At 39.8% G+C, this 144,179-nt stretch overlaps 6 protein-coding genes across 6 annotated transcripts; 3 read left to right on the top strand and 3 right to left on the bottom strand.

Moving 5' to 3' along the window:
* Positions 1-2,842: 2,842 nt before the first annotated feature.
* dr1 (down-regulator of transcription 1) lies at positions 2,843-9,950 on the top strand. Its single transcript, XM_057841602.1, has 3 exons — positions 2,843-3,528; positions 6,922-7,085; positions 9,613-9,950. Exons 1-3 carry the CDS (start codon positions 3,309-3,311, stop codon positions 9,769-9,771), a joined length of 543 nt encoding a protein of 180 aa, XP_057697585.1. The 5' UTR covers positions 2,843-3,308; the 3' UTR covers positions 9,772-9,950.
* Positions 9,951-12,452: 2,502 nt separating this feature from the next.
* serpinc1 (serpin peptidase inhibitor, clade C (antithrombin), member 1) lies at positions 12,453-20,991 on the top strand. The gene is made up of 8 exons (XM_057841693.1): positions 12,453-12,581; positions 14,301-14,661; positions 15,082-15,297; positions 15,622-15,759; positions 17,576-17,794; positions 17,851-18,025; positions 20,426-20,490; positions 20,558-20,991. The coding sequence occupies exons 2-8, from the start codon at positions 14,302-14,304 to the stop codon at positions 20,726-20,728; spliced, it is 1,344 nt and encodes a 447-aa protein (XP_057697676.1). The 5' UTR covers positions 12,453-12,581; position 14,301; the 3' UTR covers positions 20,729-20,991.
* A 10,223-nt stretch (positions 20,992-31,214) lies between these two features.
* On the bottom strand, positions 31,215-43,054 carry glulb (glutamate-ammonia ligase (glutamine synthase) b). Its single transcript, XM_057841489.1, has 6 exons — positions 42,821-43,054; positions 40,477-40,638; positions 37,291-37,437; positions 33,964-34,091; positions 33,674-33,873; positions 31,215-31,595 (listed from the first exon to the last, which is right to left on the bottom strand). Exons 1-6 carry the CDS (start codon positions 42,984-42,986, stop codon positions 31,277-31,279), a joined length of 1,122 nt encoding a protein of 373 aa, XP_057697472.1. The 5' UTR covers positions 42,987-43,054; the 3' UTR covers positions 31,215-31,276.
* A 9,824-nt stretch (positions 43,055-52,878) lies between these two features.
* LOC130918412 (uncharacterized) lies at positions 52,879-59,199 on the bottom strand. The gene is made up of 11 exons (XM_057840092.1): positions 59,181-59,199; positions 58,434-58,724; positions 58,082-58,360; positions 56,072-56,371; positions 55,912-56,007; positions 55,822-55,839; positions 55,604-55,696; positions 55,512-55,529; positions 55,280-55,378; positions 55,187-55,204; positions 52,879-54,444 (listed from the first exon to the last, which is right to left on the bottom strand). Exons 1-11 carry the CDS (start codon positions 59,197-59,199, stop codon positions 53,294-53,296), a joined length of 2,382 nt encoding a protein of 793 aa, XP_057696075.1. The 3' UTR covers positions 52,879-53,293.
* A 21,512-nt stretch (positions 59,200-80,711) lies between these two features.
* On the top strand, positions 80,712-100,968 carry LOC130918410 (class I histocompatibility antigen, F10 alpha chain-like). The gene is made up of 6 exons (XM_057840091.1): positions 80,712-81,403; positions 88,802-89,068; positions 89,142-89,420; positions 94,682-94,978; positions 95,056-95,145; positions 100,805-100,968. The coding sequence occupies exons 1-6, from the start codon at positions 81,322-81,324 to the stop codon at positions 100,966-100,968; spliced, it is 1,179 nt and encodes a 392-aa protein (XP_057696074.1). The 5' UTR covers positions 80,712-81,321.
* Positions 100,969-112,493: 11,525 nt separating this feature from the next.
* On the bottom strand, positions 112,494-127,591 carry LOC130918524 (alpha-2-HS-glycoprotein-like). Its single transcript, XM_057840278.1, has 9 exons — positions 127,485-127,591; positions 127,305-127,389; positions 124,732-124,947; positions 122,387-122,497; positions 122,232-122,316; positions 119,071-119,240; positions 117,382-117,504; positions 112,788-112,868; positions 112,494-112,720 (listed from the first exon to the last, which is right to left on the bottom strand). The coding sequence occupies exons 1-9, from the start codon at positions 127,553-127,555 to the stop codon at positions 112,553-112,555; spliced, it is 1,110 nt and encodes a 369-aa protein (XP_057696261.1). The 5' UTR covers positions 127,556-127,591; the 3' UTR covers positions 112,494-112,552.
* Positions 127,592-144,179: the final 16,588 nt, after the last annotated feature.

Here is a 144,179-nt window from a genome sequence, read left to right as displayed (position 1 = left end):
CAATAGTTAATTTTAATTTCATTATTTTGTTGATTTTTAATTCATTTCTAGTCATTTTAATTATTTTTTGTTTTTTTAATCTTGTATTATTCATTAATTAATCACTTTTTTTTTCTTAAATATTATTATTATTAGTATTATATTATTTATATGATTAAATATTGATATATTTTTTGAAAATGTTATTTTTTTTATTGGTATTAATTTAGACATTTTCAAAAAAAAAAAAAAAAATCTCAATAATTTATAAACCAAAATTCTTATTTTTAATTAATTTTGCATATTTACATTTACGTATATCTATATATCTTTTTTCTTTTTTTTTTTTAGGATTTTCTCATATTTTGCTGTATTTTTTCAATTTAATTTTCTGTATTTAGTTTTATTCATTCAGGCATCAAGAGGTGAAACATCAATAAATCATAAATAAATAAATCACAATAGTAGAATTTTATGGAAGATATTCATCTTTTTTTCCCTTCCATAGTCAGTGTTGCTGATGTTGCATTTATGCCTGAGCTATTTTAATGACAACAAAAGCGGGATTAAATGCGATTACACTAATCTGTAATCCATATGCCAACCATGTGACCGAGGGATGCTATTGTGGAAGACAATTAAAGACATAATTGAGCTCATCGCAAATTCTAATGATTTTTTTTCCCGATTAAATGAGTTTAAAATACTGTATATGGCGGCAATTTGCGTTTCACCATATGACCACCAGATGGTAATAAACTACACGTAAACAAATTGTTATGACTAGTGTTTTTTTTTTTTTTAATTTTTATAAACTATATTTTATGATATACTGTACATTTGTAAAGACGTTTTGCCATATTGATTCAAAATGTATTGGACGGCACTAGACGTCCATTTCATTTGGACTTGGAGGGGCAAATGGATTGAACATCTATGTCACTAAAAGATGAGCGTTCACAGTCAAGTCCTTCCATTATAAGTGAATTGGACATACAGTATATTGTTGTCAATGGCAGCCAATTAGTTCATTTTGGGTCACTTCTGTGTTAATATATGGGTACTTACAGTTGTCCTGTTGATTTTGGAGTCTCTTCCTGTACATATTGGACCTTTTTATTTTTTTAATCTTAGGGCATTTACATGTCACTTTCTGTTTATTTGTCACTTTTTGTAGATTTGGGGGCATTTCCAGGCCACTTCCTGTACACTTTTGGATCATTAGCTTTTGATCTGAGTAGGGCTGCAGCTATCGATTATTTTAGTAGTCGATTAATCAATGAACTAGTTAGTTCGAATAATCTAGTAACCGGGTAAAAAAAAAAAACGGTATTAAAAAAAATTAGGATCTATGTACAACAAAGGATTATGTACAACAAAGGAACAACTGGTGCCCTGTGATTGGCTGGCAACCATTTCAGGGTGTCCCCTGCCTACTGCCCGTAGTTAGCTGGGATAGGCTCCAGCACCTCCACGACCCTTGTGAGGAAAAAGCGGCATGGAAAATGGATGGATGGATGGAACAATTGGCTAAATTACATAGCAAAAGTCCGGTAGCTTAAATGCTATAAAATGCTAATGTCTTTTTTTATTTTTTATTTCTTTTACAATGCTCTTAACAAAAGGTTCAAATACATATTCCCACAAAAAACGGCTAAATATATCTATAAACAAAATTACGAATGCATTAAAAAACATTAGCGCAACAAAAACTTATGTTGGTCTTAACAGGGAGCAGTTGGATTCAGCTACAGTATGTGAAATGAGACAAGACCAGTGGGCAGTGTATCCACCCGAATCAAAAAAACTAAATGCAAACACTTTCAAAATAAACCATTACAACGCCACTTTAAATAAACGAATCCTCGAAGCAATAAAATTTAATTTGAATATGTTTTTCTAATCGAATACTCGAGTTAATCGATTTATCGTTGCAGCTCCAGATCTGAGTACATTTCCTTATCAATTTCTGTTCATTCTGGGGCATTTCAGGTCACTTCCTGTTGATTTTGGGTCACTTTAACATCCAATACATTTTTGGGGTCTTTGGGGTTACTTGATGTACATTTTGCTGTTCATTTCTGTTGATTTTAGTGCATTTACATGTCAATTTATGTTCATTTGGCCCTTCCTGGGGCATTCCCGGATAACTTCCTGTACATTTTAGGGAGTTCCGGGTCCCCTTCCTGTAAATTTTGGATAATTTCCTGTTGATTTGAGGGCATTTCTAGGTCAGTTCCTTTTTGTTTGTCACTTTGTTGATTTTGGGGCATTTCCAGGTCACTTCCTGTACATTTTAGAGAGTTTCCTGTTGATTTCAAGACATTTGCGGGTCACTTCCCATTGATTTTATGGCACCTTCTGTTGTTTTTCGTGCATTTACAGGTCACTTTTTGATGATTTTCGAGCATTCTCTGGTCACATCTGGTTACTTTTAGGCTACTTTGAGGATTTTTTTCTGGGGGGTGGGTGAGGGGGGAAATTATGTCCACTAATTGTGATTCTTTTTTAATGTGCAAGTCCATTTTTTTGTATGACGTTTTTGTCAAACTTCGGCAGAACTGTACGATTAGACGTCAAGCCGAGTCATTAGCAAACAAAGAACGAACAATGAAGTGACGTAATATTGCCCGAAAATTAACAGAAAGTGAGGGGAAAAAGCTTTGAGAACCTAGAATCCCCATGCAATTTCGCCCCAGAATTAGCTTTTTGTAGTTCTTTTTTTTTGTTTTTCTCCTACTCGTAACTTTTCTTTCTTTTCTAGAACCAAACCTAAATAAATTTAGCAAAAATAGCATTTATATTTACACATAACGGTGAAGAGAGAAGTCTGGACGAAAACAAGTCGCGACATTTCCTTTATTTTTAAAGCGACACGACATCCGGTTTTGTCTCTACGTCACATCCGCACCAATGTTGGCTAACGTTGCTCGGGATTTATTTTTAACGCAGCCAACGGTTCTTTGCACGCGTTTCATGGAAGCGTCGATTTGCACGGCTCTCAAGTGACGCCTTTTAATCCAATTTTTGGATCCACGCTTTGAAACTTTGCGTGTGAGCGAGCGCTTCCTTTGTTAGCCCGGTTTTAGCTTAGCTTTAGCCATGCTGTCGCTCTTATTCTGCTCGGCGTTGACCAAACACGGCCGCTAAACAGTTAACTTTCCGTTAAAACTCGTTTTTCTTCCTTCCGACGAGGCTTTTTTTTGTGAAATTTAATCGTTGGGGTTCAATGCGGGGAGTAGTTTCGCTTTCTGTTGCGGTGTTAGCTTAGCCGCAGGATAGCGGACGGTCTTTTTTGTTGTTTGTGTTATTTTTGTCTTTTTGACGTCATGGCTTCGTCATCCGGCAACGACGACGACCTAACCATCCCGCGCGCCGCCATTAATAAGATGATTAAGGAGACGTTGCCCAACGTGCGCGTGGCCAACGACGCACGCGAGCTAGTGGTCAACTGCTGCACGGAGTTTATCCATCTCATCTCCTCGGAAGCCAACGAGGTCTGCAACAAGTCGGACAAGAAGACAATCTCGCCCGAGCACGTCATCAACGGTGAGGATAAGTTTTTGTGTCGTTGTTTGATGACGTGGGCGTCCCGTCATTCAGTGTTCATAAAGGTAGTTTGGGTAGCTAACTCGATGACAGCTAGATGTCGAATTCATTTAGGTTCATTCGCCCCCCAGTCAAAATGGATTGGACGTCTAAGGCCGTCAATGGCACTGGGAGATGAGCTTTGGAAGCCAAATTTCCCAGTTTAAATGAATTGGATGTCTATTGCTGGCAATAGTAGGCAATGAGTTTATTTTGGGTCCCTTCCTTTTTAATAATAGGGTAGTTATGGATTACTTCCTGTTGATCTTTGTGCCACTTCCGTGTCACTTCCTGATGATTTTGAGGCATTTCCGGTTGATTTTGGGTCACCAGGGGGCGGGTTGGTTGTGAAGTATTGCCTCATTGTTGATTTTAGGGCATTTCCAGGTCACTTCCTGTTGATTTTGGGTCACTTCCTGTTGATTTTGTGTCAATACCAGGTCACTTCCTGTTGATTTCGAGGCATTCTGGGGTCACTTCCATAATGTTTGTGATAATCCGGATCACTTCCTGTTGGTTATGGGGCATTTCCGGGTCACTTCCTGTTGATTTTGGATCACTTCCTGATGATTTTGTGGCATTTACTTGTCACTTCCTGTTGATTTTAGGTCACTTCCTATTAATTTTGAGGCATTCTGTTGTAACTTCGATGATGATGGTGATAATTGGAGTCACTTCCTGTTGACTTTGGATCACTTCCTGTTGGTTTTGGGGCATTCTGGGGTCACTTCCATGATGTTTGTAATAATCTGGGTCCCTTCCTATTGACCTTTGGGCATGTCCAGGTCACTTCCGGTGAGTTTTGTGGCACTTCCAGGTCACTTCCTATTGGTTTTGTGGCATTTCCAGGTCACTTCCTGTTGATTTTGGGTCACTTCCTGTTAATTTTGGATCACCTACTATTGATTTTGTGGCATTTACTTGTCACTTCCTGTTGATTTTAGGTAACTTCCTATTCATTTTGAGGCATTCTGTTGTCACTTCGATGATGTTGGTGATAATCTGAGTCACTTCCTGTTGACTTTGGATCACTTCCTGTTGGTTTTGGGGCATTCTGGGGTCACTTCCATGATGTTTGTAATAATCTGGGTCCCTTCCTATTGACCTTTGGGCATGTCCAGGTCACTTCCGGTTAGTTTTGTGGCACTTCCAGGTCACTTCCTATTGGTTTTGTGGCATTTCCAGGTCACTTCCTGTTGATTTTGGGTCACTTCCTGTTAATTTTGTATCACCTACTATTGATTTTGTGGCATTTACTTGTCACTTCTGGTTGATTTTAGGTCACTTCCTATTAATTTTGAGGCATTCTGTTGTCACTTCGATGATGTTGGTGATAATCTGAGTCACTTCCTGTTGACATTGGATCACTTCCTGTTGGTTTTGGGGCATTCTGGGGTCACTTCCGTGATGTTTGTAATAATCTGGGTCCCTTCCTGTTGACCTTAGGCCATGTCCAGGTCACTTCCGGTTAGTTTTGTGGCACTTCCAGGTCACTTCCTATTGGTTTTGTGGCATTTCCAGGTCACTTCCTGTTGATTTTGGGTCACTTCCTGTTGATTTTGTGTCAATACCAGCACACAACCCGTTGATTTCGAGGCATTATGGGGTCACTTCCATGATGTTTGTGATAATCTGAATCACTACCTGTTGGTTATGGGGCATTTCCAGGTCACTTCCTGTTGATTTTGGAACACTTCCTGTTGATTTTGTAGCATTTACTTGTCACTTCCTGTTGATTTTAGGTCACTTCCTATTAATTTTGAGGCATTCTGTTGTCACTTCGATGATGTTGGTGATAATCCGAGTCACTTCCTATTGGTTTTGGGGCATTCTGGGGTCACTTCCATGATGTTTGTGATAATCTGGGTCACTTCCTATTGACCTTTGGGCATGTCCAGGTCACTTCCTGTTAGTTTTGTGGCAGGAAAAGCGCTATACAAGCATAACACCATTTCCAGGTCACTTCCTGTGAATTTTTGGCCACTTCCTGTTGAGTTTTGTCACTTCCTGTTAATTTGAGGCATTCTGAGGTCACTTCCATGATGTTTGTGATAATCTGGGTCACTTCCTGTTGATTTTTTTTATCACTTCCTATTGATTTTGTGGCATTTCCAGGTCACTCCTTGTTGATTTTATGTCACTTGCTGTTAATTTTGAGGCATTCTGGGGTCACTTGCATGATGTATGTGATAAGACTGGTCACTTCCTGTTGGCTTTGGGGCATTCCCAGGTCACTTCCTGTTGGTTGTGGGGCATTTCCAGGTCACTTATTATTGGTTTTGTGGCATTTCAGGTCACTTCCTGTTGATTTTGGATCACTTCCTATTAATTTTGTGGCATTCTGGGGTCACTTGCATGATGTTTGTGTTAAGACTGGTCACTTCCTCTTGTCTTTGGGGCATTCCCAGGTCACTTCCTGTTGGTTTTAGGTCACTTCCTATTAATTATGAGGCAATCTGGGGTCACTTCCTGATGTTCGTGATAGTCCAGGTCACTTCCTGTTGTTTTTCGGTCACATCCTGTTAATTTTGAGGCATTCTGGGGTCACGTCTGTGCTGTTTGGAATAATCCGGGTCACTTCCCATTGATTTTGGATCACGTCCTGTTGATTTTGTGGCATTCTGGGGTCACTGCCTTGATGTTTGTAATAATCTGGGTCACTTCCTGTTGACTTTGGGGCATTTCCCGGTCACTTCCTGTTGACCGTAGGGCATTTCCAGGTGACTTCCTTTTGGGTTTGTGGCATTTCAGGTGACTTGCTGTAGGTTTTGGGGAATTTCCAAGTTACTTCCTGTTGATTTTAGGTCAATTCGGGTTGATTTTGGGTCACTGGGGGCCAGGTTGGATTGAAGTGTCACCTCATTTTTTAATTTAAAGCATTTCTGGCTCACTATCTTTTAACTTCCTGTTGATATTGGGTCACTTTGTGTACAACTTGGGGAATGCAGGGATCACCTGCAGTATGTTTTGTATTATTTCCTGTTGATTTTATGGCATTTCCCGGAAACATTGGGTTTATTTGTCACTCCCTGTTGATTTGGGGTCACTTCGTGTATATTTTGGGGCATTTCGGGCGTCCCATCCTGTTGATTATAGGACATTTACAGGTCATTTCCTTTGGATTTGGGGTCACTTTTGGTACATTTGAGGCATTCAGGGCTTACTACCTGTACATTTTGGATCATTTCCTGTTGATTTTAAGGCATTTGCAGGTCACTTTCTGTAAATGAATCACTTCCTGTAATTTGGGGTCATTGCCAAGCTAATTTCTGCTAATTCCTGGGTCACTTCATGTTGGTTTTGGGGCGTTTGCTGTGCGGTCTTAACCTTGGATTTCCCGTGTCCCTCACTCAGCTCTGGAGAGCCTGGGCTTTGCCTCGTACATCGCGGAGGTGAAGGACGTGTTGCAGGAGTGCAAGACAGTGGCCCTGAAGAGGAGGAAGGCCAGCTCACGCCTGGAGAACTTGGGCATACCCGAGGAGGAGCTGCTCCGCCAGCAGCAGGAGCTCTTCGCCAAGGTAAACCCACACTTGGCTTGTTTTCTGGGATACTTTTACTTTAAACGGATGGGACGCCTATACGACAACCAATGGGTTAATCATGTTAAAATATCTAAAGTCGTACTAAGCGAAATTTCCCTCATGACGACAAATTTCTGGTGACTTGCGATTGTCCCGCTTCAAATCGATTGGATGTCTATAGGTGTTAGTGAGGTCAAGTAAGATAGTTGCCGTGTGGCAAAATTGATTTTGCATTGTGGGATTTTTTTTACCATGTGGCAAAATTGATTTTGCCATGTGGCATTGTTTTTTTTTGTATGGGGCTTTTTTTGTAGCAAAATGGGTTTTCACACGTGGGATTTTTTTGCCATGTGTCAAAATGGATTTAGCCATTTAGCATTTTTTTTGCCATTTGGCATTTTTTTGCTGTGTGGCAAAATTGATTTTGCTGTGTGGCATTTTTTTTACATGTGGCAAAATTGATTTGACATGTGGCAATTTTTTACCATGTGGCTAAATGTATTTTGTGGCATTGTTTTTTTTTTTGTTTCTTTGGTTATGGGGCTAAATGGATTTTGTCATGTGGCAAAATTGATTTGACATATGGCATTTTTGCCATGTGGCAAAATGTATATTGTGGCATTGTTGTTGTGGCAAAATTGATTTTGCCATGTGGCATTTTTTTGCCATGGCATTTTTTTTAGGGCTGTCAAAATTATCGCGTTAACGGCCGTTAATTAATTTTTTAAATTAATCACGTTAAAATATTTGATGCAATTAACGCACTTGCCCAGCTCAGACAGATTTAAATCTGAGTGAAAGGCCCACTTGGTAATTTTGTTTTGCGGAGTTTTGCTGCCCTCTGCTGGCGTTTGGGTGCGGCTAATTTTATAGTGTAAGTAATTATTGACATCAACAATGGCGGGCTACTAGTTTATTTTTTGATTGAAAATTTTACAAATTTTATCAAAACGAAAACATTAAGAGGGGTTTTAATACAAAATTTCTATAACTTGTACTAACATTTTTCATAAAGAACTACAAGTCTTTCTATCCATGGATCACTTTAACAGAATGTTAATAATGTTAATGCCATCTTGTTGATTTATTGCTATAATAAACAAATAGTCCTTATGTACCGCATGTTGAATATATATATCCATCTTGTGTCTTGTCTTTCCATTCCAACAATAATTTACAGAAAAATATGGCATATTATATAGATGGTTTGAATTGCGATTAATTGCAATAATTACGATTAATTAATTTTTAAGCTGTAAGTAACTCGATTAAACATTTTAATCGTTTGACAGCCCTAATTTTTTTGCCACGTGGCAAAATGTATTTTGTGGCATATTCTTTTTTTGGGGCAAAATGGATTTTGCAATGTGGCAAAATGGGTTTTGACACGTGGCATTTTTTGCCATGGGGCAAACTGGATTTAGCTATGTAGCATTTTTCTTTTGCCATGTGGCTTTTTTTTTTTACCACATGGCAAAATTGATTTGACATGTGGCATTTTTGCCATGTGGCAGAATTGATTTTGCCATGTGACAAAATGTATTTTGATGTGGCAATTTTTTGTCACGTGGCAAAATTGAATTGGCATGTGGCATTTTTTTTTACAATGTTGCAAAATCGATTTTGCCATTTGGCATTTTTTTTTGCCATGTGGCAAAATTGATTTGACATGTGGCAAGTTTTTACCATGTGGACAAATGTATTTTGTGGCATTGTTTTTTTTCTTTTCTTTCTTTGGTTATGGGGCTTTTTTGGGGCAAAATTGATCTTGCCATGTGGCAAAATGGGTTTTGATACGTGGCATTTTTTTCCATGTGGCAAAAAGGATTTAGCCATGTAGCATTTTTTTTTGCCATCTCGCGTTTTTTTACCACGTGGCGAAATTTATTTTGCTATGTGGCAAAATTGATATGACATGTGGCAGTTTATTTCCATGTGGCAAAATGTATTTTGTGGCATTGTTTTGGGCTTTTTTGGAGCAAAATGGATTTTGCCATGTAGCATAATGGGTTTTGACACGTGGCATTTTTTTGCCATGTGCCAAAATGGATATAGCCATTTAGCATTATTTTTGCCATGTGGCATTTTTTTGCTGTGTGGCAAAATTGATTTTGTCCTGTGGCATTTTTTTTTGACATCTGGCAAAATTGATTTGACATGTGGCAAGGGTTAGGGTTATTTTTTTTTGGTATGGGCTTTTGGGGGGTGAAATACGCTAGTTCTGGCTTCATTTGAATCTCAATGCATTGACTTTGATGGGAACGGTGCCTCAGGGTGGCCATGTTGGTAGGGGCAAGGAATGGTCTTTTCATGTTTTTGCCATTTATTAAAATGAGTTTATTGCTAGTAGATGTCCAATCATTTTAAAGGGGCAGGCTGGCAGCGGATGAATTTTCCTTCATTCGCTGTCATCCCTCCCACTTCAAACAGATTGGACATCTGGTTCTGTGAATCGCAGCAGTTCTCACTAGCTACTGGTTGTATTTTAAGTGTCGCTAACGCTAACTGGTGTGGTTGACCACAGGCGCGGCAGCAGCAGGCGGAGCTGGCCCAGCAGGAATGGCTGCAGATGCAGCAGGCGGCGCAGCAGGCCCAGATGGCGGCAGCCGCGGCAGCGGCCGGTTCCGCCGCGGCCCAACAGGCCGGCTCCTCTCAGGACGAAGACGAAGACGACGACATGTGACGGCCGCCTCAATGACTTTAAATGGGACGTCGGGAGACTTTTTGGCTTTTTTTTTTCTCAAAAAAACAACAAAAAAAACATGACTGATCGGCATCACCAAAGACTGACGCCTTGACGACGACACTTTGGCTTCACTTGTTCATTCCACAAAACTTCAAGCAATAAATAGTCTTTTTTTTTTTGGTTTGTTTTTTTACACTTAAGTTGCTGACGTTGTGGTTTTTCAGTGTGCCACGAATGTTCACGATTGCTCCAAAAACATTCTTTTGGACAAAAAAATCCATTCATTTCTTGTGACAAAAAGATCAAGTTTGCTACTTACTGTATATAAAAATGATACTTGTCCTACAGTTTTTGTCCAATTTGCAAAGCTGACACATAAAAAAAAGTTATCAGCCAGTCTTTCTCAAAAACGAACAATTCCGCCAAAATTTGACAAACCAATACTTTTCAATGTCCAAATGGCACATTTTTTTGGCAAAAAAACTTCTTTGAAATGCCCCAAAATCAACAGGAAGTGATGAAAAAAGTAGCCCAGAAATGTCCAAAAATAAACAAAACAGGAAGTCACCCACAAATGCTCCAAAATGAACAAGTCACTTTACGAAATGGACCGAAATTAACAGGAAGTGACCTGTAAGTGCCCCAAAGTCAACAGGAAGTGATGAAGAATGAAATTAACCCAGAAAACGTTCAAGTGACCGGAAAAACAACAGGAAGTGACCTAGGAATGCCCCAAATCGAACAAGTGTGATCTGTAAATGCCCATAAATAAACAGGAAGTGATGAAAAAGTAACCCAGAAATACTCAAATCGACAACAAACCCAAAAATCAATAAGAGGTGACCCAGGAATGCCCAAAATGGACATAGATTATCAGTACGTAACCTGTAAAAGCCCCAAAATCTACAAGTAATCCAAAAATCAAGAGAGCCAGCGAGAGCCAAAATTGGTATTTGCATTTTTTTTTGCCATGTGGCAAAATTGATTTTGCTGTGTGGCATTTTTTTTGCCATGTGGCAAAATGGTATTTGGATCGTGGAATTTTATTTTGTTTGGTATGTGGCATTTTTTGGGGTATATGGTATTTTTGCTGGGTGTGCACGTAATATGCATGGCTGTGCATGGTTTGCAAAAATGCTATGTACACACAAAAAATCAATTTCGCCACATAGTAAAAAATGCCATGTGTCAAAATCCATTTTGCCACATGGCAAAATCCATTTTGTCACACGGCAAAAAACGCCACACGGCAAATTCAATTTTGACACATGGTAACAAATGCCACATGGCAAAATCCATTTTGCCACATGGCAAAAAATGCCACATGTCAAAACATTTTGCCACATGGCAAAATCCATTTTGCCACATAGCAAGAAAATGCCATGTGTCAAAATCCATTTTGCCATATGACAAAAAAAATGCCACATGGCACAACCAATTTTGGCACATGGCAAAACCCATTTTCCCACATGACAAAAAAATGCCACATGGCAAAATCAATTTCGCCACATAGTAAAAAATGCCATGTGACAAAATCCATTTTGCCACATGGTAAATGCCATATGGCAAAATCCATTTTGTCACACGGCAAAAAAAGCCACACTGTAAAGTCAATTTTGCCACATGGCAAAACCAATGTTGGCACATAACAAAATCCATTTTGCCAGATGGCAAAAAACGCCACACGGCAAATTCAGTTTTGACACATGGTAACAAATACCACATGGCAAAATCCATTTTGCCACGTGGCAAAAAATGACACATGTCAAAACATTTTGCCACACGGCAAAAAATGCCACTTGTCAAAACATTTTGCCACATGGCAAAATCCATTTTGCCACACAGCAAGAAAATGCCATGTGTCAAAATCCATTTTGCCACATGACAAAAAAACAATGCCACATGGCACAACCAATTTTGGCACATGGCAAAGCCAAGTTTGCCACACGGCAAAATCCATTTTGCCACATGGCAAAAAATGCCACGTGTCAAAACACTTTGCCACATGGCAAAATACATTTTGCCACATAGCAAGAAAATGCCATGTGTCAAAATCCATTTTGCCACATGACAAAAATAAATGCCACATGGCAAAACCAATTTTGGCACACGGCAAAGCCAATTTTGGCACACGGCAAAATCAATTTTGCCACATGGCAAAAAAATTCCACATGGTGAAATCAATTTTGCCACAGGACAAAAAAATGCCACATGGCAAAACCAATTTTGCCACATGGCAAAACCAATTTTGCCACATGGCAAAAAAATGCCACACGGTAAAATCAATTTTACCACACAGCAAAAAAAATGCTACATGGTAAAATCCCTTTTGCCACACATTTTGCAGTTCGTCCAAGCCGTCCATCGCTGTTTTGTCATGCTAATAATTAGCGCATCTATCTTTTTTTGGATTGTTTGTTAGCTACAAGCTAACCTAGGCTATGACTATTACAATGTGTACAGTATATACGTTATAATATAAAAATACATATATAAATGAACAGGAAGTGACCTGTAAATGCCCTAAATCAACAGAAAATTTCCCAAGATCAACAGGAAGTGATGAAAAATAACACAATAAACCAGAAATGCCCTGAAATAAGAGTCGACATCTATCATCTATTTTGTTTTGCGTTGTGTGTTAGCAATAAGCTAAACAAGGCTTTATTACTATGTTTGCTAGTTTCCACTGGCGCCCTCTGCTTTGTGAAAGCTTCAGTAAGTGCGGGCGTTGGTTCAAAGGTCAATGTTTTGGACACCACAGGTCACTGACCTCCCGTGCACAAACACCAGCTTCATCTGCTCAGGTAAGAGGTCCAAATTTTGTCTTGCTACGCTAATTAAAACGAACTTGTTCTTTGATATTAACTCTTTGGATGACATTGACGGTGATGGACGTCCAATGAAGCAGCCAATCCGTTGCCAATTATGAGTTTATTGTGAGTAGACGTCCGATCCACTCTAAGCGGGAGGATTCGCAGCGAATTAATGTCTGTTCATTTGCTGCCAACCCCCTCGCTTTAAATGGATTGGACGTCTATCGCCGTCATTGATGTCAGATAATCCGTTGTTTTATGATGTGTGATCTTTCGATCCATGCAAATCTGATTGGACGTCTGTCGCTGTCAATGGCAGTGAATTAGATAAGAGGGCTGGGTTGCTGACCTATATCCGTTGATCAAATCTGAGTATTTATTGATTAGCTATGCTATTTAGTTTATATCCAACAATCAGTACTGTATTATGGACGTAACGTGATTATATTTGGCCACTTGAGGTCGCCAAACGCACATATTTAATCCAGATCATTGGTCTACAAAATGAAATGATCAAGCATGACATGAAATATAGTATTATTCCACTATTTACTTGTTGTATTTTGGGGGGGGGGGGGGGGTTCTCATTTTGTATTAATATATAATTTTCATGTATATCAACTATATATTTTTTAAAAATGTACATACTGTATCGACGTACAGTATATCTACATTTTTAAAATTTAATCTTTATATTTCAATTTTTTACGTATTTCAATTTCATATATAAATATATATTTTGTACTGTGTATTTTATGTTTATTTCATATAATTATTTCCATTTTTATGTGTTCCAGTATTTTTGAAATATTTTTCATCTTTTATATTTTGATTACACTTGAATTTATTGCTCCATCTATATTCATATTTACATATATTAGGTTAGTTTAGGGTTAAAATTTTTGGTTTTAATATTTTTTTAATGTTACATCTAATTTATAAAAAATAAAATATTTTATACAGATTTGATCAAATTAATATCATAAAACAATTTTTAAAAATTTATATAATTAATTTTTATACACATTTTCATAAAATAATAACATTCTCTTTTTTGAATAAAAATGTATACATTTCATACAAATTTGTACAATTCATATTGTAATATTCAACAAAATTTTTTTTTAAAAAAGGGTTGACTACTCGGTTGCCATTGACGCCGATTGATTGGACGTCTATTTCCGTCTATAACTAGAGCACACAGTATATCTTAATATCTACTTCTTATTTAAAATTAAAAATATATATATATTTCAATTTTATGTATTTCAATTTCATATACAAATAAATGTAATTGAATATATATTTTTTTCACTGCTTTCATTGTTTATTTCACATAATTACATTTTTATGTATTTCAAATGTTTCTTTTGATTACATTTGAACTTATTTCAATATTTATATTAACATTTGTTGTATTAGGTTAGTTTAGGTCTAATATTTTTAGTTTGAATATTTTTAAAATGTTACATCCAATTTTTACATTTTGTACAAATTTAAAAAAATAATAACTATCAAAATAATCATGAAAGCATATTTTTTTTAAATTAATTTATATCCAATTTATACATTTATACGCATTTTATAAAATAAGAAAAAAAAACATTTTATTTGTTAAATCAAAATACATTTTATACAAATTTGTACAATTCATATCGTAATATCCAACATAAAATGTCATAAGTATAACATTGGCTTGTCCGTTCACAGCATGGGTGCCTCTGATTGGCTGTTCCTCCTTGGTGTCCTTTCAGTGGCGTGCGGCTCTGCCCCTGATGACCCGTGCACCATCAAAGCCAAGGACGTGGTGCTGGAGCCCCGCTGCGTCTACCGCGTCCCCGAGGATGACGCCCCCGATAATTCGACGGATGGCTCGGTCCCACCTTCAACTAACCCGCGCGTGTGGGAGCTGTCCGCCGCCAACGCGCGCTTCGCCTTAGCTCTCTACCGGCAGGTGGCGCTAGGGCGGGACCCCGACGCCAATCTTTTCCTGTCCCCGCTCAGCGTGTCGGCCGCCTTCTCTATGACCAAACTGGGCGCCTGCGGGCGCACCTTGGAGGAAATCATGAAGGTAGCGTTAGCCCGTTAGCAAGTGCTTAGCTTAGCTCAATATGATAGATGTCCGACTCTGTTGGACAGGGAGAGGCTAGTGGCAAATGATCACCCCCCCGAAGTGACCCTGATGATTCCAAACATCAACAGGAAGTGACCCAAAATCCACAGAAAATGACCTCAAATTTCCCTGACATTAGTAGGAAGTGACCATAAATCAACAGGATGTGACCTGGATTTTTGACATTAACAGACAGTGACCCAAAATCAACAGGAAGTGAAGTGGATTTTCCACAATGTTAAGAGAAAGTGATCACAAAATCAACAAGAAGTGAACTGAAAAACGCAACCCAAAATCAATAGGAAGTGACCCGGATTTGACCCAAAATCAACAGGAAATGACATTGTATTGAATCATAACGTTTGTGCCTGTCGGCAGGTGTTCGAGTTCGATTCCGTGACGGAGAGGACGTCGGATAAAGTCCACTTTTACTTCGCCAAGCTGCTGTGTCGCCTGTACAGGAAAATAGATTCCAGCACGCAGCTGGCTGTGGCCAATCGCCTCTTTGGGGACCGATCGCTTCGCTTCAACGCCACCTACCAGAACATCAGCCGCCAGGTGTACGGCGCCGAGATGATGTCGCTGGATTTCCGGGTCGGTCCCGTCCGTCGCTCTATTACTTTCTCTGAACGTATTTTGTCCATATTCGCGTTTACATGCAGCCGAAATCACTCCAAAAATGAGGGTTGCCCCCACCAAGATGGCCGCCAAGTAGACATACGGCTAGCTCTTTAGTTTTATGCATTATTTGCCTATAGCCATGTTTATGTGCAGCCAAAATGCCTTTAAAAGCGTCCAGAAAGTAGGATTGCCCCCACCAAAATGGCCACCGTGTAGACACACAGCTAACTCTTTTGCTAATAGTGCAATGACGAGATGTCTTCTCTTTTTGCGCTCTGATTGGTCGCTGTGTTTCAGGCCCAGCCAGAAGCGTCACGCGCTGCAATCAATGCTTGGGTAGCCAACAAGACTGAGAACAACATCCGGGATGCGTTGCCTGCGGGTGCTGTCAACGCCGACGCCGTCCTGGTCTTGGTCAACACAATCTACTTTAAGGTAGCACCATTGGACAATGCCCCAAAATTAGCAGGTTGTGACCAATGAGGAGGAAGTGACTTGAAATGCGCTTAAAGAAAATTATCCAAAGTGTACAAACCGTGAATTAACAGGAAGTGCCCAACCAACAGGAAGTGTCGAAAAATGCATTGAAATTGAAAGAAAATGCTCGCAAATGTACTGGAAGTGACCCCAGAATTTCTCAAAATGAACAGAAAGTGACATGACATCAACAGGAAGTGACCTGGAAATACCCCAAAACCAACAGGAAGTGACCAACCAACTGAAAGTGACACAAAATGCATGACAGACAGTGAGAACCAAAAGTGGTATTGCCATGTGGCAAAATGAATTTTGCCGTGTGGCTTTTTTTGTTGTTGTTGTGTGGCAATTTTATTTTTGCCATGTGGCAAATTTTTTGCTTTGTGACAAAATGGATTTTGCCATGTGGCATTTTTTGCCAGGTGGAATGTTTTTTGCCTTGTGGCAATTTTTTTTTGGCAATGTGGCAAAATTGATTTTGCCATGTTGGATTTTTTTGCCATGTGGCAAAATCTATTTTGCTATGTGGCATTTTTTTGCCATGTGGCAAAATGGATTTTGACATGCCATGTGGCAAAATGGATTTTGCCATGTGGAAATTTTCTGCCATGTAGCAAAATTGATTTTACCATGTGGCATTATTTTTTGCTTTGTGACAAAATAGATTTTGCCATGTGGCATTTTTTGCCAGGTGGAATGTTTTTTGCCTTGTGGCAATTTTATTTAGCAATGTGGCAAAATTGATTTTGCCATGTTGGATTTTTTTGCCATGTGGCAAAATTGATTTTGCCATGTTGGATTTTTTTGCCATGTGGCAAAATCTATTTTGCTATGTGGCATTTTTTTGCCATGTGGCAAAATGGATTTTGACATGTCTCATTTTTTTGGGTATATGGCAAAAGGCATTTTGGTTTGTGTCAATTTTTTTTTGCAATGTGGCAAAATGGATTTTGCCATGTGGCAAATGGATTTTGCCATTTGGCATGTTTTTGCCATGTGGCAAAATGGATTTTGACATGTCTCATTTTTTTGGGTATATGGCAAAATGCATTTTGGTTTGTGGCAATTTTTTTTTGCAATTTGGCAAAATGGATTTTGCCATTTGTCATGTTTTTGCCATGTGGCAAAATGGATTTTGACATGTCTCATTTTTTTGGGTATATGGCAAAATGCATTTAGGTTTGTGGCATTTTTTTCGCCATGTGGCAAAATGGATTTTGCCACTTGACAATTTTATTTTGCCATGTGGCAAAATGGAATTTGCCATGTGGCCTTTTTTTGCCATGTGGCGAAATGGATTTTGCCATGTGGCATTTTTTCTGGTATATGGAAAAATGCATTTTGGTTTGTGGCATTTTTTTGCCATGTGACAAAAATGATTTTGCCATATGGCGAAATTGATTTTGCCATATGTCATATTTTTTGGTATATGGTAAAATGCATTTTGGTTTGTGGCATTGTTTTGAGGTGGAGGGGTATATGGCTGTTTTTAGGGTATATGGCAGTTTTGCAGTGCATGCAAGTCCATGCTATTGACAGCTATGCACGTCCAAATTTTCCATTCATTTTAAATGGCAGAAATCAACAGGAAGTGGCATGAAATGCACTGAAATCAACAGAAAATGCCCCCAATGTACTGGAAGTGACCCCAGAATGCCTCAAAATGTACAGGAAGTGACCTGGAAATGCCCCATAATCAACAGGAAGTGACTGAAAACCACAGAAAGTGACCCTTTTTAGAGAGAGATGGACATCTAACATGGCGCTTGTTCAGGGTTCTTGGCAGAAGCGCTTCCGCGAGGACGACGCCTACGAGGCCCCCTTCCGCGTGGACGCGTGGCGTTCGTGTTCTGTCACCATGATGTTCCAAGAGAGCACCTTCCGCTACGCCCGTCTGCCGGCGGAGCACCTCCAGCTGTTGGAGATGGAGTACCGCGGGCGGGACACGGCCATGACGCTGCTGCTGCCGGACCGAGGCCACCTGCTAGCGCAGGTAGGTAGTGGCGCTACATCTACACTACGCTACGCTACTGACGTGCATTACGGTAGGTGGAGACGGAGCTAAACCTCCCCACGCTGACACGGTGGTTGGAGCGGATGACGGAGACTCGCGTGTCCGTCAACCTTCCGCGATTCCGCCTGGAGGAGAGCCTTCGCCTGAAGGAGGCGCTCAATGCGATGGGACTGCGAGATGTATTTAGCCCGGAAAATGCAAGTCTGCCAGGTGAGGGCGCCAAAGGCTTTATGGCTGAGATTTAAAAATTTCCATTCTAGGATTTTTCTTCATGTTTGTTTGATTTTGTAGATATTTAAAAAAAATCATCTGACTTTGAAATCCACTGTAAATTTTGAATCCGAAAATTCATTTAAAAAATTTTTTGGGGGTAATTTTTAAAATTTGAATGCAATTTTTTTTTTGTTTCTTAAATTGATTTCAATTTTATGTATTGATTTGAATGGGTTGTTATAATGCATTAATTTCTATTTTAAACATATTTTTTATTTTATTTTTTTAAAATTATTTTTCATTTGGAGTATTAAATCTATTCTTATATTTTGAATTTTTTTAGATTATTTCAATTTTTTAAATCAAATTTTTTAAAATATTTTTTTCAAAATAAATTTTTAAAATAATATTTTTAAAAATTCAAGTGTGCTGTATAGTGCAAAAATGACAGTAATTTGAAAAATCGTTTTAATTTATAGTGTGCCCCCCCCCCTTTTTTTTTCATTAAACTTTTTAACCGTTTAAAAAATAATGGGAATTAATTGTTCTTGTAATTGTTTTTTAAATAATTTTTTAAATTTATCTTTTTTAATGTGTTTTTTATATTTTCAATTGTTTACTTTCTTTCAACAATTTTTTAAAATTCAATTTAATTGTTTTCAATTTTCATCTAAATTTATATTCATTCATTCATTCATTTTCCATGCCGCTTTTCCTCACGAGGGTCGCGGAGGTGCTGGAGCCTATCCCAGCCAACTACGGGCAGTAGGCAGGGGACACCCTGAACTGGTTGCCAGCCAATCGCAGGGCACAAGGAGACATACAACCATTCACGCACACACTCATACCTACGGACAATTTAGAGTGTTCAATCAGCCTACCATGCATGTTTTTGGGATGTGGGAGTAAACCGGAGTTCCCGCAAAAAACGCAGGCACGGGGAGAACATGCAAACTCCACACAGGAAGGCCGAAGCCCGGGATTGAACCCTTGATCTCAGAACTGTGAGGCAGATGTGCTAACCACTAAGCCACCGTGCCGCCTTCTAAATTTATAATTTTTCCTTTTTTTTATTATTTTTTTTCTAAATAAAATTTTTCTTAATTTTTTTTTAAATTTGAGGAGTGCCCTCTAGTGCAAAAAAAAAACTGGAATTAAAAAATAATTTATCATGCAATTTAAAAAAAAAAAAAAATTTTTAGTATAGTTTTTTCATTTATTTGAATTTTATTTATTTTTTGATTATTTTTTTCTTATTGTTTTTTAAATTATTATTTTTAATTTTTATTTGTTTTATATTTTCAATTGTTTACTTTTTTTCAACAAATTTATTGCATTCAATTTTTTTATAATTTTCAACAAATTTTATATATTTTTCTTTTTTTTCCTTTTTTGTAAATAATCTTTTTTCTTAAAGTTTTAAAAATTTGAGGAGTGCCCTTTGGTGCGAAAATCACGGGAATTAAAAATAATTATTAGAATTCGTCATGCGACATTTTTCTTTTTAATATATTTTTTTAACCCTTTAATTTTAAAAAATCATTTATGTAAAAAAATGTGTATTTAATTTTCTTTAATCAAACTTTTTTTTTTTAATTCAATTTTTTTTAAAATTATTTTTAAAAAATTCAGGTGTGCTATAGATTGCAAAAATGACAGTAATGAAAAATAATTATTAGAATTCATCATGCGACATTTTTCTTTTTGTTAAACTTAGTTTTTTGTCCTTTATTTTTTTAAAAATCATTTATGTAAAAAAATGTATACTACATTTTTCTGTTTTTCTTTTTTTTTTTAATTTGTAAAAAAATTCAGGTGTGCTAAAGATTGCAAAAATGACTAATGAAAAAAATCCTTTTAATTTATAGTGCGATTTTGTTTTTCTTTTATTAATTAAACTTTAGTTTTTCAAATTGTTTTCAATTGATTTGAATTTTATTTTTTTAATGTATTTTTTTCTTATTGTTTTTTAATGATTTTTTAAAATTATTTTTTTTAATTTAAATATTTTTTTAAATGTATTTTTTAGTTGTTTATATCAACAAATTTATTGAATTCAATTTTATTTTTTTCAATTTTCAACTAATTTGATAATTTTTCTTTTTTTTTAATTGTTATTTTTTTTCTAAATAAAATTTTTCTTAAATTTTTTAAAATGTGAAGAACTCCCCCAGTGCGAAAATAACAGGAATTAAAAAATATATTTCAATTTATCATGATATTTTTCTTTTTATTAAATTTTATTTTTTATCCTTTAATTTTTTTTTATCATTAAAAAATTATAAAAATGTTATTTTTAATGATTTTTTTTGGGGGGAGAAATTTGAACTGTGCGACTATAGCGCAGAAATGACGGTAATTTAATCAACATATTGTTAATATTATTGTCGCCCTCAGGTCTCCTCGCCGACGACGCCGACGGCGTCTTCATCAGCGACGCCTACCACAAAGCCTTCCTGGAGGTTTGACTCCCGTCTGTCCGTTTCTACGATTTCCGAGCAGTTCTGTGACGCGACCGCTCGCCGTCAGGTGAACGAGCTAGGCAGCGAGGCGTCGGCGTCCACCGGCGCGGTGGCGGCAGGGAGATCCATCAAGTTGGACGCGGAGGTCTTCGCCGCCGATCGGCCCTTTTTGCTACTGATCCGCGAGAAGACGCTGAACGCGGTCGTCTTCGTGGGACGCGTGGCGCGACCTTGCTAACCTCACGCCAGTTCATTTCCTATTATGGAATGAGATACAGTATATTATGAGTAGACGTCCGATCGGTTCGAAGCGGGAGCGCTACCACTTAGAACGGATCGGACGTCTATGGCTGTCAATGGCAGGTAAACAAGGCCTGATGCGACCAATCCATTAGCTAATGAATCTTTTTTTTTGATAGTCAATAAACCTTTTAGAGATATTTTTACCATGAGAATTTTTTGGAGCCTCTTACTAACCCATTTCATAAAAATAAATAAATAATCATACATATATATATATATATATAATATTATTGGATTTATTTTCATTTTAATTTTATTTGTATTTTTTTGAAATTTTTTTAACTTTATTCAAAACTGTATTGGTCTTTTTAATTCAATTTTTTTTATACAAACTTTTTTTCGTGGATTTGAATTTTCTGTTTATATTTTTGGTTATTATTGTGACACAAAGATCATTTTTTAAACTTCAAATTTATTTTGAAATCGATTGTGTTTTTCTTTTCATTTTTTATGTAAAAATGGAAAAATTTAAATATTGTAATATATTTCATTATTTTAGCTTTATATTTTTAAATATTTTTTCATGTTAATTATTAATTTTTGCATTTTTATTTCAATAATAATTCTTTAAAATTCAAATTTTATTTTAATTTTCTATATTCTCAAAAATTTCTTATGTGAAAAAAATTCTTGAATTAAAAAAATATTTTAAATTAAGTACATTTAAATTGTTTTAAAACAAATGATTTTTTTCATTTATTTGAATTTTCTGTTCATTTTATTGCTATTGTAAAACAGATTTTTTTAAAACAAATTTTTATTAATTTTTTTTACAAAAATTGAAAAATGTAAATATTATTTTTAATATATTTAATTATTTTGAATAATATTTTTAGATTATATTTTATTCATCAATTTTTTAAAAATGTAAAAACGTATTTAAAATTTCACTTTTCTATTAATTTTTAGTTGTTAACTTGAAAAGATTTTTGAAATGCATTTTTTATAAAAAAAATATATAATCGTATTTATTTTCTATGTGAAAAAAATGAATTTTTTAAAAAGATATTTTTCATAATTTATACAATCATATTTTTTATGTTATTTATATTACAATTTAAGTTCATTTAAAATTCAATTTGTAATTCGTGTATTCTTTAATTCATTTTGATTTTTAATTAATTTTCCTAATGGATTTTTTTCTAAAATTTCAAATTATTTATTAATAATTAATAATAGAAATATATATTATTTTGTTACATTATTATTAATTAATTATAATTTTAAACTTAATAATGAATTATGGTATCTGTTTTAAAATTGAAATATTTTTTTAAACAAATTAAGGTTACGAATTTATTTTAATTTTCTATTCATTTTTTTTGTTACAAATGTAAAACAAGGATAAAATGTGAATAATTTTTTGAAAGCAATTTTTTTTATGTAATTTTTTTTTTTTTTTTTTTTTTTTTTTTTTTTTTACCAAAGATTTTTAAAACACAAAAATGATCTACATTTAGAAAAAATGAAATCCTCATTGCTTTTAATTGGTTTCGATTTTTAATTTTCTTAATGCATTTTTTAAATTTTAAATTATTAATTAATAATAGAAATATATATTATTTTATTAAATTATTATTAATTAATTATAATTTTAAACTTATTAATGAACTATAAATTATATTTTTTGTGTAAAAAAATATTTTTAAAATGTATTCTTTTTTTAAAAGATATATTTTATCAATTTCAAATGATTATATTTTTTATGATTTTTAAAATTCAAATGTTTTTTTTAAACAAATTAAGTTTACGAATTTATTTTAATTTTCTATTCATTTTTTGTTTTTAACGTAAAACAAGGATAAAATGTAAATAATTTTTTGAACACATTAAATTTTTTATGTAAAAAAAAATATCAAAGATATAAAAGATTTTTAAAATTTAAAACAAAAAAAAATCTACATTTAAAAAAAAATCCTCAATTGGCTTTTAATTGGTTTTGATTTTTAATTATTAATTGATTATTGATGCATTTTATATACTTGTCATTGTTATCATTTATTTACTCGCAATTTTTCTTTTAATAAGATTAGGGAATCAGTAAACATATTTTTGGATTATATAAAAAAAATATTCTTAAATTATAATGAATATCTAATCATATCATAAAAATTATTTTTGTTATTAGAAAAAAATTGGAAGAAAACAAAAGATTTTATTTGAGTAAAAAAACTGTCGATGTACTGTATGTGATTAACTTTACGCAAAATGATGTGGTGGGCCCAATCTGGCCGCTGCGCCACCAGTTAACAAGTCCCAAGTTGACCCGTCAAGTCAAAACTGATTTTGTGAGCCGAGTGGAAAATCCCAGGCTGTGTGTGTTTCACAACAATAACAAGTGAGTGGCATACTACATTCATTAAAATTGTTCTTTAAAAAAATCTTATGCAACATTGTGGCGCAAACTTACGTAAGTGCGCGCGTCTGCGTTGTGTAACAGGCATTCGGTCCGATTGCCCTGCTTCCGATTAAAGCGCTGTGTTTTGTTTTTTCTCGCGGGCTACCACACACGGCGCTAGACGTCCAATCAATTTGGATTGGGATATTGTTTGTTGTCGTCTCCCTGTCCATATGGATTGGACGGCTAGCGCCGTGGGTGGCAACCAATTGGTTAACTGTAAGTGCACCACAATCAACAGGTGGTAAGCACATAAACAAGTACCCTCAAATTTCCAAGGCGTAGACCAGAAATCAATAAAATGTGACTGTAAGCGCCTTTAAACCAGTAGGTAGTGACCTGGGAATGAACAGGAAATGACCTGGAAATGTCCCAAAATCAACAAGAAATGTCCAATAAACAGTAATTGACCCACAAATGCTCTAAAATCAAGAGCAAATGCCCCAAAATCTACAAAAAGTGACCCAAGATAAACAAAGGGACTTTGAAGGGACTCAAAATCAACAGGAAGTGACATGGAAATGACCCCAAATCTACAGGAATTGACCAATAAACAGGAAGAGACCTGGAAATGCCCTAATATCAACAAGAAATGCCCCAAAATGTACATGAAGTGGGGACATTTGGGGGGCGTGTCCTGGTCATATCAGGTAACTTGGGGGCATGTCTTAGTCATATCAGATCATTTTGGGGGGGCTTGTCCTGGTAATATCAGGTCATTTGGGGTGCGGGGGGTGTCCTGATCATATCAGGTCATTTGGGGACATTTGGGGGCGTGTCCTGGTCATATCAGGTCATTTCGGGGGCGTGTTATGTCGGGTCATTTGGGGACATTTTTGGGGGAGGATTCTGGAAATGCCCTAATATCAACAAGAAATGGCCCAAAATGTACATGAAGTGGGGACATTTGGGGGGCGTGTCCTGGTCATATCAGATAACTTGGGGGCTTGTCCTGGTAATATCAGATCATTGGGGGGGGGGGGGGTCCTGATCATATCAGGTCATATGGGGACACTTGGGGTGGGGTGTCCTGGTTATATCAGGTCATTTGGGGGCATTTGGGGGGGCGTGTCCTGGTCACATCAGGTCATTAGGGGGGGTGTCCTGGTCAATCAGGTCATTTGGGGACATTTGGGGGGCGTGTCCTCGTTATGTCAGGTCATTTGGGGACATTTTTTGGGGGGGGGTTCTGGTTATATCAGGTCATTTGGGGGCATTTGGGGGGGCGTGTCCTGGTCACATCAGGTCATTTGGGGGGGTGTCCTGGTCAATCAGATCATTTGGGGACATTTGGGGGGCGTGTCCTAGTCATATCAGGTCATTAGGGAACATTTTGGGGGGGTGTCGTAGTCATATGAGGTCAGTTGGGGGGGCTTGTCCTGGTCATATCATCTCATTTGGGGAGCCTGTCCTGGTCATATCAGCTCATTTGGAGGGCGTGTCCTAGTCATATCACGTCATTTGGGGGCATTTGGGGGGGGCGTGTCCTGATCATATCAGACATCAGGTCATTTGGGGACATTTGGGGAGCCTGTCCAGGTCATTTGGGGACATTTGGGGGCGTGTCCTGGTCATATCAGGTCATTTGAGAGGGCTTGTCCCGGTCACATCAGGTCATTTGGGGACATTTGGGAGGCCTGTCCTGGTAATATCAGGTCATTTGGGGGGGCGTTTCCTCGTTATGTCAGGTCATTTGGGGACATTTTGGGGGGGTGGTGTTCTGGTCATATCAGGTCATTTGGGGGCATTTGGGGGGGCGTGTCCTGGTCAATCAGGTCATTTGGGGACATTTGGGGGGTGTCTCCTAGTCATATCAGGTCATTAGGGAACATTTTGGTGGGGTGTCGTCATATGAGGTCAGTTGGGGGGGCTTGTCCTGGTCATATCAGGTCATTTGGGGAGCCTGTCCTGGTCATATCAGGTCATCTGGGGGCGTTTTCTGGTCATATCAGGTCGTTTGGGGACATTTGGGGAGCCTGTCCAGGTCATATCGGGTCATTTGGGGACACTTGGGGGGCGTGTCCTGGTCATATCAGGTCATTTGGGGACATTTGATTTTGGGGTCACTTAATCTTGGTTTTTCAGGCTCTTTGGGTCACTTTCTGTTGATTGTGGGCCTTATGGGGTGACTTCCTGTAAATCTTTAGTGACTACCTATTCATTGTCGGGCATTTACAGGTCACTTCCTGTTGATTTGGATCACCAAAATCATCAGAAAGTGACCCGAATTGCCTGAAAAACCAAGATAAAGTGATCGTAAATCAACATGTAGTGACCAATAAAAAGAAAATAAGCCAGAAATGCCCTAAAGTCAACAGGAAGTTCCCCAAAATATACAGGAAGTGACGCTGAAAACCCCCCAAACTGTACAGCAAGTGAACCAAATTCAACGTGTGCCAACCACTGTTCCGAATCCAACGCTCAAAGTTGTTCTTATTTCGACAGGATAAAAGCAAAACTTGACACGCTAACAACGTGCCACTTACGAGGAAAAGTTGCAGATGTGGACCAAGTGACTCACTTGCTTGTTATGTAAGAAAACATTCCACATCTAGTCATGTTCTTAATTAGGGACTTGAATAAAAAGAACACCGCAATTTCACAAAAACTTCCTTTGTTCCAATGTTTCTTGGACTAAAGCACATGTTCACATCTGAAACATAAAACAGTCAAAAACGAGAAGGACGGACGGTGAACGCTTGTGTTTCAGTACCATGAACGACGATAATTGGACGTCTATCACCGTCGATGGCAGCCAATGAAAGCCGTGTCTCGAATTCGACTTATTTTGAGCTGTCTTTAGAAAAGCTAATGAAATCCAAATGACTACTTAGCGGCTATATTGACACAGTGTCGTATCCCTTTAGCGCTAGCCACGTGCTACTAGCATTTATGACCATCACAACAGCGGCTGTCATGTGCACGGCATGTGCGCGCCGCTAATTAGCGGGCTGACGGCCAGCAAAATGTCCTGACCGGCCCGACAAAGTAAATCACGTAAATCCGCTTCATATTTTTCGCTAAAATATTAAGATAATATAATTAGCAGGACGTGACCAATGAACATGAAGTGCCCAAGAATCAATAGGAAATTATCCAAATTGTACAGAAAGTGCACAAAAATCAATACAAAATGACACTGGAGTATCCCACAACAAACAGGAAGTGACCTGAAATGCCCCAAAAGCAACAGGAAGTGACCAATAAATGTGAAGTGGCCCTTAAAATCCCTAAAATCAAAAGGAATTGATCCAAAATGTACAAGAAGTGACCCTAAAATATCCCAAATTGGATAGGACGTGACCCAAAATCAACAGGAAGTACCCTAAAATGAACAAAGAAGTGCCCCAAAATGAACTCCTTGCTTGCTTTTGATAAGGTGTGAGATCTGGTGAACTAAAATACAGCAAAATATGCGTTTAAAACTCCTAGCATACAATGCTAATAGGAAACCTAATCACTAATTCGCAAGAAGTGACCCTAAAATGTCCCAAAATTTATAGGAAGTGACCAGGGCCGGCCCAGCCTATACGCAGACTATGCAGCTGCTTAGGGCCCCTGACCACTAGGGGGCCCCCAATCTAGTAATTGTTTAATTTATATACTATTTTGTTTACTACAGTTTGCTTTATTTGACTTTTGTGAGTTTTGATACTTGATTACAAGCTTAAAAAAAATTAAAGTTCTTCCTTAACGTCTTTCCTCTTTTAGAAAAAGGTTTGGCGCTATCTACTGTAAGTACTGACAATCATTTGGGGTGAGAAAGTTGAAGTATGCAGTGCAACAAAATCTGATTAATATACAAAATATGGACGTATGTGTTGGATTGCATGTATGGGTTTCACAGTACACCGTGACGAAATGGTGGGCCAAAAATAAGGGCCCCTTTGCATTATTTTGCTTAGGGCCCCCAAATGGCCTGGGTCGGCCCTGGAAGTGACCCAAAATCAATAGGAAGTTCCCCAAAATGAAGTCATTGCTTACCATTGATAAGATCTGAGGTCTAGTGTAAAAAAAATGCAGAAAAACATGGGTTTAACACTCCGATACATACGATGCAAACAGTATAGCACATTAGTCATATGACCTGAAATCAACAGAAAGTGACTTGGAACTGCCCCCAAAATCAGGACGAAGTGACCCAAAATTAACAGGAAGTGACCAATGAACATGAAGTTCCCTTGAATCAACAGGAAATGATCCAATAAGTACAGGAAATGGCCCTAAAATGGCCCAAAATGTACGAACGGGAAGTGACCCAACGACAACAGGAAGTACCCTAAAATTAACAAACTTCTTACCATTGACAACGGTGAGGTCTGTTGACAGCACAATAACTAAAATACAGCAAAAAATGAGTTTAACACCGTTAGCATACAATGCTAACAGTCATGAGGACCTAAAATCAACTGAAACTGACTTGGAACTGCCCCAAAATCAAGACGAAGTGACCAATCAACATGAAGTGACTGGTAAAATCCCTAAAATCAAACGGAATTGATCAAAATTGAAAGAAGTGACCCTCAAAATCAACAGGAAGTTACCCAATATCAACAGGAAGTTCCCCAAAATGAAGTCATTGTTTACAATTGATAAGATCTGAGGTCTAGTGTAAAAAAATGCAGAAAAACATGGGTTTAACACTCCGAGCATACGATGCAAACAGTATAGAACATTCGTCATATGACCTGAAATCAACAGAAAGTGACTTGGAACTGCCCCCAAATCAGGACAAAATGACCCAAAATTAACAGGAAGTGACCAATGAACATGAAGTTCCCTTGAATCAACAGGAAATGATCCAATAAGTACAGGAAATGGCCCTAAAATGGCCCAAAATGTACGAACGGGAAGTGACCCAACGACAACAGGAAGTACCCTAAAATTAACAAACTTCTTACCATTGGCAACGGTGAGGTCTGTTGACAGCACAATAACTAAAATACAGCAAAAAATGAGTTTAACACCATTAGCATACAATGCTAACAGTCATGAGGACCTAAAATCAACTGAAACTGACTTGGAACTGCCCCAAAATCAAGACGAAGTGACCAATTAACATGAAGTGACTGGTAAAATTCCTAAAATCAACCAGAATTGATCAAAAATGAAAGAAGTGACCCTCAAAATCAACAGGAAGTTACCCAATATCAACAGGAAGTGCCCCAAAATGAATTCATTGCTTACCATTGACAACTGTGAGGTCTGGTGACACTACAAATAATAAAATGCAGCAAAAAATGAGTTTAACACTCGTAGTATTCAATGCTAACAGGTTAGCTCTTCAGTCCCGTGACATGAAATCAACAGAAACTGACCTGGAACTGCCCCAAAATCAACAGGAAGTGACCTATAAATACCCCAATGTCAACAGGAAATGCACAAATATCACTAGATAACGACCCTGGAGTATCCCACAACCAACAGGAAGTGACCCGAAATCAACAGGAAGTCACCCGGAAGTGCCCCAAAAGGAATAGGAAGTGACCAATGAACATGAAGTGACCCTTAATGCCCTAGAATCAACAGGAAATGATCCAATGTTTACACGACGTGGCCATAAAATACCTCAAAATCAATAGGAAGTTACCCAAAATCGACAGGAAGTACCCTAAAATGAACAAGTAAATACCCCAAAATGAGCGAATTGCTTACCATTGATCAAGTGTGAGGTCTGGTGAACTGAAATGCAGCAAAACATGAGTTTAACACTCCTAGCATACAATGCTAATAAGACAGCTAATGAGTCATTTGACCTGAAATCAACAGAAGCTGACTTGGAACTACTCCCAAATGATGAAGTGACCCAAAATCAACAGGAAGTGACCAATGAACATGAAGTTCCCTTGAATCCACAGGAAATGATCCAATATGTACAGGGAGTGGCCCTAAAATGCCCCAAAATGTACATACGGGAAGTGACCCAACGGCAACAGGAAGTACCCTAAAATAAACACACTTCTTACCATTGACAACGGTGAGGTCTGTTGACAGCACAATAACTAAAATACAGCAAAAAATGAGTTTAACACCATTAGCATACAATGCTAACAGTCATGAGGACCTGAAATCAACAGAAACTGACTTGGAACTACACCAAAATCAACAGGAAGTGACCTAAAAATACCCTAAAGTCAATAGGAAATTATCCCAAACGTACAGAAAGTGCACACAAATCAATAGACAACGACCCTGGAGTATCCTACAACCAACAGGAAGTGACCCGAAATCAACAGGAAGTGACCCAGAAATGCTCCAAAATGGACAGGAAGTTACCAATGAACGTGAAGTGACCCGTAAATGCGCTAGAATCAACAGGAAATGATCCAATATTTACACAAAGTGGCCCTAAAATACCTCAAAATCAATAGGAAGTTACCCAAAATCAACAAGGAGTCCCTTAAAATAAACAACGACGTGACCCAAAATGAAGTAATTGTTCACCATTGATAACTGCGAGGTTTGGCGACACTACAAACAATAAAATGCAGCAGAAAAATGAGTTTAACACCCTTAGCATACAATGCTAACAGGTTTGCTCTTCGGTCATGTGACAGGAAATCAACAGAAACTGACCCAGAAATGCCCCAAAATCAACAGGAAGTGACCCGGACGTGACCAATGAACATGAAATGACCCTTAAATGCCATAGAATAAGCAGGAAATGATCCAATATTTACACGAAGTGGCCCTAAAATACCTCAAAATCAACAGGAAGTCACCCAAAATCAACAGGAAGTGACGCGGTATTGCCCCAAAATAAACAGGAAGTGACCAATGAACGTGAAGTGACCCTAAAATGCCCTAGAATCAACAGGAAATGATCCAATATTTACACAAAGTGGCCCTAAAATACCTTAAAATCAATAGGAAGTTACCCAAAATCAACAGGAAGTGACCTGGGACTGCCCCAAAATCAACAGGAAGTGAGTAATGAATGTGAAGTGACCCCTAAATGCCCTAGAATTAACTGGAAATTATGCAATATTTACACAAAGTGACCCTAAAATACCTCAAAATCAACAGGAAGTTACCCGAAATCAACAGGAAGTGATGCGGGATTGCCCCAAAATAAACAGGAAGTGACTAATGAACGAGAAGTGACCCTAAAATACCCTAGAATCAACAGGAAATGATCCAATATTTACATGCGGCCCTAAAATACCTGAAAATCAACAGGAAGTTACCCAAAATAAACAGGAAGTCCCTATAAATGAACAAGAAAGTGCCCAAAAATGAGCTAATTGTTTACTATTATCAACTGTTCTGGTGACAGCAAACAATGAGTTTAACACCCTTAGCATATAATGCTAAGAGGATAGCTCTTCAGTCATGTGACATGACATCAACAGAAACTGACCTGGAACTGCCCTAAAATCAACAGGAAGTGACCAATGAACGGGAAGTGACCCTTAAATGCCCTAGAATCAACAGGAAATGATGCAATATTTACACAAAGTGACCCTAAAATACCTCAAAATCAACAGGAAGAGACCTGAAATTAACAGGAAGTTACCCTGGGGTTGCCCCAAAATCAACAGGAAGTGACCAATGAACGGGAAGTGACCCTTAAATGCCCTAGAATCAACAGGAAATGATCCAATATTTATACAGAGTGGCCCTAAAATACCTCAAAATCAACAGGAAGTTACCCAAATCAACAGGAAGTTACCTGAAATCAACAGGAAGTGACGAGGGATTGCCCCAAAATAAACAGGAAGTGACCAATGAACGTGAAGTGACCCTAAAATGCCCTAGAATCAACAGGAAAGGATCCAATATTTACAAGAAGTGGCCCTAAAATACCTAAAAATCAACAGGAAGTTACCCAAAATCAACATGAAGTACCCTAAAATGAACAGAAAGTGCCCCAAAATGAACTCATTGCTTACCATTGACCAAGTGTGAGGTCTGGTGAACCGAAATGCAGCAAAACATGAGTTTAACACGCCTAGCATACAATGCTAATAGGAAAGCTAATCAGTCATGTGATCTGTCAATCAACACAAGCTGCAATCGGGGATTCGTCATGTTTATTAGACAGTAAAAATGTCAACGACGGTACAAGACATCACATGACACGGGTCATTGGCTGTATTCCTTAGGCTCCTCCCCCTCCTCCTTCAAGAGGCAGGTGCGTACCAGGGCCTCGGTGACGATGTACGGGTCGCAGTTGGCGGAGGGTCGGCGGTCTTCCAAGTAGCCCCGTTTGTCCTGGCCCACCGCTCGCGGGATGCGGATGCTGGCGCCGCGGTTGGCCACGCCCGCCGAGAACTCCTCGATGTTGGAGGTCTCGTGATGGCCGGTCAGACGCCGGGCGTTGTCCAGGCCGCCTTTGGGGTCGTAGGCGCGGATGTGGTAACGGTGACGTTTAGCCAGACGCTCGATGGCTTCCTCGATCACCCTGAGGGAGAGTCGAGCTTAGTCGGATTTGCGGGAGTCGTCCGATCCGTTGGGACTGGGAGGGGCTAATGAAAGATTGGCCCCTCCCAGTCCAAATCCATTGGTCAAAGATGAGCATACACAGCTAGTTCTCCTAGTTTGGTCACTTCCTGTAGATTTTGGGGCATTTCTGTCTTACTTCCTGTTTATTAGTCACTTCTTGTAGATTTCGGGTCATTTCCAGGTCACTTCCTGTTTATTTCAGCTCACTTTATCTTGGTTTTGGGGCATTGTGGGGCCACGTCCTATTGTTTTTAGGGCCTTTCCAGGTCGTTTTCTATTGATTTCAGGTCATTTCCTGTTGATTTTTGAGAATTTAGGGGTCACTTCCTGTTCATTGGCCACTTGATTTTGGGTCACTTCCTGTTAATCTGTCGTTTCCTGTTGATTTTTGGTCACTTCCTGTACATTTTGGGGCATTCTGGGGTCATTTCCTGTAGATTTCGGATCATTTCATGTTGATTTTAAAGCATTTCTGGTGTGCTTCCTGTTTATTGGTCACTTTCTGTAAATTTTGGGTCATTGACCCTGTAAATTTTGGGTCATTTCCAGGTCACTTCCTGTTGATTTCAGGTCACTTTATTGTGGTTTTGGGACATTGCGGGGCCACTTCATATTGTTTTTATGGCCTTTTAGGGTCGTTTCATATTAATTTCAGGTCATTTCCTGTTTATTTGTGAGAATTTAGGAGTCACTTCCTGTTTATTGGTCACTTGATTTTGGGTCACTTCCTGTTAATCGGTCACTTCCTGTTGATTGTGGGATACTCCAGGGTCGTTATCTATTCATTTTTGTGCACTTCCTGTTCCTGTTGACTTTAGGGTACTTATAGGTCACTTCCTGTTTATTGGTCACTTCCTGTTGATTTTGAGGCAGTTCCAGGTCAGTTTCAATTGATTTCATGTCACATGACCGAAGAGCTAAACTATTAGCATTGTATGCTAAGAGTGTTAAACTCATTTTTTGCTGCATTTTATCATTTGTAGTGTCAACTGACCTCACAGTTGTCAATGGTAAGCAATGAGTTCATTTTTGGCCACTTTTTTTGTTTAATTTAAGGGACTTCCTGTTGATTTTGGGTAACTTCCTGCTGATTTTGAGGTATTTTAGGGCCACTTCGTGTAAATATTGGATCATTTCCTGTTGATTCTAGGGCATTCAAGGGTCACTTCACGTTCATTAGCCACTTCCTGTTCATTTTGGGGCAATCCCGGGTCACTTCCTGTTGATTTTGGGTAACTTCCTGTTGATTTTGAGTTTTTTTAGGGCCACTTCAGGTAAATATTGGATCATTTCCGGTTGATTCTAGGGCAATTAAGGGTCATCTCCTGTTCATTGGTCATGTGATTTTGGGTCCTTCCCTTTTAATCGGTCACTTGCTGTTGATTTTTATCACTTCCTGTACATTTGGGATTCTGGGATAATTTCCTGTACATTTTGGATCATTTCCTGTTGATTTTAGGGCATCTATGTGTCACTTCCTGTTGATTTGAAGTCACTTAAAGGTCGCTTTCTATTTATTTTTGGGTCACTTCCTGTTGCTTTTAAGGCATTTCTGGCTGACTTCCTGTTTACTGGTCACTTTCAGTAGATTTTGGGTCATTTCCAGGTCACTTCCTGTTGTTTAAAGGGCTTTACAGGTCGCTTCCTATTGTTTCAGGTCACTTCCTGTTGATTTTTGAGCATTTAGGGCCACTTCCTGTTGATTTTAGATCTCTTCCTGTTCATTTTGGGGCATTTCCTGTTGATTTTGTCAATGGTCGGCAACGAGTTCATTTTAGGTCACTACTTTGTTAATTTTGGGGTACTTCCTGTTGACGTTCTGATTCACTTCCTTTTTAACTCAATGGCGATCAGTTTGACACCTGGGGGTTAAGGGCAGCTACCAGTCAGAAGGTACCAGGTTTTAGTCTAGAGAAGGGAGAAAGTTCCTCATTGTCTTATCCTTTATGGAAGTTCTAGTTCGAGCTTACAGAGAGTAACTTTCTGTCTCAGGGAAGATTCTAGTGCCGAAAATGTGTGATTGTGCATCATACTCACTTGAGTCCTCCCTCCTTCCTCATGTCTTCGGTACTGAAGTTGGTATGGCACCCTGCTCCGTTCCAGTTCCCGGCGATGGGCTTGGGGTCAAAGGACACCACCAAGCCAAAATCTTCACACACTCGATGCAGGATGAAGCGAGCCACCCACAGATGGTCGCCCATGTTGATGCCCTCGCACGGCCCCACCTGGAACTCCCACTGGAAACACGAGGCGCCCATAGTCACATCCTGCTCAACCTCAGGTGTTGCATCTCAACAAGCATATCGCACTGGGATACTTTACCGTACCTGCGCAGGCATGACTTCCGCGTTGGTGCCGCAGATCTCGACGCCGGCGTACAAACAGGCCCGGTAGTGAGACTCCACCACGTCGCGTCCGTACGCTTTGTCGGCGCCCACGCCGCAGTAGTAAGGACCTGGAAAGGGGACAAAGGACAGGATATGAACAATGAACAGGACGTGACCCAGAAATACCCTAAACTCAACAGTATATGAACAGTCCAGAACAATTTGCGGGACGCCCTGTCCCAACACAAGGAACACCGGAGAACGCCTGATATCCAACTGATAATATGACTGATAAGACACCAAGACCTTTGACGCTGAGCAGGCAAAATCCACAACCTTCATTGCCCTGACAACAGGAACTCCCGAATCCTCCTGTCCAATCCACAAACAGACAATAATCCTAAACAACACCCAAACACACCCTTCTTCTGCCCACAGCCCGTCCCGCCAGAGCTTTCAAAAAGACAGAATGTTTAACTAATCGTTGCCATTTTTTTCTCGGGAACCTTTTGTTGACTTGTAATATGGTGACTTTGGATCCTCGCCTGGGTCCCTCTCTGCTGTATGATTGCTGTCGACATGAATAAATTGTCAACTTGTGCTTCGAAGCCTTTTTCCAGCTGTCAAAATGGAGTCAGTACAAGGGGTTAAAACTAAGGTGAACGCGCGGGGTTTGGCCTTTTGGCCGAGTTGGTTTGTCTGGCGTGATTCCGGCAGTCTTGCTAAATGGTCAGATTCCTTTAGAAGTGACCCAAAAAACGTAAAGAAAGTGCCTCGAAAGTGGCTGACAACCATTGAAAAATGACCCAGACTGCCCCAAAATGTGAAGGAAATGACCCAAAATCTACAGGAAGTGACCTGTAAATACCCCAAAATCCACATGAAGTGACAAATATACAGGGAGTGACCTAGAAATGCTCTAAATTCAACCAGAAGTTATTTAGAATGTAAGGGAATTGACCCAGAAGTGCCCAAAAACCGATAAAAAGGGACCCAAAATCAACAGAACATGACCTTGAAATTCCCCAAAATCCACAAGAAGTGACCAGTGAATATTTAGTGACCCGGAAATGCCCTAAAATCAACAGAAAATGATCCAAAATGTACGGGAAGTGACCCTAGCTAGTGCCCTAAATCCAGCAGAAGGGCCTTGAAATTAACAAAAAGTGACCTGAAAATAATCCTACGTAAAGGAAGTGACCCATGAATACTCCCGAATCACCAATAAATCCCCCAAAATCAATTGAAAGTGATCCAGAGTTTTCCAAACTGCACTGGAAGTGCCCTAAAATTTACAGGAAGTGACCTGGAAATACCCCAAAATCCACAGGAAGTGACCAATGTACAGGAAGTGACCCAGAGGTGCCCTAAAATCAAATGGAAATCATTCAAAATGTAGAGTAAGTTCCCCTAAACCAATAGAAAGGGAACCAAAATCAACAGGTTGTGACCCCAAACACCCCAAAATGTACAGGAAGTGACCCGAAATCAACAGGACGTGACCAAAGAACATTTGGTGACTTGGAAATGCCCTAAAATCAACAGATAATTATCCAAAATGTATGGGAAGTGACCCCAGAAAGTGCCCTAAATCCAGCAGAAGGGACTGGACATTAACAGGAAGTGACCTGAAAATAATCCTACATACAGGAAGTGACCCATGAATACTCCCGAATCACCAATAAGTCCCCCAAAATCAATTGAAAGCAGGACTGCAGATATCGATTATTTTAGTAGTCGATTAATCGATGAACTAGTTGGAATAATCGAGTAATCGGATAGGGAACATAAAAAATTAAAATACCTGACCTGAGCCTCAAACGGTATGAAAAAAGAATAAATAAGGATATATGTACAACAAAAGAACAGTTAGCTAACTTACATTGCAAAGGTCCGCTAGCTTAAATGCTATAAAATGCCAACATTTTTTTACAGTGCTCTTAACACATAGTTCAAACAAATATTCCCACAAAAAATAGCTAAATATACAGTTTATCTAAATTCCAATGCAATTAAAAAACAAAAAACAAAAAAAAACATTAGCTCAAACAAAAACTTATGTTGGTTTTAACAGGGAGCAGCTGGATTCAGCCATGTGAAATGAGGCAGACCAGAGGGCAGTGTATCCACTCAAATCAACAAAACTAAATGCAAACACTTTCAAAACAAACCATTACAACACCACTTTAATTAAACGAATACTCGAAGCAGCAAAATTTAATTCGAATAATTTTTATCTAATTGAATACTCGAGTTAATCGATTAATTGTTGCAGCACTAATTGAAAGTGATCCAAAGTGTTCCAAACTGTACTGGAAGTGCCCTAAAATCCACAGGAAGTGACCTGGAAATACCCCAAAATCCACAGGAAGTGACCAATGTACAGGAAGTGACCCAGAGGTCCCCTAAAATCAACAGGAAATAATTCAAAATGTAGAGCAAGTCCCCCATAACCAAAAAAATGAACAGGAAGTGAGCTAGAACGCCCTGAAATGGACAGGAAGTGACCCCAAATCAACAGGAACTGACCTTGAAATACCCCAAAATCCACAGGACGTGAACAATGAATATTTATTGACTCAGAAATGCCCTAAAATCAACAAATGACTATCCAAAACTATCCAGGAAGTGACCCTAGAAACTGCCCCACGTCCAGCAGAAGGGACTTCAAATTAACAGGAAGTGATCTGGAAATACACCAAAATCCACAGGAAGTGACCAATGTATAGGAACTGACCCAGAGGTGCCCTAAAATCAACAGGAAATAATTAAAAATGTAGAGTAAGTCCCCGATAACCAATAGAAAAGGGCCCGAAATCAACAAGAAGTGACCTAGAACGCCTCAAAATGGACAGGAAGTGACCCAAAATCAACAGGAACTGACCTTGAAATACCCCCAAATCCACAGGACGTGACTAATGAACATTTAGTGACTCGGAAATGCCCTAAAATCAACAGATAACTATCCAGGAAGTGACCCTAGAAACTGCCCCACGTCCAGCAGAAGGGACTTCAAATTAACAGGAAGTGACCTGGAAATACACCAAAATCCACAGGAAGTGACCCAGAGGTGCCCTAAAATCAACAGGAAATAATTCAAAATTTAGAGTAAGTTCCCCAATAGAAAGGGCTCCGAAATCAACAGAAAGTGACCCAGAACACCTTAAAATCTACAGGAAGTGACCTGGAAATACCACAAAATCCACAGGAAGTGACCAATGTAAAGGAAGTGACCCAGAAATGCCTCAAAATATACCAGAAGTGATGCAAAATCAATAGGAAGTACTTTATAATTTGCAATCTACCGGCATGGGCGGCTGGGCTCACCTTGGGGTCCCGGGAAACCGTTGGGAGGCCACCCGAAAGGGCGCCCGTCAATGGCCAGCAGCGTGTACTCCTGCTCGATCCCGAACCAGGGATGCTCCCTCTCCACCAAGCTCATGATGCGACGACACCGGTCTCGAAGGTTGGTCTCTGATCAGAAAAGGAACATGAAGTAGAAGACTGTTCTGGTCTTTGTCGTGTTTTGAAATTTTCTCAGGACTCCAATGGCAAGAACTGTTTTTGAGATTAGCCTAACTACACTTGGAACAAGCACTATTCAATGTTATTTACATACATAGCACTTGAAGAACAACCGTAGCTGCAACTAAACTCTTGTATTTCTTTTTGGACTAGAACCCTCTCCTAGAAGTACTTTATTACTGTCAATCTGGACTAGAACCTTCTCTTTTTCGGGAGTAACGCCTTCTAAACAAGACCACAGACTCCATTAGTAGGCTTAGCAATTCCTTTTGAAGAACCTTCCCTCTCTCTGGAAACAATACGTTATCAGGAACTGGAACTGAACTCTTGGGTTTTGGTCTTCATTTTGAACAAGAATCACTTCTAGAAGTACTTTTTTACTCTGTGTCTGGACTAGAACCTTCTCTATCTCTGGACTACAAAACTTAATCAGGACCAGAGACGTCTTTCATGGGTTGAGCACTTCTTTTCTAACTAAAACCATCCCTTAGAAGTACTTATTACAGTCTGCATGGGCTACAACCTGTTGTTTAACTGGACTACAAACTTTTATCAAGATCAGAAACTTCTTTCCTGGTCTTACCACCTCATTATGGACTAAAACCATCTCATTAAAGTACTTTATCATTGTCAGTATGGACTAGAACCTTTTCTATCTCTGGACTACAGACCTTTATCGAGGCCAGAGAGTTTAGCACTTCTTTATGGACTAAAACCTCTAACAAGTACTTTAATATTGTCTGTAAGGACTAGAACCCTCTGTTTATCACAACTAGAGACTGCACTTCTTTTTGGACGAAAATAATTCCTTAAAAGTACTGTCCATATGGACTATAACCATCTCTATATCAGGACTAGAAGCTTTTATCAGGACAGGAAACTTCTTTCTTGGGCTTGGCACTTCTTTTGGGACTAAAATTACCTATTCAAATTACTTTATTACAGTCTACCTGGACTAGAATCTTCACTATCCCTGGACTACAAACCATTATTAGGACGAGGGACTGCACTGTTAAGCTCAGGACTTTTTTGACAAGAACATCTGGTAGAGGTAATTTATAACTGTCCGTATGGACTAGAAACTTCTCTATCTGTGGATTACAAACCTTTACCAGGACTAGAGACTACTATTTTGGGTTTACCACTTCTTTATTGACAAAACCGTTCCTTAACTGTCCATATGGACTATAACCCTCTCTTTCTCGGGACTAGAAGCTTTGATCAGGACCAGAGACTTCTTTCTTGGTCTTAGCACTTCTTTTAGGACTAAAATTACCTATTAGATGAACTTTATTACAGTCTGCCTGGAATAGAGACTACTTTTTTGGGCTTACAACTTCTTTTGGACTGAAACTCTCTCTTATAAGTACTTTATTACTGTTCATATGGACTAGAACCTTATCTATCTGGGGACTACAAACCTTGCTCAGGACGAGCGACTGCACTGTCAAGCTTAGAACTTCTTTTTAGACTGAAATTACCCCTTAAAAGTACTTTAATAATGTCTGTCTGGACTAGAACCTTCTGCATTCTTGGGCTAAACACTTCTCTTGGTCTGAAACCATCTCATAGAAGTACTTTCTTACTGTCCGTATGGACTAGAACCTTCTCTATCTGTGGACTACAAGCCTCTCTCAGGACCAGGGACTGCCCTCTTGGTCTTAGCAATTCTTTTGGGACTAGAACCATTTCTTAGAAGTACTTTCATAGTGTCTGTCTGGAGTAGAACCTTTTCATAATCTCTGGACTACAAACTGGTACCTGGACCAGAGATTGGATTCTTGTTCTAAGCACCTCTTTTGGACTGAAACCATTAGAATTACTTTATTACAGACCGTATGGACTAGAACCTTATCTATTTTGGACTACAAACCTTTCTCAGGACCTGGGACTACACGCTCAGGCTTAGAACTTCTTTTTGGACTGAAACGATCACTTAGAAGTATTTAAATACTGTCTGTCTGAACTAGAAACTTCTCTATCTGTGGACTACAAACCTTTCTCAGGACCATACACTCTTGGTCTTGCAATTCTATTCAGACTAGAACCATTTCTTAGAGGTTATTTAATAGTGTCTGTCTTGACTAGAACTTATTTATAATCTCTGGACTACAAACTTTTACCAGGACCAGAGACTGCATTCTTGGGCTAAGCACCTCTTTTGGACTGAAACCATCTCTTAGAAGTACTTTATCACTGTCTGTATGGAATAGAACCTTCTCTATCTGTTGTCTACAAACCTTTCTTAGGACCAGGGACTGCATTCTCAGGCTTATGACTTCTTTTTGGACTGAAGCCATCTCTTAGAAGTACTTTCTTAATATCCGTATGGACTAGAACCTTCTCTATTCTGGACTACAAACCTTTCTCAGGGCCATGCACTCTTGTTCTTGCAATTCTATTCAGAATAGAACAATTTCTTGGAATTACCTTAATAGGGTCTGACTGCACTAGAACCTTTTTATATTCTCTGGACTACAAACCCTCACGGGCACCGGAGACTGCATTCTTGGGCTAAGCACTTCTTTTGGACTGAAACCAGCTCTTAGAAGCACTTTACGACTGTCCGTATGGACTAAAACCTTCTCTATTCTGGACTACAAACCTTTCTCAGGCCCTGGGACGGCACTCTCAGACTTAGAACCTCTTTTTAGACAGAAACAATCAATTATAAGTACTTAAATACTGTCTGTCTGGACAAGAACCTTCTCTATCTCTGGACTACAAACCCTTCTCAGGACCAGGGACTGCACTCTTAATCTTAACAATTCTTTTGGGATTAAAGCAATTTCTTAGAAGTATTTTAGTACTGTCTGTCTGGACGAGAACCTTCTTTCTCAAGAGCAAGACCTTCTCGTAGAACTAGGAAATTCTCTCTTGGTCTTAACACTTCGTTTTGGAGTACAACATTCTCTCAAAACCACTTTATTGGTGTCTTTCTGGACTAGAAGCTTCCCCTTAAAACCGACGCCTTGTCTGTGGACCTACCTGCGGGTTCTTTATTGTACTTGAGCACTTCGCACAGGACCAGTTTGTTGGGGTCCTTCGTGAAGGGGTCCCTGAACATGGCGGCCGGGATGAGGAACATGTCGCTGTTGGAACCTTCAGACTGGTACGTGCTCGACCCATCAAAGTTCCACTCGGGAATATCTGAAACGTTAATAACACATTTACTGCTATGTAATTACATATTTATCAGCACATTAATATCAACTATCAAAATTTTATTTTAATTCTTATCAATGTTAAAAGATGCAATTAAGGTATTTCCGGGTCACTTCCTGTTTATTTTTTGTCACTTCTGTTGATTTGGGGGCGTTCCTGGGTCAGTATTCTGATTTTCACAACGGCAGAAAACGTGTAATAAACACTTCCTGTTTATTTTGGCTTACTTCCTTTTTTGGGGGGCGTTCCCATATCTTCTGTACATTTTGGCTCACCTCCTGTTGATTTTGGGGCATTCCTGGGTCAGAATTCAGATTTTCATGATCAACAGTAAGTTACCTGATATCAACAGGAAGTGACCCTAAAATAACTCCATATCAACAGGAAGTGACCCAGAAATCCCCTAAATTGAACCTATAATGAACCGATATAAACAGAGAGTGACCCGGAAATGCCCCAAAATCAACAGGAAGTGACCAATGAGCAGGAAGTAACCCAAAATGTACGAAAAGTGACCCAGGAATGACGTAGGGTCATCAGAAAGTGACCTATATATGATCCGAAATCAACAGGAAGTGACCCAGAAATACCCCATAATCAACGGGAAGTTGCCAGATAAGAACAGGAAGTGATCCCGATGTGCCCCAAATCAACAAGAAATGACCAATGAACAGAAGGTAACACAAAATGCACAAAAAGTGAACCGGGAATGCCCCAGAATCATCAGAAAGTGACCCCGAAATGCCCAATATCAACAGGGAGTGTCCATTGAACAGGAAGTAACCCAAAATGTACAAGAAGTGACCTGGGAATGTCTCAAAATCATCAGAAAGTGACCTCAAAATGCCTCAAAATCAACAGTAACTGACTGGGACTGTCCCAAAATCATCAGAAAGTGACCTTGAAATGCCCCAAAATCAACAGGAAGTGACCATGGAATAGGAAGTAACCCAAAATGTACAGGAAGAGACCCGGGAATGTCCCAAAATCATCGGAAAGTGACCCCGAAATGCCTCAAAATCATGAGGAAGTAACTCAAAATATGCAAGAAGTGACCCGAGAGACAGTGAGAGCCAAAAGTGGTATTTGCCATGTGGCATTTTTTTTGCCATGTCGCAAAAGTGATTTTGCCATGTGGCATTTTTTTTTTTTGCCATGTAGCAAAATTGATTTTGCCATGTGGCATTTTTTTGCCATGTAGCAATATTGATTTTGCCATGTGGCATGGTTTTTTTTTTATTTGCCTTGTGGCAAATTTGATTTTGCTTTGTGGCAAAATGGATTTGACATGTGGCTTTTTTTGTTGAATGTCCACGCGCTGTAATGGTACAACCACACGTTTTTCTGCCATTTAATATGAATCGGAAATTTGGATGTTCACAGCCTTCAATGGCGTAGCTTACTTGGTTGCCAGTTAAATTTCAATGCGCTGTAATGTAAAGTGTATGGCCAATAATTACAGCCACACATGTTTTTCTGCCATTTAAAATGAATGGAAAATTTGGACGTGCATGGCTGTCAATGCCATGGACGTGCATGGCCTTCAAAACTGCCTTATACCCCCAACAGGAAGTAACCCAAAATTTACAAGAAGTGACCCGAGACAGCAGGAACCAAAAGTGGTATTTGCCATGTGGCTTTTTTTTTTTTTGCATTGTGGGAGAATTGATTTTGCCATGTGGCATAATTTTTTTGCCAAGTGGCTTTTTTTTTTTGCCATGTGGAAAAATGGATTTTGCCATGTCGCATTATTTATTTATTTTTTTGCCATGTGGAATTTTTTTTTTTTTTTGCTACATGGCAAAATCAATTTAGCCACAAGGCAAAAAATGCCACATGGCAAAAAAAATGCCACATGGCAAAATCAATTATGACACATGGCAAAATCCGTTTCCCAAAATCCAATTTCCCAAAATCATTAGAAAGTGACCCCGAAATGCCTCAAAATCAACTAGAAGTGACCCAATACAGCAAAACTATGATCACAATTCCTCTCAAAATTCCATTTTCTAGTTACATGTAATAACATGTTTATAACAGATCAGTTTTCCCTCATGAAAAACTGTCAAAAGTTCCTAGAATATTTTATGTCAATACCTGTCAACCCATTTACATGTAACAACACGTTTATTACACCGTATCAGTTTCTGGTGTCACGCGACCTGACCTTGGATGCTTTTGGGTTCCCGGTCCAGCGTCCTGGTCTTGCAGCGGAGGCCTTCCCCGGAGCCGTCGATCCAGATGTACGTGACCTGGACCTTGTCTCCCTGGGGGAGCTTCATGTACTGCTGCTTGACGAGCTTGTCGAGCTTGGCACTGGCCGCCAACGACATTTTTACAACCTAAGACGCCGGGGAAGCAAAAAAAAAAAAAAAAGAAGGAAGAAAAGGGTGAGGAAGTGAGACAGTTTCAACCATCCATCATTCCTGACTGCTCTGCCGGCGAGCGCGTGTTTTTATCCGTACGCCCGCTGCACAATTGGCTGCACGTGACCACGCCCACCTCTCAAAATACATCAATGGATTCATCATCTCGGTGATCAATAGGCTCTGTTTGGGCGTCATGTGAAGTTGGTTCAAATGTCCCGTCAGCGGAATTTGATTAACTCTTTAAATGGGGTAAGTGATAGTTCCAATAAAATGTTATTTAACCCCGTGGAGGCCTGATATGGGGACATTTTGGGTCAATGTAGGTCTCAGTTGTATGTGTGTGTGTGTGTGTGTGTGTACATATATACAGTGGGGAGAACAAGTATTTGATACACTGGCAATGGCAAAACCCATTGGCAGTGTATCAAATACATTGTATATTGTTCTCCCAACTGTATATATATATGAATATTTAAGTATATATTTAGATATACATAAATATTCATATATACACATACATACTGTATATACACATTATTACATGTTCTTGTATGTGTACTGTATATATGTACAGTATGTGTATTTATGTATGTACAAATACATGTATGTATTTATTGATATATATGTATGTATTTAAATGTATATGTGTAAATATCTATGTATCTCTTTGTCTGTATATGTATACACATACATTATTACATGTTTGTGTATGTGTATACATGTACAGTATGTATGTGTATTTATGTATATATATTCATGTGTTTATACGAATATATGTATGTATTTATATGTATATGTGTATATATGTATCTGTGTATATGCATATATGTATACACGTACATTATTACATATTGTTGTGCATGTGTAATAATGTATGTGCTATTTGTTATTTAATCCCGTGAAGGGCCGATATGTGGACATCACTTTTGGGTCAATGTAGGTCTCAGTTGTAATATATACTCATTCATTATTTCATATGTTTGTGCACGTGTATAAATGTGCAGTTTGTATGTGTATTTATGTATGTATGCGACTATGTATAGGTATGTATTTACATGTATCTGTGTATATATATATATATATATATATATATATATATATATATATGGCGGATTTTATGGTTTCACCCATAAAATCCTACAAAAAATCTGGCTGTGGCCATCCACAGCCACTCTTGATGCTCGGTGACACATGCTACATGGAGTTTTTGGCTTGAAACAATGTAAGTATGCGATATCTCGTTAAAATCGTGGCGTCTTTAATTCTGCTCTCGCGTGCTCTCGCCTCCAGATAAGGTTTTGCTGTTTAAAAAACATTAAAATAAATAAATGAAAATGCCCTCCTGTCCAAAATTTTTCTTCCCCCAGAAAATTGAGATATTAAGCTTTCCAAATGATGTATCACACATGCATATGGGACAATTTTGAAATTTGGCCAAATTGGGGGTCTCAGAGCGGAACTTCAAGTCACCTGTTTTTTGCCATATATATATGTGTATATATGTATATGTAATCTTTATTAGCAAATATTCTGAATTAACAAATTGAATCTTAATTCATATTGAAATTATGAAAATGTATGAGAGTATTGTATTTCCCCTCAATTCAATTTAAAATATTTTTGAATTTTCAATAAAAACCCCATCATATTTACTGTTCTTTTTCGAAATGCCTAAATGGATTAGACGTCTAGCGCCGTCAATGGCCGTTGAGTGCAAGTTTAAACTGTTTGACGTCGTCACAAAAAGTGTTCAAAGGGTGACATCTATTGGACAAAGGGAAGAAGCGCATCAGCCGTGTTGTGATCTGATTGACACGTTTGACAGCCGTTGACGACGACAAACGTCCAAATCATGCATTGGATGTCTATCGCCGTCAATGCCAGTGGGATGAGATGATAGTCCGCTCACCCATGAAGCAGTTAATTCAGGAAACTCGTCAAACTTCATTTTTTCTCCAACGTTGAGATTGCCGTTAAATCGCGGTGACGTCACGCGCACGCCTGCCTGTGGACCAATGCTCGCGCGTGGTCTGGGTTGAGCCGTAGTGACGTCACGTACACTCTGTTGACGTCAGGGTTTGTACTCGCGTCACTCACTCGTGAAAATGTACATTTCTTATGGATTTATTTCCATTGGGGTAAGAGTGATATTTATTGACCTTCTCTGGTCACAAGATGGCGACAAAACTCTATATTAGGATTTACGAACGGCATCCGTATGCGCACTCGTTTGTTGCTAAAATATTCAACTAAGAACAAGAGTGAGAAAATTAAAATGTGCAATCAATATTTTCAGCAGTTTGTGAATGTTATTAATTTCTATCATTCTACTTCAATGCTTGTTTTGTCAATAGTTAAAACTAGTTCATGAGTGTTACACGTTCAGAGGCGTCGTGTCCCATTAGGCAAACCAGACAATTGCCTAGGGCCCCCAGCCAGCAGGGGCCCCCAGAGGGCCAACAGATTTGGCACACGCAGCTTTACTGTACTATCGCAGCGACAAGTGTAGGGAGTGTTTCAATATCATTGAATCATTTGGCAGATTATCTATGTCACATAGATTATATATATATATATATATGTTTAGGAAAGTCCAATCAGATATTAATACCACATGACTGTTTTAAGAGTGACTCATCAAGTACTCTCTGGAAAGTCCTTGCCGAGTTGTTTAGCGTTGATTTTCACAGGCCACCTCATTATTCATGTGACTACTTAGAGAAATGGTGATTTTTCCAACAAAGTCTATTAATGGGTCTATCGTATTCCTCGTCGAATACTTTATTAGAAAAGTATAAAATATATGCATCTGAATAATCCTAAACGATTTTATTAGCAATTTTAATACTCCTTTTAGCAAGGTTCCTTGGGTATGCGTACGTTCCCATAACAACCAGTCCTGTTATAGTCCTACGTCACAAGCGCTGCAAGAATAGGCGTAAGGTGCTCATTTTGAGCAGAGGACGGCCACCTGTTAAAATGTGTGCGTCCATAAACAAATGTAAGTACACCCATATAAGTCAGTGTAAAGTGCTTAGTTTTCGCCACTTTTATGGCCAAGATGACCGAATGTAACGCAGCGCGCACTCCCACCCCCACCTTTGTGTTCATTATACTGCGTGAGTATGTATGTGTGTCACGTGACCCAGAAGGACCCCATGTTGCCTGGGGCCTCCGGGAACCCTTGCTACCGCTCTGTACATGTTCATTTAGATATATGTATATGTATTTTTGCAGCTTCCTTTTTAACGTTGTCCTTATAATAATGATCTCCTGCATTATAAATAACTTTGTGACTTTCCACCTCCATGATGGAGCGTTCTTCGTCCATGTTTGCTGGTGTTTAAACCACCAATAAGCAACTGGACGGTGTCTTCGGTCCAAAAAAAATAGCGCCTGAGCCAATCCATTCTGATTATATTTGCCACAATATGTCACTTACCTATTTTTCCCCTTTCTGTCATGGTTTGCATACATACTATCCTTATTAAAATATGAAAACCTGTGAATGTTTGGGTGGTTTTAGTCAAAGCAGACACTGTTTGTTCATCTGTGTGATTTTGACAAAGACAGACACACAAATCACATTTGATGGTAATTTTATGCAGAAATGTGTGAAATTCCAAAAGGTTCAGATATACTTTTTCATACCACTTCATATAGAGTGGGGCAAATAAGTATTTAGTCAACCACTAATTGTGCAAGTTCTCCCTCTTGAACATATTAGAGAGGCCTGTAATTGTCAACATGGGTAAACCTCAACCATGAGAGACAGAATGTGGAAAAAAAACCCTGAAAATCACATTGTTTGATTTTTAAAGAATTTTTTTTCCAAATTAGAGTGGAAAAGAAGTATTTGGTCACCTACAAACAAGCAAGATTTCTGGCTGTCAAACAGGTCTAACTTCTTCTAACGAGGTCTAACGAGGCTCCACTCGTTACTAGTGTTGCACCGATACCATTTTTTGGGCCCGATACTGATACAGAAAACTGGCTGTGCAGTATCGGCCGATACCGATACCATTCCGATACCACTCTCTTAGCAAAAAAACAACAACAACATATATATATATATATATATATATATATATATATACACAGTGCCTTGCAAAAGTATTCGGCCCCCTTGAACCTTGCAACCTTTCGCCACATTTCTGGCTTCAAACATAAAGACATAAAATTTTAATTTTTTGTCAAGAATCAACAACAAGTGGGACACAATCGTGAAGTGGAACAAAATTTATTGGATAATTTCAACTTTTTTAACAAATAAAAAACTGAAAAGTGGGGCGTGCAATATTATTCGGCCCCCTTGCGTTAATACTTTGTAGCGCCACCTTTTGCTCCAATTACAGCTGCAAGTCGCTTGGCGTACGTTTCTATCAGTTCTGCACATCGAGAGACTGACATTCTTGCCCATTTTTCCTTGCAAAACAGCTGGAGCTCAGTGAGGTTGGATGGAGAGTGTTTGTGAACAGCAGTCTTCAGCTCTTTCCACAGATTCTCCATTGGATTCAGGTCTGGACTTTGACTTGGCCATTCTAACACCTGGATACGTTTATTTTTCAACCATTCCATTGTAGATTTGGCTTTATGTTTTGGATCATTGTCCTGTTGGAAGATAAATCTCCGTCCCAGTCTCAGGTCTTGTGCAGATACCAACAGGTTTTCTTCCAGAATGTTCCTGTATTTGGCTGCATCCATCTTCCCGTCAATGTTAACCATCTTCCCTGTTCCTGCTGAAGAAAAGCAGGCCCAAACCATGATGCTGCCACCACCATGTTTGACAGTGGGGATGGTGTGTTCAGGGTGATGAGCTGTGTTGCTTTTACGCTAAACATATCGTTTTGCATTGTGGCCAAAAAGTTCAACTTTGGTTTCATCTGGCCAGAGTACCTTCTTCCACATGTTTGGTGTGTCTCCCAGGTGGCTTGTGGCAAACTTTAAACGAGACTTTTTATGGATATCTTTGAGAAATGGCTTTCTTCTTGCCACTCTTCCATAAAGGCCGGATTTGTGCAGTGTACGACTGATTGTTGTCCTATGGACAGACTCTCCCACCTCAGCTGTAGATCTTTGCAGTTCATCCAGAGTGATCATGGGCCTCTTGGCTGCATCTCTGATCAGTTTTCTGCTTGTTTGAGAAGAAAGTTTGGAAGGACGGCCGGGTCTTGGTAGATTTGCAGTGGTCTGATGCTCCTTCCATTTCAATATGATGGCTTGCACAGTGCTCCTTGAGATTTTTAAAGCTTGGGAAATCTTTTTGTATCCAAATCCGGCTTTAAACTTCTCCACAACAGTATCTCTGACCTGCCTGGTGTGTTCCTTGGTTTTCATAATGCTCTCTGCACTTTAAACAGAACCCTGAGACTATCACAGAGCAGGTGCATTTATACGGAGACTTGATTACACACAGGTGGATTCTATTTCTCATCATCGGTCATTTAGGACAACATTGGATCATTCAGAGATCCTCACTGAACTTCTGGAGGGAGTTTGCCGCACTGAAAGTAAAGGGGCCGAATAATATTGCACGCCCCACTTTTCAGTTTTTTATTTGTTAAAAAAGTTGAAATTATCCAATAAATGTTGTTCCACTTCACGATTGTGTCCCACTTGTTCTTGATTCTTGACAAAAAAAATTAAATTTCATATCTTTATGTTTGAAGCCTGAAATGTGGCGAAAGGTTGCAAGATTCAAGGGGGCCGAATACTTTTGCAAGGCACTGTATATATATATATATATACATATTATATATATATGTAACGGGTACACGCGAGTCCATGTGGAGCGTGGAAACCTCCCTGCCGATTCCTTCATGTAAGGACGCTAGCGGCTGCGCCGTTGGCTCGAGCTTATTGGTGTAGTGGTTACCGATCTTGCCTGCCGAGTGGAAGCGTCGTTGGCGCGCGGGTTCGCGTCCCGGCCTAGTCAGAGGTGGGAGCGGAACGCGGGGCGGCGCTGACACAGGGGTTACAATGCGTCCTTACATGAAGGAATCGGCAGGGAGGTTTCCACGCTCCACATGGACTCGCGTGTACCCGTTACACTCACCCCCCGAAACCTTCGCTGCTGATCCGGGTTCACGGCACCATTGTAACCCCTGTGTCAGCGCCGCCCCGCGTTCCGCTCCCACCTCTGACTAGGCCGGGACGCGAACCCGCGCGCCAACGACGCTTCCACTCGGCAGGCAAGATCGGTAACCACTACACCAATAAGCTCGAGCCAACGGCGCAGCCGCTAGCGTCCTTACATGAAGGAATCGGCAGGGAGGTTTCCACGCTCCACATGGACTCGCGTGTACCCGTTACATATATATATAATATATGTGTGTGTGTGTGTGTGTGTGTGTACGTACAGTATAAGGGATGCAACGATACAGTTAAGTCACGGTTCGGTACGATTTTCGATACAATTCAATCCATTTAATGCTCTGAAACAGAAAATAAAACTGTTATGATTTTTTTTTTTTTTTATTGCTAACAAGCAAAAATAACAGTTCCATCATATAAACAAGCATAGTGCATAATATTTATGAGCTTACTTCTTACTGATCTGAAGAAATGTTATAGTGCTGAGAACAATCTTTCATGTTTGTAGAGTGGGGCACACTGTTGATTGCTGCAGCTCTCTTAGCAGCTATATTTACCATATAAGCAAAACATCCTATTTGTGGTCCGAGTCCATCTGTAACATGTACTGAATCAACAGTATTTGCAGCATTATCTATAGTCACTGGTATGGGTGGATTTGGCCTGCTTAACTTCCATTCAGTCATGGCGGTTTCTATTTCATCAATGTAGTATATGGACTACGCGTCGCTCTGGGCTCACGCAGCTAATGGCAGGGGATCTAATGTAGCACATCTAGGTTGCTATTTGATGATATCTAGTGTGTGCGCGCAAGAGTTGGCATGGGATCTAACATAGGACATCTAGGTTGCTATTTGATGATATGTAGTGTGCGCGCTGCGCCGGTTGAGCGTTTTCTGGCCACAGAAGTCACTTCTGCTCATTACCGCACAACATATGACAATCGACTTTCATAAACAGGACGAGTTTGAAGTACGGCGCTCTTAATTTGCCACTCATTGTTCATCATGAAACCATGAGTTTGCTTAGTCTCCCACGGTCTTAATCTTTCTGATCCCATCGGCGCTACAATAGCAAGCGTTAGCTTGCGCATGCTAATAGTTTGTGATGTTAGATGAGCAGCGAAACATCGCGGATATGCATTGTAGTGTACATCCGTAATATTGAAGACGAAGGTGTAAATTTCATTTGGTAGTGTCGGGACAAAGACATACAGATGTAATGATTTGGGATGTTAGCTCACGTTGGGAGGACAGCATATTTGCGTTCAAGTGATGCCAGTAGACGGCATCGGCGCCCTAAATGTTGGTACTCGTCGATACCGATACCACCAATTCGGGCCGGATCGGCGCCCCCTGCCAATACTGTTATCGGTATCGGTGCAACTTTACTCGTTACCTGTATTAATGGCACCTGTTTTAACTCATTATCGGTATAAAAGACACCTGTCCTCAACCTCAGTCAGTCACACTCCAAACTCCACTATGGCCAAGACCAAGAGCTGTCGAAGGACACCAAAGACAAAATTGTAGACCTGCACCAGGCCGGGAAGACTGAATCTGCAATAGGTAAAATGCTTGGTGTAAAGAAATCAACTGTGGGAGCAATTATTAGAAAATGGAAGACATACAAGACCACTGATAATCTCCCTCGATCTGGTGCTCCATGCAAGATCTCACCCCGTGGCGTCAAAATGATAAGAACGGTGAGCAAAAATCCAAAAACCACACAGGGGGACCAAATCAATGACCTACAGAGAGCTGGGACCACAGTAACAAAGGCTACTATCAGTAACACAATGCACCGCCAGGGACTCAAATCCTGCACTGCCAGACGTGTCCACCTGCTGAAGCCAGTACACGTCCAGGCCCGTCTGCGGTTTGCAAGTGAGCATTTGGATTATCCAGAAGAGGACTGGGAGAATGTGTTATGGTCAGATGAAACCAAAATAGAACATTTTTGATAGAAACACAGGTTCTCGTGTTTGGAGGAGAAAGAATACTCAATTGCATCCGGAGAACACCATACCCACTGTCAGGCATGGGGGTGGAAACATCATGCTTTGGGGCTGTTTTTCTGCAAAGGGACCAGGACGACTGATCAGTGTAAAGGAAAGAATAAATGGGGCCATGTAGCGAGAAATTTTGCGTTTAAATCTCCTTCCGTCAGCAAGGGCATTGAAGATGAGACGCGGCTGGGTCTTTCAGCATGACAATAATCCCAAACACACAGCCAGGGCAACAAAGGAGTGGCTTCGTAAGAAGCATTTCAAGGTCCTGGAGTGGCCTAGCCAGTCTCCAGATCTCAACCCCATAGAAAATCTGCGGAGGGAGTTGAAAGTCTGTGTTGCCCAGCGACAGCCCCAAAACATCACTGCTCTAGAGGAGATCTGCATGGAGGAATGGGCCAAAATACCAGCAACAGTGTGTGAAAAGCTTGTGAAGAGTTACAGAAAACGTTTGGCCTCCGTTATTGCCAACAAAGGGCACATAACAAAGTATTGAGATGAACTTTTGGTATAGTCCAAAAATGTATTTTCCACCATGATTTGCAAATAAATTCTTTAAAAATCAAAAAATTGGATTTTCTGTCCCCCCCCAATATTCTGTCTCCCATGGTTGAGGTTTACCCATGTTGACAATTACAGGCCTGTCTAATATTTTCAAGTGAGAGAATTTGCACAATTAGTGATTGACTAAATACTTATTTCCCCCACTGTTTAATCAGTTTAGCATGTAAAAATGATATAGAAATTTTAACCAAAGGCAAAAACATATATAAACATACAGTGTATCACAAAAGTGAATACACCCTTCCCATTTTTGCAGATATTTAAGTATATCTTTTCATGGGACAACACTGACAAAATGACACTTTGACACAAAGTAAAGTAGCCTGTGTGCAGCTTATATAATAGAGTTCCCCTCAAAATAACTCAAAATATAGCCATTAATATCTAAACCCCTGGCAACAAAAGGGAGTACACCGCTGAGAAACTACGTTCATCCCTAAGGGGCAGTTTATAAGGCGACTCTCCGAGAAGACGAAAAATTTCATGTTTGCATTTATATGGTTTCATTTCCATTCAAACAATATCGCAATTCCGCATGAAAACGATGTAGTATTCATGCCAGGCCCTAGGTGGCAGTGCAGATTTACAAGGCGACAGCGAATGATGCACTTTGACCTCCTCAGCCCGGAAGACAACATGCCCGCCCTCTCCAAGTAAAGGCATTTTCTTTTGTTAAAAAAGGCCCAACAATGGAAACATTCAACATATTTAAGTTAAAAACAATAAATTAAAGCCGACGTTCCGCCATTTGCTGTTTTTAATGTTTAATAGCACCGCTGCGCACGTCCATGTGACGTGCGCGAGTGCTTACGTCATCGAAGCGAAGGCGGTTTCCGTGCATTTGAATGCGCGGCGACCCCCGTAATCGAATTCTTCCACTTGGGAGGCAGGATTCAGAATTTTTCGTCTTCGCCGACACCATATGCACGCGAGGCAATTCCGCTACTCAGTCATTGCGTCTTCATGTCGCAAAGTCGCCATGTAAACTGCCCCTAAATGTTCAAATTGAGAACTGCTTGTCATTTTCCCTCCAAAATGTCATGTGACTCGTTACAGGAGTGCTGTTAGCATTGCTGCAGAGATTGAAGAGGTGAGGGGGGGGGTAGTCTGTTAGTGCTCAGACCATACGCTGCACTCTACATCAAATTTGCAAAGCTTGTGAAGAGTTACAGAAAACATTTGGCCTCCGTTATTGCCAACAAAGGGTACATAACAAAGTATTGAGATGAACTTTTGGTATAGACCAAGTACTTATTTTCCACCATGATTTGCAAATAAATTCTTTAAAAATCAAACAATGTGATTTTGTGTTTTTTTTTCCATTCTGTCTCTCATAGTTGAGGTTTACCCATGTTGACAATTGCAGGCCTCTCTAATATTTTCAAGTGGGAGAACTTGCACAATTAGTGGTTGACTAAATACTTATTTGCCCCACTGTATGGTCTGAGCACTAACAGGCTGACCCCCCACCTCTTCAATCTCTGCAGCAATGCTGACAGCACTCCTGTAACGCGTCACATGACATTTTGGAGGGAGTCTTCTTGACTTAGGAGAAGCAGCCTCGGGGGGCTTCGGTCTTGGGAGAAGCGGCTTTGAGTGTGTCGGTCTAGTGAGAAGAGGCTCGGGCAAAAGCCAACTTTGGAGAAGCAGCCCCGGGGGCGTCAGTCTCAGATGCGGCTTGGGCAAAAGCAGTCTTGGGAGAAGATACTCCAGGGGTGTCATTCTGTGGAGAAGCATACCCAGGGGTGTCGGTCAAGGGAAAAGTGGCTTGAGCAAAAGCAGTCTCGGGAGAAGCGACTTCAGGGGCGTCGGTCTCAAGAGAAGCAGCCTCGGTGACTTTGGTCTCGGGAGAAGCGGCCCCGCGGGACTTCAGTCTCAGGGGAAGCAGTCTCGGGGACTTCAGTCTAGGGAGAAGCGGCCTGGGCAAAAGCCGTCTTGGGTAAAGTCCAGGGGCGGTGGTCTTGGGAGAAGTGGCCCCGGATGCATCAGTCAAGGGAGAAGCAACTTCAGGGGCGTCGGTCTTGAGAGAAGTGGCCTCGGGGACTTCGGTCTCGAGGGAAGCGGCCCCGCGGGACATCAGTCTCAGGGGAAGCAGTCTCGGGGACTTCAGTCTAGGGAGAATCGGCCTGGGCAAAAGCCGTCTTGGGTAAACTCCAGGGGCGGTGGTCTTGGGAGAAGTGGCCCTGGATGCATCAGTCAAGGGAGAAGCAACTTCAGGGGCGTCGGTCTCGAGAGAAGTGGCCTCGGAGACTTTGGTCTTGGGCGAAGCGGCCCCGTGGGACTTCAGTCTGGGGGAAAGCAGTCTCGGGGACTTCAGTCTAGGGAGAAGTGGCCTGGGCAAAAGCCGTCTTGGGCAAACTCCAGGGGCGGTGGTCTTGGGAGAAGTGGCCCCCGATGCATCGGTCAAGGGAGAAGTGACTTCAGGGGCTTCGGTCCTGAGAAAATCGGCTAGCGCAAAAACCATCTTGGGAGAAGTGATCCCAGCAGCATCAGTCTTGGGACAAGCGGCCCCGGGGGCGTCGCTTTCGAGAGAAGCGGCCTCGGGGACTTTGGTCTTGGGAGAAGAGGCCTGGGCAAAAGCTGAAGCAATCCCGGCAGCGTCGATCTTGGGAGAAGCGTCCTCCGCGGCGTCGTTCTTTGAAGAAGTGGCTTGGGTAAAAGCCGTCTTGGCATAAGCGACTCCAGCGCCGTCGGCCTCGGGGGAAGAAGCTGCCTTGGGAAAACTGGTCTGGGAGGGGTCAGAATCAATGCAGGTAGCTGTGGAATGGCAAAGGAGGAGGAGGAGTCTTTAGCTCGGGGGTGTCAAACGGGCAGACTGGGGAAAAGATCTAGCTCGCCAATATCAATTGTGGCCATTGACCTAGTTTTTGGCTAAAATTCAGTTGAAGGAAGGCAAATTTTAGTTGTCTGCAATTACCGTTTTCCTTATTAGCAATATTTACGGTTTATACTTTTGAATTAAAAAAAAAAAAAAATCCAGAATTGAAAAATAAAAAAAGAATGAACCCCCCTTTCACCCCCCCATCTTTAAAAAAAATAGCTTCTGTCGTGAATTGAAAATAAATAAAAGATAAAATGGCCAGAAAAGTATTGACAGTGACTTGGAAATGCTCTAAGGTCGACAGGAAGTGACCCGAAGATGCTCTAAAATCAACAGCGAATGATTGGTATTAAACAGGAAGCGATCCCAAAATCAACAGGAAGTGACCAATGAACAGAAAGGTACCAGGAAATGCCTTGAAAATGACAAGAGAATGATCAGTATTGTAGAGAAGGTGGCCATTGACCCTGCAATGCCCTAAATTGTACAGGAAGTGACCTAAAATGTGCAGGAAGTGACCAAACATCAACAGAAAGTGACTTGTTATGACCCTAAAATTAACAAGTCCATTGGCCCCTCCCAGTCCAAATAAATTGGATGCTTTGCACCATCAAAGATGAGTTTGACACCCCTGATTTGGGTGGACATAGACATCGAGGAGAGGATGCTTCTACTTACGTGCGGGCGTGTATTTGGCTGCAATGAAAAGAGGGAAACAAAGTCTCAGTGAAGGACCACGTGAAAATGTCTGACGGGGCAGACGTCTCTTACCTCGTTTGCACTTGATGACAAAGACGGTGACTGCGACGGCCAGAGATAAGAGGATCATCAGGACGCCATTGACCACATTCATATTCCTCATGTCTTGCTCTTGGAAAAAAAAAGTCAAACGTAAGGACCACCAGGAAATGATCCAAACATTACAGGTTGTGACCACAAAATGTACAGGAAGTGACCCATAAGACCAATAAACAGGAAATGACCTGGAAACGCTTTTACTTACGAACTAGAGCGCAATAGGCTGCAATGAAAAGAGACAAGCAAAGTCTCAGTGACCAGCTGTGAAAATGGCCAACGGAGTAGACGTCTACTTACCTGGGTTGGGCTTGAAAACAAACAGGGTGACAGCGTAGGCCAGAGGGAGGAGGTTTATAAAGACGGCCATGACCGTGTACATCCTTTCTTGCTCTTGGCAAAAAAAAAAAAAAAAAAATCAAACATGAGGACATCACCAGGAAATGATCCAAACTTTCCAGGAAGTGACCACAAAAAAATCAATGAACAGGAAGTGAGCAGGAAACGCTTTTACTTACGAATTAGAGAGAATATGGCTGCAATAAAAAGAGTAGCAAAGTCTCATTGATGGACAACATGACAATGGCTGACGAGAAAACGTCCCTTACCTCGTTCGAACATGATGACAGAGATGGCGAAGGCGGCCAGAAAGAGGGCAAACAGGGTGGTGAAGGCCCCATCTATCTTCCGCCACCATTCTCGGTCTTTACAGATTAAAGCAAACATGAGGACGTACGCATCGGATGAAGACAGAAGCAAGCGTCTCACCTTGGATGCACTCGTTGCTCAGCACCTTTCCGTGGTCCAGTGGAGTGACGACATCCTCCGGGACGCCGTCCAGCTGGAAGACGCACTCGTAGCGAGCGTGCTCGTCCACCGTGACGAGGCGAGCGCTGTTCTGGAAGGTCCCGTCGTGGTTGGGGAGGATTTCGTTCACCTCCACGTTCTCGTCGAGCCGCTTGCCGTCCTTCCTCCAGAAGAGGACGGCAGCCCTTGGGTAGAAACCGGTGGTGTGGCAGGTGACCGGCGACCCCGCCGTCTTCTGCAGCAGGAAAACCCGCGGGAGCTCTGCCAGGACACAGGAAAATGACTTTCAGGGTCATTTCCCGGAAGATTTATACCAACATTCTGGGGGACTTTTGTGAACTCATCGGCCGCCATTGACAGCGCTAGACATTTGATGTAGGATCAACTCACTTCCTGTATATTTTGGTTCATTTCCTGTTGATTTTGGGGAATTTCCTTTTGGGTTTTGTGTTGGTTTTCTCCTAGTGTGACTTGTCCCTGTGATTGCCCATTGATTTCACCTGCTGTGCCTCCTAGTGTATCCTCCAACCTGCATCCTCCTGTACGCACCTGTTCCTCGTTGTGCCGTTATCCCTTGTGTGTGTGTGTGTGTGTATATAGTTTCTTTTCACTCCTTGTTGCGTCATTGTCTATGTCTGTGTCAAAGTCAAGATCCTGTCCAAGCCCTCGTGTTCTAAACCCTCCGGTAAAGTAAGTTTTGTTTGAACCTTGCCTTTTTTATCCCCGGTACTTTTGGTTGTACTTTGTGTTTTGTCAGTTATTATTAAAACGATTTTGAGATCACCACCACCTCCCTGGCTGCCTTTTGTTTCCCTGCAATTGGGTCCACACCACCTGCCTGCCCCACGTCCCTGACATTTCCAGGCATTGTTTGTTCATTGATCACTTCCTATTGATTTCAGGGCATTTCTGGGTCACTTCCTGTTGATTTTGAAGCATTTATGGGACACTTCTGGTCAATTTCACCTCATTTCCTGTTGATTTTCAATCCCTACCTGAACATTTAGGAGCATTCACGGGTCACTTTTTATTCCCTGGTCACTTCCTGTTGATTTTTGGGGATTTTTGAGTCACTTCCTGCACATTTGTGGGAATTCCAGGATCACTTTCTATTTATTTCGAAGAATTTTCTGTTGATTGTAGGGCATTTCCCTGTCACGTTGAGGCAATCCTGGGTTACCTCCTGTCTTTTTTTTTTTAAATCACTGTGTAGGTTTTGGGCATTTACAGGTCACTTTCTGTATATTCTGGATCATTTCCTCTTGATTTTGAGGCACTTCTGGGGTCACTACCTGTTTAATGGTCAATTCCTGTTGATTTTGAGGCATTTTTGCATCACTTCCTGTTGATTTCTGGTCAATTTTTGTTTGTCTCAGTTCATTTCTGGATCACTTCCGGCAGATTTGTCACCTCCTGTTGATTTTGAGGCAATTCGGGGTTACTTCCTGATGTTTTTTTTTTTTTTTTTTTAATCACTAACTTTTGGGCATTTACAGGTCTCTTTTGGGTCACTTTCTGTTGATTAGGAGCACTCTGGGGTCACTTTCTGTACATTTTGGATCATTTCCTGTTGATTATGAGGTATTTTGGGTCACTTCCTGTTGTTTTGGGTTGTTTCTTTGAAAGAATGAAGTTCACAAATAATGGGCGATAGATCGAAATGTGCAAGACAGAAGGTTGGGGAAGACTAAATTAGGCAGAGAAGAGATGTTAAGGGAAAAACAACTTACCAATGAAAGAAAAGAAAGCATTGATGGAGACAAAAAAGATGGAGGGAACATTTCATACATAATGTTTGAGAGATGGGACAAAAGATCAGTTAGGTCCAGCTGCGACTTGCAGTGCTCGCCTTCGTTGAAAGCAGGGTGTGCGGAAGGCGAGTCCTGAGAGTCGCAGCTGGACACTTTTCCAAAAAAATGGAGGGAAAGGTTTCAATGACAGTCACGTGCCTGTTGAGAGAGGGCATGTTACCTGTTCTCATTAAGACGTCCCTTCCAAAGCTCACGTACTTCTTCAAGTAGGAAGGACATTCCTCCCTCATGTAGAACTTCAAGTGTTCATTATAGCCCTCATCTCGGTCCCACTTGTTTCTGGTGACGACAGCTTGCGGCTGGACGGCGATCCATTGCAGTCTCTTTAAATCGAACCATATGAAGTCCTCTCCATTGTAACTCATGTTATACCAACCAACCACCTGGTCGGTCTCGTCGTCCCATTGGCAGCCAAACATGTGCTGGATTATGTGAAGACCTGAGAGAAAGGCACATCAGGTGATAAGACAACGTCCGGGAATGAAGTGCTCCAAATGGGAACGGCCACAAACCTCCCGTTTGGTTGAAGCGCTCTTGAAGAATTTCAATATTGTCTTTGGCATTGTCCTGATTAACAATATTCAAATGTGTCTGTCTTTCCCAGTAGTGTGGCTCCTCAGCTGCAATGTTCTTCATCCACTCCTGTTTGGCTTTTGCTTTACTGGTCTTGCTATCGTAGTGTGAAATCTGAACGCCGTCAACGTAACCCACACTCAAATACTCTGGGAAGTTTGGAATTCCAAACGACCCTGTTGTGATATACTTGAGTGAGTGGATCACTGAAAGAAAAAATACAAAAGCATCTGTTTCTCGTACTTATTATCTTTGACAAGACGACGTACGGATGGGCAATTAGGGCCATGCAAAGAAACACAAAAATAAAAAGACGATGAGAATAAAGCCATAATATTATGAGATTAAAGTCAAATGTTGTAATACTATCCGAAAAAGTTGCATTAATACAATAAAAATGTCATGATATTACAAGAAAAGTCGTAATAGGAGTTTAAAGTCATGACTGAGTCAATGAGTATTCTTTACACCTAATACTTTTTTTTACTGGCACTTAGGGGACTTTTTTGGAGGACTACTTTTACTTGAGTTATATTTTGAAGTCAAACGACCCATACTTGAGTACAAGTTACTCTATAGCCACCTCTGCGGATTTGACGGCAAAACCTACTAAAAGATTGATTTTGACAACGAAGACATTAGTTCAGATTATAACGGCCTTGTCAGAAAAACAGAAGTGCGCTTACCAGGCGTGGCTACGTCCATTTGCGCCAGTAGACTCACCAACGTCACACAATGACGTGTCGCTGTATCCGGCCGCCATATTGTCCGTCATTTTTTAGCCCTATTCTCAATGGTTTCAATTTGTCGTGCAATTTATAGAGCAATTCATGGAAGCCCCGGTGTTATCTGACGCTGTAAACTCATTGGATGCGTTGCATAAAAGGCATTATGTGGAAAAGCTTCAGTTTATCCGTTTGCCAGATCCATATTTGATGCCTAAATCGATGTTTTTCGACCCGCCGTCTCTGCCTGACATCTGCTACCCTGATATTTACAACTATCTTGTCCACACAAAATCAGCCTACTCTCACGAAAGTTTGAAAAACTTTAAGAGCTTGGAGGCTTATAAATACGTCGTTGCTGGTTGGGTGAAACAGGTCCTCGTTAGAGCCTAGTTCGGGCCTAAAAAATCCAGCCCGACCCGACACAGCCCGCTGGTATTGAGGCCCGACCCGGCCCGGCCCGAGCTCGATCACTTAACTAGATTTGCAGGCCCGAGCCCGAAAAACCCGATTTTTTTTTTTTTTTTTTTTTTTTTTGAGTGACGCGGAAAAAACGCAGCAGCAGCAATTTATTTTCATTTCTACGAGTTGGCAGAAAAAAACGCAAGTTTTCTTAATGTTTAAATAATCTACATATTTTTTTGAGAATTATCAAAGCATTCACACAACGAAATAACGCTGGGAAAGTTTGTTAAACATATTTCTGAGTGTGTGGGATATTGTTCTCACATGGACGCGCCTCTCTGACAAGGAAATGAAAATGAGGGCGGCGCCTCGGCCGTGCGCAAACGGTAGAGCGGGAGAACAAGAATAAAAAGCGGCCGGCGCCACGGCGTTCGTGCACACGCACAAGCAGAAGCGCAATACAGAGAGCCTGCTCTCCATTTTTTTATTTATTTTTTATTTTTTTAAATAATTTATTAGTCCGGCATGGCGGCCCGACCCGAACTGACCCGAACGTGAATGCTTAAAATGTGGGCCCGACCCGGGCCCACATTTTAAGGGTTCGGGTTCGGGCATAAAATCTAACCTCTAGTCCTCGTCCACGAAAATTCGGCAGGAATCTATCTTGTGGTCGGGAAGGTGAGTTACGAAATTTTCAATTCAAAGTCTTTTGTTCTTGCTAACATCCACTGTCAAGTCACTGTCATGTCATTTGTCAATGGAGCTAGGGCTTTTAATGTTTATATGGTTTAGCGATCGTACTCTCACTACATACATATATAATATGTAATAAATATGAAGTGCGATAGCACTACTCCAGATTGTCCCTAGTTGAATTTATTTTTTGGCTTTTGACCTCAATAGTGAAATTGTAAATTAATTGTATGACAACTGTCTTATTATCCCCTTATAATTAAATATTTACCAGGTAGTTCATTCACAACGTCTGAGTGTATGTTGTCGGCGATTAGCCTAGCAATGATCTTAATTGTGGTTGTCCGCCCAAAACCCTCTAAATATATATTAAATGCATCTTACCAGATATAAAATGACTACTACATAATCTGTGGTTATCGTTTGGAGCCCCGTTTTCTCATCGAATTGCAGCAGTCCATCTCGCTCTCCTCTCCAGGTCTCTCAGAATACGGAAGAACTTCAAGTCTCTCCGTCTATCTTCTCTGTTATTGCAACCGACCGCCACACACGCCTTCACCATTTTGATTATTAATGTTAACGAGCAGAAAAACACGCTATAATAGGAGGAATTTTACGTAGCGGTAATGCGTCAACACGACGAGTTGACGGACAATATGGCGCGGGGGTGTGGTTGTGACGTCATGTGAGTAGGGTCTATTGACATAGCAGAAGCATCCAGGCACCTGTTTGGCCTCATCAGTAGGGTGTGTCCTCAATTCTTCAAGGAGGACCCTGGCATGTGTCGCTGTTTTCCCCCTTTCTAATTAGTATTTTAAGAGTTTATAGTTTTTATTTATTTATTTATGAAGTTAATGGGATTGTGCAATTTATCAGGTTTGTGGGGCTGGCGTTTGCTGTCATTTTAACCAAAGTGGCTTTTAGTGTTGCAGTATTTTCAGTGTTCTTTTAAGCAGGCCACTGATTATTAAAATTGTTTGTTTTTAAATAATACCAGCCCCACTAACAAGGATTTTCTGCACGTGCACTTTCCCGTTTCTGTCTTTTATTTCTTTAATTCAAAATAAATACATTGTTTTTAATCCAGTCCTAGCCTCCTGTTCAGTTTATTCAGAACAAGCCTGCATGTGTTAAATGATTATATTATTGTGCCATTTCTGGTCACTACAAAAGTAAAATGCGATCTTGTTATATTTATGTTCTTTCCAGTAATGTGTGGTCATAGGCTGTTAGTGGTTAACAACTAATAAAAGTTGGGGAAAAAAAGATGTCAGGATATGCAAAATTGTCAAAACCATAATTTACTTCATAAAAACACCATGAGAGGTTGGCAAGTGGTTGAAATGGGTATATACTAAAAGGCTTAAACTGGAACAAAGTCTACCATGTGATTCATGAGAGAGGAAGAGCTCGATAAAACTTTACTGTGATTCAGATCAGGTCCATAAAACTATATTGTTAACGGAAGATGATAAGAACATGGTACAATGTTCTTGGTTTCATTCTTTAAGAAGAAAATAGTCAAAATAAACAATGTTTATATCCAGAACAAAAAAGAGCAGAAAGACGACCAATCTCATTATATCTGCCCCATCGAAAAGAAATGGATTCGACTACTCTTAAATTCATCATTTCAGCTCAAGTCTTGACTTAAAACCTACCCGATTTGAGAGCCACAGTACCAGACGTAAAGTGTTTACCAAGCCCAACCAGGGAAGGCCGGGAACTTAATTGAACAGCACCGACCCAGAGCAACTCTTGATTTCACAGTTGAAGAATTAACACACAGTTCAAAGTTGTACAATCAGGTACAAGACATACAATATAAAATGTAACTTACACTGAGTCAGCAATGCTCAAAAGCTGCTTTCTGGGGCCACGTTCCCCGAACGCTCTCGTGTCATTTCACCAGAGACAAACAACGTGGCAGAATTTAGTGGCCCGGGAGTCATGGAAAGACCGGCCCACTTCTGGAACGGTGTTGGAACTTGGAAGCCATCCAGACAGCAAAGTAGCTTGATGAAATATTAATAGAATGACACCATAAAATGTATTTCCTACAAGGATGTTGATATTGTTTCCCTAAGCACAGGGACCCTTTTGACAAATGCCCTCTTGGGACTCGTAATGGAGTTCAGGAGGGAGGTAGCAGCAAAAGGTCAACGGGCCTTAGGAAGGCCATTCGCTTTGGAAGCTCCCTCGGACCAGAGGACAACAAAGGGCACCTGGCCAGAGGACTACATAGGGGCACCCAGCAGTTCGGCAACATCGACAGCAGACGTCTTTGATTATTATTCATTACATGTGACAATAATGACCGGGATTTAGAGTTCATGTGACTATAATCACATGAACACACATCCTCAGTTCTTCACTCTCATGTATAAAATACTGGGCAAGCAGGAAAGACTTAGTCAGTCTACTGCAATCTTTTTGCCCTCGGACCAGGAGTAGTTTACTGACCCAGCATGCTGTTTTACAACTCCTATATCAGTAACTCAGAGCAATAGATTGTTGACTTATAACATCTCGTCGTTATTGGAGTCCTTTTACAAAAATGAACACGCATGGAACGGTTGGAACCTTTAGGATTAATCAGATAACAGGTCATTTAAAACACAGGTTCCTTTGACAGTAGAATACTTACAATAGTGTCATGATTTTAAGACGCTGCTCGGTTCGGGTTAGCATGTCAGCTAGCTGTCACGCCTCCTGGTTTGTTTACGCTATCCGGGCGCAGGGAAATGACAAAACTCCGGTGGCATAAAATACCGTTCGGGAGGTGCAAAGAGTCGACAGTTTTGACCATTATGCGGTCATTTTACCCTGTCGTACTGAATAAATGCATTTTTAATGTTTCATATTCCATTTGGCATAAGACTGTTATTTGTCATGACCATACCATTTGTAAAACAGTAATTCTCTTTTGGTGTTACTAACAATGGAACACCTTATTATGCATAGGTTCGACTGAAGGAGCAAGGGCGACTAGTAAAAAAATACAACATTTATTAAACTGACACAGAACTTACAACACAAAAAATATTACTTAGCGTATTGGCCTGAATATAAGACGACCCTGATTATAAGACGACCCCCTCTTTTTCAAGACTCATGAAGGGGAAACGATATCGTCATCGCACACACCATATAACTGTTTGCATTAGTCTAACAAATATATAGTCTAACACATACATATGGTACAGGTTTTCGTAGACACCGTCTAACTGTTTGCATTAGGCTAACACACGTAATATAATTAGGAAATGTGTATCATTTTCATATTTACGGTAGGACTACACTACTAATATAAAATAAATAGCACACCATAGTTTAATGAGAAGAAATAGAGATACACAATGCCGTCTTATCACAAGAGTGACGCACATACTCGGGGAATCTGCTCTCAGCAAACTCCAAGGACAAAGCGCTTTGTCCTAAAACAAGCACCACCAGCCCGGACAGCAAAGTTGATAGCGGGCGTCCCAATCCGCGCACGAACCTAAGCCGCCCAAAACCGGCCACAGCGGGGGCGGCCCCAAAGCAACGCCCAGAAACGCCTTCGACAAGACCCGCGTCAGCAAAGACGTTAAAAAGACTGAACACTGATAACAATTTGTCGCTCCTCGGAAACATTTCCTATGTAACCGTTGTGACACGACCCTGGATCCAGCCTCTGTACCCCGTCGTCTGTTTTTGCCTTGTTTTTTAGACCTCTGTGAATCATTAAATTGTCAACCTGTTTTCCGGTGAGCCTTCTTTAGACTTTTTGGAGCTTGGAGTCAGAACAAAGGGTTAACACAGGAACGCGCGGGAGTTGGCCTTCCGGCTCGGCCTCTCTGGGGGCGTCGAGCAGCGGAACAACATTTCCGTTCGGTTGCTGCTGCCTCCGGGAGCTTCTGGGCCGGGAGGTCCGAATTCCTTCACTCAAGTTTGAAAAAAAGACTTTTTGAACACCAAATTAATTTTTATACAGTATATTAATGATATTCCTATTCATATTCCATATTAATCATATTAATAGTTTATAATAAGAGATAAACTAGTATAGTATATATAGTATATAAATAGATAGTTAAGAGAGTAACAATTATCAATTATTACTCAGATTCCATTCCTATTCATATCCAATTCCTCATTCAAATCTTAATGTCTGAACATTTAAATATGTAAACTAAAGTGCAATCACATTCGTAAATGAATGGCTTCTGGTGTTTGAAATGTAAATTAATAAATTTATTGTGATAAAACAACAAAATTGCAATGGAATTGCCTGGGGAGTCAACTTCAGCATTCGCTTCAATGATAATCTGGCGCCATCTAGCGTCGGTATTTGACGCTAGATGAAATAATAAATACGGTTGTGCCCTGCGATTGGCTGGCAACCAGTTCAGGGTGTCCCCTGCCTACTGCCCATAGGCAGCTGGGATAGGCTCCAGCACCTCCGCGACCCTCGTGAGGAAAAGCGGCATGGAAAATGAATGAATGAATGAATTGTCCATTCACAGCCTATTGCTGCCGTGCCTCAGTGCCTGTTCCCCTATTCAGTATGTGTGTACTACCCGGGTAGTGTGACTGTATATTGTAAGAGTAATTTTGAAGTGAAAGTGAGCTTATCTGCTCCTGTGGTGATACTCCAAAAGTTGAAGTTGAAAAAAAAAAAAGGGTCGTCTTCAATTCCGCCTTTTAACCCTTTAACACCGAACGTGTCGGATGCGACACGTTTACGCATATAATCTTTGAAGCCTCGTAACGCTGTAATTACGCACCCACCTGCCTCTGGTTGGTCTCGTTTGAAAGTACGGAAGTTGATGTCCACACCAGTTTTTATTTGAAGTCAATCGACGAAGTAAAACGGGGGATAATGTCATTTGAGTTTTATTGTTTTATTGCACTCATAAATATGCATTAAAACGCTGCATGGACCATGTGTCTATCTCCAGATTTCCATCATTTCTTGTCCTTTTTTCAAAACGGAAAGCAGCACAAAAGATTACATATCCCAATAGCTGTTGTGATGTCAACAAGGAAGAACCTAATGTGAACATTTTTAATAAATTGACGAGCAAGGCGCCAACTAAGGGAAAGGAGACACGCGTAGCAATCAACGGCCGGTTGGATTCAGCAAGCGAATTTGAAACGTGCAGAATGAATCGAAAACTAAATTTAGCGCAAGCTAATGTATTATTTCATTAACTCAAGGAATAGGATGAGCTGTATTTGTCCTTGTTTTCCTCGAATCTGTCGGCGTCTCGGCGAGTAGAAGTGACAGCTGCGCGCAAACGGCGGATGAGTAGGCTGTGTGACGTTGTATGTGACGCAGTTTAGTGACATGTTCAAAAGCAAACTTTATTGAGTGCGCAAAAAAAAAACGAAAAAAAAAAAAAAAAACTTTATTGGGTCGCATGCCTAAAAAAATGAGAGGGGTCTGGAAAAAAATTGAATTGAACTGAACAACTTGTCAATATTTGTGAAAATACTTTTTTCCCCAATGTTTATTATTTTCTCTTCACTATGAATCTTTTCAATTTTTATATAGATGTGTGTTCGAGAAGCTGGATTGCATGTACATATTTGATAAGGTGATGGGTACAATACCTAACTTCACAAACAGATATCCTCCAAACCCTTTTTGTGTTGGAAAATATATATAATTTTTTTCTCACTATTTTGCACTGTATATAACATGCTTTGACCACAGTATGTGTGAAGGCCAAAAACGCCTATGACCATAGCTGCTGTTTGTGTTGAATTGTCAAACATAAAACTATTCAATCTTATTTTTTTTCTATTGAATGTTTATCCTAGCAAGTTAAATAAAAATTATTAAGCTTCAAAACAGTTGGTCGAGCAGGTTTGGTTGTCAGTGGGACTTCAACATTACAAATTTTGAAAAAAGATTTGGGGATTTTTTTGTCTTTTTGGGTCCAAAATGTGGATTAAAGTTGGTCAGTGAAGAAAACAACAGTTCGGACATGAAGTTCAAGGTATCCTGAAAAAAGGGACCCAACTTGGCCATTGTGAACAGTTTTTTCTTTGAAATATAAAGGCAACATCAAAGGCATGCAAATTCGGCCAAAATAGGCTTAGGTGTTAAAGGGTTAAACAGGCCGAATTCTCCTTGACATCAACGCTGTCACTCCGATGTAGATCAATAGATTAAAAAAAAAAAAAAACAATCTGCATATTAAGAACTTAAATTAATTTTCAACCAACTATATAATGACATGACATGACATTTCCCTATCATATCACATATACAGTGCCCTTCATAATTATTGGCACCCACGAAAAAGATGTGATTTTTAGCTTCTAATATATATATTTTTAATTCAAATAATATGGGACCTTAATGGAAAAAAATGAGAAAAATCCTACCTTCAATACAAGTGCATTCATTCAGTGGGGAAAAAAATCCCACATACAGAAAAAATTATTTGACATCAAATGATTTGTGTCACAATTATTAGCAACCCTGGTGTTAATACTTTGTACAACCCCCTTTTGCCGACAAAACAAGGTCCGGGGACTGAGATGGTCATGGGAGGAGCTTGATTATGTGTCTGGTGAACCATATCTGTGTAGATTTAGACCCAGTGACGACCCATCTCTAGCTTCCGGGCAGAGGGCAACAGATTTTGATTTAAAATGTCCTGGTATTTCAAAGCATTCGTGATGCCATGCACCCTAACAAGGTTCCCAGGGCCTTTGGAACCGAAACAGCCCCACAGCATCACTGACCCACCCCTATACTTCGCAGTGGGTATGAGGTGCTTATCAGCATGCGCATCTTTTGTGGCACGCCAGACCCACTTAGTGTTTGTTGCCAAAAAGCTCAATCTTGGTCTCACACAAAAATACACACGGTCCAAGGCTTCAATTGGAACCGTTTGCTTTGGTCAGATGATAATCACACAGAATAACTCAGAGTAATCCGCCCATTAGAGCAGTCAGGAACTCGTCTGCAACGAAATCAAACTTTTATGGTTTCACGTACATAAAATTGAACAAGTTATTTATTCTTTTTCTAAACTATTACCAGTTTCTCTTTCGTCTGAGTCTTGGTCGCGCTAGCATTAGCAGTTTCTCCATTAGCGTTCATAGCATCTCCATTTCCCCAAAATGCAACGCTCATACCCCACACTTTTAGTGCAATGCCTAATCATGTAGTGCCATCTAGTGTACATTCTAACTCACAACAGTCATCTAAAATACAGTTCTTAATAAAAACCATGAGCTGTACTTTTATCAGTGTTACACCATTTATTTATCTTATTCATCTCCAAAGTGCTTGAAAGAGTGGTAATTAAACAGCTCTGTCAGCACCTACAAGACAATAGTTTATTTGAACATTTCCAGTCGGGCTTTCGAGCTCATCATAGCACTGAAACTGCATTAGTCAAAGTAACTAATGACTTGTTACTAGCCGCTGACGTTGAATTAGTGTCGATCCTGGTTCTGTTGGACCCGAGTGCAGCTTTTGACACAATCGACCATAATATCTTATTGCAGAGACTAGAATGTGACATAGGCATTAGAGGAGCAGCCCTCTGCTGGCTTAAATCATATTTATCTAATAGGTACCAGTTTGTCAATGTAAACCAGCAATCATCACCGTACTCTAGAGTTAGTTGTGGTGTGCCGCAAGGATCGGTTCTCGGGCCCATCTTGTTTACACTGTATATGCTTCCTCTAGGTAATATCATCAGAAAACATAGCGTTAACTTTCATTGTTACGCTGACAACACACAACTGTATTTATCAATTAAACCTGAGCAGATCAGGCAAGTGGACAAACCAAGCACCTGCGTCCGAGATATAAATACCTGGATGAGCACTATCTTCTACTAAATCCTGAAAAGACAGAAGTCCTTATAATAGGCCCGAAAAGTGTGAGAGACTCTTTAGCTGCCCAGATAGTCACTCTGGACAATGTAAGTGTAGCCTCTAGCACCACAGTCAAAAACCTAGGAGTTTTACTCGACCCTGACTTATCGTTTAAAGCTCACATTAAACAAACCTGCAGAACGGCCTTCTTTCACCTGAGCAACATAGCCAAAATTAGAAATATTTTATCTAAAAGCGATGCAGAAAAATTAATTCACGCGTTCGTTACATCGAGATTGGGTTACTGTAACTCCCTACTTGCAGCTTGTCCTAAAAGTTCTCTAAAAAGTCTTCAGCTTGTCCAAAACGCAGCAGCAAGACTTTTAACAGGAACCAATAGAAGAGAGCACATCACCCCTGTGCTCCAGGCACTTCACTGGCTTCCAGTCGAGTTTAGAATTAAATTTAAAATACTCCTTCTTACATTTAAGACCATTAATGGGTTGGGGCCATCTTATCTCACCGTTGCTCTGGTTCCATACCGCCCCAACAGAACACTCCGCTCTCAGAATGCAGGTCTACTGGTAGTTCCCAGGGTTTCTAAAAGTACTGTTGGAGCTTGAACGTTTAGCCACCAAGCCCCTGTTTTATGGAATCAGCTTCCAGCTAATATTAAAGAAGCCGAGACAGTCTGCACATTTAAGATTAGATTAAAAACGTTCCTATTCAACAAAGCTTATGGTCAGGCTAGTTGAAGTCGGGGTAGACTCAAAGTTTAGTCTAAGCTGCACTAGAAGCTATAAAGCTGGGGGAAGTACAGCCACTGAGTTCTATCTCCTTTTTCCCACTCTACCTACCACCTGTCTAACTTTATTTCTATTTTCCAATGTTAATTTCTAGTTGTCTAGTCTCTTCATCACTAGTCACCCGGTGTCCGGGGCTATTTTTCAGCTGCAGCCTCCTGACTGTCCGGACACCTGGCTGGATGGACGTCCTCGCTGCTACCCCCGTCTCATCTGGCTAGATGGACCTCTTCTTGTTCCTTTACTCCACTGCATCTTTACGGACTGTAACTTCGCCTGCTAATTCCTTCCTGGGAGTGGATCTCTCCTGACTGTGGTACTCCCCAAGGTTTCTCATTTTCTCCCAAAGACTCTGGAGTTTCTGGAGGTTTTCCTTGCCGGCATGGAGGGTCTAAGGATGGGGGCTACCCAGGACTTGAACTTTACAGTGCCTTGCAAAAGTATTCGGCCCCCTTGAATCTTGCAACCTTTCGCCACATTTCAGGCTTCAAACATAAAGATATGAAATTTAATTTTTTTGTCAAGAATCAACAACAAGTGGGACACAATCGTGAGGTGGAACAACATTTATTGGATAATTTAAACTTTTTTAACAAACAAAAAACTGAAAAGTGGGGCGTGCAATATTATTCGGCCCCCTTGCGTTAATACTTTGTAGCGCCACCTTTTGCTCCAATTACAGCTGCAAGTCGCTTGGGGTATGTTTCTATCAGTTTTGCACATCGAGAGACTGACATTCTTGCCCATTCATCCTTGCAAAACAGCTCGAGCTCAGTGAGGTTGGATGGAGAGTGTTTGTGAACAGCAGTCTTCAGCTCTTTCCACAGATTCTCCATTGGATTCAGGTCTGGACTTTGACTTGGCCATTCTAACACCTGGATACGTTTATTTTTGAACCATTCCATTGTAGATTTGGCTTTATGTTTTGGATCATTGTCCTGTTGGAAGATAAATCTCCGTCCCAGTCTCAGGTCTTGTGCAGATACCAACAGGTTTTCTTCCAGAATGTTCCTGTATTTGGCTGCATCCATCTTCCCGTCAATTTGAACCATCTTCCCTGTCCCTGCTGAAGAAAAGTAGGCCCAAACCATGATGCTGCCACCACCATGTTTGACAGTGGGGATGGTGTGTTCAGGGTGATGAGCTGTGTTGCTTTTACGCCAAACATATCGTTTTGCATTGTGGCCAAAAAGTTCAATTTTGGTTTCATCTGACCAGAGCACCTTCTTCCACATGTTTGGTGTGTCTCCCAGGTGGCTTGTGGCAAACTTTAAACGAGACTTTTTATGGATATCTTTGAGAAATGGCTTTCTTCTTGCCACTCTTCCATAAAGGCCAGATTTGTGCAGTGTACGACTGATTGTTGTCCTATGGACAGACTCTCCCACCTCAGCTGTAGATCTCTGCAGTTCATCCAGAGTGATCATGGGCCTCTTGGCTGCATCGCTGATCAGTTTTCTCCTTGTTTGAGAAGAAAGTTTGGAAGGACGGCCGGGTCTTGGTAGATTTTCAGTGGTCTGATGCTCCTCCCATTTCAATATGATGGCTTGCACAGTGTTCCTTGAGATGTTTAAAGCTTGGGAAATCTTTTTGTATCCAAATCCTGCTTTAAACTTCTCCACAACAGTATCTCGGACCTGCCCGGTGTGTTCCTTGGTTTTCATAATGCTCTCTGCACTTTAAACAGAACCCTGAGACTATCACAGAGCAGGTGCATTTATACGGAGACTTGATTACACACAGGTGGATTCTATTTATCATCATCGGTCATTTAGGACAACATTGGATCATTCAGAGATCCTCACTGAACTTCTGGAGTGAGTTTGCTGCACTGAAAGTAAAGGGGCCGAATAATATTGCACGCCCCACTTTTCAGTTTTTTACTTGTTAAAAAAGTTGAAATTATCCAATAAATGTTGCTCCACTTCACGATTGTGTCCCACTTGTTGTTGATTCTTGACAAAAAAATTAAATTTCATATCTTTATGTTTGAAGCCTGAAATGTGGCGAAAGGTTGCAAGATTCAGGGGGGCCGAATACTTTTGCAAGGCACTGTATTTATTCATCTTTGTTGCTTCATTTGCTGTTTCTGATTGCGTATCATATTGCCCCTGCAAAGCCCTTTGAGACAACCTTGTTGTGATCCAGGGCTATACAAATAAAACTGAATTGAATTGAATTATTTAGCAATTGGGGAAAAATACTTGGCAAAAAAGAATATCCTGTAAATATATTGGAGTAGAAAGACTGAAAGAATGACATTTTGCAGCTCTCTTCATCGCATTTTCCTCGCTACGAATCATTCCCTCACAATGGGCTCAATTCTAAATCAGATGAAACCATGACCTTGCCATCATCCTCCTGCTGGGGACGCTAGAGCCCTATAATGGTATGCGTGGCTAAACGGTGGATTAAAAGATTCATTTCTCGTCATCTGCGCTTTGCCAAATTGTTGCATGTAGTTGAATTGTCTCAAAATATGATTCTAATCCACATAATATTTAAGACTTTTTTTTTTTTTAATCCTGTCGTAAGCACTTTAACCGATGTGTGTGCATGGTTACGCAAGCGCTCTCAGCATTGTGTAGGACGTTTCAAGGAATTGCTGAACACCGGTTCAGATGGTGACGTGACGCAGCCTTGCGATCTAAAACAGCATTTGTGGTGGCGAGAATGTTGACAAACAGGTCAGACCTCTATGGGATGATGACTTGATGAAAGTTATGGTGATGGGTAGTGCTCAGGCAAGGTAAACTACTTAGGCGAGGATAACAAATGGTCTTCCGCACAATTTACAAATTCCAAGCGAGGGAATCGAATTATGATTTTAAAGATGTGTTTAACTATAGCCATGTGAGAACCACTTTAAAATCATTTTCCATTCCTATCATTGGGGCCTGCCAGTGGGGCCTCCAGAAATTTTTCATAGGGGTGGCCAGATGGGGCCACTTAAAATCTTGGGGTGGCACACCAAAACTAAAAGCCATCATTTCAGCTTTTCATTACATTATTGCAGTAAAATGGTCAGGGGAAAACTATAACAAAAAGTTAAGGACACGGCTACTGATATACTTCGGTGTATTGTGTAATATTTGCTGTCACTAATGATTTAATGTGCATAGTCCATAACTGTCCAGTCAACATTTTGAGTTCCACAACAATTCTGTTTTGTTGTGTCAAGTATATATCAGGCATAAGGTGTACATTTAACTAGGGCTGTCAAACGATTAAAAATTTAAACCGAGTTAATCACAGCTTAAAAATGAATTAATCGTAATTCATCGTAATTCAAACCATCTCTAAAATATGCCATATTTTTCTGTAAATTATTGTTGGAATGGAAAGATAAGACAAGACGGATATATACATTCAACATACTGTACATAAGTACTGTATTTGTTTATTATAACAATAAATCCACAAGATGGTATTAACATTATTAACATTCTTTCTGTGAAAGGGATCCACGGATAGAAAGACTTGTAATTCTTAAAGGATAAATGTGAGTTTGTATATTGTGACTAAATATTGCTATCTAGTGTATTTGTTGAGTTTTCAGTAAATGATACTGTCGCGACTTAACTGTTCTGCCCAAATGCATGATGGGAAGTGGTGCAACCATGACTGTGTGTGGTGGCTGCAAATGCTATATATCTTCTCTGCGTTAGGTACACCACAGGGTGTTCAGAAAAAGATCAACTCCTGTCATTCTTCCCCACGTCGCTTCCCACAATATTTATAGTTGCTGTGGGAGAGATGACAAAGCTTTTGCCAATTAAAAGCACGGCCCCAATGAATGCTTGTATCTACTCCACTCACTTGAAACTGCCTCTGATCTGTGGATATAAGTAAAACGGAGCCATTTTAGGCTGTTTGCGGCAATGTGTGAGTGAGTCGCACCGCGAATGCGTTAATTGCAAAAAAAAAATTTTCACGTGATTAATTTTAAAAAATTAATTGCCGCTCGTTAACGTGATAAATTTGACAGCCCTACATTTAACAAAACAGAATAAATGCATTCATTTGGGATTCAATGCATAACTGATGCTCCAACAATCTAACGATATACTGGCAAGCGGGGTGGCCAGTGGGGTGGCCAGAGGTGGCCGAGGCCATCCCTGGCCACCCCCTGGGGGCGCCACTGGGGCCTGCCTCTGGAATGCTCTAGACCCCGCACTGACCAACGCGGGGACCCTAGCAGCCTTTAAAAAAACATATAACTATAGAGACTGACCTCTAGCATCAAGCGTGGACTTTGACTTGGCCACTCCAGAACGTGTATTTTGTTCTTCAAAAGTTGATTTACTTCTGTGTTTTGGATCATTGTCATGTTGCAGCATCCATCCTCTTTTTAGCTTCAACTGTTTGACAGACAGACAGCCTCAGGTAGTCTTGCAAAAACTTTGGAATTCATCATTGCAAGATGTCCAGGCCCTGAGGTAGCAAAACAGCCCCAAATAATGAGGGGATGGGGTGTTAATGTTCAATTTTTCCTCCACACATGACATTGTGTGTTACTCTCAAACAATTCTACTTTGGTGTCATCAGTCCACAAAATAGTTTGCCAAAACTTCTGTGGAGTGTCCAAGTGCCTTTTTGCAAACATTAAATGAGCAAAAATGTTTTAGACAGCAGTGGCCTCCTCCATGGAGTCCTCCCATATAGTTTATGTGTGCATAGAGATATTGGACTGTAAGTCTTTACCAGACACTCTAGGGTTCTTTTTTACCTCCCCAAGTATTCTGTGCTGAACTCTTGGCGTCATCTTTGGTGGACGGCCACTCCTTGCGAGGGAAGCAAAAGTGCCATACTCTCTGCATTGGTAGACTGCTTCTCTGACTGTCGGTTGACGAACATCCAGACTTTCCCAGCTTTATACAAATCAACAATCCTTGAGTGCAGCTCTTCAGACAGCTCTTTTGACCGAGCCATGATGCACATCAGACAATGCTTCTCATCAAGACAATTCTTGCCAGATGTGTGTTTTATAGTGGGCAGGGCAGGCAGCTTTAAACCGCTCATCAGTGACTGGGCACACACCTGAGTTCAATTGTTTGGTAAAAATTTCAATTCCTCTTTAAGTCTCCTTAGAGGGTTCACTGACTTATTTCCCCCTTCTGTCATTGTTTGTAAACTATTCTCATCGAAATATGAAAACCTATAAATGTTAGGGTGGTTTTAGTTGAAGCAGAGGCTGTTTTTTCATCGGTGTGATTTTAAGCAAAAATGTGAGAAAATCCAAAAGGTTCAGATACTTTTTCATAAAAACTGTATATGTTCTGGCCTAGGTTGGTGAGTATTCGTACTAGTGGACCTCTCTGACTACCTACAGTTGTGGTCAAAAGTTTACATACACTTGTGAAGAACAAAATGTCATGGCTCTCTTGAGTTTCCAGTTATTTCTACAACTCTGATTTTTCTCCGATAGAGTGTTTGGAACAGATACTTCTTTGTCACAAAAAACATTCATGAAGTTTGGTTCTTTTATGGCTTTATTATGGGTTAACAGAAAAAGTGATCAAATCAAATTTTAAAATTTAAAATTCGTTTTCACTCTATTGAACCGTCTCGTTCTTACACTGTATCGAATCGCTCGGCCTTAAAAATGTATCGTTTTTTAATCGAATCGTAACCTGTGTATCTAGATACATATCGAATCGGCTTCATGCCAGAGATCTGAAAAAGCGAATCATTGACTTTTACAAGTCAGGAAAGTCACTTGGAGCCATTTCAAAGCAGCTGCAGGTCCCAAGAGCAACAGTGCAAACAATTGTTTGTAAGTATAAAGTGCATGGCACTGTTTTGTCACTGCCACAATCAGGAAGAAAACGCAAGCTATCACCTACTGCTGAGAGAAAATTGGTCAGGAGGGTGAAGATTCAAACGAGAATCACCAAAAAACAGATCTGCCAAGAATTAGAAGCTGCTGGAACACAGGTGTCAGTGTCCACAGTCAAGTGTGTTTTGCATCTCCATGGACTGAGAGGCTGCCGTGCAAGACGGAAGCCCTTGCTCCAAAAGCAGCACCTTAAGGCTCGACTGAAGTTTGCTGCTGATCACATGGACAAAGACAATACCTTCTGGAGGAAAGTTTTGTGGTCAGACGAAACAAAAATCGAGCTGTTTGGCCACAATGCCCAGCAATATGTTTGGTGGAGAAAAGGTGAGGCCTTTAACCCCAAGTACACCATGCCTACCGTCAAGCACGGTGGTGGTAGTATTCTGCTGTGGGGCTGTTTTACTGCCAATGGAACTGGTGCTTTACAGAGAGTAAATGGGATCATGAAGAAGGAGGATTACCTTCAAATTCTTCAAGATAACCTAACGTCATCAGCCCGAAGATTGGGTCTTGGGCGCAGTTGGGTGTTCCGACAGGACAATGACCCCAAACACACATCAAAAGTGGTAATGGAACGGCTAAATCAGGCTAGAATTAAGGTTTTCAAATGGCCTTCCCAAAGTCCTGACTTAAACCCCATTGAGAACTTGTGGGCAATGCTGAAGAAACAAGTCCATGTCAGAAAGCCATCAAATTTAACTGAACTGCACCAATTCTGTCAAGAGGAGCGGTCAAAGATTCAACCAGAAGCTTGCCAGAAGCTTGTGGATGGCTACCAAAAGCGCCTAATTGAAGTGAAAATGGCCAAGGGACATGTTACCAAATATTAGCGCTACTGTATGTTAGAGCAGGGCGGTAAACCGAAAATTTACCGTCACCGAAATTCTTAACGATGACCGACGTAATTTTGACCACGTCGGTAAATTCGGTAAATTAATAAAACAAGAAAATATAGTCTTTTCATCCCGCTTTGATTCTGTGTTGTTCGTCTATGTTTATTCCCCTTTAAGAAAGCAGTGAATGTGCTTACGTAGGGAGTCACGTGATCATCAGGAAGCCAATCAAACAAAAGCTCGGTAAGCTAACGCTAGCAGCTAACGCTACAAGCAAAACGTGATGGAGTGTGGCTTAAGGGAGGTTCACCAAACTTTCAACCGACATTTAGTAGACGTTTGGTGGCATCCAGGCGGGCTTTCATCCACTGTCCTCCTTTGTTCTCACGATTTCCGGAGATGGTGCTTTCAGTGCTTTCTACTGGTAGCCAGCTAACGCTAGCTAGCGGCTAACGCTACAAATGAACGTTATGGAGTCGGATAGCGGCTCTAACCTTGTCGAAACGGCTGAACTTAATGAGTGGATTGGGCACGGACTGCATCTAGCAATTACTATGTGGCGTTATTTTGTATCTGTCTGTGTGTGATTCCTCTGATAGCTTTTGTGATGGTAAAGCATTCAGCATAAAGTACAATCCAACGGCAAAACTTATAATGACCGAGAAATGGCCCCAGCTATTGTGCGTGCATTTATTAAAAAATGCACTGGGGGGAAAAAAAACCCTTAAACCATAAAGTAAACACTTGTATTTAATAATTATGTCACAGCAGCCATTAACAATAAGTTGTCTTTTTGAAGTGTACTGTTCAAGCTGCAAGTCATTTGTGTTACAATGACATGTTTGCACAGGCATATTCATTTTGACAATGTACATTGTTCAAGTCATACACGCTGTTATAAATGTTCATACTTGAATTCTTATTGCTTACAATGCATTTTTATAAACTTAATGTTTAGACTGCATGTACAATTGTTAAATACAGTATATCAAATTGAATGCTGGTAAATAAATCAACAAGAAATAGTTCATCTGTATTTCATGCATTGATTCAGATTTTCAAATTATATAACAGTCCGCTTGGGCGAATTTATCGTCATTTATTGTTATTGAGATAAATCTGCTCAATTTATCGTGATGAATGTTTAAGGCCATATCGCCCAGCCCTACTGTATGTATATTTTTGACCCAGCAGATTTGATCACTTTTTTCTGTTCACCCATAATAAAGTCATAAAAGAAGCAAACTTCATGAATTTTTTTTGTGACAAAGAAGTATCTGTTCCAATCACTCTATCAGAGAAAAATCAGAGTTGTAGAAATAACTGGAAACTCAAGAGAGCCATGACATTATGTTCTTCACAAGTGTATGTAAACTTTTGAACACAACTGTATACACTCAATTTTTACGCAAACACATTTTTACTGGACCATTATTTGGTAAATTTGAATTAAAACTCCTATACTGTATTTGTAATTTAATCAGGTTACAGCGCTTTGGTTTACTATTTGATTTTTGTCCAAAACAAATGCAGTTTTTCTCCCGCTTTATCAAGATACAGGTACATATACCTTTTTTTCTATCTGGATGGCTTACAACACCATCCAAGTGGACCGGTCTTTCATTTACTCCAGTGCCACTACCCTGCCACATTCCACGAGTTGCGTGTTTCGTCTATCACCATTTATTGGCTGAGCTGGCTGGCTCCACCCACTTACTAATTTTAAGGGTTGGGTAAAAATTTCCTGCCACTGTACATTCTGCCGCGTTGTTAGCATTTGTCTACGGTAAAAAGACACGAGAGCGGTCGGGTCAAGTGGTCCTAGGAACCAGTTTAAGGTACCTTTTTATATTATTTGTATGGCTTGCAAGGGCGTAGGTTTGGTCTCAATATTGGTAGGGACCATATAGTAGCATAACCTGCATGTGCACTTTTTGCTGGGGACGGGATATTAATAAAACCAAATCGGTTAGGTAAACGAGGCGACATTTCTCACCGATATGAACCTAAATGATTGATAGGCTAAATAATTAATGCAAAATAAATCTGTATTGATTTATAATAACTTTCACACTGCAAATTTACAATATAACTTCTTAATCTGATCATTTTTCTTAAATCTAGTCGAATTATTTTCTCCATCTTGTTTTGAGTGTTAAAGGCTAGTTAACAGATTAATGCGTCAGATTATTTTACTTATTTTAAGTAAATATTACTATGTATTTGTTCTTATTAAGCCCATACATATTAATGTTGGTCATTTTTCACCTAAACCAAGAAAAAATGCTTTCAAACAATGTTTTCAACAATAGCTAATCTTGAATGAATCAGTTTTTTTTGTTTTTATTTTTAATATTAAATGTACACTTTTTGCTTAAAATAAGTCTTTTAAGCTTATTTTCAGCTAAGTATTTTATTTCAACCAATCTATGTGAGTAACATTTCTTGAAGCACGAGCAGATAATTTCACTTATTTTAGTAGATTTACACTGAAAACAAGGGAAGCTCTTTTTTGGGGGGGTAGGGGGGGTTGCAGTGTACATGTATTGGTTTAGGTGGTACGCCGTTCAATTCAAACCTCTGTTTTCAAAAACTACCAAAGAAACATTTTGAAAACTTCCAGAATAAGCAGGGGTGAAAGTGGGCCAGAACGGTCAGGAACGCAGTTCCGGTATGAAATTCAGGGCCGGAATGCTGTTTTGGTACACGGTGCTTTGATTCCGAAAATATGACAGTAACTGTCAAAACACTATGTAAGAAAAATAAATAAATGCTAAGCTGCCACATATGCATTTCATCTCCAAGAAGAAAACAATCTACCAACATCAGATTTAGTAAAAAAGTGTTAACAGTAAGCATAATAAAGTGCTTATGTGGCGTAATCCGTTTCCACCAATATTTATCATTTATTTTATTCCACGGACGGCATGGAGGTTTCTCCAGCTGCTGTTGTTATCCGAGTCTGACGATGATGGGTCACGTCGATGTGCGAATGCACGCAGCAAAGCAAAACACCTGGACTCATTTATCCGTTCAATTGGTTGACATACTGACATGTGATCAGCAGACATATCTGATTGGTTCAAATGTGCATGTTTTGTGGAACAGCAAAAAAAAAAAGGTTGAATTGATGCAACAACAAAGGGCAACGCAACATAAAATGGATCAAATCTATAAAAGCAACAAAAGAGTTGGGGAGGCTTATTTATCATATTTAGTTTTATTTGCTCTAATGGGGAGGTTCAGAACATCTTTGCTGTCAATGTGCACTTTGGACTTATATTTGTTCATTTATGTTAGGCACTTATTCATTTCCTTGTGATTTAAAAAAGTCAATGTTTGCGCGCTCTTCAAAATATATTCCATTTCTACATAATATAACTCATTTGTACTTATTTTTCTGAATGTATGTTACTTATATGTTTATTATTTAAACAAATAATAATAAATGAAAAACTTCAATTTTAATACCATAATTTTGGGACTATAAGGCGCACCTGACTATAAGCCGCACCCACCAAATTTGACACAAAAAACAGCATTTGTTTACAGATAAGCCGCACTGGTCTATAAGCCGCAGCACTCCTCACTGTATTATGGAATATTTACACCAAAAGATAGTAGCCGGTAACACTTTATTTGACAGCAGCACCGTAAGACTGTCATAAGACCAAATGAACCACCATGAAGCTTTGAACCAATGGGCTGAAAAGCTTCATTGCTTCGAGAAGCTTAATTTGCCCATCATTGCTCCACCTGCTGTCAACACTGTTGTCGTCCAACATGCCTCCTAGCATGCATTGCAGCACTACAGATGTAAATAACAATCAAAATTCATGTTCTCTGCAAATTATTTCTTCAGTTACTGTTTCAGCTTCATTTATTGCTAGAGATGGTATTACGTAACTCTTTATTTGAAAGTGGCCCCATAAAACTGTCATTAGACAATCATATTTATGACATGACACTGTTATGACAATTAATGAATGCGTATATTAAATGGCATTTAGTGTTATCCGGCAAATTATCTCACTTTTGAATGAATGTAAAAGATCCGAGCTGAACATAAATGAAGATAGTGACATAGTTTGCCGCATGACACTTAATGACATCTGTCATAAGCATTCAGCAATGCCCATGATAGTGTCATGTCATAATTATGACGGTCATAAGACCAAATGAACCACCATTGCTTCAAGAAGCTTCATTTGGACATCACTGCTCCCTTGGAGAGACAGTCAACCTCTGCTGCCACCTGCCGTCAACACTGTTGTTGTCCAACATGCCTCCTAGCATGCATTGCAGCGCTACAGATGTAAATAACAATCAAAATTCATGTTACGTGCCAATTATTTCTTCAGTTGCTGTTCCAGTTGTTTCATAATTGCTAGTTATGGTATTTAGTGACATTTTATTTGACAGTCGTGCCATAAGACTATCATAATTATGACATGACACTGCCATGAGCATTAATGAATCCTTATGACGGGCGTCATTTTGTGTCACCAGCAAGTTATCTCACTTTTGAATAGATTTAAAAGACCCGAGCTGGACATAAATGGAGTTAGTGACATAGTTTGCCGGATGACAATGACATCTGTCATAAGCATTCATTAATGCCATTGATAGTGTTATAATTATGACGGTCTTATGACGCCGCTATCAAATAAAGTGTTACCTATTAACCCAAATAAATCAACAAATATGCTGCGCTGGACTATAAGACGCAGGATACTGAGGGAGGGGAAAAAGTAGCGGCTTATAGTCCGGAATTTACAGTATACATCCTATGTTCTTAAGTAGTTAAAATTGAGATTTGGCATTAAGTATGTGAGGAAATGAGGGAAAATAAAAATTAGGGTTAGATGGAGGTAGGGGTTATTGCTTTTATTTTGCAAATCCTTGAAAAATGCCATTTTGAATGAAAATCAGTTTTTGTATGTGTTTTAGAAATAACTGTGCTAAAACAGTTTTCTTAGCATTTCAGTAGTTTAACAGGTTTGACCCCTCCCCCCAAAAATAAAAACACCAAAGAAAAAATAAACAAATACAATTTCTGGCTCCATGGCAACCTTCATATCGGGGAGTTCCGGCAAGAAATTGTAGTGACTTTCACCCCTGAGAATAAGTGTCTGGATTTTAAAAACAAATTATATAATTGAAGTCATTATATAATGCAAATAAGGTTGCTTAAAAGTTGGTGGAGACTATTTGAGCATCTTAAAAAGTTGGTAGTCTTATGTCCCTACTGTCCCTATGCAAACCTACACCCTTGATGTCTTGTACCCGATTGTAAGACTCTAAACTCTGCTCATACCTCTTTGTGGTGTCTTGATGAACTGAACTTTGATTTTACTTTTTTTGAACACATTTGGCTTTTCCTTATTATTATTCTTACTTTTTTCATGTCCATCTGTTTTGTCGATGAGGATTCTTAGTCAATTGTCACTGAGAGAATTTGACAGCTCATGGGTTGTCTTTTGCTGTGATTGTTTTGCCCCCGCCCGCCCAAATGATTCGAACAAAGGATTTGAAGGAATTGAATAACAATACGATGATGTCACATGTGGGGAAAAAAAGTCTACCTGTACTCAGACGGCTCTTGTTCTCGCCCTCTAGTGGTCACATAAAAGTAGCACCCAGCGGAAATAAAAGAAAAGCGCAAATTGGCTCAGGTGAGCGGAGGCTGTGGTCATTCCGAGATGGACTCAAAACAACACAAGCTGTTGAAGATAATCACGCTGGCGGCCTTCTTGCTGGCGCAAATTGACGGCGCCGCGCCTGGTAAGTGCACTTCTATGAAGGTAGATTTGTGTCTTTATTATTCAATCCAAAAAATAAAAGTTGCTTCAATAAAAGAAAAAGTCACTTCAATCAAAAAAAAAAAATGTCTTTGAATGCAAAAATAAATCTGAAACTCAAAAAATGTATTTGAAAACAATTTTTCTTTGATTAATTTTTTTTTTTAATTTAAGTCCAATTTTTTTTTTTTTTTTTTTTGAATGAAACAACTTTATTGATTGAAGTCATGTAATTTTGCGTTTGGACCACATTTTGGCTAGAACATTTGTGTCTTTATTATTCAATCAAAAAATAAGTTGCTTCAAACAAAATAATATATATTTTCAAAAGAAAAATCACTTCAATCAAAAATTTAAATAATTCAATCGTAGAAAAAAAGTTCTGAATGTGAAAAAATATTTGAGACTGGGGTGAAACATGGTCATATAACAAGGGTCGCAATGCAGAAATTGCAGACATCAAGGAGTGGTCGAGATTTTCATTTTCATATACCGTATTGGCTCGAATATAAGACGGCCCTGATTTAAGACGAATCTTGGTCTCATCTGACCAAAGCACACGGTCGCAGTTGAAGCCTGGGACTGTGTGTATTTTTGTGTGGGACCAAGATGGAGCTTTTTGGCAACAAACACTCTAAGTGGGTCTGGCGTGCCACCAAAGATGCGCATGCTGAAAAGCACCTCATACCCACTGTGAAGTATGGGGGTGGGTCAGTGATGCTGTGGGGCAGGTTCACTCCCAAAGGCCCTGGGAACATTGTTAGGGTGCATGGCATCATAATTGCTTTGAAATACCAGGACATTTTAAATCAAAATCTGTTGCCTGAAAGCTGAAGATGGGTCGTCACTGGGTCTTTCAGCAAGACAATGACCCTAAACATATGGCCAAATCTACAAAGAAATGGTTTACCAGACACAAAATCAAGCTCCTCCCATGGCCATCTCAGTCCCCAGGCCTTGTTTTGTTGGCAAAAGGAGGTTGTACAAAGTATTAACACCAGGGGTGCTAATAATTGTGACACACATTATTTGATGTCAAATCATTTTTTCTCTATGTGGGATTTTTTTCCCCACTGAATGAATGCACTTGTATTGAAGGTTGGATTTTTCTCTTTTTTCCCATTAAGGTCCCATATTATTTGAATAAAAAAATATATATATGAATTAGAAGCTAAAAAACACATCTTTTTCAGGGGTGCCAATAATTATGGAGGGCACTGTATATAGGTTGTATTTATTTATTTTATTTTATTTTATTTTTTTATGACCCCTATGGACATTAATAGCCGTATTATTCTAATAGCAAAACTAACTATGGCGTATATATATATATATATATAATAAAAGTCTAATTTGAATATTTCATATGACATAGTTAAGAGTCCCAAATAAGTCCATAGGTCATAACAACAAGCTTTCTTTGCAAGCAAATTCATGTATTGGCCTTTGGCGCCCCCTTGTGACTTTTGGGTGTTAAGCCTCTCAACACACAAATTCCTCTATTTCCATGTTTTTGACTCGCCAAAGAAGCTATTGCATGAGTAATCACGAAAAATGCATTATAACACATCAGGTTTACAGCATATCAAAAATTATGATTTATAATGGGAGTCAATGAGCCAGAACATGGCATTATTAAAAAAATTTAGTGCAAATCTCCCTAACATGTTTGCAATAAGTTTGAAATTGCAGCTTGTGCCATTTTGATCTTTACATGTGTTTTACTATCCTGGGGAAAAATAGCTCACTAGTGTAAAGAAACTACTGTATTTTAAGCCAAAACAACTGTCGTGCTTGATAGAGCAATATGTTTATCTGCTGCCATCGCAGATTCATGGCGCATGAAGCCCCCGAACTATTTTTAATTTGTCCGTTTTACCCTGAAAACCCCCGTTTACAGACGTCGCGCAAACGCTTTTGTTTAGACACAGCCATATAACGAAGGTAATTATATTTACTGTTCAAAATGTCATTTTTTGCTTAGAATCATTAATTGATGTCTCATATTTCGTTTTAAGAAAAACGACTTTAAAAAATGATTCACTCGCATATTTTAAACTTTTAAACAAATTATGTCACAACGAAAAAAATGGCATCTGTTAAAAAGTTACGGATATCTACCTCATAACTTTTGCTTAATTGTATTTTTTTTTGTTACTGTCACCTTTTCTCCGATATGTTAGATGATAAATAATCAATCCAAAAAAGAAAAATCGAAAAAAAATAACGTTTAAAAGGGTAAATCTATGAAAAAGAACATCTCGACCACTCCTTGATGTCTGCAATTTCTGCATCTTGACCCTTGTTATTTTACAATGTTTCGCCCATAAAATCCAGCTGTGGCCATTCACAGCTGTGTCTTGACACTTGGTGATACATGCTACATGGAGTTTTTGGATCGAAACAAGGTAAGTACGCGATAATATCTCGTTGAAGTCATGGCGTCTGTAATTCTGCTCTCGCGTGGTCTCACCTCCGGATAGGGTTTTGTTGTTTACATTTTTTTTTTTGTAAATGCCCTCCCGGTCAAAATTTTGTTTTCCCCCAGAAAATTGAGATTTTACACTTTCCAATGATGTATCACACATGCATATCGGACAATTTTGAAAGTTGCCTAAATTGGGGGTCTCAGAGCGGAACTTCAAGTCTCCAGAGTGTTTTCTGCCATATACATATTATACAGTGCTGGCCAAAAGTATTGGCAACCCTGCAATTCTGTCAGCTAATGCTCAATTTCTCCCAGAAAATGATTACAATCACAAATGCTTGCGTAGTAATAGCTTCATTTATTTTGCTCGCAATGAAAAAACACAAAAGACAATGAGAATTTTTTTAAAATCATGATCATTTTACACAAAACTCCAAAAATGGAATGGACAAAAGTATTGGCACCCTCAGACTAATAATTGGTAGCCAGTGTTAGGAATAACGCCGTTATAAATAACGCTGTTACATAATGGCGTTATTTTTTCAGTAACGTGGTAATCTAACTCATTTTTTCCGCCGTTAAAACGCCGTTACCGTTACTGACGGTCGAAAGCGGTGCGTTACTTACTTTGAATAAATTGAAGAAACTACCAGCCGTAGCGAGTCTACTCTGCTCTGTTTATTTGTCATCCAAGACTTTGGGTGCGTTCAGGTTCATTGCAATGAAAATTGTAAACACACATAGCCTATCTTTGCAAGAACGATGGAGTTACCGTTTGTTACGGTCATAATGTGCAGGTCCTGCACACATCCGCAGCAAAACTGTTCGTAGCGATTTGTAATTTCGGAATCGCTGATGAGTTTAGTAACATACACCAAACAATAAATACGGCAGAATGTCCATTTCGCGTAATTCTGGAAGCCCGTCGACATCTTTACTCCATTTGTCTTCGGCTTGCTCGTATAGGTCAACATTGTTCACATCCTCAAGTTTGATCACATACAGTGCCTTGCAAAAGTATTCGGCCCCCTTGAATCATGCAACCTTTTGCCACATTTCAGGCTTCAAACATAAAGATATGAAATTTAATTTTTTTGTCAAGAACCAACCACAAGTGGGACACAATCGTGAAGTGGAACAACATTTATTGGATAATTTCAACTTTTTTAACAAATAAAAAACTGAAAAGTGGGGCGTGCAATATTATTCGGCCCCTTTACTTTCAGTGCAGCAAACTCATTCCAGAAGTTCAGTGAGGATCTCTGAATGATCCAATGTTGTCCTAAATGACCGATGATGATAAATAGAATCCACCTGTGTGTAATCAAGTCTCCGTATGAATGCACCTGCTCTGTGATAGTCTCAGGGTTCTGTTTAAAGTGCAGAGAGCATTATGAAAACCAAGGAACATACCAGGCAGGTCCGAGATACTGTCGTGGAGAAGTTTAAAGCCAGATTTGCATACAAAAAGATTTCCCAAGCTTTAAACATCTGAAGGAGCACTGTGCAAGCCATCATATTGAAATGGAAGGAGCATCAGACCACTGCAAATCTACCAAGACCCGGCCGTCCTTCCAAACTTTCTTCTCAGACAAGGAGAAAACTGATCAGAGGTGCAGCCAAGAGGCCCATGATCACTCTGGATGAACTGCAGAGATCTACAGCTGAGGTGGGAGAGTCAAAAATCAGTCGTACACTGCACAAATCTGGCCTTTATGGAAGAGTGGCAAGAAGAAAGCCATTTCTCAAAGATATCCATGAAAAGTCTCGTTTAAAGTTTGCCACAAGCCACCTGGGAGACACACCAAACATGTGGAAGAAGGTGCTCTGGTCAGATGAAAGCAAAATTGAACTTTTTGGCCACAATGCAAAACGATATGTTTGGCGTAAAAGCAACACAGCTCATCACCCTGAACACACCATCCCCACTGTCAAACATGGTGGTGGCAGCGTCATGGTTTGGGCCTGCTTTTCTTCAGCAGGGACAGGGAAGATGGTTAAAATTGACGGCAGCCAAAGACAGGAACATTCTGGAAGAAAACCTGTTGGTATCTGCACAAGACCTGAGACTGGGATGGAGATTTATCTTCCAACAGGACAATGATCCAAAACATAAAGCCAAATCTACAATGGAATGGTTGAAAAATAAACGTATCCAGGTGTTAGAATGGCCAAGTCAAAGTCCAGACCCGAATCCAATCGAGAATCCGTGGAAAGAGCTGAAGACTGCTGTTCACAAACACTCTCCATCCAACCTCACTGAGCTCGAGCTGTTTTGCAAGGAAGAATGGGCAAGAATGTCAGTCTCTCCATGTGCAAAACTGATAGAAACATACCCCAAGCGACTTGCAGCTGTAATTGGAGCAAAAGGTGGCGCTACAAAGTATTAACGCAAGGGGGCCGAATAATATTGCACGCCCCACTTTTCAGTTTTTTATTTGTTAAAAAAGTTGAAATTATCCAATACATTTTGTTCCACTTCACGATTGTGTCCCACTTGTTGTTGATTCTTGACAAAAAAATTTAAATTTTATATCTTTATGTTTGAAGCCTGAAATGTGGTGAAAGGTTGCAAGGTTCAAGGGGGCCGAATACTTTTGCAAGGCACTGTATCTGTTCTTCGCCTTAGTAACGAGTTTGTCTCTTTACCGAACTGGCAAGTTAAAGTTTAATGTCCCGCGAGCAAGACCTGCTTCCAATATGGCTGTGTTGTTGTCAAATCTCACGTGATCCCCCATTCTGTGACGTAAACGCTCGAGCCTAATAGCGCTCGTACTCCAGAACCGGTGTTTTCATACACAAACCGGAACAGCGCGTGTGACAAACACACACATGCAAAACAGATGCAGAGGGATATGATGGCAGAGCATTCAGAGGATATTTGTCCTATACGAGGTGGAGTTATAAACACTATTTCAAGTTGGTCGAAATTAAAGGAAAGAACGTGCATGTAAAGTGTCATTTATGTCCCGGGGCAAAGCTTTTGTCGACATCTGTGGTAAGCAATTCAAATCTGTTTATTTTTGTTGCACTTCAAATGTAGGATAAATCTGTTGCTGGTGAGGTGCAATAAATATTACAAGGTTCAATAACACAACTACCAGTCTGTTCTTCTCTAGTCAACTGACTCGAATACTGCTCAGAAAATTTCAAATTCTTTGACAAACAACAACTTCTTTTTAAAGTAACAGAAATAGTTACTTTCCCTGGTAACTAGTTACTTTTACTATAGAGTAATTCAGTTACTAACTCAGTTACTTTTCGGAAGAAGTAGTGAGTAACTATAATTACTTTTTTAAAGTAATGTACCCAACACTGTTGGTAGCACAACCTTTAGACAAAATAACTGGGAACAACCGCTTCCGGTATCCATCAAAGAGTTTCTTACAATGCTCGGCTGGATTTTTAGACCGTTCTTCTTTGGCCAACTGCTCCAGGTCTCTTGAGATTTGAAGGATGCCATTTTCAGATTTCCCCATAGGTGTTCTATGGGATTCAGGTCTGGCCACTTTAGAAGTTTCCAGTGCTTTCTCTTAAATCATTTTCTAGTGCTTTTGGGTCATTGTCCTGCTGGAAGACCCATGACCTCTGAGGGAGACCCAGCTCTCTCTTACACCGGGCCGTGAATTATGCTGCAAAATTTGTTGGTTGTGTTCAGACTTCATATTGCCATGCACACGGTCAAGCAGTCCAGTGCCAGAGGCAGGAAAGCCACCCCAAAACATCAGGGAACCTTTGACTGTGGGGACTTTTCTTTGAAGGCCTCGTTTTTTACCCTGTAAACTCTATGTTGATGCCTTTTCCCAAAAAGCTCGACTTTTGTCTCCTCTGACCTGAGAACATTCTTCCAAAACGCTTTCTCGGGTAAGTTTTGGCAAACTCCAGCCTGGCTTTTTTTATGTCAGAAGTGGGGTTTTACTGGGTATCCTACCATAGAGTCTCTTTTCATTCAGACGCTGATGGATAGTACGGGTTGACACTTGTACCCTCAGACTGCGGGACAGTTCGAACTCGTTTGGATGTTCGTCGAGGTTCTATCCGCACAATCTTTCGTTGAAATATCTCGTCAATTTTCCTATTCTGTCCACGTCTAGGGAGGTTAGCCACAGTGCTGTGGGCTTTACACTTATTGATGACACTGCGCACGGTAGACACAGGAACATTCAGGTCTTTGGAGATAGACTTGTAGACTTGAAAATGCCCATGCTTCCTCACCATTTTGCTTCTCAAGTCCACAGACAGTTCTTTGGTCTTCTTTCTTTTCTCTATGCTCAATGTGGTAAACACAAGAACACAGGACAGAGGTTGAGTCAACTTGAATCCATTTTAACTGACTACAAGTGTGATTTAGTTATTGCCACCACCTGTTATGTGCCACAGGTAAGTAACAGGGTCTGTTAATGAGACAAATTTGAGAAGTATCACCTGATTTTTCAAAGCGTGCCAATACTTTAGTCCGGCCCATTTTTGGAGTTTTGTGTAAAATGATAATGTTTTAATTTTTTCCTTTCTCATTTGTGTTTTTCCATTGAAATCAAAATAAATGAAGCTATTACTAGCAAAGCATTTGTAATCGCAATCATTTTCTAGGAGAAATTGAGCATTATCGGACAGAATTGCAGGGGTGCCAATACTTTTGGCCAGCGCTGTATTAATATTACGACTACGTAAAATGGCATCGCCTTTTTGAGTTTTTTTCTCCTACTATTTTTTAACATTAACATGACGTCAAGTTGACTCAGTCATGACTTGACTATTATTATGACTTTTCTCGTATTATTGCAACTTTTTTTCTGATAGTATTACAACATAGGACTTTAATGTGATCTCATAATATTATAGCTTTATTCTCGTCGTCTTTTCTTTCTTTGCATGGCCTTAATCGTCCATCAGTCCATTGTCATGTCAAAGATAATAAGTACGAGGAACAGATGCTTTTGTTTTTTCTTTCAGTGATCCACTCGCTCGAGTATACAACAACAGGATCGTTTCGAATTCCAAAATTCCCAGGGTATTTGAGTGTGGGTTACGTTGACGGCGTTCAGATTTCACACTACGACAGCGACAGTAGGGAAGCAAAAGCCAAACAGGAGTGGATGAACAAAATCACAGCTGAGGAGCCATACTACTGGGAGACACAGAAACTGATTAATATTGTTAATCAGTACAATGCCAAAGACAATATTGAAATTCTTCAAGAGCGCTTCAACCAAACGGGAGGTTTGTGGCTGTTCCCATTTGGAGCACTTCATTCCTGGACGTTGTCTTATCACTTGATGTGCCTTTCTCTCAGGTCTTCACATGATCCAGCACATGTTTGGCTGCCAATGGGACGACGAGACCGACCAGGTGGATGGTTGGTATCACATGAGTTACAACGGAGAGGACTTCATATGGTTCGATTGGAAGCAACTAAGATGGATTGCTGTCCAGCCGCAAGCAGTTGTCACCAAACACAAGTGGGACGAAGGGGACGACTACAATGAATTCTTGAAGTTCTACATGACGGAGGAATGTCCTTCATACTTGAAGAAGTACGTGAGCTTTGGAAGGGACGTCTTAATGAGAACAGGTAACATGCCCTCTCCCAACAGGAACGTGACTGTCATTGCTACCTTTTTTCGTGGTTAATGGGGACCGCATAGTGATTGAAAAACGACAGGAAGTAATACAGGATTTCCTCAAAATAAACACAGGGTGATAAATGAACAGGAAGTGATGGGGGAAACGCCCCAAAATCACCAGGAAGTGACCCAGAAATGCACAGAGACCATCAGAAATCAACCTGAAATCAGTACGACGTGACCCAAAAATGCCTCATAATTAGCATAAATTGACCAAAGAAAAGGAAGTGACCCAGGAATGCTTCAAAATCAACATGAAATGATCCAAAATGTACAGGAAGTGACCCAAGAGTGCCCGCAAATCAACAGGAAGTGACCCCAAAATGACAGAAAGTGACTTGTAAAAGCTCAAAACTTACATAAAGATTAAAAACAGACATAGGAAGTGACCCAGGATCGCCTCAAAATTACAAGAAATGATCCAAAATGTGCAGGAAGTGATCCAAACTGAAAAGGAAGTGACCCAGAAATGCACTGAAACCACCAGAAATTGACCTGAAATCAGTCAGAAGTGACCCAAAAATGCCTCAAAATAAACAGAAATTGACCAAAGAACAGGAAGTGACCCAGGACTGCCTCAAAATCAACATAAAGTAACCCAAAATGTACAGAAAATGACCCAAGAGTGCCCGCAAATCAACAGGAAGTGACCCAAAATCTCCAGGAAATGACCTGTAAATGTCCAAAACCAAAATAGTGATTGAAAAACAACAAGAAGTATGCCAGGATTGCCTCAAAATCAACACGTGTTGACAAATGAACAGGAAGTTATGGGCAAATGCCCCAAAATCAACATGAAGTGTCCAAGACATGCACTGAATCCATCAGAAATCCACCTGAAATCACCAGAAGGTGACGCAAAATTTCCTCAAATTTAAAGAAATTGACCAAGAAACAGGAAGTGACCCAGGATTGCCTCAAAATCACAAGAAATGCTCCAAAATGTGCAGGAAGTGATCCAAAATCAACAGGAAAGGACCCAGAAATTCACAGAGACCATCAGAAATCGACCTGAAATCAGTACGACGTGACCCAAAAATGCCTCATAATTAGCATAAATTGACCAAAGAAAAGGAAGTGACCCAGGAATGCTTCAAAATCAACATGAAATGATCCAAAATGTACAGGAAGTGACCCAAGAGTGCCCGCAAATCAACAGGAAGTGACCCCAAAATGACAGAAAGTGACTTGTAAAAGCTCAAAACTTACATAAAGATTAAAAACAGAAATAGGAAGTGACCCAGGATCGCCTCAAAACCACAAGAAATGATCCAAAATGTGCAGGAAGTGATTCAAACTGAAAAGGAAGTGACCCAGAAATGCACTGGAACCACCAGAAATTGACCTGAAATCAGTCAGAAGTGACCCAAAAATGCCTCAAAATATACAGAAATTGACCAAAGAACAGGAAGTGACCCAGGACTGCCTCAAAATCAATATAAAGTAACCCAAAATGTACAGAAAATGACCCAAGAGTGCCCGCAAATCAACAGGAAGTGACCCAAAATCTCCAGGAAATGACCTGTAAATGTCCAAAACCAAAATAGTGATTGAAAAACAACAAGAAGTATGCCAGGATTGCCTCAAAATCAACACGTGTTGACAAATGAACAGGAAGTGATGGGCAAATGCCCCAAAATCAACATGAAGTGTCCAAGACATGCACTGAATCCATCAGAAATCCACCTGAAATCACCAGAAGGTGACGCAAAATTTCCTCAAATTTAAAGAAATTGACCAAGAAACAGGAAGTGACCCAGGGTTGCCTCAAAATCACAAGAAATGCTCCAAAATGTGCAGGAAGTGATCCAAAATCAACAGGAAAGGACCCAGAAATTCACAGAGACCATCAGAAATCGACCTGAAATCAGTAGGAAGTGACCCAAAAATGCCTCAAAGTGAACAGAAATTGACCAAGAAACAGGAAGTGACACATGATTGCCTCAAGATCAACATGAAGTGATCCACAATGTACAGAAAATGATCCAAGAGTGCCCACAAATCAACAGGAAGTGACCCAAAAATGACAGAAAGTGACCTGTAAAAGCCCAAAACTTACATAAAGATTAAAAAAAGAAACAGGAAGTGACCCAGGATTACCTCAAAACTACAAGAAATGATCCAAAATTTACAGGAAGTGACCCAAAAATGACAGAAAGTGACCTGTAAAAGCCCAAAACCTCCATAAAGATTAAAAAAGACACAGGAAGTGACCCAGGATTGCCTCAAAATCACAAGAAATGCTCCAAAATGTGTAGGAAGTGATCCAAAATCAACCGGAAGTGACCCAGACATGCACTGAAACCATCAGAAATACACCTGAAATCAACAGAAAGTGACACAAAAATGCCTCAAAATTAAAAGAAATTTACCAAGAAACAGGAAGTGACACATGATTGCCTCACAACCACAGGAAATTATCCAAAATGTACAGGAAGTGACCCATAAACGACAGAAAGTGACCTGTAAAAGCCCAAAACTTACATAGACCAACAGGAATTGACCTGAAATCAGTCGGAAGTGACCCAAAAATGCCTCAAAATAAACAGAAATTGACCAAACAACAGGAAGTGACCCAGGATTGCCTCAAAATCAACATAAAGTAATCCAAAATGTGCAGAAAATGACCCAGGAGTGCCCGCAAATCAACAGGAAGTGACCCAAAATCTCCAGGAAGTGACCTGTAAATGTCCAAAACCAAAACAGTGATTGAAAAACAACAAGAAGTATGCCAGGATTGCCTCAAAATCAACACGGGGTGACAAATGAACAGGAAGTGATGGGCAAATGCCCCAAAATCAACATGTAGTGACCCAGACATGCACTGAAACCATCAGAAATACACCTGAAATCAACAGAAAGTGACACAAAAATGCCTCAAAATTAAAAGAAATTTACCAAGAAACAGGAAGTGACACATGATTGCCTCACAACCACAAGAAATTATCCAAAATGTACAGGAAGTGACCCATAAACGACAGAAAGTGACCTGTAAAAGCCCAAAACTTACATAAAGATAAAAAAAGAAGCAGGAAGTGACCTAGGATTGCCTCAAAATCACAAGAAATTATCCAAAATGTACAGGAAGTGACCCAAAAACAACAGAAAGTGACCTGTAAAAGCCCAAAACTTACATAAAGATTAAAAAAAGAAGCAGGAAGTGACCCAGGATTTCCTCAAAATCACAAGAAATGATCCAAAATATACAGGAGGTGACTGGTAAATGTCCAAAACTTATATAGTGATATATAAAAAAAAAAAAAAAAAAAGCAGGAAGCAACGCAGGATTGCCTCAAAATAAGCAAGAGGTGACAAATGAACAGAAAGTGACTGGGAAATGCCCTAAAATCAACAGAATTTTTTACAAAATAGACAGGAAGTGACCCCTGAATGCTCCAAAATGTGCAGGAAGTGATCCAAAATCAACAGGAAGTGACCCAGAAATGCACTGAGACCACCAGAAATTGACCTGAAATCAGTAGAAAGTGACCCAAAAATGCCTCAAAATTGCCCAAAGAACAGGAAGTGACCCAGGATTGCCTCAAAATCACAAGAAATGATCCAAAATGTTCAGAAAATGACCCAAGAGTGCCCGCAAATCAACAGGAAGTGACCCCAAATCTCCATGGGGTGACCTGTTAAATGTCCAACACCAAAATAGTGATTGAAAAACAACAGGAAGTATGCCAGGATTGCCTCAAAATCAACACAGGGTGACAAACAAACAGGAAGTGATAGAGAAATGCCCCAAAATCAACAGGAAGTGACCCAGACACGCACTGAAACCATCAGAAATCCACCTGAAATCAACAGAAAGTGACGCGAAAATGCCTCAAAATTAACAGAAATTGACCAAGAAACAGAAAGTGACACATGATTACCTCAAAACCACAAGAAATGATCCAAAATGTACAGGACGCGACCCAAAAACGACAGAAAGTGACCTGTAAAAGGCTAAAACCCCCATAAAGATAAAAAAAAGAAGCAGGAAGTGACCCAGGATTGCCTCAAAATCACAAGAAATGCTCCAAAATGTACAGGAAGTGACCCAAAAACAACAGAAAGTGACCTGTAAAAGCCCAAAACGTACATAAAGATTAAAAAATGAAGCAGGAAGTGACCTAGGATTGCCTCAAAATCACAAGAAATGCTCCAAAATGTGCAGGAAGTGATCCAAAATCAACAGGAAGTGAGCCAGAAATGCACTGAGACCACCAGAAATCGACCTGAAATCAGTCAGAAGTGACCCAAAATTGCCTCAAAATAAACAGAAATTGACCAAAGAACAGGAAGTGACCCAGGATTGCCTCAAAATCAACATAAAGTGATCCAAAATGTACAGAAATTGACCCAAGGGTGCCCGCAAATCAACAGGAAGTGACCCAAATTCTCCAGGAAGTGACCTGTAAATGTCCAAAACCAAAATAGTGATTGGAAAAACAACAAGAAGTATGCCAGGATTGCCTCAGAATCAACACGGGGTGACAAACGAACAGGAAGTGATGGGCAAATGCCCCAAAATCAACATGAAGTGACCCAGACATGCACTGAAACTATGAGAAATCCACCTGAAATCAACAGAAAGTGACGCAAAAATGCCTCAAAATTAAAAGAAATTGACCGAGAAACAGGAAGTGACACATGATCGCCTCAAAACCACAACAAATGATCCAAAATGTACAGGACGCGACCCAAAAACGACAGAAAGTGACCTGGAAAAGCCCAAAACTTACATAAAGATTAAAAAAAGAAGCAGGAAGTGATGCAGGATTGCCTCAAAATCACTAGAAATGCTCCAAAATATACAAGAGGTGACAGGTAAATGTCCAAAACTTATATAGTGATATATAATTTTTTTTTTTTAAACAGAAAGTAACGCAGGATTGCCTCAAAATCAACAGGGGGTGACGAATGACCAAAGTGATGGGGAAATGCCCTGAAATCAACTGAACATTTTCCAAAATAGACAGGAAGTGATCCCTGAATGCTCCAAAATGTGCAGGAAGTGACCCAGAAAAGTCAACAGGAAGTGACCAATGAACTAGAAATTCCCTAAAATCAACAGGACACGACCCAAAATGTACAGGAAATGAGTTAAACCTTCATCAAATGTCAATGGCGGCCCATGAGTTCACAAAAATCCCCCAGAATGTCGGTATAAATCTCCCAGGAAATGACCCTGAAATGTCATTTTCCTGTGTCCCGGCAGTGTCCCCGCAGGTGTCCCTGCTGCAGAAGACGGCGGGCTCACCGGTCACCTGCCATGCCACCGGTTTCTACCCCAGGGCGGCCGTCCTCTTCTGGAAGAAGGACGGCCAGGATCTGGACGACAACGTGGAGATGCACGAGATCCTCCCCAACCACGATGGGACCTTCCAGACCAGCACTCGCCTCATAACTGTGGACAAGGACGCTCGCTACGAGTGCGTCTTCCGGCTGGACAGCGTCCTGCAGGTCGTGACCCCGCTGGACCTCGCCAAGGTGTTGAGGAACAAGTGCATAGAAGGTGAGACGAATGCTTCCATCCTCGTTCGACGCGTACGTCCTCACGTTTGATTTTTTTTTTTTTTTGTCAAACGCCAGAAGGCACCTACGTCCTGTTGGTCCTATTCGTTCTGTCTGCCGTTCTCAATGTTGTCCTCATTGTCTACTTTGTCGTCAAGTGTAAACGAGGTAAGGGACCTCTGCTCCGTCGGCCATTTACACTTGGTCCGTCACTGAGACTTCATAGCAGCGAAATACACCCCAACTTGTATGTAATATCATTCCCAGTTCACTTCCTGTTCATTGGTCACGTCCTGTACATTTTGGATCCTTTCCTGTAGATTTAAGGGGCTTTCCGGGTCACTTCCTGTTGATTTTGGGTGACGTCTTGTTCCCTTTGGATCATTTCCTTTTGCTTTTAGTGCATTTTTGAGTCACGTCCAGTTGATTTCGGGTCACTTACTGTTGATTTTTGGATCATTTCCTCTTTCATTTAGCATATTTCCCAGCCACTTCCTGCTCATTGGTCACTTAATTCAATTCAATTCAATTTTATTTGTATAGCCCTGGATCACAACAATGTTGTCTCAAAGGGCTTTGCAGAGGCAATATGATACACAATCAGAAACAGCAAATGAAGCAACAAAGATGAATAAATAAAGTCCTGGGTATCCCCCGTCCTTAGACCCTCTGTGTCGGCAAGGAAAAACTCCCAAAACTCCAAAGTCTTTGGGAAAAAATGAGAAACCTCGGGGAGTACCACAGTCAGGAGAGATCCACTCCCAGGACGGATAGACAGGAAGCACCAGGACTGCTAATGGGAATTAGCAGGCGAAGTTACAGTCCGTTATGACGCAGTGGAGTAAAGGAACAAGAAGAGGTCCATCTAGCCAGATGAGACGGGGGTAGCAACGAGGACGTCCATCCAGCCAGGGGTCCGGACAGTCAGGAGGCTGCAGCTGAAAAATAGCCCCGGACACCTGGTGACTAGTGATGAAGAGACTAGACAACTAGATATTAACATTGGAAAATAGAAATAAAGTTAGACAAGTGTTAAGTAGAGTGAGAAAAAGGAGATAGAACTCAGTGGCTGTACTTCCCCCAGCATTATAGCTTCTAGTGCAGCTGAGACTAAACTGTGAGTCTACTCCGACTTCAACTAGCCTGACCATAAGCTTTGTCGAATAGGAACGTTTTTAATCTAATCTTAAATGTGCAGACTGTCTCGGCTTCTTTAATATTAGCTGGAAGCTGATTCCATAAAACGGGTTTGGGGGCTAAAGGCTCTTTGCCTGGCACGGCCAGACTGTTCTCCCTGTATTTTTCAAACACTGAGAGAAATAGTCTGGGAACAAGCCCATTAACGGCCTCTCGAGCAGGTACAAAATCAATCGACAAACCAGATTCGTTCATTTGCGTGACGTGTTCTTAACGAGCAACGTCACTCTTGCGCGTCGAGAGTCGTCTCCACAACAACACAGATGGTGAACGGGAGAGCCGAGAATATGTTCCAATCCACGGTAAAATCCGTTTTAAATGACCAAAAACCCATGGACACGAGTCATTGACAACAGTCTGTCTCGCGCTAACCATGCTGAATAAACTCCGCTCTCTTCGTATGTTTACTTCCGCGCGCAAGTCCCTCGTCCTGCCCTCGTCATTTTACTAACGTCACGTCTTCCCGTCGCTGATTGGTCCACTCTGCTGTCTGTTTGCTAGGGCTTGCTCCGCCCTGGAAATTGTATCTGCTGAATGGTGGCCAGACTCAATAGTTGGAACAGCAGTGAGTCTGGTGTACCAGGCAAAAAGGCTCTAGCTCCGACAGTACTTTTAGAAACCCTGGGAACTACCAGTAGACCTGCATTCTGAGAGCGGAGTTAACTCATTCACTCCCAGCCATTTCACCGGAGCAAGGCCCTTCGCTCCCGGCCGTTTTACTTAACGCATACGTCCCAAAACATCTGAATAATGTTTTCCTTTTACAAAATAACATAAACAACCAGAAAAATAGAGCAACGCAAAAGGCACTGTACCATCTCATTGGACGTGTTTGGATCAGTTTGAGTAGCAGCATCACTCATATTAGGTGAATACTGAACAGACACGCTTACTGCCTGATGAACTGACAGTAGAAGTGAATTATTAGTTTCCTCTGTGACTAGCGGTACGCCCGAAGGTTCGCCTACCGCTGCAGCTGCTTAAGAGAGCCCAGCAGTTTGTCTTTGGCATTTTATTGCGCGCATTTCACTCGCTTTCAGAGCGCGTTGAGGCTTCCTGTGAGGGAAAATAGTTGGAACAGCATTTGGTTTTAGTCTGTGCTTATATCCAGCCGCTCCGGTGAGCTCTTTCATAAGTTGTTGTCGACTAAAAGCCTCGAACGCGGTAGGAGAAAAATGGCGAGAACAAAGCCTTGGGTCCTTGGGAGGTTTTGCCAGTCTGCCAGTGTTGTGCCGAAAAATACCCGCCCCGCGTGAAATGTCTCCCCTGACGGAAGTGCCCGCAAGTCACTCGTACAAAAAGCTTTTTCTTACCAATCGATGGACACGGAAACGACTTAATACAGTACTAGTATTTTGTGTAATTTATTTATTTATTGAAAACCGATTTTGCAGTCGTAAATCCATGACTGTAATGCGTCCATGAAAACAATTGATGTTTTCACCTCAATAAAGCGTTATAAATAAGCGCTCCTGTCAGGGGAGACAGTTCACGCGGTAGGGTGGGGGATTTTTCTGGCGTTTATTTTATTAAAACGAAAACTGGTGTCATTTTACTGGCATTTTCCCAAACATTTCCCCTCTTCTTGTCAACGGGAAATCTGTGGAGACTCACGTCCCTCCCCTTGTTTCCATTTGACTGGAAATTGCATCCAAGAGCAGCACATCGTGCCATTTTACTTCGCGAGTTTAGGCAGCGATTCGCAATTGTTGTAGACGCTACACATTTGGAAACATCCCATTTACGTCATCACTCCGAGCCCGCAAAACATAACACCAACTATTGGTCAAAATATGTACTAAATATTATAAAATATCACCATTGATTTAACATTTTATGTGTTTCTAACTAGGGCTGTCAAACAATTAAAATTATTAATCGAGTTAATCACAGCTTAAAAATTAATCGTAATTAATCGCAATTCAAACCATCACTAAAATATGCCATATTTTTCTGTAAAATATAGTTGGAATGGAAAGATAAGATGGATATATATATTCAACATACAGTACATAAGTACTAGGGTTGTTCCAATCATGTTTTTTTGCTTCCGATCCGATCCCAATTGTTTTAGTTTGAGTATCTGCCGATCCCGGTATTTCCCGATCCGATTGCTTTTTTTTTGCTCCCGATTCAATTCCAATCATTCCCGATAATTTTTCCCGATCATATACATTTTGGCAATGCATTAAGAAAACAATGAACAAAACTGGGACAAATATATACATTCAACATACAGTACATAAGTACTGTATTTGTTTATTATGACAATAAATCCTCAAGATGGCATTTACATTATTAACATTCTTTCTGTGAGAGGGATCCACAGATAGAAAGACTTGTAATTCTTAAAGGATAAATGTGACTGTATATTGTGACTAAATATTGCCATCTAGTGTATTTGTTGAGCTTTCAGTAAATGATACTGTAGCCATTTAACTGTTCTGCCCAAATGCATGATGGGAAGTGCAACCATGACTGTGCGTAGTGGCACCAATTCATATATCTTCTCTGTGTTGGGCAGTAACATAGGGTGTTAAGGAAAAGATCAACCACTACCATTCTTCCCCACATTGCTTCCCGCGATATTTCTAATTGTTGAGAGAGGGATTTTAAGGCTTGAGCCAATTAAAAAGAAGCTCCAAAGACTGCCAAAATTCTCTCTACACATTTTACGCCGCCTGTTAGCTCTAAATATATAGTAGGTAAAACGCCGCCATTATAGATTGAACGCGACAATGCGTGAGTGGGTCGTGCAGCGCACGCGTTAATTGCATTAGATATTTTAACGTGATTAATTTTTATAAAATTAATTGCCGCCGTTTACGCGATAAATTTGATAGCCCTACTTTAAGCCAAAATTTAAGACTCTGGATGAATGTAAGACATTTTGTCTGTGACGTTAAAAACAATTAGAAAACGATTTAATTAAAAAAAAACATTAAAAAAAAAAAAAAAAAACATGTCCGATAATTTTTTGCCGATTACGATACTTTGAATATGACGTGATTGGATGCCGATTGATCGGGACATCTTTAATAAGTACTGTATTTGTTTATTATAGCAATAAATCAACTAGATGGCATTAACATTCTGTTAAAGCGATCCGTGAATAGAAAGACTTGTAGTTCTTAAAAAAAAAAAAAATGTTCGTAAAAGTTATAGAAATTTTATATTAAAACCCCTCTTAATGTTTTCGTTTTAATAAAATGTGAAAAATTTTCTAACAAAAAATAAACTAGTAGCTCACCATTGTTGATGTCAATAATTACACAATGCTCATGGTGCTGAAACCCATAAAATCATTCGCACCCGAGCGCCAGCAGAGGGCGACAAAACACCAAAAAAAACGCAACAAGCACACATTTCACTAAATTCACTGTGGCTGTCATTTTAATCTGTTTGAGTGGGGCATTTGCTTTAAATGCGTCAAATATTTTAACGTGATTAATTAAAAAAAATTAATTACTGCCCATTAACACGATAATTTTGACAGCCCTAATTCTAACAACATATTTTAGTACAAGAGAACAATTGTGGTTTATTCGAGCCTACATGTATTTAAGGTAAGGATCCCTTTAATGTTAATGTTAGGGCATTTCTGGCTCATTTCCTTTTCATTCATTACTTTCTGTTGAGTTAAAAAAATTCCAGGTCACTTTTTCTTTGCTTTGGGTTACTTCCTGTACATTTTGGGGCAGTCTGGGATCACTTCCTGGACAACGCTAACAATAGTGGTTGATTTTCCCAGTCATTTCCTCTCCATTGGTCACTTCCTGTTCATTTTGGGTCACTTCCTGTAAATTTAGGGGCATTCCAGGTTGACTTTCTGTTCATTGGCCCGAATATAAGACGGTGTTTTTTGCATTGAAATAAGACTGAAAAAGTGGGCGTCGTCTTATGTTCGGGGTCTAGACATTATACCCATTAACGATGCTAGATGGCGCCAGATATCATTGAAGCAAATGCTGAACTTGACTCCCCAGGCCAAAGCGAACCCCTGACACGAAGAAGAAGAATCTCAACAACTTTCAAGTTTAACCAGTTTGCATTATTTTATCGCAATGTTTTTCCTTATTCAGATTTATTTCAAGACTACAGTAAGTTAGACTTTACTTTGATGGTTAATGCAGTTATTGGAATTTAATTGTTTTATCACAATAAATTGGTTTATTTACCTTTCAAAAACCAGAAGACATTCATTTACGAATGTGATTGCACTTTAGTTTGCGGTACATATTTAAATGTTGTGCAAAATAACATGCTTTGTCTCTCAAATAATATTGTTATAATCATTTGTTTCGGATGTACTGTAATCATTTTCTGTATAAAAATTAATTTGGTTTTCAAAAAGTCTTTTTTTCAAACTTGAGTCTTGAAAAAAGAGGGGGTCGTCTTATATTCGGGCCAATACTGGATTTCCAATTCACAGCAAAAGCAGTTTTGTTTTGGTTTTTTTAAATCAGGGTAAGAGGGGGATACTCAACATTGGTTTTTTGTCAGTTTTGGATTTAATTTGCTTTTAAAATTCAAAGGAATAAACTGTGTTGACAGGTGAGATCTTTTCCCCGGTCCTCGTGTTTGACATCCCTAAGCTAAAAATGCCACCTCCTCGTTTGCCTTCCCACAGCTACCCGCGCTGATTCTGATAACACTTCCTCCCGGATCGATTCTCCCGAGACGGATTTTGCTGAAGCCGCTTCTTCCGTGACCGATGCCCCTAAGGTCGCTTTGCCTGAGACTGACGACCCCGAGACCAAGCTGCTTCCTCCGACACCAACACACCCAGGTTAATTCTTCCAACACCGAAGCCCCCGGGTCGATTCTTCCGAAGTCCCTGGGTTCGATTCTACTAAAGCAGTGGTTCTTAACCTTGTTGGGGCTACCGAACCAGTGTCATATGTGCATACACCGAACCCTTCTTTAGTGTGAAATAAAATTTTGATTTTTTTCCCCTCCAAATTCAAGACATAGTTTTTCTACTCGTGCACAAAATGGACCATGCGGAACAACACCAACATAGTGCATGAACTCACAACATTAAAATTCCTGCTTTGTAGTGGTGTAACGGTACACAAAATTCTCGGTTTGTTACGTACCTCAGTTTTGAAGTCACGGTTTGGTTCATTTTCAATACAGGAAGAAAACAAGATTCAAAATATAAATGTGCTAGTTGTTTATGACACACCTTTGTGCTTTCAACAATTGGAACATTAGCCTATAATTCAATTCAATTCAATTCAATTCAATTTTATTTGTATAGCCCTCAATCACAACAGAGGTCTCAAAGGACTTTACAAAGGCAATATGATACACAATTAGAAATGAAGCAACAAAGATGAATAGATACAGTTCAAGTCCTGGGTATCCCCTATCCTTAAGACCCTCCATGCCGGCAAGGAAAAACTCCAAAAACTCCAGAGTCAATTGGGAGAAAAATGAGAAACCTTGGGGAGTACCACAGTCAGGAGAGATCCACTCCCAAGACGGATAGACAGGAACCCCAGAACGGCTAATGGGAATTAGCAAGCGAAATTATAGTCCGTAAAAATACAGTGGAGGAAAGGAGCAAGAAGAGGTCCCTCTAGTCAGATGAGACGGGGGTAGCAGCGAGGACGTCTATCCAGCCAGGGGTCCGGACAGTCAGGAGGCTGCAGCTGAAAAATAGCCCCTCCCCAGAGGGGAGGGGGGAAAGGGGACACCGGGTGACTAGTGATGAAGAGACTAGACAACTAGATATTAACATTGGAAAATAGAAATAAAGTAAGACAAGTGGTAGGTAGAGTAAGAAAAGGAGATAGAACTCAGCGGCTGTACTGCCCCCCAGCATTATAGCTTCTAGTGCAGCTTAAACTAAACTGTGAGTCTATGGTTAGGCTTGTTGAAGTCGGAATAAACTTTGTCGAATAGGAACGTTTTTAATCTAATCTTAAATGTACAAACTGTCTCGGCTTCTTTAATACTAGCTGGAAGCTGAAGGGGAAACGATATCGTCATCGCACACACCATATAACTGTTTGCATTAGTCTAACACATATATAGTCTAGCACATACATATGGTACAGGTTTTCGTAGGCACCGTCTAACTGTTTGCATTAGGCTAACACACGTAATATAATTAATCAGGAAATGTGTATCATTTTCATATTTACGGTAGGACTACACTACTAATATAAAATAAATAGCACACCATAGTTTAATGAGAAGAAATAGAGATACACAATGCCGTCTTATCACAAGAGTGACGCACATACTCGGGGAATCTGCTCTCAGCAAACTCCAAGGACAAAGCGCTTTGTCCTAAAACAAGCACCACCAGCCCGGACAGCAAAGTTGATAGCGGGCGTCCCAATCCGCGCACGAACCTAAACCGCCCAAAACCGGCCACAGCGGGGGCGGCCCCAAAGCAACGCCCAGAAACGCCTTCGACGAGACCCGCGTCAGCAAAGACTTCAAAAAGACTGGACACTGAGATAAGACAGATTTTTCTTCTGCTCGGAAACATGTAGCCTTGTTTTGGATCCAGAATTGTCCCTCCGTCGTCTGTTTTTGCCTTGTTTTTTACCATTGTCGACGAATAAATTGTCAACCTGTTTTCGGCGAGTGTTCTTCAAGCTTTTGAAACATGGAGTCAGTGTGCAAAGGGTTAACACAGGAACGCGCGGAGTTTAGCTTCCTCCTTAGCCTGGCTCCTCGGGGGAGTCAGCGACGGAGCACATTTCCGTTCTGTTGCCGGCCTCCCCGTGCAGTTTGGGCTGGGAGGACTAAATTCCTTCAGTTGGTGACCCGACGTGATGGTTTGACGACGTGATAGGCCCAGACGACGGAGGGGATGGACGAACGGCTGCGGAAGAGTCAACTGGAGCCCTTTTAGGTGCACCGCTAAAAGCCGAAAAGGTAAAAAGACGTTTTGTCATAATTTAAGGCGGGTGAAAGTTGACTTGAAGCGACCTTCGACCATTTTGTGTTTTGTCTAACGGTGAATGTTGCATTCTGGCATATGGGGAATTAGTTTGGTAACAGTAGTCTTAACACTAGAGGGGTATTTTATAGATTTGTGCATGAAGTACAACATCCATTGCGTAGTTTAGGCTGGGCGAAAGATAGATAAAAAAAGAAAATCAAAAAAAACACACAAAAAAACTTAAAAAAAATAAAAATAATTAAAAAAAAAAAAAGTAAAATAAAAGGACAAGTTAGGTTAGGAAGCGTGGTGTCCTCAGGAAGCAGATTAAATTGTGGGAAACGGCAATTGAGAAGGGGTTGTGAGTCGCCCCCTCCCCCCCCCAAACCCCAACCTTTCCTTCCTAATGCTGGTTGGCGTCTGGGCGACACAATCACCGGATCGTTGTTGTTTCCCGATTTGATTTGGTGGGACACACGTAATATAAGTTAGGTTAGGAAGCGTGGTGTCCTCAGGAATCCGATTAAATTGCGAGAGACGGCAATTGAGAAGGGGTTGTGAGTCGCCCCCTCCCTCCCCAAACCCCAACCTTCCCTTCCTAATGCTGGTTGGCGTCTGGGCGACACAATCACCGGATGGTTGTTGTATTCCCGATTTGATCTGGTGGGACACACGTAATATATACATGCGCATGTATGCATATACATATAAATATATGTGTATGGGATAGATATGGGCATATATATGGAATTGTAGATTAGATTGTAGATTAGTGCGTGAGAACCCCCTCCGAGTGTTAATAGGATCGCGAGGGATCGGCAGTTGCAAGCTCATTGTGACTGTTGGTTTCCGATCTGACACGGGGGCGGTGGCCCGCAGTATGTGTATGCATATATATATGTGTGATTAATTGCGCATATATATTTATATGGATAGACATATACTTGTCCAAAGGAAGTGAATTGACTGGCGAGGCAGCGTCAGGCCGGGTCAAGTTCGCCGGGACTGGAACGTGGCGGTTCCCCACCTCGCGTCTGACGAGGCGGAGGATTGTGAGCTGGGTGGCGGCGCCCTAGGGAGTGGTCCCTCCTTAAAAGGTGGGTGCAAGACCCGTCGGAAGGCACACTGTGGCGTCTTGAGCCACCTTTTGTGGCTCACGAGGGCCCCAGGTTCCTACGGCAAAACACGATAGGTTAAGGCCGCGCTTGGAGTGACGCCCAGCAGCAGAGAGAGCCTCGAGAGAGAAAAAACATGGCCATGAGTAGATTCGCCCAGCGGAAATATAGGTTAGGGACCCGGAATGGATGGTTGTACAAATGCACTAAGATTGACCATGACAAAAAAAAAATGACAATTAAAATGGGGAAGCCGGGGTGGACTGCCACTGTTGTTGTTTAAATGTTAAGTTGCTATGGTGTCGTGTAGTCTCTTGTTAAAGTAAGTGGACGTTTTGTTTTGCTTAGTGTTGTTCGAAATGAAGCCGAAAAAATAGGAAGCGCCCCTGTTAACGTTCTGGGAGACAGCCGTTGGCATGGCGCCTGGAGTTGGGCTATCTGATTAGAAAAGAACACTGTGTTCAAAATAAGGAGGGCGGGCCGTCGGTGGCCCCTATTTGCAACATGGGGTCCTCGACGGCATCCGCTGGGTTTTTTGCCAAAATTGATTATAAGGGGAGGCTAGAATTGAAGCTGGGAATTTTCCAGTCCTTGTTTAACATTTTAAGATAAAATTGAGAGCCAAAAAGGGACAACATGTAAAAAAAATTCTAAAAAATCAGTAGATCTGATTAGAAAAGGAACACAGTGTTCAAAATGAGGTGCGCGGGCCGATGGGCGGGAGGCCCCTCTTGCTCTTGTTCAGGCCAAGCAGAGCAAGGAGGGCTGAAGTCCCTGGATGTTTGGTAAAGTTATAGATTTAAAAAAAAAAAAAAAAAAAAAAAAAAAAAAAAAGCTTTTTCTAACAAGAAGATTTTTACTCACAAAAGAATGTAGAGAAACAAAAGAATATTAAAGTGATGCGTTCAACCACGAACTTACAATTATTAGAATAACAAACATGCAAACCGAACCAGCAAAGAACACCTTAAAATTAGTAACGGGGAATTGATATCATGGCTCGCTTCTAGTATAACGAATAGTTTGAAATGTAATTTTTAGGGGATTCAAGCATGATGAATATGGGGAAAGTGTCACTTTTGGATCACATGTTGATAGAATTGGCTGTCGTGAATTCAGCTGGGATCCAAAGAACAACAGGATAACTTTATTGATTTTAGTTTTGATATAAGAAGACAATTAAAATTGAACTAATTTTTGCTGTTATGAAAATAGAGTAGGAAATAAGTGGCCAACTTTGTCGAGACAGGCCATGACCAAAGTTAATTGACAAATTATCAAATAGGGGGCCACAATAAAACATGTAACAATGCAATATAAGAATTGTAAATATTTGAGCTAATTGACATTCATAACACCCCTTAAAGTAACTAGAACATCTTTGAAAAAAAAAAAAAAAAAAAAGCAAATGGTTCTTTCATAACACTTATCACGATTCCAAATTTACATCGGAGATAACGTTCCCAGAATGAGATAAATTGTAAGTCTTATGAGTTTTTATTTTTATTTTAACTTGGATATTTGCTTTTCATTGTTGACCCTTGAAGGAAATAATTTCATTTAGTATATTTTCTTTTCCTTTTGCACTTTCGTAAAACTGATTTTGGAATTATTTTGTAGTTCCGTTTAATTTGGAGTCTATAGAAGCTAATATAAGTTTGAGATGCCTTGCCTAGAGGGTTAAAGTTTAGGAAAGAGCAAAGTTTTAAAGTGGGTCATCTCAAGCTCAAGTCTCTGGTTGTTTTGGTAAAACAATAGATAAGACAGTCCTTACTAAAATATAATCTTTTGGGTCACCTGCGGATAGAATTGGGCTATCCTTGCAAAAAAGAAATCAAGAAATGAATAAAATAAAATAAAAAAAGGGGAATAAGACATTTTCACCAATTTCATGATCTGGGATGAAAAGACAAGACCAATGTAGGTAAATTGTGTTGCTTTGAAATTATAGGGGAAATTAGCAACCAATTTTTTTTTTAAGAGAAAGACCACAGTATAAATCGAATTAACAAATTACATTAGAGGGGAGGAATTAAACTTGAGAACGTAAACAAACACGGGCATCGTGCCAAATGCAATTTATTATGCTGGGGAAGTTGCTTATGTTAAAAGTTAAGAATAATACTCGAACGATACAACGATAATGAGACAGAATCTAGAGATGAGTTAATTTAATTTCAGAATACCTTTCCAAGTCTACTGCCTATAAATACAATTTCCCCAGTATAAGACAATTTTTATGTTTTCATGTTTGATTTTTGTTTTTGATCTTTTGATGAATGACTCTCATGGGATATTTTTCCATTCCTTGGGACACCTTTATGGAACAGATTTTTTATTTTTAAGGACTTGAATAATCTTTAAAAAAAAAAAAAAAAAAAAAAAAAAAAAAAAGGAGGAGTGGAGAAAGTGTTGTTTAGTTCCATGTCTGTGCTAACTGTATTTTTCATTTTTTTAGAATTTTTCTAAAAATTCTATTTATCTATTTCTATTCTTTTTCCATTTTTCATAAAAAGTCAAACTGGTTGGCTTGCATTTATTCTATTGATCCTATTCACTGGTTTGTTATTTTGCAAATATTTTCGGGGGACCTAATTGTTTCACAAAAGGGGAGAAAGATACATATTTTGAATGACATAAGGAACAAAGGAAAAGGCATCACTTTCCAAGACATAAATATTTTAATTATTGCTGAGTGGCTTTGTTTGGGATCTGAATTTGACATGAGGGGTTTGTAAACTGGAAATAATAAGACATATAAATGTTTTTGTGTTGATTGTTGCAATGGTAACCAGTGAACAGTTTAAACGTGTAGTAGACAACCACACACCGTAGAAATGAATGTATAACTTCCATCCTTCGACAAAATGATTCCTTGTGACTAGGGTTGTTGACGATCAATATTTATTAAGCTTATTGGTAAAAAAAAAAAAAAAAAAAAAAAAAAAAAAAGAATCTCAAATAATGGCATTTAGACCACCATATAGGGGATAGTTTTTGATTTGGTCTAGATAATTGGGGTATCACACAAGCTGATGTAACTTGGGAATGATAACATGTACTGGGTATTCATAATGCACTTTGAGTAGTAGCTATGAGTGATATAGCCATGCTTACAATTGCAATTGTGGGCATGGCTAGAGGGGGTTAAGTGGGCCAAGATAACACCAACATTATTACTGAAAGTTAATATGGATGCGGACAACTGTAAATTTTTATTGACTTGTACAGTCTGTTCAACTCTAAACATACAGTTCTTAGGCCCAACAAACAGTAAATTATTATAAACATAATACTATTCATAATCTCACTTAGCTTTAATAGCACGACATATTTTAGGAGCACGCAGAGGCCATTACAACGATCTAAAGTTTTCCCTGACCACATTGTTTCCCAAAAGATTTCAAGGTTTAAGGATAATAATCTGCCACATCACATGTTGGAGTTTTGAGACTGGTGCGGTGGTAAGGTTACAAATAGGCCCAGTTATGATAAGTAAGTATGACAAATTGTCTATTCTTAAGTTTATCCTTATTTCTGTTTATCGATCCCCTGAAACACCAGATGTGTATGTTGACAGGATGGGAGGACATTCGCCCTGAACGCTAGCAGGGCTGGAACTGGGTGTGACAAGCGGAGCCATCGCACCGGCACACGGACCACCGGTTGCGCGGGTGGGAGAAGGGATCGCCAATGGTTGGAGGATCAAAGGTTTGATTCCAGACCCCACCTATTCCCTCAGGGCTGTGACTGCGGTATCGCACGAGCCGTGAGCTGGTGGTTGTGTGAGAACAGGTGCTCACAAAATAATGGTTCATCGCCAAGGGACAGCCGTCACGACTGTCCGCACGGTTTTATACTCACCCCAGCTGACGATGCTGTGTTTCGTCGAGGTGAATGTTTTCCGGTCTTTTTGAATTTGAGAAAGTATTTAAATGTTAGAGAGATTACCGTGCCTCAGACGTCTCGACAAGCATTAGGAAAAAACTAAAACATGTGAGTACGTGACATATTTTAAGTACACCACATAGTCCCAGATGTATTTGATTAAGATTCTTTACTTTTATTATTTTATTTTCACTTTCTAATGATTAACTTTCCTGTAGGTACCGCATTATATTTTAGACACCTTAAGCTCATTGTTTGTGTTCTACACAAAGGCAAAGTCGTTCATTGCTTTAATTAGGGAGTGTTTTAAAATATGTTGGAGGCTCTGTATTCTTTTGAGTTGAACAGATTACAGCTACACTAGGATCCACTCGGGTGGGGGACAACCATGACGGATCCGGACTGGGAGAAAATAAACAAATTCCCATTCGACCCATGTCCTAGGAAGCGACAATTGACTATGGAAATAAATAGGTTTAGTGTCATGGTCCCTGTCGCTATAGTGCTCTTGTTTATTTGGTTTTTTTTTTTAATATTATTTTTCGCTAAATGTTTTGGATTTTCTTTCCTTTTTCCCTTTTATTGATATCACATGCGGATGTTGCTGTTAGAAATGTGATGTGGAAAGGTGCCCCTGACGTTGTTGGTAAGTGGTGGGAATACACATTGTTTATGTAGTGGGGTTTATTTTTTCCGTCACATTTTTTCGATCTTTACAGTCACATTTGGGTTTTGTAATTCCTCGACACATGTCATATCACTGGGTTGTTTTATATTTCCACAATCACCATAGATTCATTTTTGTTCTTGGGATTTTTGTTCAAAGACTACTATTTTTTGTTAGGTTCTAAATCATAGTACTCGGTAGATTTGTGCCATTTTTAAGTCCCAGTTTTATTCTTTAGCCTTTAGCCATATTTGTCATTTGGGGTGGAGAATATAACTTTTATTATTTTTATATACTTTTGATTAGGATATTTATTCATTTTTTGGTCAATGGGGCGGAATAAAGTTTTTCTTTAATTGGGGTGGAATAAAGTTTGCCTACAGGCGTCTGTGTCCATCATTTTCAACAACTGGTAAGGGGTGAAGACGTTTATTTCGAGTTCATGGTGTCCAAGTTTTTCTGTATTGCAACATTCCGCTTTTGTACAGTACCGCTTTTTCACCATTCTCTAGTCAATGGGGGAATGTTTTTGCTGTGTTATGTTTTTAGATGTAGTAGTTTGTCAGTGCTGTTCTTTTTCTTCATTTAAAAGCTGTTCTGAGATGTTTGACACACTGTTGCATTCCTTTTTCTTCAGGGCTGCGCACAGTTCCCTCTTACTACAGGTGGTGGTTGACCCGAACGTTACGGAAGTGAAAAGAGGGGCACTTAAATTTTCATTTACTGGACCAAAATTTAACTCAGTACGGTTCTCACTTTTCCTGATTTAAAGGTTGTTATTCAATGGACCAAATTTAGCTTAGTGTGTCTCTCATTTTTCTTAACTAAAGATTAACTTTATTTTTATTTATTTTAATTTAATTTAATTTAACTGAATGTATATCTCATTTTTTCCTAGCGACAGGAATAATTTGATGGGTAGCCCGTCTATTTGATCATGAAAAATCGGTCTCAATGCACCTGTACAAAGAGGGCACTGTGAGCTGATGCCTATAGCCACGGGACCAAAGACAACCAAGGATTAACCCTTTGAGGCGGTATCAGATTGTTTTAAAGAGCACTTAACAGGAGTCCTGAGGGGGACAAATTTCGCACATCCCTGTTTAAACTGTTCATGAATTGCTACATTTCTTCCACCACTTGACAAAGCTAAGTTCTAAGGCCACATCCATGTTTTTTCGATCCCCTGTCGGGGCTCGAGAGGGGGAATGAAGGGGAAACGATATCGTCATCGCACACACCATATAACTGTTTGCATTAGTCTAACACATATATAGTCTAGCACATACATATGGTACAGGTTTTCGTAGGCACCGTCTAACTGTTTGCATTAGGCTAACACACGTAATATAATTAATCAGGAAATGTGTATCATTTTCATATTTACGGTAGGACTACACTACTAATATAAAATAAATAGCACACCATAGTTTAATGAGAAGAAATAGAGATACCCAATGCCGTCTTATCACAAGAGTGACGCACATACTCGGGGAATCTGCTCTCAGCAAACTCCAAGGACAAAGCGCTTTGTCCTAAAACAAGCACCACCAGCCCGGACAGCAAAGTTGATAGCGGGCGTCCCAATCCGCGCACGAACCTAAACCGCCCAAAACCGGCCACAGCGGGGGCGGCCCCAAAGCAACGCCCAGAAACGCCTTCGACGAGACCCGCGTCAGCAAAGACTTCAAAAAGACTGGACACTGAGATAAGACAGATTTTCTTCTGCTCGGAAACATGTAGCCTTGTTTTGGATCCAGAACTGTCCCTCCGTCGTCTGTTTTTGCCTTGTTTTTTACCATTGTCGACGAATAAATTGTCAACCTGTTTTCGGCGAGTGTTCTTCAAGCTTTTGAAACATGGAGTCAGTGTGCAAAGGGTTAACACAGGAACGCGCGGAGTTTAGCTTCCTCCTTAGCCTGGCTCCTCGGGGGAGTCAGCGACGGAGCACATTTCCGTTCTGTTGCCGGCCTCCCCGTGCAGTTTGGGCTGGGAGGACTAAATTCCTTCAGGGGAAAAAAAGCATTAAAAATATTTCCGGACCCGAGATTGTTGTAATTTTTTAATTTCGGACCCAAAGGATTTTTAATTCATGACCCCTGTCCTAGAAGGTCTAGTTACGCAATGTTGCGGCCATGAAGCAAGGCAGTTGTCACCCCGACCCTTTTTAACACTTTGTAACACTTAAACATTATACTACAGCCTAGTATAGCAAGCAATCATCATTTACTAGTTATATCAAATACGAAAAAATATGGCAATACGTATTATGTATGTATTAGGTATATATGAGCACAAGCAAATATTCAATCAAGCAAATATTCAATCAACCCTCGATAATTAACTCAACACAATCCAACCCATACGTCCATATTTTGTATATTAATCAGATTTTGTTGCATTGCATACTTCAAACTTCTCACCCATAACGATTGTAAGTACTTACAGTAGATAGCGCCAAACCTTTTTCTAAGAGAAGAAAGAAAGAAGTTAAGGAAGAACTTTTATCTTTTTAAGCTTGTAATCAAGTCTCAAAACTCACAAAAGTCAAATAAAGCAAATTGTTGTCAAAATAGAATACAAATTAAACAATTGCTAGATTGGGGGCCCCCTAGTGGTCAGGGGCCCTAAGCAGCTGCATAGTCTGCGTCTAGACCCTACTCACCTACGTCACAAAATGGGCGTGTCGCTGTTTCCGGCCGCCATATTGTACCTCTTTTTCAGACCTATTCTCATTGTTCTCAATTAGTCGAGCAAGATATAGAGCAATTCATGGAAGCCCCGGTGTTATCTGACGCTGTAAACTCATTGGATCCGTTGCATAAAAGGCGTTACGTGGAAAAGCTTCAGTTTATCCATTCGCCAGATCCGTATTTGATGCCTAAATCGATGTTTTTCGACCCGCTGGCTTCGCCTGACATCTGATATCCTGATATTTACAACTATCTTGTCCACACAAAATCAGCCTATTCTCACGAAAGTTTGAAAAACTTTAAGAGCTTGGAGGCTTATAAATGCTACGTTGCTGGTTGGGTGAAACACGTCCTCGTACGTGAAAATTCGGCAGGAATCTTGTGCTCGGAAGTGAGTTACGAAATTTTCAATTCAAAATCTTCTGTTCTTGCTAACATCCACTGTCAAGTCTAATGTATTTCATGTCATTTGTCAATGGAGCTAAGGCTTTTAATGTTTATATGGTTTAGCGATAGCACTCACTACATACATGCGTGTATGTTGTCGGCGATTAGCCTAGCAATGATCTTACTTGTGGTTGTCAGCCCAAAACCCTCTAAATATATATTAAATGCATCTTACCAGATATAAAATGACTACTACATAATCTGTGGTAGTCGTTTGGAGCCCAGTTTTCTCGTCGAATTGCAGCAGTCAATCGCGGTCTCCTCTTCGGGTCTCTCGGAATACGGTAAAAATTCAAGTCTCTCCGTCTATCTTCTCTGTTTTTGCAACCGACCGCCACACACGACTTCACCATTTTGATTGTTTAATGTTAACGAGCAGAAAAACACGCCATAATAGGAGGAATTTACGAAGCGCTAATGCATTAACATGGCTAGTATCCGGACAACATGGCACGGGGGCGTGGCTGTGACGTCACGTGAGTAGGGTCTATAGGCTGGGCCGGCCCTGGCTTCATGCCAGAGATTCCCAACCCTAGTAAGCACGTCTGTGAATAGGCACATACGGAATATTTCACTTTACGTGACAACCAACACACCAAGGAAGAACAGCTAAAAGGTTTCAAATTTGTCTTTATTTAGACCTAGTATACCAGAACGCGATTTTTTACGCATCCGCATGTCCCGCATGCAACACGGCAGGCGGGAAGGGGCATATCTGGTGGATCTCCGGCTGTTGGTTGCCAACATGGTGGTGGCAGGCGGCATCTTCCTGACTGTTGTGAAACAACACGCACGCGGGCTCTATCTGGCCGTCCGCTAGCGGGGTGATATCCTGAGGAGGGCAAACGGCCACCGTGAGGGGCTCTACCTGCACGCATGCTTTTTTTCTGTGGACTTACTTTGGGGAGATACAGTTCACAGTCAAGATCTCCAACTTCTTCTCCGTTGATTCTGTATCTCGTCTTGCAGAAGGCGTGATGCTTGGAGGGATAAACAGTCAGCCGTCAAAATCCGGTCACGCGGAAACACGGAAAAATACGATCAAATGAATTAGTCGAAAAAACTCAGATATTTGTGTGAAAATCAGCGGTTATCGAGGAACTTGAGAACAATAAAAATAGAAAACTAATTATTCTAAAGAAGAAATACTTGGAAAAAAAGGAACAAATTGACAGAAAATAATTGCTAGATATTATTGACGTACTGGAATTCTGGGAAAAAAAATACTCTGCAAAATCAAGTAAATAAACAATATTACAATGTTTAAAAAAAAAAAAAAAAGCAGGAAAAAAAAAGAAAAATATTTTAGGTAATTACATTTAACTAATTTAAATGGAAATTCCGGGGGGGTACTGGGGATTAAAAAAAAAGAAAGAAAAAAAATAGAGAATTTTTTCATTTGTTACGTTTAAATTAATTTAAATAGAAATTCTGAGGGGCTAATCTAGAAAAAACATAAAGTAAAACAGCAGTAAAAAAGAGAAACATATTTTTCTTAAATGAATCTAAGTTTTTATTTATTTATTTATTTTTTGGGTGGTGGAGCGGGGAATTACTCCAGAAAAAAACTAATATAATTATCCAAAAAAGCAGGACAAAATAGATAAATATTTTATTTAATTAAATTATTTTAAATGGAAATTTTGGGGGGGTAATTACTCTTAAAAATAACTTTAAAAACAATGTAATAAAAAATAATGCAATAAAATATTATTATATATATGATGTAATGCTTTTTTTTTTAAACTGTAAAAAATATTTTTTTATTAATTACATTAAATTAAATTGAAATTCTGGGTGGGGAATACTCTGGAAAAAATTAAAAAACAATAATATAATTTTTTTTAAAAACAGGAAAAAAATTGACAAATATTTTCATCTTTTCCATTATTACTTTGGGGAAAAAAATATAATTTAACAAAAAAAAAGCAGGAAAAAAATAGATAAAAATTTTATTTAATTAAACTATTTTGAATGGAAATTTTGGGGGGAAATTACTCTGAAAAAAACTAAAAAACAATGTAATTAAAAAAACAGGAAAAAAATAGAAAAATATTTTAATTAATTATATAAAATGAAATGAAATGGAAATTGGGGGGGGTTACATTGAAAAAATAATTTTAAAAAAACAATATAATAAAAAAAGATAATATATACATATATTTTATATAATATTTTTTTTTTAAAAGCAGTCCAAGTTTTTGAGACACAATTGGAAATGAACATAATCTGCAAAACGAACATTGAAAAAGAAATAGTCGGCAAAAAAAAAGAAACATTTCTCAAAGTAAAGGGCAGTGTTACACAGAAAACCTAAGATATCAAATTGCCCCGCCCCCCAAAATTTTTTTTCAATTTACGTATTTATGACAATTTGTTATATTTAGTATTTGGTTTTATTGTATGAATGATAAAAATATTCACTAACATAAGGAGCGATTTACATTATCAAATTAAAGAAGAAAAAAATATAATAACTAGGGCTGTCAAAATTATCGCTTTAATGGGCGGTAATTAATTTTTTAAATTAATCACGTTAAAATATTTGACGCATTTAACGCACAAGCCCCGCTCAAAAAGATTAAAATGACAACACAGTGTCATGTCCACTTCTCACTTGTGTTTTTTGGTGTTTTGTCGCCCTCTGCTGGCGCTTGGGTGCGACTGATTTTATGGGTTTCAGCACCATTGTCAGCATCAGCATTGTGTAATTATTGACATCAACAATGGCGAGCTACTAGTTTATTTTTTGATTGAAAATTTTATTAAAACACAAACATTAAGAGGGGTTTTAATATAAAATTAAATATAAAATTTATAAAATTTCTATAACTTGTACTAACATTTATCTTTTAAGAACTACAAGTCTTTCTATCCATGGATTGCTTTAACAGAATGTTAATAATGTTAATGCCATCTAGTTGATTTATTATTATAATAAACAAATACAGTACCTTCCATTCCAACAATAATTTACAGAAAAATATGGCATATTTTATAGATGGTTTCAATGGCAATTAATTACGATTAATTCATTTTTAAGCTGTGATTAACTCGATTAAAAATTTTAATCGTTTGACAGCCTTAATAATAACTAGGGTTTTTCCGGTCAGGTTTTTTTGCTCCCCATCCGATCCCGATCGTTTTAGTTTGAGTGTCTGCCGATCCCGATATTTCCTGATCCAATTGCTTTTTTTTTTTTTTGCTCCCGATTCAATTCCAATCATTCCCGATCATTTTCACCGATCATATACATTTTGGCAATGCATTTAGAAAAAAATGAATAAAAATCAGTACATAAGTACTGTATTTGTTTATTATGACAATAAATCCTCAAGATGGCATTTACATTATTAACATTCTTTTTGTGAGAGGGATCAACAGATAGAAAGACTTGTATTTCTTAAAGGACAAATGTGACTTTGTATATTGTGACTAAATATTGCCATCTAGTGGATTTTTATGAGCTTTCAGTAAATGATAATTCAGCCATTTAACTGCTTCCCAAATGCTTGATGGGAAGTGCAACCATGACTGTGTGTAATGGTACCAATTGATATATCTTCTCAGCGTTGGGAAATAAAATAGGGTGTTAAGAAAAAGATCAACTTCTACCTTTCTTCCCCACATTGCTTCCCACGATATTTCTGATCGTTGAGAGAGGGATTGCAAGGCTTTGGCCAATCAAAAAAAGGCTCAAAGGCTGCCAAAATTGTCTCTACTCATTTTACATTGCCTTTTAGTTCTATGTATACTAGGGCTGTCAAAATCATCGCGTTAACGGGCTTTAATTAATTTAATTAATTAATCACGTTAAAATATTTGACGCAATTAACGCACTCTCCCCGCTCAGACAGATTTAAATGACAGTACAGTGAACTGCTATTTAATTGTGTTTTATGGAGTTTTGCCGCCCTCTGCTGGCACTTGGGTGCGACTGATTTTATAGGCTTCAGCATCCATGAGAATTGTGTAAGTAATTATTGACATTAACAATAGCGGGCTACTAGTTTATTTTTTGATTGAAAATTTTACAAATTTTATTAAAACGAAAACATTAAGAGGGGTTTTAATATAAAAAATCTGTACCAACATTTATCTTTTAAGAACTACAAGTCTTTCTATCCATGGGTCGCTTTGACAGAATGTTAATAATGGTAATGCCATCTTGTGGATTTATTGTTATAATAAACAAATAGTCCTTATGTACTGTATTTTGAATGTATATATCCATCTTGTGTCTTATCTTTCCATTCCAACAAAAATTTACAGAAAAATATGGCATATTTTATAGATGGTTTGAATTGCGATTAATTACGATTAATTCATTTTTAAGCTGTGATTAACTCGATTAAAAATTTTAATCGTTTGACAGCCCTAATGTATACCTGTACATATTACGGTGCCATTATAGATTGAACGTGACACTGCGTGAGTGGGTAGTGCAGCGCATGCGTAAATTGTGTTAAATATTTTAATGTTATTACCGCCGTTGACGTGATAAATTTGACAACCCCACTTTAAGCCAAAACTAAAGACTCTGGATGAGTGTAAGACATTTTGTCTGTAACGTTAAATACAATTAGAAAACAATTTCATTTAAAAAAATAAATATATATATATATATATATTAAAAAAGGCATGTCCGATATTTTTTTGCCGATTCCGATACTTTGGAAATGGCGTAATCGGACCCGATCGATCGACATCCCGATCGATCGGGACATCTCTAATAATAACATTATAAACATTTTTTTTTTAAAACTAGGGCTGTCAAAATTATCGCGTTAACGGGCGTTAATTTTTTAAATTAATCACGTTAAAATATTTGACGCAATTAACGCAGATGCACCGCTCAGAGAGATTTAAATGACAGTACACAGTGAAACGCTCACTTGTTGTGTTTTATGGAATTTTGCCGCCCTCTGCTGGCGCTTGGGTGCGACTGATTTTATAGGCTTCAGCATCCATGAGCATTGTGGAAGTAATTATTGACATCAACAATGGCGGGCTACTAGTTTATTTTTTGATTGAAAATTTTACAATTTTATTAAAACGAAAACATTAAGAGGGGTTTTAATATAAAATTTCTCTAACTTGTACTAACAATTTTCTTTTAAGAACTACAAGTCTTTCTATCCATGGATCGCTTTAACAGAATGTTAATAATGGTAATGCCATCTTGTTGATTTATTGTTATAATAAACAAATAGTCCTTATGTACCGTATGCTGAATGTATATATCCATCTTGTGTCTTATCTTTCCATTCCAACAATAATTTACAGAAAAATATGGCATATTTTATAGATGGTTTGAAATGCGATTAATTGCGATTAATTACGATTAATTAATTTTTAAGATGAAATGAACTCGATTAAAAATTGTAATCATTTGACAGCCCTAAAAAAAACGTGAGAAATAAAATTGCTCCAAGATATATATATTCAGAATTTCTGTTTTCAACAACCATGGCGGTGAATGAGTTAACTCACAGCTCGATCGGGGCAGCGTGCTTCACAGGCTTCTTGGGCAACCCTGAAATTTTTTGGACAGACCGTCTCCACCAGGGCGAACTCTAGTCTCAAGAAGGTGCCGCCGGTCGGGCTCGAGTTGTACTGCCATCACAAAGGAGCGCCACATCTTATTAACCCATCGGCTGCATTGACGGCGCTAGACGTCCAATTCATTTGAAGTGGGAGGGTTGAACATTCGTTCATTCCCTGCCAACCTACTGCTTCAAAACTGATTGGACCTCTACTAGTGATCAACTCATTTCAATAGCAGCAAAAGAAAGAAAAGGCCTTTCATCGCCCCTACCAACATGGCCGCACTGAGGCAACGTTCCCATTAAAGTAAATGCAATGACATTCAAATTAAAATATAACTGGCTTATTTGACCCTGTTGGCTGCCATTGACGGTGATCGACGTCCATTTGAAGTGGGAGGGCTGTGAAGGAAAAGAGTCGATTTATCCTTGTTACAGGTTGTGTTATTCTTATAACAAACAGGAGATGATGACACAGAATTTGGGAATAAAAAATTACAAATAATTTATACCTAAAGACAGACAAACAGAAAAGACAAGACATTACAGGTACCAGGAGACGAAGCATAAGTGCCCCAGCCTCCCCGTGCATAGCCTTTTTCCCCCTTCTCGGGTAACTTGCTTGGAATGCACAACCCCCGGCCCTGATCAAATTACATACACTGGTAAAAAGACAAAAGGGGCCTGTGTGAATATATAAGAAAAGTAAGTGGCATTTTTCTCGTGTGATTATTGTGAATAAATGGAAATATATTTCTACAGTTGGCAGAACGTTCATTCGCTGCCAACCCTCCCGCTTTAAATGGCTTGGACGTCTACTAGTGATAAACTCATTTCAATTGACGACAGAAGCACGAAAAGACTTTTCATCGCCCCCACCAACATGGCCGCCCTGAGGCAATGTTCCCATTAAAGTCAATGCATTGACATTCAAATAAAAACATTACTGGTTTATTTGACCCCTGTTGGCTGCCTTTGAGGGGACTAACGTCCAAGCTATTTGAAGTGGGAGGGTTGACAGCAAATGAACAAAGGCTGCCAACCCTCCCGGTTAAAACAGATTGGCCCTCTCCTGGAAATAAACTCATTGCAACTGACGGCAACAGCCTCAAAGGGCCGTTCATTGCCCCTCCCAAAATGGCTGCCATGAGGTGACGCTCCCTTTAACGTCATTGCATTGAAGTTCAAATTAAGTCACAACGAGCTATTTTGACCCGGTTGGCTGCTATTGAGGGAGCTAGAAGTCCAATCGATTTGAAGTGGGAGGGTTAGCAGCTAATGAACGAACGCTGCCAACCCTCCGGCTTCAAATGGCTTGGACGTCTACTAGTGATCAACTCATTTCAATTGACGACAGAAGCACGAAAAGACTTTTCATCGCCCCTGCCAACATGGCCTTAGGATTGGCGGCCATGTTGGTAGGGGCAACACTCGCAGTAAAGGCAATGCATTGACATTCAAATGACGTCAAAACAAGCTTATCTGACCACGTTGGCTGCCATTGACGGTGATCGACGTCCAATCCATTTGAAGTGGAGGGTTGGCAACGACGTTCATTCGCTTTCAGCCCTCCCATTTCAAATGGATTGGACGTCGATCACCGTCAATGGCAGCGAAAGAGTTCTAAAGGACTCACATAGGTCTGCAGCTGTGAAATCTCCATCAGGCCAAAGTAGTGAAGATGGTTGTTCTGCTGGTTGTACTTTTTGACGGCCGCCTGAGCCGCCTTCGCGCCCGTCTCGTCATCCAAAGGCATCAAGCCGGGGCAGGTGGCACAAATCATTGCAATCTCGGCGTTGGTGAACTCTGTACACAGGTACCACAAAAGCCTTTAGTGGCTGGTAAAACAAAAACAAAAAAAACTCCTATATGTCACTTTGTGTTGCTATTGGGCAATTCTAGGTCACTTCCTGTTGATTTTGCAGAATTTCCAGGTCACTTCCTGTTCAATTGGAGTCACCTCCTGTCAATTCTGGGACCATTTTATGTCACTTCCTGTTAATTTTGGGCCACTTCCTGTTAATTTTGAGTAACTTCTTTTCTAATTTGGGGCAATTTTAGGTCATTTCCTGTTCATTTTTGTTCACTTCCTATTGATGTTCCAGCATTCCCAGGTCACTTCCTGTTTATTTTGGATCACTGGTCAATTTTGGTGCAATTTGAGGTCACTTCCTGTTGATTTTGGGTTACTTCTTGTTGATTTTGCATCATTGCCAGGTCACTTCCTGTTCATTTTGGGTCACTACTTGTTGATTTTGGATCACTTCCTCTTCATCATGAGTCACCGGTCAAATTTGGTGCAATTTAGGTCACTTCCTGATCATTTTAAGTAACTTCCTTTCAAATTTGGGGCAGTTTTAGGTCACTTCCTGATAATTTTGGGTCACTTCCTGATCTTTTTAAGTAACTTCCTTTCATATTTGGGGCAGTTTTAGGTTACTTCCTGTTAATTTTTGTTCACTTCCTATTGATATTGCAGAATTTCCAGGTCACTCCCTGTTCATTATGAGTCACTGGTCAATTTCGGTGCAATTTTAGGTCATTTCCTGTTGATTTTGGGTCACTGGTCAATTTTGGTGCAATTTCAGGTCACTTCCCGTTGATTTTTGGTTACTTCTTGTTGATTTTGCATCATTGCCAGGTCACTTCCTGTTCATTTTGAGTCACCTATGTATTTTGGGGGCAATTACAGGTCACTTCCTGTTCATTTTGGGTCACTTCCTGTTTATTTGGGGTCATTTCCTGATCTTTTTAAGTAACTTCCTTTCAAATTTGGGGCAGTTTTAGGTCACTTCCTGATCATTTTGGGTCACTTCCTGATCATTTTAAGTAATACCTTTCAAATTTGAGGCAGTTTTGGGCCACTTCCTGTTAATTTTGTTCACTTCCTATTAATGTTGCAGAATTCCCAGGTCACTCCATGTTCATTAATAGTCACCTGTCAATTTTGGTGCAATTTAGATCACTTTCTGTTGATTTGGGGTCACTTCCTGATCATTTTCAGTAACTTCCTTTCAAATTTGGGGCAGTTTTAGGTCACTTCCTGTTCATTTTTGTTCATTTCTTGTTGATTTTGGATCATTTCCTGTTCATTTTTGTTCACTTCCTATTGATGTTGCAGAATTCCCAGGTCACTCCCTGTTCATTATTAGTCACTGGTCAATTTCGGTGCAATTTTACATCATTTCCTGTTGATTTTGGGTCACTGGTCAATTTTGGTGCAATCTCAGGTCACTTCCCGTTGATTTTTGGTTACTTCTTGTTGATTTTGCATCATTGCCAGGTCACTTCCTGTTCATTTTGAGTCACCTATGTATTTTGGGGGCAATTACAGGGCACTTCCTGTTCATTTTGGGTCACTTCCTGTTTATTTGGGGTCATTTCCTGATCTTTTTAAGTAACTTCCTTTCAAATTTGGGGCAGTTTTAGGTCACTTCCTGATCATTTTGGGTCACTTCCTGATCATTTTAAGTAATACCTTTCAAATTTGAGGCAGTTTTAGGCCACTTCCTGTTAATTTTTGTTCACTTCCTATTAATGTTGCAGAATTCCCAGGTCACTCCATGTTCATTATGAGTCACCGGTCAAATTTGGTGCAATTTAGATCACTTTCTGTTGATTTGGGGTCACTTCCTGATCTTTTTAAGTAACTTCCTTTCAAATTTTGGGCAGTTTTAGGTCACTTCCTGTTCATTTTTGTTCACTTCTTGTTGATTTTGGATCATTTCCTGTTCATTATGAGTCACCGGTCAATTTTGGTGCAATTTAGGTCACTTCCTGTTGATTTTGGGTCACTTCCTGATCTTTTTAAGTAACTTCCTTTCAAATTTGGGGCAATTTTAGGTCACTTCCTGATCATTTTGGGTCACTTCCTGATCATTTTAAGTAATACCTTTCAAATTTGAGGCAGTTTTAGGCCACTTCCTGTTAATTTTTGTTCACTTCCTATTAATGTTGCAGAATTCCCAGGTCACTCCTTGTTCATTATGAGTCACCGGTCAATTTTGGTGCAATTTAGGTCACTTCCTGTTGATTTTGGGTCACTTCCTGATCATTTTAAGTAACTTACTTTCAAATTTGGGTCAATTTCAGGTCACTTCCTGTTGATTTTGGGTCACTTTCCGTCAATCTTGGGGCAATTTTAGGTCATTTCCTATTGATTTTGGGTCACTTCCTGTTCATTCTTAGTCACTTCCTGTCAATTTTGGGGCAATTTTAGGTAATTCCTATTAATTTTTGGTCACTTACTGTTCATTTTGAGTACCTTCATTTCGATTTTGGGGCAATTGGATATCACTTCCTGTTGATTTTGCAGTATTGCCAGGTCACTTCCTGTTGATTTAGTGGCACTTCCTGTTCATTCAGGGGATGGCATGGGTTACTTCCTGTTAGTTTTGGTGCATTCCGGTGCCACTTCATGTTCATTTTGAGTCGCCGGTCAATTTTGGGGCATCTTTAGGTTATTTCCTCTTAATTTTGGGGATTTTATGGGTTACTTTCTGTTGCTTTTGAGTCATTTCCTGTAAGTTTGTGGCATTTTATGGGTTTATGGTATCAGTCACGTTCTTTGTATTGATTTTGTGGCATTTCTTGGATCACTTCCTGTTGATTTTGGGGCATTACTAATAACTAATTATAAAGCCTAAATCATAAGGCTTTACTTTGTCATCTCACCATTGAAAAATACCCCTAACCCTATATTTACATTTATGTTCTGTAATTTTATGTAAAACTCCATCTTGTGGGTGTCATTGGAAATGCAAGGATAACTTGAAAATGTACGATGAAAAGTTGTACCTGCTTTGGTGTCACAATTGTGCGAGACAACGTGGGCCACGCCCCCTACCACCTCAACCGTGCTGTTGCAGGTGGCCAACGCGCCCTTCGAGAAAGCGCACAGGTTAGCTTAGCTCATCGTAGCTTTGCTTAGATGCTAGAGTTTTGCTACTCACCCGGTCGGTGCGCGACATGACGTCGCAGTCCTCGTGAGATTTGGGGTTGCTGACATGGCATTTGGTCTGTCTCAACTTGAACATGAGATCAAAATGGCAACGGTCTGACCCCTGAAAAAAAAAAGATTGTTTTACTGAAAAAAAAGTCCTTCAAAGTACTTTCACAGACCAGAAAATTACAGAACATAAATGTAAATATCGGGTTAGGGGTATTTTTCAATGGTGGGATGACAAAGTAAAGAAATGACCTGGAAATGCTCCAATTGAAAAAAGTGACCCCAAATCAACAGGAAGTGACCTCGAATTGACAGGAAGTGACCTAGAAATTCCCCAAAATCAACAAATGACCCAAAAGCAACAGGAAGTGACCCCAAATTGACAGGAAGTGACATGGAAAGGCTCCCAAATTAACAAAAAAGTGACCCAACATCAACAGGAAGGGACCTGTAAATGTCCCAAAATGAACAGGAAATGACCCAAAATCAACAGGAAGTAACCTCAAATTGACAGGGAATGACCTGGAAATGCTCCCAAATGAAAAAAAAAGTTGACAGGAAGAGACATAGAAATGCCCCAAAATCAACAACTGGCCCAAAATTAACAGGAAGTGACCCCAAATTGACAGGAAGAGACTTGGAAGTGACCCCAAATTGACAGGAAGTGACCTGGAAAGGCTCCTAAATAAACAAAAGGTGACCCAAAATCAACAGAAAGTGACCTCAAATTGACAGGAAGTGACCTAGAAATACCCCAAAATCAACAAGTGACCCAAAATTAACAGAAGGTGACCCCAAATTGACAGGAAGAGACTTGGAAATGACCCCAAATTGACAGGAAGTGACCTGGAAAGGCTCCCAAATAAACAAAAGGTGACCCAAAATCAACAGGAAGTGATCTGTAAATGTCCCAAAATGAACAGGAAATGACCCAAAATCAACAGGAAGTAACCTCAAATTGACGGGGAATGACCTGGAAATGCTCCCAAATGAAAAAAAGTGACCCCATATCAACAGGAAGTGACCTGAAATTGACAGGAAGTGACCTGGAAATGCTCCCAAATGACTAGCAAGTGACCCAGAAATGACCCCAAATTGACAAGAAGTGACCTGGAAAGGCTCCCAAATTAACAAAAAAGTGACCCAACATCAACAGGAAGTGACTTGTAAATGTCCCAAAATGAACAGGAAATGACCCTAAATCAACAGGAAGTAACCTCAAATTGACGGGGAATGACCTGGAAATGCTCCCAAATGAAAAAAAAGTGACCCCATATCAACAGGAAGTGACCTCAAATTGACAGGAAGTGACTTGGAAATGACCCCAAATTGACAGGAAGTGACCTGGAAAGGCTCCCTAATTAACAAAAAGTGACCCAAAATCAACAGGAAGTGACCTAAAATTGACAGGGAATGACCTGGAAATGCTACCAAATGAAAAAAGTGACCCCATAAGTAACAGGAAGTGACCTGAAATTGACAGGAAGTGACCTAGAAATGCCCCAAAACAACAAGTGACCCAAAATCAACAGGAAGTAACCCATAAATGTCCCAAAATGAACAGAAATGACCCAAAATCAACAGGAAGTGACCTCAAATTGACAGGAAGTGACCTAGAAATGCCCCAAACACAACAAGTGACCCAAAATCAACAGGAAGTGACCCCAAATTGACAGGAAGTGACTTGGAAATGACCCGAAATTGACAGGAAGTGACCTGGAAAGGCTCCCAAATTAACAAAAAGTGACCCAAAATCAACAGGAAGTGACTTGTAAATGTCCCAAAATGAACAGGAAATGACCCAAAATCAACAGGAAGTGACCTAAAATTGACAGGGATTGACCTGGAAATGCTCCCAAATGAAAAAAAGTGACCCCATATCAACAGGAAGTGACCTCAAATTGACAGGAAGTGACCTAGAAATGCCCCAAAACAACAAGTGACCAAAAATCAACAGGAAGTGACCCCAAATTGACAGGAAGTGACTTGGAAGTGACCCCAAATTGACAGGAAGTGACCTGTAAATGTCCCAAAATGAACAGGAAATGACCCAAAATCAACAGGAAGTGACCTCAAATTGACAGGGAATGACCTGGAAATGCTCCCAAATGAAAAAAAGTGACCCCATATCAACAGGAAGTGACCTGAAATTGACAGGAAGTGACCTAGAAATGCCCCAAAACAACAAGTGACCCAAAATCAACAGGAGGTAACCCATAAACGTCCCAAAATTGACAGGAAGTGATTGGATTGGACACCTATTATTAATTGGCTGTAATTTTGCATAGTAAAAGAAAATCCGTCCTTTAAATGATAGCATTATACAGCTTGCTAGCTAGCCAAGCTAACCTGTTGAAAGTTGCTGGCTTGGGCTTCGTCCAGCTTGAACTTGTAGCCGTGCTTGTGATGCTCGTTGATGTGTTGCACGGCCAAGATAGTCGCCGCCGCCCCTGCGTCATCGACGCATGTCACAGGGGGGGAAGTGGCCGCCACCAGGAGAGCCGAAGCGCAGCACAGCAGAGCGGCAAGCAGGTGAGTCGCCATCACGAGAGCGGGACCGGTGTTCTGCCAAAATATGCTATATCGGCAAAACGTCCTACATTAGTCGAATTTGACACCTAAAGTACTACCGTGCGCTCTAAGCTTGTTTTGTTTAGATGCATACAGGAATAACGTACTAAAAAAATGCCTGCAGAAAATACTTAAATGTGGTTATATCAAATAAGGACGGTTTAAATACGCTACGTGACTAATGTGGTCAACTGCTTCAAAGCTAACACAAAAAAACACAATGGTTAAAAGTATGAGAGGGTAATACATGCAAAAAGTATCTTTGAGGCAGTGAAAAGGTTCTAAATAACTAAATAAAAACAAAAATAGTGAGTACTCGCCGCTTCTAACCGATGTGCGCATGCGTGTGGATGCATGCGCAAGCGCCCTGAGCATTGTGTAGAACGTTTCGCCGCGTAGTAAGGAATGGCCGAACACCGGTACGAAACGGAGCGACCGGCGCCGCACTTTATGGACGCCGATTGGGGAGAAAACAAACACAAACTTTAACCGGGGGAAGGCTGACGAGGTGGGCGGGCGGGGACTGTGACCGCCAATGGCGTCATTTGTAAACGATAGCCCATCTTTTGGGAATCGATGCGAAAATCAATTCCGGCAAAAGTTCAAATCTGGACTGAGAGCGGGAAAACTGACTTTTTAACTCTAGACGTACAAATGCATCAGCTTAATCGCATTAATCTATGGATTCATCGTAATTAAATATATTGGACGTCAATCCTTGTCATTGGCAGCAGCCCATGAGTTCAATTTTCGAAATCCAATTTCTTTGTGTCTATTCGACTCAAGGAAATCTGTAACAGGTATAAATCTGACGTGATAAGACTTAAATTGCATTCATCTATGGATAGATTAATCGCAATTCATTAAATTGGACGACTATCCCCCTCATTGGCAGTGAGAGAGTTCATTTTTTTGTTCATTAATTTTTTTAATGTGGGTTTGACTCAAGTCAAGCCAAGACTAAAATCTGACATTATGAAAACAGCATTAATCTATGAATAGATTAATCGCAAGTAATTAAATTGGACGTCTATTGCCGTCAACAGCAGCCAATGACCTCTTTTTTTTTTTTTGGCTAGTATGATTTCTTGTTGTTGCTTTGACTCAAGTAAATCTGTTACATATTTGAATCTGACGTTATAACAACAGTTACATCGCATTAATCTATATATAGATTCATCGCAATTCATTAAATTGGATGACTATCCCCGTCAATAGCAGCCAACAACTTCATGTTTTGTTAGCATAATTTCTTTGTGTTGATTCGATTTAAGGGAATCTATAACAGGTTTAAATCTGACGTTATTAAAACTGTTTAATCGCATTAATCGATGTATATTTAATCGTAATTCATAAAATTGGACGTCTATCGCCGTCAATGGCAGCCAACGGCTTCATGTTTTTTTGGGATAATTTCTTTGTCTTGTTTTTGACTCAAGTAAAACATGTTTGAATCTGACCTTTAAAAAAGTTTAATCGTGCTAATCAATGTATAGATTAATCGCAATTAAATTGGATGACCATGTTTGTGTTTGGTGGCAACTAATGAATTTTTTAGTCTAATTTCTTTGTGTTGGTTTGACATCTGTAAACGGGGGTTTCCAGGGTAATCACAGGAAACAGGCAGAGGGCGCACTACAACAATGATTTCATTATTATCTAAAGACGTTCTTTTTGTTTTATTGTCGTGTACATTTTTTTAATTCCCGTCTCATCAAATATTATTTAAACATTTTTTTTCTTGACACCCTTTTGGACACTGCGATGCCCTTAGCATTTGCCTAGCTCACCCTACAGACCGCACGGGTCTGTATATACTTATGTCGCACCGATACCGTATCGGCGGGGGGGGCGCGTGAGCACTTTGAATGCCAAGCAGCTACCGCTACTGACTTGCTCCAGACCAATGCAACCGGGCCAATAGCCGCTCTTAACCAATGCCGGGGCAGCTTTTTCATAAGTAGGAAAAACAAACCAGGAGAAAAAATACAATGGCCTAGAGAGTCTCCCAACTTTCCGTGCTTAGCTTGACAGCCCATTGTGTGGACTTAAAAACATTTATGCTGGAGAAAGAATTGCCGCAGTAATTTGAGACCTGTTTCAAAAGTACCGTAGAAGTAAGCTAAGCAAAGTGGCTAAGTTGTGTGTGACAGAGACATAGACTCACTCGTGCGTTGCTATAAACCAACCCAATTTGAGAACCGCAGTACTTGACCAAAAGCGTTTTTTGTTACTAAAACCAGGCAGGGAACTTAATGAGAAAGCAGCAACTTGTGATTTCATAATTGGAGAGATGGCACACAGTTCAAAGTTGCACAATCGGGCACAAGACATATAATATAAAAAGGTACCTGAAACGCAGTCAGTGATGCTAAAAAGATGCTTCCAGGGACCACTTTTCCCCCAATCGCTCCCGTGTCTCTCTTCAGTCTCGTGCTGCCAAGCCATTATATATGGATACTCTTTGAGTGGTTGGAGCCAGCTCAACCGATCCACCCATGATACCACGATAACACGAACACGACACTCACCTTACGATGACACTGGTTACTGGAATGTGGCAGGGTAGTGTTCCGGGAGAAATTGACACACAAACAAACATCTGATTGAGCCAGGCTCAGAAAGATGTGGAAGTTAGACTTTATATTATGGTAATCATGTCAGTCTGGTTTAACCAGCGGTGTAATGGGCTAGAATTTCTTGCTGGAACTCCCCGACGTGAAGGTCGCCACGGAGCCAGAAATTTGTTTTAATTATTTATTTTTTCTTTCATTTCTTTTGAGGGGGGGGGGGCAAACCTCTTAAACTATGCAAAGAAAATTGTAACATACATTACATACTATAGACCCTACTCACCTACGTCACAAAATGGGTGTGTCGCTGTTTCCGGCCGCCATACTGTACCTCTTTTTCAGACCTATTCTCATTGTTTTCAATTAGTCGAGCAAGTTATAGAGCAATTCATGGAAGCCCCGGTGTTATCTGACGCTGTAAACTCATTGGATCCGTTGCATAAAAGGCGTTACGTGGAAAAGCTTCAGTTTATCCATTCGCCAGATCCGTATTTGATGCCTAAATCGATGTTTTTCGACCCGGTGGCTTCGCCTGACATCTGATATCCTGATATTTACAACTATCTTGTCCACACAAAATCAGCCTATTCTCACGAAAGTTTGAAAAACTTTAAGAGCTTGGAGGCTTATAAACGCTACGTTGCCGGTTGGGTGAAACACGAAAATTCGGCAGGAATCTTGTGCTCGGAAGGTGAGTTACGAAATTTTCAATTCAAAATCTTTTGTTCTTGCTAACATCCACTGTCAAGTCTAATGTATTTCATGTCATTTGTCAATGGAGCTAGGGCTTTTAATGTTTATATGGTTTAGCGATAGCACTCTCTCACTACATACATACGTGTATGTTGTCGGCGATTAGCCTGGCAATGATCTTAATTGTGGTTGTCAGCCCAAAACCCTCTAAATATATATTAAATGCATCTTACCAGATATAAAATGACGTTTGGATAGTCCAAAATAGTCGTTTAGAGCCCAGTTTTCTCGTCGAATTGCAGCAGTCAATCGCGGCCTCCTCTTCGGGTCTCTCGGAATACGGTAAAAATTCAAGTCTCTCCGTCTATCTTCTCTGTTTTTGCAACCGACCGCCACACACGACTTCACCATTTTGAGTATTAATGTTGACGAGCAGTAAAACGTGCAATAATAGGAGGAATTTACGAAGCGCTAATGCATTTCTATGACGAGTATCCGGACATCATGGCGCGGGGGCGTGGCTGTGACGTCACGTGAGTAGGGTCTATAGTAACAAACATTCAGAAAAATAAGTGCAAATGACTTATATTATGCAGAGTGAAATGGAATATATTTTGACGATCGCGCAAAAATAAAATCATAAATCATAAGGAAATGAATAAGTAGCCTCACATAAATGAACAAATATAAGTCCAAAGTTCACATTGATAGCTCAGATGCTCTGAACCTCCCCATCAGAGCAAATAAAACTAAATATGATAAATAAGCCTCCTCAACTCTTTCCTTGCTCTTAAAGATTTTCTGTTGCATTGCCGTTTTTCCGTCGCATCAATTCAACAAGCTTTTTTTTTTTTTTTTTTTGCTGTTCCAGAAAACATGCAAATTTGAACCGATCAGAGCTAACCGTCTCTGCTGATCACTTGTCAGTATGTCAGCCTATTGAACGGATAAATGAGTCCAGGCCTTTTGCTTTGCTGCGCGCATTCATCATCATCAGACTCGGATAAAAACTGCAGCAGCTGGGGAAACCTCCATGCCGTCCGTGGAATAAAATCAATAATAAATATTGGTGGAAACGGATTACGCAAAACAAGCATTTTATTATGCTTGTTGTTAACACTTGTGTATGTAAATCTGATGTTGGTAGATTGTTTTCTTCTTGCAGCTGAAATGCATGTGTGGCAGCTTAGATTATTTATTTATTTATTTTTTTACATAGCGTTTTGACAGTTGCTGTCATCTTTTCGGAATCCAAGCACCGCGTACCGGAACAGCATTCCGGCCCTGAATCTTATACCGGAACTGCGTTCTGGCTCTGAATCTTATACCGGAACTGCGTTCCTGAACGTTCTGGCCCACTTTTACCCCTGGGTTTCACTATCAACAGCTGTTTGACTAATACAACCCCTAGCAAAAAATATGGAATCACCTATCTCGGACGAGCACTCACTCCGACATTATTATGTAAAACAAACTCAGATAAAAAGCTTGAAAAAATAATGAACTAGTTCAAAAGGGCAACTCTTTAGCATTCAGAAACACTAAAGGAAATGAAGAATGAATCCCTATCTTCTGGATCGAATCAAAAGAATGAACTAACCTCTGAATTATGAACTAGTCTACTGGATTTAGTCAACATAACGAGCACATCGCCACGATGGACTATTGGGAAAATGAACAATCAAGGGGGATGGTTAATAAAAACCTTGTAATCACTAGTCAATCTGAATGTCAAAAATTGTTATTCGATTATTTTCTGCGTCCTATGGTATACTGGGGGCGGGATTCAATAAGCTTCGGCTTCTCCCGCCTGCCCTTTTCTTTTCGGGTTGAATTCATTGTAACACATATAAATGTTGTATGTTCGTTTGGATTTGTCATGCCCGAAGGGAAAATAAAGAACGAAAGAAGAAGAAGAAAATCATTGTGGTGGTCAGTAAATGTTACTTTTATAGAGCAAGTGCAGGTAAATAAATATAGAATCACTTCGTTCTGAGGAAACATATGGAATCATGAGAAAAAAACAAAGAAATAACAATCAAAACACATCTCTAGTATTTAGTTGCACAACCTCTGCCTTTTATGACAGCTTGCTGTCTCTGAGACATGGACTAGATGGGCGATTTCATCAATTTAGTGCCAACTCTCTTTGATTGCAGTTGCCAGATCATCTGCAAGGATGACCATTTTTTCCATTTCCACCACAGGGTTGAGATCTGGGCTATTTGCAGGCCATGACATTGACTGGATGAGTCATTCTCCAAGGAATGCTTTAACAGTTTTAGCTCTATGGCATGATGCATTGTCATCTTGGAATATGACATATTTTCAATTGAAGGGATAAGAAAGCTGTCTAAAATTTCAATGTAAACTTTATTTATTGAAGATTTAACCCCATTGCCTTTGCCTGACATGCAGCCCCATATCTGAGGGAATTTTGATGTTTTCTTCAGGCAGTCATCTTTGTAAATCTCACTGGAACGGCACCAAACAAAAGTTCCAGCATCATCACCTTGTCCAGTGCAGTTTCTTGACTCATCACTGAAAATAACCTTCATCCAGTCATTCACAGTCCATGATTGCCTCTCCTTAGCCCATTGCGGTCTTGTTCTTTTCTGTTTAAGTGTCAATGATGGTTTCTTTTAACTTTCCTGTATGAAAATCCCATTTCCTTTAGATTTTGAACAGTTCTGTCACATACCTCGACTCCAGCTTCCTCCCATTTTTTCTTTATTTGTCTTGTTGTACATCTTCTGTTTTCAAGACATATGGCCTTTAGTTGTTTTTCATGATGTTTGGATGTGTAACTTTAACAACTTTGCCATACTGGTTGTACTTGGTCCAGATTTTTTGCTACAGCTGACTGAACAGCCCACATTTTTGGCAACCGTACGTGTAGCGTTAGTTTCTTCAAGAAGTTTGATAATCCTCTCCTTGGTCTCACTCAAGAGACATCTCTGTTGTTGGAGCCATGATTCTTGTGAACCCAGCAGCCCTCCAAGGTGTAATAACTGCACTGTTTTTAACTGCTGACTGACAAATAGATCTAATCTGATGCAGGGGCCCAATTAAGGAACGAAAATTGTCTGTATTTTCTACTCAAAATGGAGTGAAACCATATATTTTTTCTTCAGAATGGAGTGATTTCATATCTATTTCCCTGCACTTGCTCTATAAAAGTAACATTTACTGACCACCACAATGTTTTTTATTCATTTCTTTTAGTGTTTCTGAATGCGAAAGAGTTGCACTTTTGAACTAATTCATTATTTTTGGTCTGAGTGAGTGCTCGTCCGAGACTGGTGATTCCGTACTTTTTGCTAGGGGTTGACATGAGTAAGAAAACAACAATTAGAGATATATTAATATAGTAATATCGGTACAGTAAAAATGCATCACTTTGAGTGTCTGATTAGTCAGGAGGTACACTAGAACTAATATTCACCAATTTTGGCCAGAAGTTATTCAGAACTGGGGATTAACAGTACCACAAATATGAGAACTGGACCCTGATCATTAAAGTATGCATGTAGGACTTTTACATTTTCAAAATTTTGGTCCAACAAAAAGGCATAGTTTTGAGTATGTGAGTAGTCAGAGAGGTAAACTAATAATGATAATAATGTTATGATCAAGAATACCATCCTTGTCCAGGATTTGTTCAGAAGTGTGGATTTACAGTACCACAAGAAAAACAAGGACGGATTGGCATATGGGGAAAAGTAAGTTGTAAAGTAAGTTCCACTTGTAGGTTGCCTTCGTCGTTGACGTCTTACTTGACTGTGTTGTGTGTTGTGTGTGTGGACTGTGGGCGGTGACATTACCGGGTGGCACTGCTGGCAGAATATTCTTGTCTTTTCAGCCCTTTCAATTTTAGGAACATTAATAACCGGGAAGAACTGTCAAAACAAGTCACAACCGGTTTTGCAAACGGTTAGGTATCAGACGACAGAAAACAGCAGGTTCGTGACATCTTGACATCATGATCGCATGACGACTATAAATAGTTCATCAAGTTGTTCCTCCCATGTAAAGGCAGGAGAGTCATTTATTTATTTGCTTTTTTAAATGTACATCGTTAATTATGTTGCAACACGATGAAAGATGTGCCATAGACTTCACTCTCGCGGGGCTGCTTCGTAGGAGGCCTATTTTCAAAAAATCCAAATATTTTCAAAACCAAAGCTACTAGCGACCTAAAACCAAAACGGGCACCTACCTTAGGCATATGTGAGTCTCCACGAGCAGCATCAAAATATTCAAAGTCGTTCCCTAATAAAATCCCAATTATTTTTTAACATAACAAAATTTATAAAATGGCTATGAATTTCTCAAATGTTACACCAGATATGCAAAAATCACCAAATGCAGGGATAATCACCTATATTTTCAGGATCAATAGCAATATCATTTTTTGCCCAAAATAGTGACTTACAGTGGGGCAAATAAGTATTTAGTCAACCACCAATTGTACAAGTTCTCCTACTTAAAAAGATTGGAGAGGCCTGTAATTGTCAACATGGGTAAACCTCAACCATGAGAGACAGAATGTGGAAAAATCACATTGTTTGATTTTTAAAGAATTTATTTCCAAATTAGAGTGGAAAATGAAGTATTTGGTCACCTACATACAAGCAAGACTCCACTCTTTACCTGTATTAATGCCACCTGTTTTAACTCATTATCGGTATAAAAGACACCTGTCCACAACATCAGTCAGTCACACTCCAAACTCCACAACGGCCAAGACCGAAGAGGTGTCGAAGGACACCAGAGACAAAATTGTAGACCTGCACCAGGCTGGGAAGACTGACTCTGCAATAGGTATAACGTTTGGTGTAAAGAAATCAACTGTGGGTGCAATTATTAGAAAACGGAAGACATACAAGACCTCTGATAATCTCCCTCGATCTGGGGCTCCGTGCAAGATCTCACCCCGTGGCGTCAAAATGATAACAAGAACGGTGAGCAAAAATCCCAGAAACACAAAGGGGGACCTAGCGAATGACCTACAGAGAGCTGGGACCACAGTGACAAAGGCTGCTATCAGTAACACAATGCACAGCCAGGGACTCCAATCCTGCACTGCCAGACGTGTCCCCCTGCTGAAGAAAGTACACGTCCAAGCCCGTCTGCGGTTCGCTAGAGAGCATTTGGATGATCCAGAGGAGGACTAGGAGTTGTGTTATGGTCAGATGAAACCAAAATAAAACTTTTTGGCAGAAACACAGGTTCTCGTGTTTGGAGGAGAAAGAATACTGAATTGCATCCGAAGAACACCATACCCACTGTGAAGCAAGGGGGTGGAAATATCATGCTTTGGGGCTGTTTTTCTGCAAAGGGACCAGGACGACTGATCTGTGTAAAGGAAAGAATGAATGGGGCCATGTATCGAGAGATTTTGAGTAAAAATCTCCTTCCATCAGCGAGGGCATTGAAGATGAGACGTGGCTGGGTCTTTCAGCATGACAAAGATCCCAAACACACAGCCGGGGCAACAAAGGAGTGGCTTCGTAAGAAACATTTCAAGGTCCTGGAGTGGCCTCGCCGGTCTCCAGATCTCAACCCCATAGAAAATCTGCGGAGGGAGTCGAAAGTCCGTGTTGCCCAACGACAGCCCCAAAACATCACTGTTCTAGAGGAGATCTGCATGAAGGAACGGGCCAAAATACCAGCAACAGTGTGTGAAAAGCTTGTGAAGAGTTACAGAAAACATTTGGCCTCCGTTATTGCCAACAAAGGGTACATAACAAAGTATTGAGATGAACTTTTGGTATTGACCAAATACTTATTTTCCACCATGATTTGCAAATAAATTCTTTAAAAATCCATTAATGTGATTTTCAGTTTTTTTTTGTTTTGCACATTCTGTCTCTCATGGTTGAGGTTTACCCATGTTGACAATTACAGGCCTTTCTAATATTTTCAAGAGGGAAAACTTGCACAATTAGTGGTTGAAATATGTGAATGTAAAGTAAAATAAATTACGGGTCATTCAGAGGCCCCTATGCTCCTGAGGCCCGGGACAACATACTCGGTTGCCCCCCCCCCAACTTCCCTAAGAAAGAATCAGTGCAGAAGGTGATTAGTACGGTCTCGTTCTTCCAAATAATTAGTTCAAAAAGAACAAACCGGTCCCACCTGATTTGTCTCAACTGAGCAACCACTGCTATGTCAACAATTAGAAGAATAGTTTCTCTTTCGAGCTTGATTCCAGGTGAGTGCACTCTACAAAATTTGACCGATGTTACTCCAAATAATTTTGCAACAAAGTGACACTCAATATAATTGAATAGATTTTAAGTGTTACAATTTTGATGAAAAAGTATTGAATACATTAACTTAATTTAAACCCAAAAAATTAAGTACATGTTGATAAAAGCAATAGCTGAAATGAGTTGGATGTAGCAATAGACAACACATGAGTTATATCACCAAAAAATATTGAGTAAATCTTACTTAATTTCACAAGGAAAGCTGATTTGTGTTAACTAAGAATCAGATGATTAAAAATAATAAAATAATTGACATTTACTAAATATCTGGGGGGAACTGATTCATATTTATTGATGATCAAGTAGAAATTGAGTTTTCATCGTTAATGACATGGGTGAAATTGATTCACATTTGCTAAATATATGCATAAAAATGATTTGGATTAAGTAAATAAAATAAGTTATATCAACTCATATTATTATACTAATCTACTCAATAATATTGAGTGTCACTTTGTTGCCATAATTTTTATGGGTCTTATTCACCCAATATCCCGACCAAAAATGGTGGCATTAAGAAACATCAACAGATTTCAATGCGTAAAACAGCAGTAAACATTTATTTGTGCATGTTTCAAGCCAAATAACAGGGCATAATTGCCACATATGACAATAATGTCATGGGAGCATTTCACAACATTGAAGTCTAACAATGCTGAAAATTCAATATAATAACACGTCACTTTAATCAATTAATAAGGAAGCAATAAACAACATTGAAGTGTAACAACGAAGGAAAATTCAACATATTAGCATACACTTTTAACAATTAACAATGAAGCATTGAACAACATTGAAGTTTAACAATGAAGGAAAATTCAACAAATTAACACACTCTTTTAACAATTGGCAATTAATAACAAGTCCCTTTTCATTTGCAAGGGTCGCTTTTGTTAAGCCAGTCGTTTATTCCTCAGGCTGTTGACTTTTGGGCAGAGCTTTGTACTATCCAGCCCAAGGAAAAGTTTCTGGAACACTTCAAAAGTGTACAGTGTATCATAAAAAGTGAGTACACCCCTCGCATTTCTGCAGATATTTAAGTATATCTGGGACAACACTGACAAAATGACACTTTGACACGATGAAAAGTAGTCTGTGTGCTGCTTATATAATAGTTTTTTCCCCCCAAAAATCTGTTTTGGCTCATTAAACAGCATCAAAGTGCATTTTTAGTGCATGTCAATCAAACATTAAAGTGCATACGACAGGATAAAAAAAAGTCTTAAATAGCATTATTACGTGAATTAGAATCAAATTTTGAGACGATTTGACTATATACAACAATTTGGCAAAGCTGACGAGAAATTAGTCTTTTAATCCGCCGTTTAGCCACGCCTACCAGTTATCGGGCTCTAGCATCCCCAATGACGTCGGCGGAGTCACGATTTCATCTGATTTAGTATGCAGCCCATTGAACGAGGAAAATGCGACGAAGAAAGCCGCAACATGTTATTGTTTCGGTCTCTCGACTCCAATATTTTTACAGGATATTCTTTTTATCCAAGTATTTTTCCCCAGTTGCTAAATAAATGGCATGGTCATGACAAATAACAGTCTTGTGCTAAATGGAATATGAAATAATAAAAATGCATTTATTCAGTACGACATGGCAAAATGACTCCCTAATGGTCAAAACTGTCCACCTTTACTGTCGCACCTCCCGAATGATATTTTATGCCACTGTAGTTAGTACGGCTTTTGTCATTTCCCGGCTTCGGAAAATGTAAAAAAACCAAGAAGCGTGACAGCTAACCGACATGCTAACCGGAACCGAGTGACGTCTCAAAGTCTTATTTTTGCTTTCTGAAGTGAAAAATCACACAAAGCTAGCTTTGGTCATGTCACATGCCGGCGGGGTTGTCGATTGGCATGGCCGATCGGAAAACCGCCCGGCGGCGAACAAGTTACAGCTCGTTGCCCCGCTACGTACAGCGGCTTGCAGTTGTTTTGCAGCTAACATGGCAGGTTATGTCTGAGGAGAACTTCTCTTCATGTCAGTCCATGATCAAACATTAGTGAATAATCCTTTATTTAAAGAAAGTTTGTAGAGTTTACTTTGTAATCGCTGTATTCACGCCCATTGACTCATCTCTTACTCAGTGATGTTTGGTTCAGTTACTCACCTGTTAAAGTCAGGGTATGCACAATCAGGCCTGGAGTCACTAATCTGGAGCTTCTGGACGATTCCAGAAGGGCCGGCCGGCCAAATGGGCCGGTCCGGGTTTTATTTAAAAAAAAAAAAAAATTACACTGTTATAATTTTTTGTTTGGTATTTATTTATGACAGTGTCACTGAGTATAACTTACATTCTGTTACCGCTGTCCCTGTGGGCCATCTTAAAAAAAAAACAGTATTATTTTTTTTCCAGACTCATCCTCACGTGTGCAGACGAAAAATACAGCATGCAGCTCCGCCCCCTAATTGTAGTCTGTATTGATCCAAATTAGCTGCTATCTCGGTGCTCGGATGGATAAAAAGAGCAAGGGTGGCGCTGAAAAATAAGAATTAAAAAGAGAAAAGCACTCGTCAAAGAATCGGCAAAATGCGCGAAAATAGCTAATTTTTTTCATGCAACGACCTACTGCCCATAGTTAGCTAGGATAGGGTCCAGCACCTCCGCGACCCTCGTGAGGAAAAGCGGCATGGAAAATGAGCGGCATGGAAAATGAATGAATGAATGAATGACCTTGCTGCCTCAAACTACAGAGGATTACAACGAAAGTGGTAAGGCCAGATGGCGAATAAAATGCAACTTGCACCGTGTGATACGACAATATGTAATTGTGGAAACTTTGGCTTCTTGTAGCACCTCACAAGGGATATGTAGCAGCAAGCATTAGCCATAATGAACACACCACAGGTGCAGAGCTGGAAGGTAGGATTGCCATGTCGTTCAGCGAGTGAACATTAGAATTAATATAATCAATTACGTGGCGTTTTTAAAGTGGAAATGGAAAATGGATAATAGTATCATTAGAAATTGTTACAATGTGCAATACGTATTCTTTATTTTTCATATTGTTATGTTGCTATGTTTGTTTTATCTGTAAGCACTCATTTTGTTAATATTTGATGTTGCAGAAAAGGTCTTATTTATTCATTTATTTTAGGGCTGTCAAAATTATCGCGTTAACGGGCGGTAATTAATTTTTTTAATGAATCACGTTAAAATATTTGACGCAATTAACGCACATGCCCTGCTCAGACAGATTTAAATGACAGTACAATGACATGCCCACTTGTTAATTGTGTTTTATGGAGTTTTGCCGCCCTCCGCTGGCGCTTGGGTGCGACTGATTTTATAGGCTTCAGCACCCATGAGCATTGTGTAAGTAATTATTGACATCAACAATGGCGGGCTACTAGTTTATTTTTTGATTGAAAATTTTAAAAATTTGATTAAAATGAAAACATTAAGAGGGGTTTTAATATAAAATTTCTATAACTTGTACTAACATTTATCTTTTAAGAACTACAAGTCTTTCTATCCATGGATCGCTTTAACAGAATGTTAATAATGTTAATGCCATCTTGTTGATTTATTGTTATAATAAACAAATACAGTCCTTATGTACCGTATGTTGAATGTATATATCCATCTTGTGTCTTATCTTTCCATTCCAACAATAATTTACAGAAAAATATGGCATATTTTATAGATGGTTTGAATTGCGATTAATTACGATTTAATTTTTAAGCTGTAATTAACTCGATCAAAAATTTTAATCGTTTGACAGCCCTAATTTATTTTTCAAATGTATCATTTAATATCGTTTTTTTTTTTTTTATCCATTTTTAAATTTGTTCAAAATATGTTGTGTTGCACTTGTTAAAATAAAGCCACCTTGTTAAACAACCATTACCTGCACTGAATTGGAATACACAGAATTACAGTACACAGCTTTAGAGAACACTGAATTTAAAACGTGTATGCACAATGACATAATTTTAAATGAGTGGGCCGGTCTGAGGCATGACGTTCCAGAGCCGAAAATGAGTCCCACTCCGGCCCTGTGCACAATCACGGGCATCCACGCTAACATTCACCTTGACACTCAACTTGCTTGACTGGTTCTACCTTTTCCATTGTCTTCCGCTGAAGATGTTTGGGATTAGTTATGTGAGCAGAGCAGACCATTTGCATTCATGGTGCAAAAATTAATTGAAAAATAATGAATTACAAACTCATGACATATAACTACTGGGTAAGCAGAAAGACATATTCACTAGGGAAAGTGATAAAATACAAGAATCTCCGCAAAAGCCCAGCAAATTGCATTTTTGGGAATGGCTTGTTTAAGGATTGTCTGCCTTTATTTGTAATGCTTTGGTCGCCGCCTAGTGGCACTTTGGGGTAAGTACTGTGAGATAGTTCAAACTAGTATGTTCAGGCCAAAGGTGTCAATTTAGTCTCAATATTGGTAGGGACGATATAACAGCATAACCTCCATGTACACTTTTTGCTTGAGACGGGACATTAATAAGACCGAGCGGATTGGGTGAATGGCGGTCAGGGCTACACTTCTCACCAATGTGAACCAAATGAATTGATAGGCCAAATTATAGGTGCAAAATAAATCAATACAAATATATTTTAACTTCCACACTGCAAATTTATAACGTCTTAATCTGATCATTTTTCTTAAATCTAGTCGAATAATTTTCTCCATCTTGATCTGAGTGTTAAAGGCTGGTTAACGGATTAATGCATCAGATTCTTCCACTTTAAGTAAATATCACTGTTACTACAGTATTTGTTCTTAACTAAGGCCATACAACTACAAGTTGGTCATTTTTCACCTAAATCAAGAAAAACATGCTTTCAAAAATGGTTTTGAACAGTATTCTTGAATTAAGAACATTTCTGACAAGTTATTAAAGCTTATCTTCAGCGAGATATTTTTTTATTTTAAGAAATCTGAGTAAAATTTACTTGAAGTACGATCAGATAATTTCATTAATTTCTAGTAGATTTACACTGAAAACAAGGCAAGGTTGTTTTGTTTTTTTTTTTTTTTTGGGTTTTGCAGTGCATTTGTATTGGTTTCGGTGGTACACCATTTGGTTAAACCTTTATTTTTTAAAACTACTTTCGAAACATTTTGACTGAACTTCCAGAATAAGTGTCTGGATTTTATAAGCAAATTTAAATTGCAATATTTAAACGCAGAGGTGGTTAGAGTAGCCAAAACCTTTACTCAAGTAAGAGTAGCGTTACTTCAAAATAATATTAGTCAAGTAACAGTAAAAGTAGTCATCCAAAAATGTACTCAAGTACAAGTAAAAAAAAGTATACAGTGAAAAGAATACTCAAGTAAAAGTAACATTTTGAGTAACTGCTTATTTTTGTTTGAGTTTTTTTTTTTAAAACAATGGTATATGAACCATTGTTATAATGATACTGGACAATAACACATTAAAACAATCTCACTACCTGATCTTTCCAGAGGAAAGACCAGGTAATAACCGCATTAAGCCAAAGATATACACACAAAAAAAAAAAGAAAATCACTGAATTTCAAACAGAGAAAAAAAAACATAAATGAGGCATTATTCGTGTGCCCTCTGGTGGAGAAAACAGTTCCTAGTTTTAATAGTGAAGACCTTCATTATTACAGTGATCCCTCGCTACTTCGCGCTTCGAACTTCACGCCCTCAGCAGACCCGGCGGCATGGGAGGGCATTAGGGGGCAGGGCCCGCCCTGAGAGACTGTTGTGCCCGCCCTAGCTCGATTAGACTGTACTGTGTAATTTTTTTAATCTTCCACAAAACACACTGTCATTAGACACACACACACACACACACACACACACACGGAGAGGACGAACCCTCTATTCATCCTATCATGATTTATCGTCATTCAATTCAACCAATCTGAGCTGCGAACGAAGGCAATTTCTAGCCAATCACAGATAAGGGGGCGGGCCGGGTCGTCGGCCATTGGGTGCTCATGTTTATCGGTGCATATGTTATGTTTATGCTGAAGCACTTTAGTTGAATAAATGCACACAGAACTGCACCATTGTTTTTCTCATACCTGTCAAGTTGTACGGTTTCGGCGTAATTTGTACAAACAGGGCCGGCCCAGCCTATACACAGACTATGCAGCTGCTTAGGGCCCCTGACCATTAGGGGGCCCCCAATCTGGCAATTGTTTAATTTGTATTCAATTTTGCTTTACTACAGTTTGCTTTATTTGACTTTTGTGAGTTTTGATACTTGATTACAAGCTTAAAAAAATAAAAGTTCTTCCTTAACTTCTTTCTTTCCTCTTTTAGAAAAAGGTTTGGCGCTATCTACTGTAAGTACTGACAATCATTTGGGGTGAGAAGTTTGAAGTATGCAGTGCAACAAAATCTGATTAATATACAAAATATGGACGTATAGGTTGGATTGCTTGTATGGGTTTCACAGTACACTGTGACAAAATGGTGGGCCAAAAATATGGGCCCCTTTGCATTATTTTGCTTAGGGCCCCCAAATGGCCTGGGCCGGCCCTGTGTACAAGTGAGCACCGATTTTTAAATGTGTACGCCATATGTTCAAAATCTGTACGTTTATCGTGCATTACGTTTTTTTTTTTTTCCTCCATTTGGACTTTGTCACTGTTTCGGCACCGAGACATTGTGCGTCCCCGTTACTACGTTGGTTGAATGTCGCAAGAAAATTTAGAGAGACTGAAAGAGAAGACGGTTTTGACGCTGTAGCAAACGCGATGCTAGGGTAGGTGGCTCCAATGTTTTCTGACTGTAGCCGACAGCCTACAATCTACGCCTAGGTATCAAATGCTTTTAGAACTACACCATTTTGAACTACCGCCATTTTGAAGCAGTAGACTCCTCAGAAAAGCTCTGTTGTAGTGAGCCTTCCTAGCGAACTTAAGTAACTTTTTATCTAAAATACTAAATCGGCAACACCTTGACTTGAATCTATCTTTAAATGATGAAAAAGTTTTAAAACTAATGCAAAAACAGTAGCAATTTTAACAACTTTAACAGTTGATTCACAACATTAAATGATTTCCAAACATAGCAAAGGTTACTATGTTTTTTTTGTTTTGTTTTTTAAGTGAAAAAAAAAACATGAAAGGTAACACCAGTTACCAGTAACTAATTACTCTTACCTTCAGGTAACCAGTTACAAACTCAATTGCTTTTTGGGAGGAGTAATTTGTAACTAATTAATTACTTTTTAAAAGTAAGATTACCAACACTGGTCATAAAGATGAAGTCTGCAGAATGAAAAGTGACGAAAGCCGAGATTTCATTCAGCCAATTTGTTGCCAAACACAATTTGACCGTAACTATTGCTGATCACTTCTCAGAATTGGCAAAAGAAATGTTCCCGACTCAAAGATTGCATCGGTAAATTAATTTGATCAATTGACCTTTTTCATTTCTAATTGGACACACTAACGAACTACCTTCAAGTCAAACTGAATTGCGAGCTGAAGTGCAGCCATCAAAAGACATGAAAGAAATCTCCAAAAGTGCTACATACAATTATAAAAAAAGTCAATGTTAAATTTTAGTAATGTTGGAATTCGCCCCCCAAAGGCGCATGGACACAGCGACAGCTGAATAAAGTGCTGCTCTGCCAATGCTGCCTCCGCGCGCGCCAACCGGGAAGGCGGAACTCCGCGCGTTCATCTCTGACATTAACCCTTTGTACTGACTCCATGTTCCAAAAGTTTGAAAAAAGACTCGCCGAAAGCAGGTTGACAATTTATTCGTCGACAATGGTCAAAAACAAGGCAAAAACAGACGACGGAGGGACAATTCTGGATCCAGAACAAGGCTACATGTTCCGTGCGGCAAAAATCTATGTTATCTCATTGTCCAGTCTTTTTTAAGTCCGTGGGCCGGCCGAAGGTGTGTCCGGGCGTTGCTTTGGGATCATCCCTCTCTGGCCGGTTTCGGGCTGTTTAGGTTTGTAGGAAATAGGTACTTTTCTCTTAGATGCCATGTAACTCTTTGCAGTAGTCTAACACATTTATTATAGTAACGCATTTAACCATAGCTTAAGGAAACAGGCCCATGCCCTTAGGCACAGTAAAGTGAAGGAGCCTATCACCTGATAGGCGAAGAAAAGCATCATCAGCACTCCGGTAGGGGTCAGGGCGCTCCTGCCCTACCAACAACTTGATAGCACGGGCGCCTAAAGGCCGAGTTGACGTCAAGGCCTGCGTCGGTCGCTGTGGCAACCACGTCCCATTGCCTTCAACCCGGCCCACTCCAACACAAGTGTTAAAAAGACTGAACTCTGAGATAACAATTTGTCGCTCCTCGGAAACATTCTTATGTAGCCGTTGTGTTACCGACCCTGGATCCAGCATTTTTTCCCCCGCCGTCTGTTTTGCCTTGTTTTTGATCACTGTGAACGAATAAATTGTCAACCTGCTTTCGGTGAGCTTTCTTCAAACTTTTTGGAACTTGGAGTCAGTGCAAAGGGTTAACACAGGAACGCGCGGAGTTTTGCTTCCTCCCGGTTTGGCTCGCGGGGGCGTCGAGCAGCGGAACACCATTTCCGTTCGGTTGTCGGTGTCCCCGTGCTGTTTTGGCCGGGGAGGACTAAATTCCTTCACTGTTCTAAAACAGGTGTAGTTTAGGTTCTACAGATTCAATCTAATGTTGAATTGTTTAGTCAAATGCAACTGTTCACATTTTCTTTTTGTATTGTTTATTGAAGGTTTTCACCTAATGGAGAAAGGTTTCCACATTGCTCAAATAAAAGGCACGGCCTCCCACAGTTTGTCAACGATTCGGCACTCCTGCTTGTCGTTTGTCCTTGACCGATCACCACTTCTGACCCAACCTGTCCTGCTTGACCCGATTACACCAGATCTCCAGCCTGCTCAGCCTGACCTTCACGACCCGACTGCACCATCTCTAGTTCCTGTCCGTTTTCACTGCCTGCCAACACAATGAAGTAAAACCTGTTCTGTTTCGCACCTGACATCAGCATTTTTTTCTGTACTAGATGGAAACAATGCATTCATAGACTGTAAAGTCATTTTCCCAAATAATACCACTAAAACACAGTATATCGTTATAAACGCGGCATACTGCAGCTCCTCAGTTGCCAGCTCTTTACTGTGAAATCTGGTATCACAGGAATATACAGTGTTTCCTGGATTACAGACTACTATTAAATATTTTTACATTACCAAGACTGTAAAATAAGTCTGGTCATGGCAATCCTATTGACAGACTTTTACTGCATTTTCTATAAATACAGGAATCAACAGTTTTTCTGGATTATGGACTGTTACTGTGTAACATTTTTACATTACCAAGACTGTAAAATAACAGTATATAAATGGCAACCCTGCTGCCAGCTCTTTACTGTTATTTTACGCTGAAATTTTTTACAGTAATGTGTAGTTCTTCATAATCGCTTCATTTTTCTCTCAAAGTGCACGAAATTGATACAATACAAATCCAATTTCAGATATATATACAGTTTGAATGGGAGTTTGTCTTGAAAGGAGACTGTTATATGAATGGGTTAATGGTTTCTGTATAAAAAGAAAGACAATTTTACCAACAATAAGTGCTAAAATGCTTCTCCAAACCACAAAACAAAACAGACACCAAGACACTGATTAGCATCATCGCTAACTAGTTTAGCGATCCATGCTAAGTAGCAACATCTCTCTCAACAACAAATAGAAACAATACAAT

The sequence above is a fragment of the Corythoichthys intestinalis genome, chromosome 7 (assembly GCF_030265065.1).
Source record: "Corythoichthys intestinalis isolate RoL2023-P3 chromosome 7, ASM3026506v1, whole genome shotgun sequence".
NCBI lineage: Eukaryota > Metazoa > Chordata > Actinopteri > Syngnathiformes > Syngnathidae > Corythoichthys > Corythoichthys intestinalis.
Note: the sequence above shows the minus strand (reverse complement) of the source record. Positions and strands in the feature narration are given on the sequence as shown.

What these genes read in the sequence shown, in the direction of transcription:
- dr1 (XM_057841602.1), top strand. Translation starts at nt 3,309, where the DNA reads ATGGCTTCGTCATCCGGCAACGACGACGACCTAACCATCCCGCGCGCC. An exon ending in GCCCGAGCACGTCATCAACG is followed by an intron (nt 3,529 to 6,921) that starts GTGAGGATAAGT and finishes TCCCTCACTCAG; the next exon opens with CTCTGGAGAGCCTGGGCTTT. An exon ending in AGCAGGAGCTCTTCGCCAAG is followed by an intron (nt 7,086 to 9,612) that starts GTAAACCCACAC and finishes GGTTGACCACAG; the next exon opens with GCGCGGCAGCAGCAGGCGGA.
- glulb (XM_057841489.1), bottom strand. Translation starts at nt 42,986, where the DNA reads ATGTCGTTGGCGGCCAGTGCCAAGCTCGACAAGCTCGTCAAGCAGCAG. An exon ending in GGAACCCAAAAGCATCCAAG is followed by an intron (nt 40,639 to 42,820) that starts GTCAGGTCGCGT and finishes TTAACGTTTCAG; the next exon opens with ATATTCCCGAGTGGAACTTT. An exon ending in CGGAAGTCATGCCTGCGCAG is followed by an intron (nt 33,874 to 33,963) that starts GTACGGTAAAGT and finishes TCGTGTTTCCAG; the next exon opens with TGGGAGTTCCAGGTGGGGCC.
- LOC130918410 (XM_057840091.1), top strand. Translation starts at nt 81,322, where the DNA reads ATGGACTCAAAACAACACAAGCTGTTGAAGATAATCACGCTGGCGGCC. An exon ending in GCGCTTCAACCAAACGGGAG is followed by an intron (nt 89,069 to 89,141) that starts GTTTGTGGCTGT and finishes CCTTTCTCTCAG; the next exon opens with GTCTTCACATGATCCAGCAC. An exon ending in TGTCGTCAAGTGTAAACGAG is followed by an intron (nt 95,146 to 100,804) that starts GTAAGGGACCTC and finishes GCCTTCCCACAG; the next exon opens with CTACCCGCGCTGATTCTGAT.
- LOC130918524 (XM_057840278.1), bottom strand. Translation starts at nt 127,555, where the DNA reads ATGTTTGTTTGTGTGTCAATTTCTCCCGGAACACTACCCTGCCACATT. An exon ending in TTTCACAGCTGCAGACCTAT is followed by an intron (nt 117,505 to 119,070) that starts GTGAGTCCTTTA and finishes TTGTGATGGCAG; the next exon opens with TACAACTCGAGCCCGACCGG. An exon ending in GTGAACTGTATCTCCCCAAA is followed by an intron (nt 112,721 to 112,787) that starts GTAAGTCCACAG and finishes TGCCCTCCTCAG; the next exon opens with GATATCACCCCGCTAGCGGA.
- LOC130918412 (XM_057840092.1), bottom strand. An exon ending in GGACGTCTTAATGAGAACAG is followed by an intron (nt 56,372 to 58,081) that starts GTAACATGCCCT and finishes GTGTCCTGGCAG; the next exon opens with AGCTCCCGCGGGTTTTCCTG. An exon ending in GAGCAACGAGTGCATCCAAG is followed by an intron (nt 56,008 to 56,071) that starts GTGAGACGCTTG and finishes TAATCTGTAAAG; the next exon opens with ACCGAGAATGGTGGCGGAAG.
- serpinc1 (XM_057841693.1), top strand. Translation starts at nt 14,302, where the DNA reads ATGGGTGCCTCTGATTGGCTGTTCCTCCTTGGTGTCCTTTCAGTGGCG. An exon ending in GAGGCCACCTGCTAGCGCAG is followed by an intron (nt 17,795 to 17,850) that starts GTAGGTAGTGGC and finishes GCATTACGGTAG; the next exon opens with GTGGAGACGGAGCTAAACCT. An exon ending in GGAAAATGCAAGTCTGCCAG is followed by an intron (nt 18,026 to 20,425) that starts GTGAGGGCGCCA and finishes TGTCGCCCTCAG; the next exon opens with GTCTCCTCGCCGACGACGCC.